Raw genomic sequence first — 132004 nt, forward strand, 5'->3', positions numbered from 1 at the left:
GTTTAAGTCTTTGTATCCACCTCTCATGCCCCGACACGAGACCTGAAATTAAATCTGGACCATCAACTATATTCGATGAAGTAAACTCTGCATCACGATTTTGAGAATAATCGACATTTGTAGTAGGCGTCGGTATCCTTTATCTATCCAGAAAAAAATTCCCTTATACTGTTTATGACAACCTCATTTTTCTCCTTAAAAAATTGTAAATAAAAAGTAGAAGATTTTGTTAAGAATTATTAGAAAGAAGAGAGTGGAGTGGTATGGTTTGAGTGGAAAATGGTTGAAAATGTAGGTATTTATAGTGTTTATGAATTGTAGCCTTTGAGAATAAAGCCGTTGGGTTTTTACCCATTGGAGAACCAGGTCCAGCCGCCCGCGGTTGACCATCCAACACCCGCAATAACGTTTGTTTTACCACCGTCAATAGATCAATGGAAAATACGCATTCCTGATCCACCCATGCGCTTCTTCTTCTGCCGCCCATAATTTTTCTCATAGTGAAATACCACCTTTGTCTATCCACGTGGCTGGCTTAAAAATTCAAACAACCAATTCTCATAGGAATTGCCATAATTGGCACAATCTTAATAAAATAACATATTTAGTTTTGTGCAGTGGGATCTTTATCAATAACCTTATCTCAAGATATTTGATCAAATACAATTATTGGAATATAGTGGTGGATTATCTGACAAAATTGCTTAAGTTGAAACTGGAAAAAAGTTTATAGAACTTTGGAGCACGGTGGGTAGGTGTTAGAGGCTTGGAACTTAGTAATCCTAGTTTATTTGCTAAAATGTCTTCAATAATTTTGTTTTTTCTAGAATTTTAGAGGAGAATTTACCGGATAGTAATTTTTGGTCATGGAATGTCAAGAAAAAAATGCTCAGCTAGCTGGAGAAGCTAACTAAAAAAAAGGAGAATATATAGATGGTCTATTGACTTATAGAGAATATAGAGATAGTCTATTGACTTATGAAATGATCATTAGTTGTATAATCTGCCAGTTTCTGCTGTTGGTGTTAATAATAATTGAAAAAACGGGGGTCTAACAACACCACCCAATATTTCGCTTAGCAATCTGTATGGACTAACTCCGAAATACTTTGATAGAGAATCAACTACACAGTCAGACTCAATCTAGATAAAAACATCTCAAGGAGTTAATATCTCTCTCTTGATTTGATTTTTACTCAAGCTAAAAACAATAGCGAGTCTTTATCAAATACAAGGAATACTTGGATGGTACCAAAGACCAATGTCCAAGGATCAATCAATATTAATCAACAACCAAAGGTTGGATTTCCAATTGATGATCACGAACGTACAACCTGTATTATTTTCAATTATATAAAATATAATGTGGAAAAGAAATAACACATACACCAGAAATTTTGTTAACGAGGAAACCGCAAATGCGGAAAAACCCCGGGACCTAGTCCAGATTGAATACACACTGTATTAAGACGCTACAGACACTAGCCTACTGCAAACTAACTTCGGACTGGACTATAGTTGAACTCCAATCAGTCTCCCAGCGATCCAAGGTACAGTTGTACTCCTACGCCTCTGATCCTAGCAGGATACTACGCACTTGATTCCCTTAGCTGATCTCACCCACAACCAAGAGTTGTTGCAACCCAAAATCACATACTTGATAATAAACAGATCTGTCTCACACAAAAAAGTCTATCAAAGGATAAATCTGTCTCCCACAGATAAACCCTAGGTTTTGTTCCGTCTTAAGATATAAAATCAAGGTGAACAGGAACCAATTGGTAATTCGGTCTTATATTCCTGAAGAACAGCCTAGATTAATCAATCACCTCTCTACAATCCTTCCTGACTACACAGGCGATTTGTCGAGGAATCACAAACAGTGAGACGAAGATTTTTGTGACTTCTTTATCTTGCCTATCGGAGACTCTCACGATATCAAGACAATCAATCGATTGTACTCGTACGATAGAATATGTAAGATCAGATCACACAACTACGATAAAGTAGTATCGGTCTGGCTTCACAATCCCAATGAAGTCTTTAAGTCGTTAACCTGATTTTAGAGAAGAAAATCAAAGGTTAACGGAGATCGACTCTAGCGGGCGCACTAATAGCACACAGACGTGTGGGGATTAGTTTTGCATAATTTTAGATGTCTCCTTTATATAGCCTTCAAATCAGGGTTTTGCCTTAGGTACAAAGCAATCCTTATTCACCGTTAGATGAAAACCTGATTTAGATTCAAGCTAATATTTCTCAACCGTTAGATCGAAAACTTAGCTTGTCACATACACTTGGGTAAACGTTTACTGGGTTTGTGAAAACCATGCCCAAACGTGTACGTGTATGTTGGTTCAACATAGTAACCCAAAAAGGTTAACCATATGAGCATTTCATATCAACCTTTTTCTTCTTCACCATAACTAGTTCAATTGACTCAAATGAACTAGTTAAAGAGTTGTTCAATTGCTATGAGATCTTATGTAACTACACAAGACACAATTGAAACAAAGATGATTCGATTCGGTTGAATCGGCTCATGAACATTATAGTCACGGTTTGCATAAAGAATTCCTTAGTAATTTAATGTTTCATGTTCAGAGCACATCTTTGGATCATAACCTCTTAAGTTGACAAACAAGTTCGCAAACTTAAGTTAATCGGTTTAGTTTTCCAAACTCAGCAGAAATTATCGGAAAGAGAACTTCCGCCAGTTCGTGGACTGGGTTCGCGGACTTAGTTCGCGGACTTAGCACACAAACGAGTTTTTGGAAAATCCAGCAGAAATTCTCGGTCGAGAACTTCCGACAGTTCGCGGACTGAGTCTGCGGACTTGGTTCGCGGACTTGGCAAGCCAATTCCACAATCCTCCCGATTTCTATTGATCAACAAAGTTCGAAAACTTCGGTTCAAGGAATACATGGTCATGTAATCTAAACTCTCATTTCAATCATTGAGACATTCTCAGAGGACGCTATGTAGCCGTTATTCACAGACCGATTCACGTCAGAGCAATTCTCAAAGTGATTGAAACTTTTCATGACTTTCGTCACTAGGTGAAGATAAACTTGATCAAAGCGAAACGCTTTACCAACACACGATTTCGAGATAAAAGATAAGCAATGAATGCTCAGCTCGAAATGTCAAATGCGCATGATCTAGTCTATATAGCATACGACTTTTGTCTCATAAGAAGTAGGAGATAGAATAGATAGACTTTTGAGTGATAGATAAGTTCAAGTCTCCACATACCTTTTTGTTGATGAAGTTCCACGGTTCCTTGTATAGATCTTTGTCGTTGTATGATGAATCGCCATGAAGTCCTTGAGCTCAACTACACTTTTCTATCCTAGTCCGAGACTTAGCTATGTAGGCTAGAAATCAATACTTATAGTTTTGTTCACTAACATTGACAAACATGCTTGAGATAGCAACGCATGCGAGGTCGACTGAGCTATGCTCTAACAATCTCCCCCTTTGTCAATTTTAGTGAAAAAACTATTATTACATATGGAATACAAAAAAGATAAACTTTAGTGGCTCCTATTCCATAGTCTAATCTTCAACGTTTCCTGAAATCTTCGTCCTTCCAAGTACTCCAATGATCCCAAAGGTTGTAAGTTTAGCATCACCGTTGTTGAAGATCCGTAGCTATAACAATGAGAGAAATCGAGATTCTCGATCATTATTATACAGTGTCATAGTATTATTATGTAATATCAAAGTCCAATTGTATCACGACTTTAACAATAATACTACGGTGATATGTATCACTCCCCCTTAGTCAATACTCCATCTCGATCATGGAAACCACTCCCACTTACACAATGATCTGAAAACCATATGTATTTGTAGTGTGAACTACATTATTTCTCCCCCTTTTTGTCAATAAAATTGGCAAAGGTACAAGAACGGGATCATAATGAAATTTCCACAAGAGACATTTCATAGACTAAAAGAAAAATACATACCAACTTAATTTAGATGCAATCATAAAGCCGAAGCTAAATGCATTCATCAAGAAGTTTTAAGATATAAGATAACCCCTATCAAATTCCACAGCCGCACACCCCGCAAGATATTACCATCAAGCACAAGTTCAAAAGAACTATCCCCCATTTGATGTCATTCCCGAAGAACAACAAGAGCGACCTTAATTTTGAAAGAAAAGAAGGATTTTTTAATTGGACACCAAAAACCATGGAAATGATTTTCTATATCCAAAACTCAACCAAATTAATCACAAGTAAACTCATGATTAATTTAATCGGAATATGCAACTAAATCAAACCACAAAAGTGATCAATTTAATTGATTGTGCTCAACATAAGAAAACTCACGGAGCTAAGACTAAGATAACCACACGGAGATGACTACCTTAATCGTTCAAATACTCAACATAAGGAAAACCTTACGAAATATACGACTACATCAACCCATAGAACATGAATAGTATAGCCGTTTATATACTCAACACAAGAACTTGTGGAATATATGAAAAACTCAACTAGATTAATTACACGAGAACCTATAATTAATCTAATTGAAATACACAACCAAACTAATCACCGAAATAATTAATTTAATTGTCAAAATATTTTGCTCGACAAAAGAAGACTTTCGGAGCAAATAACTAAATAACCAATCAAGATGATTAATTTAGTTCAAGAATGCTCAACATATAACATCTCATGGAACAACCAACAAGGCCAATATTAATCGACATAGTTGTAAGGTACTCAACATAAGATACACAATGGAGCCTTACCGTGGATCAAAATGGATCAATGAAGATCAATACCGTGGATAACATACAAGGATCTATTCTATTTTCCATCACTATTTGCATAGCAACATAATAGACTTTATCCTTGTCAAACAAAAGATTTTATCCTATTTTCCATCAAATAAATGACTGCATAGGCATAACTTTTGTATTTGTCAAAAGTCCATTCGTCCTTTCATCAATACGAAAACCAATTCATGAACGACTTTACTTTTGAACGCAATATGGGATCTTCAAGTTCACGGACGCAAACAATACATATCCCATAAAAATATTGCAATATCACAAACCATTAAAATACTGCAATAAACATCATCCTCCAAATATTTTTAGAATTTAATACCAATAAACCAAAAAAATAAACATAAGAAGATGAAAAAAAAAAGAAGCTATGTGTAGTCACAATCATCGTTATTCAAAGCACTAGTTATTCTTCTAACTAATCCAAAAAGAAGACATCCTAGGCGACAATGCCTTTGAGAAATTCAGCATCATTCCAGAACTCCTTGTTGTCAACAACCATTGGAACATACGGTTCACAGAGATAGGAGTTTATATCAACAAACTGTCTTGGTTGATTATGTCGTACCAGGGCTCTCTGAATTTCTAAGGACTTTGACACAAAAGCCTTTATTTCACGAATCTCCTTTCTTACTTCCTTCAACTCATCAAGAACATCGGAAAACTTCTGAGAGTTAGAAGGCACAGTCCTGGGATTTCTTGTATTCCTTCTTTTTCTTTTCAGGGACTTGGAAACATGAGATTTTTCTTTTTCCTTGATTGAAGATTTAACAATCATGTTGACATCCTTTCCATCTGACATGGTGCTTTGAGAACAGTTATAAACAACTGGATTTTGTGTGATTGAATCACTTAACTCAACAAGCAATCTTATATAGGATGTCAAAAAGGAAAAAGAAATGTAGGGTTCGAAACCTATTGACAGGTTCGTATACGCCAAACTCTAAAACCCTATAAAAAGTAGAATTGTCGATAATAACCCTTTATTTTATTTGATAGACCAAAAATAACAAATCTAAGAAAAGAAGGAAAAACTTTACTGAAGCCTGAATCAGCACTCAATCTTGTCTCTTTTCAATCAGGCACATGAGACAAGATTTTCCCAACAACACAATAAAGTTGTGTTGCGATGAACAACGATTTTTCCATCTTTTTCCTCAAGGGAGGAATCTTCAGACTTCTGTCTATCAAAACGATTTGACCATATTTTCTTTTCAAATGGTCTTTCTATCCTTGGAAACCAACTTCTTAGACGAAGATAAGATCCTACATACCTCGGCGGTCTTCTGAGCAAGTTTCAGCTTCCTTGCTAATCGATCTGCTCTTCGTTGAAGTTTGCTGGCGTGCCTTATTTGGTGCTTGTATTTGTAACACCTTGATAGTTCGTGTCCCTTCATCGAACAAAACGAGCGCGTCAATATTGGATAGTATTCAGGCATCTGAGATGTGCAAGAAACTAGACATACAGTAGATCCTTAAACATCACTGACAGGGTTTCCAGTTAGAGAATCTTCCAGCTTGATTGGGTTTCCTTCTTCTCCGAACCCATTGAGGTTGATATATGTATTGTTGCAAGTATAAAAATCGATGTTTTCACCAAGGAGCCCTACACTTGATTTCCTATCTTCATCGGAATCATAGGTTTCAGACATTTCATCAAGTGTTACAGGTAGACCTTTGTTCCTAGTGTATTTTCTAGGATTTGGGCATTCGTTGGCAAAATGGCCAAAACCATTACACTTAAAGCACTGTGGCATGTCCTCGTCATCAGCCTCGTCAGCATCCCTATTTTTAGGAGGTACGCGATCGTGAGGCTTGTCTGATGACCTAGGTTTGTCTCTTGAAAACTGTTTACTTCTCTTCAACAGAAGATCCATAAACTGTCTTGTGATCAAGGAGACCGACTTATCAAGGTATTCATCTGAAAAATCATTCTCAGACTGATCATCCTCAGAGACATGAACACCTTTACCTTTGGAAAGTAATTTAGTGCTCTTTTGTGCTTTAAAGGCAACATCCTTACCGACTTTGGATGTATGCTCATGGTCAAATATCTTTAGCTTCCCAACCAAGGTGTTTCTGGAAAGATTATTGAGGTTATTCCCCTCAACGATGGCATGCTTCTTAGACTCGTATCTAGATGGCAGCGCTCTGAGAATTTTCATCACAATGTCCTTTTCAGGAATAGTCTTACCCAATGCAAAAGATGCATTAACAATTCCAGACACTTTGTGATTAAACTCATCAAATTTTTCTTCATTTGCGATTTGAAGGTTCTCCCAATCGGAATTAAGCTTTTGAAGCCTAGATTCCTTTTCACTGGAGTTTCCTTCAAATACGGTTTCTAAGATATCCCAAGCTTCTTTAAACCTAGTGCAATTAGACACATGGTGTTGAAGACTTTGGGCAATGGCATGTATGATAGCATTTAACCCTTCAGAATTCTTCTTTGCAGCAAGAATCTCGGCATCATTATATTCACCAATATTCTTAGGAACAGTTCCGTCTCCAGCTGAAACAACGGGCGCATCATAACCATTCACCACATATACCCATGATTGAAAATCATGCGATAGAACAAAAGCTTGCATAGCAATTTTCCACCATCAGTAATTGGAGCCATCGAAGACTGGTGGTACGTTAATAGAGATAGCACCTCATTCCATAGAGTCAGATCGCTACAAACACGGACTTGTTAGGTCTTAAACGTGTTTGCCTGCTCTGATACCAATTGAAAAAGCGGGGGTCTAACAACACCACCCAATATTTCGCTTAGAAATCTGTATGGACTAACTCCGAAATACTTTGCTGGAGAATCAACTAGACAGTCATACTCAATCTAGATAAAAGTATCTCAAGGAGTTAATATCTCTCTCTTGATTTGATTTTTACTCAAGCTAAAAACAATAGCGAGTCTTTATCAAATACAAGGAATACTTGGACGGTACCAAAGACCAATGTCCAAGGATCAATCAATATTAATCAACAACCAAAGGTTGGATTTCCAATTGATGATCACGAACGCACAACCTGTATTATTTTCAATTATATAAAATATAATGCGGAAAAGAAATAACACAGACACCAGAAATTTTGTTAACGAGGAAACCGCAAATGCGGAAAAACCCCGGGACCTAGTCCAGATTGAATACACATTGTATTAAGACGCTACAGACACTAGCCTACTGCAAACTAACTTCGGACTGGACTATAGTTGAACTCCAATCAGTCTCCCAGCGATCCAAGGTACAGTTGTACTCCTACGCCTCTGATCCCAGCAGGATACTACGCACTTGATTCCATTAGCTGATCTCACCCACAACCAAGAATTGTTGCAACCCAAAATCACAGACTTGATAATAAACAGATCTGTCTCACACAAAAAAGTCTATCAAAGGATAAATTTGTCTCCCACAGATAAACCCTAGGTTTTGTTCCGTCTTAAGATATAAAATCAAGGTGAACAGGAACCAATTGGTAATTCGGTCTTATATTCCTGAAGAACAGCCTAGATTAATCAATCACCTCTCTACAATCCTTCCTGACTACACAGGCGATTTGTCGAGGAATCACAAACAGTGAGACGAAGATTTTTGTGACTTCTTTATCTTGCCTATCGGAGACTCTCACGATATCAAGACAATCAATCGATTGTACTCGTACGATAGAATATGTAAGATCAGATCACACAACTACGATAAAGTAGTATCGGTCTGGCTTCACAATCCCAATGAAGTCTTTAAGTCGTTAACCTGATTTTAGAGAAGAAAATCAAAGGTTAACGGAGATCGACTCTAGCGGGCGCACTAATAGCACACAGACGTGTGGGGATTAGTTTTGCATAATTTTAGATGTCTCCTTTATATAGCCTTCAAATCAGGGTTTTTCCTTAGGTACAAAGCAATCCTTATTCACTGTTAGATGAAAACCTGATTTAGATTCAAGCTAATATTTCTCAACCGTTAGATCGAAAACTTAGCTTGTCACACACACTTGGGTAAACGTTTACTGGGTTTGTGAAAACCATGCCCAAACGTGTACGTGTATGTTGGTTCAACATAGTAACCCAAAAAGGTTAACCATATGAGCATTTCATATCAACCTTGTTCTTCTTCACCATAACTAGTTCAATTGACTCAAATGAACTAGTTAAAGAGTTGTTCAATTGCTATGAGATCTTATGTAACTACACAAGACACAATTGAAACAAAGATGATTCGATTCGATTGGATCGTCTCATGAACATTATAGCCACGGTTTGCATAAAGCATTCCTTAGTAATTTAATGTTTCATGTTCAGAGCACATCTTTAGATCATAACCTCTTAAGTTCACAAACAAGTTCGCGGACTTAAGTTAATCGGTTGAGTTTTCCAAACTCAGTTGAAATTCTCGGAAAGAGAACTTCCGCCAGTTCGCGGACTGGGTTCGCGGACTTAGCACATAAACGTTTTTGGAAAATCCAACAGAAATTCTCGGTCGAGAACTTCTGACAGTTCGCAAACTGAGTCTGCGGACTGGGTTCGCGGGCTTGGCAAGCCAATTCCACAATCCTCCCGATTTCTCTTGATCAACAAAGTTCGAAAACTTCGGTTCAAGGAATACATGGTCATGTAATCTAAAATCTCATTTCAATCACTGAGACATTCTCAGAGGACGCTATGTAGCCATTATTCACAGACCGATTCACGTCAGAGCAATTCTCAAAGTAATTGAAACTTTTCATGACTTTCGTCACTAGGTGAAGATAAACTTGATCAAAGCGAAACGCTTTACCAACACACGATTTCGAGATAAAAGATAAGCGATGAATGCTCAACTCGAAATGTCAAATGTGTATGATCTAGTCTATATATCATACGACTTTTGTCTCATAAGAAGTAGGAGATAGAATAGATAGACTTTTGAGTGATAGATAAGTTCAAGTCTCCACATACCTTTTTGTTGATGAAGTTTCACGGTTCCTTGTATAGATCTTCGTCGTTGTATGATGAAACGCCATGAAGTCCTTGAGCTCAACTACACTTTTCTATCCTAGTCCGAGACTTAGCTATGTAGGCTAAAAATCAAGACTTATAGTTTTGATCACTAACATTGACAAACATGCTTGAGATAGCAACACATGCGAGGTCGACCGATCTATGCTCTAACAATAATATAATTTACCAAATCTAAAAGTTACGCATATTATGTACACACATAAAGGTACTGGAATATAGATAGAATCAATAATCTCATTTATGCAAAGGGGCAAAGGACATCAAAGTTATATTAATCGCAAATAAGGGCACATAGATGAACTTGTTTGGTTCGAAAGTGAAAATGGTGTTGTTATTCTTAGTTTAAGTCTTATGGCTCCTAACAAGGTCGTCTTTTATGTAGGGAGCGATGGTCGACCGCTGGAATCACCATCTCCAGTAATTGAGTCATGAACTCAATATTTCCTACTACTAATCCCACCTGCATTAATCAAACGGTGCTCAACAAAAGTATTCTAGGAAAGACTTTTCCCTTATCGTGTATACAATTTGGCATATCTGAATATATAAAAAAATGATCAACATAAATTAGAAAAAAGATCGTTGATGATACGTACGATTAGTTCGGTGATGAGACGAGGTTGCTGGAATTGGTACTAACAACATATTAAAGAATTTGGTAATAAAGAAGAGGAACAAGCAAATAAATAAATTTGCAGAAGACAATGTACTCCCCGTTGCATAATTACAATCCTGATTGTGAACACATAAATCACGAAGCCATCCACGTGTTCACAAACAATATTCGCATACATCCTAATTCTAGAATTGTACGTCGTATGCGTAACGGGATGATTATATCTATTCATCGACTCGAAGCCTCTGGGATTGTCATTGTCTAGTCGAATATTATCGTAAATAATGATCGTATAAAGGAATAAATCGAGAATCACGTATAAATATAAAGCATATGAAGTTTAACGCTGAATGTAAGGTGCTGAAATGTAAATGAGACAGATTTACGTGGTTCGGCACTAAGGCCTACATCCACGGGGTTTGGTGTTTCACTATGTATTGAATGGTTACAAAGATAGTCGAATGACTTTAGAATATACATAGTTCTGCGGAAGTAGGGGGATAACTTACTCTTCTTATTTCTCTCTCCTATGTTCTCCTCTAATTTCTCTCCCAAAATGGTCTGCCCCTCCTCTCTTAGTGGAGAGGGGTATTTATAGGGATGGAACGTGGGTCCCATCTCTGAGATGCCGTTGTAATCTTATCTTCTTGTGCTTTGTGCCTATTACGCAGAGGTCTTCGGTATATGCCGCGGCCTGAGCTTGAATACGAAGGGTTATCCTCACTTCTTCCACGAGCTGATCGACATGTGTATATCTCTTGGGTATTTAATGCGGGTAGATGGATGTCTGCTCGTGTCAGACAAGTGTCTCTTTGTCTGGTCATATCTGTGTCAGCCTAACTTCCTCTCGGCCGTTGATCTGGGATCTTTCTCGGCATTGGGTGTGTTAATACCCCAGGGGTATTATCTGGTGCTCCTCTGAGCCATCATACCTATGTGATCCTCTGTCCCTGACCGTCAGATCTGCTGACCGATGACATCTTCTGATGAGATGCTTGCTATAATGTTTTGATGTCTCGCTTTGCATGCCTTCCACGTGTCTCTTTCTGTACACGTGGTGGATGATGAAAGGTGTACATACAATTTTCCCCTCTCTTCTAACTTGGGCGTATTTTGCAATTTTGAAGAAGAAAGGTAGTCCTACACGTTTCCCACTTTGCATTAACTTCTCCATAACTGCTCCTTGGTACGAGGAGCAGTTATTGTCTTCTCTAGCTTCATAAATAGGAAAGAGAATGTGAAAAAAACTTTTATCCTTTCTTGTCAGTGTTCATTCTCTTCTTGTTTTCTTATTCTTGTTCTTTAGTCATTTTATCACCGTTCTTGTGAGGAATATAGCATTCAATTTTCTGTTTTTCTTCTGCTTCTTTCGTTTTGATTGTTGCTGCCCCTGTATCTTTTGATATCTGATCCTCCTTTCTTCGACTGCGTTGGTGCTTGTCGTCCTCTTCTATACAGGTATGGGGTTTTTCATTGGTTGTTCATCATTGATTTATCTATGTATATACGTTTGTCTCCTGCTGCTGTGTTCTTGGTTTTGCGATGAAGATCATACATGTCGAAGCATATATGCTTCCCCTGTTCTTTGTTACAGCGTCTGTGAGTCTGTATCTGAGTATTATCCCTGGAGTCGGATGGAGTATTTTTTAGTTTCTTAGGGTTTTTCATGTTTATCCGGATGAACCATCAATTATGGGTTTTTTGATCTTTAGTGATCTCCTCGTATTCTTCTCTAAACTGTTTTTGTGTTTCCTTGTAGATATGTCTGATCGTCCGCGGGCTCCTTACCAAACCGCCGTCTAGTCCGCCAAGATCCCCTCCGCGTAGAGATCCTGACAGATCTCCACTTGGGGAAGGTCCTTACAAGTCTTCGCAATCGGATCCTCGGGGTCATAGGGTTTCATCTTCCTGGTGCGAAGATTGTGCCTTCAAGAAAGGGGATATGCCGAAGGGTCCTTCTGGATCTAGGTATTGTTAACCGCGCCCCTTCTCGTCCTCGTGAAGATTCTAGGAGTACGCAGGCTCCTCCTCGTGATGACTCTAGGAGTACGCGGGCTCCTCCTCCTCGTACTGAAATAGTGGATGCTCCGCCCCTTCGTTCAATGGCTCCTCCTTCAGTGCCTCCGCAGAAATCTTTGCCGCCTCCTCCCGCGGTTTCTTTCAAAGGGAAGTACTCCAAGGGTACTATGTCGAGAGCTGATCCGTCTACAAATCTTCCTTCTAAAAGGAAAGCTTCGGAATTGGGTCCTACTTCTGATTCCGCAGAGAGAAGAAGAAACTGTCCCCGTGATACGCAGCATTTCAGTTGGTAAGAAGAAGGTCACTTTCAAGCATATTGATCTTGAGATGTTCAAGGAAAAACATGAACTCCAAGCTTTTGAGGTTCGCTTCTATGCTCTGACGATGATATCACCTACGAGCTCCTTGCTAATTATCAGTTTGACGAGTTTCATCTGTTGACTACGGTTGGAGCCTTCGAGGCGGGTCTTATGTTCCCTATATAAGTCGGGTGACTCCTTTTATTATGACGTGTTGGCTAGTCGCGAAGGCTCTTCCACGAACACTCATAATCGTTCCGTGTCACAACTATCTGGGAATTATCTTCGTTCACTGAAGGAATGTTATCTGCGAGCAAGGGAGAGACTATGATGACCTGCTATGTTCCAAATCCTGCTGAGAGAGAGTGGTACACTCCTCAGAATTTAACAGTTCTTTTGGGGATTATGTCAACACAGAAACCGTAAGCCGTGGAGTGTTAGTCTTCGTAATATTGCTGCTCCCCGTGGTGAAATTCGTCTTTTGAGTGAGGTGAGTGATGCCAAGCTGAAGTATGTTCCTGGTACTGAGGGATCTGCTAAACGGAAACTCTTTCCTGCTCGTGAAAGGATTAAGCGTGACCATGATTATGAATGGCATGCTACTGTTATTGAGGTAGTTGGTCCTTGGGCTTAGGATGGATTCCGGGTCCACGTGGTTGGCGTCCTTCTGAAAATAGCAAGCCTCGTGAAACTCCTCCTGCTCGTTATGGAGATTTCTGTCCTTGGCGTCCTAATTTCGCGGGCATGAATTTTCCTTATGCTCTTGATGTCGTTGATGGAGATGAGGAGGAGGGTTCTGGTGCTATCCATCCATCAAAGAGTGCTGCTGCTGCCAAGGTATAGTTTCTTCTTATATTCTCTATCTTTTGCCCCTTTTTCCTTGCTTGAAATAATTTTCATTTTTGAAGTGAGGGAAAAAATGAGCCTTTGTGGGATGTGTACTGGTTTGTAGGTGTCGAAGAAGAAGAAACTTGGACCCAAACAATCTTCTACTGCGGTTATGTGAGGCTGAGGGTTATGAGGAGGTTACGAGTCCCGTAAACCAAGGGTATGGTGAGGATGAAGAAATGTCCAACGGAGAAGAGCGTACCGACACTTTACCCTGATGACGAAAGGTGGTAATGGTGAAGAAAAGTGCGGGTGGTGATGGTGAGGCTGAAGTTGCCGCGGGTGGTGATCTTGAAGAAGAAGTTGCCGCGGGTGGTGATGGTGAGGCTGAGGGTAATATTACCGTCGGTGGTACTGGTGGGAGTGGATCTGCCCCTGTTGGCGATGACATTGTTGGTGTGGGTACTTGCCCGTAATTTCCCCAGTTCTCTTTCGGTAGGATATATTCCGCGGGGGAATCCTTCGATGTGACTGCTGCCATGGGTCTTGCCGAGGACTTCTCATTGCTTTCCCCACATGATGATTGGGATGTGCTTGGGGACCTTGGCAAAGAAGGTACCACTGATCAGCAAGCTGAGAACGCAGGTGGTCATGCTGAGGGTGGTAATGTCGAGACTTGCGGGTGAGGAGATAACCGCCAAGGGGAAGTCTGCGGTTGAGTCTCCTTCCGAGGATTTCCCTTCTCGCTAATGCCTGAAGGTGAAGATGCCATTTTGGCTTGGCTAAAGAAGAAGAACCTGATGTTCGTCCCTAACCCTGTGGTCACTGGTGAGAAGAATTCCGACGCTTATACTCGTCGAATGATGCAACTGTCTTCTGAAGCCCGCGTTGCTGAGATGTGGGAGAAGAATCTTAGAGCTTCGGAAGCTAATTTAGTGGTTGACCCTCCCTCCTCTGTTGCTGATATGATGGCCATAGCTGATGGGTACCAGTACGGTTTTCCCCAGCAGCGTGTTTTAGAGGTAAATCCTTGTACTCTTTTTATGATATCCGCGCATTGTGTTCTTCGTGATATCTGATCCCTTTGGTATAATAATGTGTTTTTTTGTGACGTAGATGATGAGGAGCGAACATTGTAACCATGTTCTATACCAATTCTTTAAAGCAAAGTCTTTAAAGTTGGAGGCCAAGCTTCGTCATAGAAGAGGAACTGTCTGCGGCTGAAGCGGAAATAAATGAACTGAGGGGCCGTCTGAAGGAAAAAGAACAGCTGGGTAACGCTGAGGAGAATCTTCGTTCAGAACTTGCTATAGTCCGCAACGAATTGGAGCAGACTCGTAGAAGTGTCTCGTCCTTCACAGGTTGTATTTTACGGATTTTTCACTCCTTGTGATTCCCTATCTGTATTTTGGTGTTCTGTCTGAGTCTCCCCACCCTATCTTCAGTGGGTGGAGTCCCCGAGTTGATATGGCTTCGGAAAGAAAGGGAACGACAGAAATCCCGTATTGCAGAGTTGGTGGGTAAGTTGAAGAGCGAAGCCGTAAAGTGGAATGCTCGTGCTGATGAGCACAACGCCTTAACACTGAGTGGCGTGAAAAGCGAACACTGATGGTTGATATGCAAAATAAGTACAATCATGACCGTTGTTTGTTTAATGGTACGCTGCTATGGACGCGTGACAACCTGCGTGATGCTCGAGAACATGCTTCAGACTTAGAGGCTAGAGTGCGCTTTTTAGAAGGAGAGTTACAACAGGCTCGTTCTTTCTTAGGCCCCGGGGTTAGGGATAGTATGCTGCGTTTCCGAGGAAAGAGATAATGCTAGGGCCGAGGTTGGTGCTCTTAGTAAAGCCCTAGCAGCGTCTCGAGCGGATGTTGCTCGCCAAGTGGAGTCTGAAAGAGATCTTGAGATGAATGTGTATCGACTCATAAAAGGATGGGGAGGTGAATGATGAAGTCAACCATCTTCGTCACTTGGATTCGATGAAGCAGGTAGATTTAGACGCAGTCAATTTGCTCTTACGAACCTTCAAACGGATTATAAGAAACTATCCACCGAATATGACTTTCTTGATGAGGCTCGGGACGCAGTTGTCAATGAGTATGGAGGCTTCGGCTAATGTCGAAGGTATAACCTCGTTTTATCGAGTGTGATTCTGTTATTTCTTCGTTTTAACCCCTTGGTATTTTTGTTTTCAGCACTCGAGGGACAGCTTGCAGCAAATGATGAGCTTAAAAAGACTCAATCTGCCTTAGTGCAGCAGGAAGGACAAACCAACTATTTCAAAGGGTTGGCCGCGTCTCGTGAGGAAGCAGCGGAGATTGCCTCCAAAGAGGCGGAACGCCTATCTGTATTGTTGTCTCAGCCACCAGCGGACCGCTGTTATCACTTATAAGGCTCGATGTCAGTTGGCTGAAGAGACCAACAAAGTCCTGGATAAGATTGAACTTGGCCTTAAAGTCGAACATGGTCTTGTCAAGAATTATCCGCGCGTCCCCTTCCCCGCCTTTGCCTGGTTCTTCTGGGCCCTCTTCAGGTGGTAGCGTACCTTCATCTCGCAGAGACAACCCGTTGATGGAGCTGTATCGTCCAAGTAGATTTCTTTTATTAGTCATAGAAAGTTGATCCTCGTTGATTATATAATTTCGGATCATTTTTTGATGTGTTTCCTGTTTTATCTTATTTGCTGAATCTTGTAATCAACTCTTTATGAAATGGATCATCCTTTTGGCGTACCTGCGTTATCAATTCATCTTTTATTTTAAAGTATTGTGAAGTGTTAAACTAGAAATAACTGTTTTGTAAAAAGTTGAGAGTGTTTTGAGTGCGACACCGAAGGTAAATACCTTCGTGATCGTCTTGAGACCTGTCACCCCGCTGGCGAATCCTGGGCCAGAGGATTCCCAAACGGTGGGGGCCGAGGCAGCGTTCTAGGATATGGAATGCTTATTTGAAAATATTTACATGCACCCATTCCGTCGACCCTGCCTTAAAATTGGTTGGGTATCTCTTTCTGCTGGGTGCCTTCCCCCTGGTCTTACACTCATAGACACTGATAGGGGAGCCCTGAGAGATTGTAGATTAACTACTTTCCCCAATATTGTTAATATATATGTAATGTACATGCGTTCATCCAGCGGGCCTTTTGACCATTTCGTTTACTTGAAGATTTCCCAAAAAGTTTGTTTGATTGATAGGTTGAGGCCTGCTACTCCTCGTCCAGAGATAGAAACATGTAAAGCGGTTACGCTGCCTTCTTCTTCTGGTATTTCCACGCAGATGCAAAGCTGCGCTGCTCCTATGGGTAGTACGGTTTGAGCCATTTAGCATTCCAAGGGTGCCGGAGGACCTCGCCTTTCAGATTGCGAAGATAGTAGGAACCGTTTCCCGCAATGTCGTGTATTATAAAAGGTCCTCCCCATGTAGGTGCTAACTTTCCCCATTTCTTCTCTCGTTGATACTGGATTGTTCTTAGCACATACTGCCCTCTACAAAATTTCGAAGCTTACCTTTTTGTTGTACTCCCTCTCTAGTCTCCGTTGATAATTTTCCATCTTCTGCAATGCTGCTTCCCTCCTTCCTTCCAGGTCGTCCAGTCTCTCTAACATCATGTCTGTTGTGAGATTTTTCTCCCATGCTTCGGTCTTTGTGGTTGGCATGAGGATCTCTGTTGGGATGACTGCTTCAGCTCCATAAGTGAGGAGAAATGGGGACTCCCCAGTGGCAGATCTTCGTGTTGTCCTGTATGCCCATAATACATTGTGTAGCTGTTCACACCATCGCCCCTTGTGTTCGTCTAATTGCTTTTTGAGTATAAGGGCGAGGGTCTTGTTGGTAGCTTCCGCTTGTCCGTTGCTTTGAGGGTATATGGGGGTGGACTTGTTTTTCCTTATTTTGAAAGTGTCGAAGAGCATGTCTATGTTTTTTCCCTGTAATTGTTTACCATTATCGGACACGATTTCCGCTGGTATGCGGAACCTGCAAATAATGTTTTGGAATATGAAAGTAAACACGTCCACGTCTCTGATCCTGGCTAAGGCTTTGGCTTCCACCCATTTACTGAAGTAGTCCGTGGCTACTATCAAAAATCGTCTTTTCCCTGATCCTTCGATGAAAGGCCCAACGATATCTATGCCCCATTTTGCGAATGGCCACGGACTATCCACAGAATTCAACGTTGTTGCTGGTGCATGTATCTTTTTGGCGAAACGCTGACATTCTTCACATCGTCGGGACATTCTTGCGGCATCTTGTATCATTGTGGGCCAGTAATATCCTTGCATTTTTGCTTTGTCGGCTAGTGATCTCATGCCGCTATGATTTCCTGCGTCACCATAATGGATGTCGTTTAGAATTCGATGCCCCTCTTTCCTGGATAAGCAACATAGTAACGGTCCGAGGAAATATTTCTTGTACAAGATTCCATCCGAAGGTCATATCTTCCTACTTTGGAGATTATTTTCCTGTTTTGTTTGTGATCCGCGGGTAAGGTTCCATCCTTGAGAAACGCATGGATCATCATTCTCCAATCATCTTCGTTGCTGAAATCTTCGTCTTGATTTGCTCTTGACAAGATATTTTCTTCGTCAAAATCGTCACGGATGTCTTCTCCCACCTGATCTTCGATATTTTCTTCCATTGTATCTTGATTTGTAGCAAAGGAAAATTGTGTTGCAATCGAGGGCTCGTATACCCTTGTTATTTTGATAGCTTCGATACTCTTGTCCTTCAGCATGGATGATATGTATGCTAGGGCATCCGCGTGCCTGAGATCCCTTCTGCATAAGTTCCGGAACTTGATGTTTGGAATTTGTGATGCCAATGTTTGGACCAAGGACATGTAAGCTGAGAGGGTGTCGTCGTACACATTGTATTCGAGCCCTATTTGCCGTATGACAAGATGAGAATCACTTGTCAGTCTCACATCAGTTACCCCCATTTCTATTATTAAGCGGAGGGGATGTACGACTGCCTCGTATTCGACGATGTTATTAGTATGCTCTTTGAATTCTAACCTGAATGCCTGTACGATCCTTTCTCCAGTTGGGGTGGTGATGACAATGCCTATTCCTTCCCCTTCCTTATTTTTGGAACCATCAACGAAGACTTCCCATTGTCTTTGATTCGCGGGTTCGAGGACATCAACTGGATCCTTGCTTTCTTCGTCGGCTTCTGGTATTCCCTTAATCTCTTCGTCGTTGTCCAGGGGGAGGTATGCTAAGAAATCCGCCAAAACTTGGGATTTTTGGGAATGTTGAATTTCATGAATGATGTTGAATTGGTCCAGGTGGGTGTTCCACTTGGCTATTCTGCCTACTTTCCCCGCGCTTTTGAGGACTGCTTCCAGTGGTGCTTTGCATGGGACGCAGATGAAGTGAGTTAGGAAATAGGTTCTCAACTTTTGAGTAGCCCATACCAATGCCAGGATAAGTTGTTCGATCTTCGTGTAGTTCCTTTCCGCAGAATTGAGGGTCTTACTAATATAATAAATAGGCTGTTCTATCTTCGTATTGGTTTTGACCAACACTGAGCTAACTGCGTCTTCTGTCGTTGCTATGTACAATGCCAAAACCTCATCAGGATCAGGCTTCTGCAGGATTGGAATTGAAGCCAGGTGTTCGTTGATTCTTTGGAAGGCTTCTTCGCATTCTGCGCTCCATTCAAACTTACTCCCTTTTTTGAGAATATTGAAAAAATGTTTGCATTTGTCCGAGGATCGGGCAATAAATCTTCCCAAGGCTGCTATGGACCCATTGAGCTTCTGCACTTCTTTTAAATTCTTAGGAGATGGCATTTTTACTATGTCCCGAATCTTCGCTGGGTCTACCTCAATGCCCCTTTTTGTTACCAGATATCCGAGGAATTTCCCTGAGGTGACACCGAAAGTGCATTTTTCTGGATTTACTTTCATGTGATGTTTCCTCATTGCTTCGAAAATATCTCTCAGGTCCTGGTGGTGATCTTTGTGCAGCTTACTTTTGACGAGCATGTCATCAACGTAGACTTCTAAGGTACTACCAATCCATGGCCTGAAGATAGCATCGACCATTATTTGGTACGTTGCCCCTTCTTCTGCCAGGGCTACTTGGTTGTAACCAGAATATCCATCCATAAATGACAGCTCTTCGTATCCTTCCACTGCTTCAACCAGCTGATCTATGCTTGGCAGGGGATAGCTGTCCTTTGGACATGCCTTGTTGAGGTTAGTAAAGTCGATGCATATCCTAACCCCTCCATTTTTCTTAGGAACGACGACCATGTTGGAGATCCATGTAGGATATTTGACTTCCTTGATGAAGCCTGCTTCTAGTAGTTTCCGAAGTTCTTTTTACACTGCCTTATGATACTCCGGTGCAACTTTTCTTATTTTCTGCCTGAAAGGTGGCGTGCCTGGTTTGATGCGCAGCTCGTGTTGGATTATTTTCGGATCAATCCCCGGCATATCTCCTAACTTCCAGGCGAATACATCCGCGTATTCTTTAAGTAATTTGGTTAAGGAATCTTCTCTTCTTTCGTCCATTATGGTCCCTACTTTGATCATCTTCGGGTTTTCTTCCGTTCCTATGTTGATTTCTTTTACGGGCTCTACTGGTGTGAACACCGGCTTCGGGTCCCCGAGGACTGAGACGTTCTTTAATTACTATTTGGTATGTTTCTGTCCTTCGTTGGCTGCTGAAGTACCTGTCTCTGTGTTTAGGACACTATCATCTTTTGTCAAACCCCTCCATGTGGTTTCCTTGAGGAACAGGTCTATGTCCTTTTCTTTCGCAGCTTCTTTATTTTTAATCCTTCGGGTTTTTTACTGCTCTTCTTGTTCGTTGTTGATACGATCCTGAGTGGTCTGACACTCTTTTGCAGAGACCCGATCTCCCTTGATTTCCATCACTCCCTCGGGTGTAGGGAACCTGCGATATTGGTAGTAAGTTGCAGCCACTCCCTTGAGTTTATGTAACCACTTTCGTCCAATAATGGCGTTATAGGGGGATGGGGCGTCAACCAAGCTGAATCGTGTTTCTACTTTCATGGGTCCGGCGTTCACCTGCAGCACGATGTCTCCCAATGGATTTGTGGGTGCTCCATTGAACCCGTAGATGGTGTAATAAGAGGTCATTAGTTGTTCATCATGGAACTTCATCCGTTTGAATGCGTCGTAGAATAGAACGTTCACTGAGCTTCCCCCTTCTATGAGGATCTTTTTGAGGTTACATCCAGCCACTGGTAGTGTGAGGACCAAGGGATCGTTATGATCTTCCATATCTTCTTCGATATCTTCAGTATCGAAGATAATAGGTGCGTCCATCCACTCTTCGTGCTCTTCCACCTCTACGCCATCAATCTTATATAATTCGCAGTGGTCTTCGAACTGCTTCCGTAGCCTCTTTCCTATTTGCGCTGTAAGGGAGGGCCCCACGGCTTCGGAACACGAGATGGTGTTGATTGTGCGATTTCCCTCTGGAAGTTGGACTTGCTTGGTCCGTTTGGATCTATCCTCGGTGACCTCCTTTCGTATGTAATGTTTGAGTTCGCCAGCATCAATCAATTTTTGGATCATTATTTTGAGGTTTTTGCATTTCTCGGTCTGGTGTCCATTGAAGCAATGATACTCACAGTAATCTTTAGACTTCTCGGTTCTTGGGGGCTGTTTTCCCTTAGACCATGGCCACTCCAAATTTTCCCTTCCTTTGATCTCTCGCAAGATCCGAGCGTAGCTAGCATTGAGATTTGTGTAAACCTGATCTTCGAATTTTCGATCGTCTTTTCGTCGTTCATCCCTTCGTTCCTTCCTATCTTCGTGAGGCCATTCCACTGAGCTATTTCTTTTGGACCCGCTGGTTTGTTCTGCGGAATTGGTACGGTGAGACCTCTGTGTGTGTGCCCTCGGGTTCTCACGCTGGATTTCTACAAGACGAGCGTACTTTTCAATAATTATTCGAAGATCTCCTTATGTCTTAGGCACGCTTCCATGAATCTCAACAAATAGTGGACTCATTCGGTCTAATCCCCACTTGTAGCAGTTGATACTTACTACTGGGTCCACACTCCCTATGGCTTGGAAGATCTTGTGCCATCTTTTGGTGTATTCCCTCGTGTTCTCCTTGTAGCCAATTGCCATAGAAAAAAGTTTATCCATTCCAGTGTTGACAGCTTTGTTGTACATGTATGTCCTCAGAAATTTCTCTGCGAGTTGATCGTAGGAATTGATGGAATCAGGTGGCAGGTTGTCAAACCAAGACAAAGCCGATCCCTTCAGACTTGATGGAAAATATCTACAGAGGACGACGTCGTTATGACTCCATCGGGCTAAGATACGGTTATAATACCGGATATGTGCCGCGGGATCACTGGATCCGTCGTAGCATTCAAAAGTTGGGACAGTGAACTTTAACAGAATGGGGGTGTTTGCCAGGCGATGAGTTAGGGGCGTGGAGTTAGCTTCTTTCATCACCTCTTCAAGCCTTCCTACGCCTTGTCTGGCTTTTAACTGTTTGATCTCAGCCATCATATCATCACGCAGCTCCTCCATTGCGCGATAATATCCCACGTTCTCATGCTCAGTTGAGCGTTTCTTTCTTCGATCTTCGCTGTCATAATAGTCTAACTCTTCGGTGGCATATTCCGGATCGGATGCACTGCTTCCCCTGGCGTCATTTGCTAGGATGATTCTTCGGTCTCGATTAGGCTCCGGTGCTTTAGAATTTGCTTCGTCCAGTTGTTGGCTAGTCTTCGTGCTTTGGGCAATCTTATCTTTCAAGTCTTGGTTCTCCCTGGCCAGAAGAGTTACGGCATCTGCGTAGACCTGCTGGCTCTTTTTCAATTCTTCGATCTCTACCATCAGTCGGTGGGACTGGTTTGATCCCTGATTGGGAGTTCCGGCTGGTACCCCTACGACCATAGTTCCCCCTTCATCTACAGTGTGTATTAAGGGTGGCCGAGGATCAGCTTCAATTGTTGGTCTCTCCAAGTTTGGTCCCCTCGGTTGAGCTTCCACCCGTGGTACTAAAACCACCGATATGTTTGATTCTGACCGTTGGTTGATGGCATTCCGAAGATTGGTGGATGTGCGGGCTGATGTGTCATAGATTCTGCTACCCCCTCTTTTTGTTGATGGATTTGGCTTGAAACCAAAGTCTTGTTATCTTCTGTAGTCTGGAGGGCCGAAATAGTCTTCGTGGCTGCTGCTTTAAGAGTCGCGGCTGCAATGGAGTTAGTGTTCATAGGTGAAGTGATCTCCGCAGCGTCCTGCCTCTGAGTAGTTGTTTTAGCTTTGTCTCCTTTCTGCTTGCTTCGGGTCATGACCGAGGTAACCCTCGGTGTCTCCTTTGATGAGGCTTTGGTTTTTCCTGCCTCTAGTATCTTCTCCATTTTTAATCTTTTTCTGCATAGGGGAATAAATAAGGAGAACCAAAGATATCCACGAGGATCGGGTTAGCGCCATTCGTACCCGCAAGACTATTGGAATAGAAGGAAAAGGCAGATCCGTCGCGAGGACTCATGAATCTGGATTTATTAAGTCTTAGTTGAGGAAAACACCTCACATGCAAATCTGTGATAGATAGTTGCGGGTTTGTCTGCTTTGAAATGGTGTTTTTGAAAATGAAGACCATGAACCCAGAATAAAAAAGCTTTTGAAAGCACGCTGAACCCAGAATAAAAAAAGGTTTTGAAAGCACGATGAACCCAGAATAGGGCACGACCATAATGCGCGTTTTAAGGTGAAATCACAGGATAAGATAAATCTGTTACCGGGATAAAGTCCCTGTTTCTAGCGCCAAATTGTGAACACATAAATCACGAAGCCATCCACGTGTTCAAAAACAATATTCGCATACATCCTAATTCTAGAATTGTACGTCGTATGCGTAATGGGATGATTATATCGATTCATCGACTCGAAGCCTCCGGGCTTGTCATTGTCTAGTCGAATATTATCGTAAATAATGATCGTATAAAGGAATAAATCTAGAATCACGTATAAATATAAAGCATATGAAGTTTAACGCTGAATGTAAGGTGCTGAAATGTAAATGAGACAAATTTACGTGCTTCGGCACTAAGGCCTACATCCACGGGGTTTGGTGTTTCACTATGTATTGAATGGTTACAAAGATAGTCGAATGACTTTAGAATATACATAGGTCTGCGGAAGTAGGGGGATTACTTATCCTCGCTTCTTCCACGAGCTGATCGACACGTGTATATCTCTTGGGTATTTAATGCGGGTAGATGGATGTCTGCTCGTGTCAGACAAGTGTCTCTTTGTCTGGTCATATCTGTGTCAGCCTAACTTCCTCTCGGCCGTTGATCTGGGATCTTCCTAGGGATTGGATGTGTTAATACCCCAGGGGTATTATCTGGTGCTCCTCTGAGCCATCATACCTATGTGATCCTCTGTCCTTGACCATCAGATCTGCTGACCGATGGCATCTTATGATGAGATGCTTGCTATCATGTTTTGATGTCTCGCTTCGCATGCCTTCCACGTGTCTCTTTCTGTACACGTGGTGGATGATGAAAGGTGTACATACACTGATCTACTGTTGTTTGATTATACATGGCTGCTCTAATTTCTCTTTGATTTAAAAGAGGCGATGGTGGCGGCACCACCAATCGATTATTATATCCGGGCATGTTCATCATCTTTTACATCTGATCTCTTTTTTCATTATTAGTGGACTTTGATAGAAATTGGATAGAACATAGACTAACCAAATTTGAAAACATGTTTTTGCAATAGATTGGTATGTGGTGGAAAAAAGACTAACTCTAGTTAAATGGTGGAGAGTGTTTAGAGTTCTATGAACGGGAAACAGGAATTTGAATTGGTTAGAGTAATCACAGGGGTCCAATCCAAAGGAAGTCATGTAGGCTTCGGCTGAATTGCCGAAGTACCCTTTTGGAAACCCGTTTCCAAAAATACCACCCATAACATAACAGTGGTTCTAAACGAACCGTGAAAAAACTAAGGAAAAACCATCCCTCTCATATGCTTGCTTGGGCCCACCACTTAGAAGATTAGCAGGATCCACTTTTGGGCCCACAATTTGAAGAACGTGGGAGAGAAAGTTTTGTCGTGGTTTTTTCCACGGTTTGTTAAGAGTTTTGTAACAATGAATTTCTAAAGATGCCACTTATGACATTCTTGCCCCTAAAAACAGAGAGTGGGGGTGGGGCTCACACTAAACCCACCCCTGCTAATCCACAGTGTTGGAAGGGACCCCACCTCACTCTCTCTATCGTGATAGCCAGCGGGATTCAACCCGCGGGATATGTAGAAGTTCTGTAAAAGTATACCTTTTAGAATGTCAAAATATCCTAGAGTATAAGCAAAAACCGATCTCCTATAAAATAAACAAAAACCACAACCGTAGACACAATAACTTAGCTAGCGCACTGCAAAATAAGAATACAAAACATGATTAGAACGGAAGAAAAGATTTCTAGATTGCTAAGAAGAAAAAAAATCCCCAATTTATCGATTTCCTTGTTTTTCGGTGTGGCACTGTTACATGAGTTGTGGAGAACCGAGATTTATTTGGCAAAATATGATAAAAATTGGTGCGACACAAGTCATCTAACATCAAGTTTTTGTACATACTTTATGTGGAGAGCTTAACCAAGAAATTGTCGAGAGTATCCTAAAACTAGTTGCAGAGAGTAAGGTTGTTCATGGTCGGTTTTGGCTCGGTTTCCAGCCAAACCAAAACCGAAACCAATATTATTGGTTTCTAAAAATCTAAACAAACCAATCCATTAACCATTGGTTCGGTTTATAAATGGTTTTATGCGGTTTCGGTTTGTTCCATTGGGTTAATGGAAAACCAACTGTATGTCAGTTTTCTGAAATTGACAGTTCAAATCTTTTAAACAAGTAACAGTTGAATTTTTTTAACCTACCTGCAGAATGTAATTAACACACAAGCGTAGTTCATAACTCAAGTTTATAAGCATAGTTCAAAACATAAACATTACAAATTCAAAATACATGAATTCCAAGTTCTGCATGCTCCAAGTTCGTAACTCAGTTGAAGATTCTGGCGAATGCCGACTGGAGACAAAGAAAAGAAGAAGAGAAAAAATGAATTCGTCTGGGGTAAGGGTAGAACTTAGGTTTACCAAGAGTGAGATGGACGGGGTAGATTAAATCTATCTGATTTTAATCAACGGCCTATACTTATCGGTTTTCCATTGGTTTTTGGTTCGGTTTTCAGGTCAAACCAAAACCGAACCAGTAATATCGGTTTCCAATTTTTTTTATCAATCCATTAGTAAATGGTTTGGTTCGGTTTCTTCCTAATCAGATTGGTTCAGTCCGATTCCAGCGGAAAACCGAAACCATGTTCAGCCCTAGCAGAAGTGATCAAATACTACCTCCGTTTCAAAAAAAGTAGACTAATTTGTGTGCAAATTTACACACAAACCAGCCTATTATTTAGAAACGGAGGGAGTACTCAACAAATAAGTTTAGGTCCACGGAATGATTACATTCAATAACGGCGAATCAGAACGTTCATTACTATGAAATTCAAGAAATTGGTCACATAAGATACATGTCATATTATACGGAGTATATTGAAATTTGAAAAAATAAAAATAAATAAAATCATTCTACCGCTGATAATTTTTTAATCTTGCAATTTTTGGTTGATCAACTCTCCTGACATTCCTTTTTGGATTGCGTGGGTAAGTTGGTAAATCCAAAACTTGCTTCTCGAAAAATGATCCGGATTCGAATTTCATCCGTTTATCATTGGGTACTGCTACTTTTCTCCTAGGGTTCTGACTTAAGAAGGAAGTCAATTTCGCATATTTATCCTGCAACGGTTCTTCAAGTTCCTTCACTTGACATTCTTGTTGCGTTTGCCGTTCATATGTTCCATGAGGATCATCAACGCTATACGATAGTTGTTGTTTCTGCTGCTGTATTTGTTGCTGTTGCGGTTGCCTTGAGCTCTCTTCTTGGAATTGCCTTAGCTGCTGCAGTTGTCGTATGTAGTTTTCTTGTCGCTGGAATTCTTGCTGCTGCAGGCCTGCAGCGATTTATAATTGAGCAATTGCTGCTGCAGCATGTAAGGTTCTTGCAGGTTTTGCGGCGTATAGTGTTTTGTTGGCCGTTTTTGTATGCATGAGAAGCACATACAAGTATTATCATGGTTTTTCATGGCTGCCATTGTGAAAACCTAAACAGGGTTCGTGTTTTGTTAACGGCGTCAATTAGAGAGATTGAGAGGAAAGAAAATATATATATATATAGATAAATATATAGAGGAATAAAGGGGGAGTATTTATAGGAAACGGTGTTCCCATATATTGAGTTTCTTTTTAGGAGTCATATTGCCAAACCAGCTATGGGAAGCGGCATCACAATTGGTCGGCATGCGCAAGATGGAAGAGATTGTGGTGCAATTCAACTGAACTCAAAACACGCAACAAGATAAAAAAAATTGATCAAGAACAATTTTTGAAATAATATATGAGAATCTACTTCATTGACATACACGGCGAGGCCGAAGATCGTACTGTCTTGAATATGAACTTGTTGTGACTGAATTTTCTGCAACCTCCTCTGGTAACAAGAAGTCGGGATCTTTACAGAAATTTTCATCTTCTGACAAATCTTCATCTATCCAAGTTGAAAAGTCGATATCATCACTGCTCTCATCAATTTCCAAGGGCATGGCTCTCTTCCTTTCCATCGTGTTAACTTTGTCAATTAGAGTCTCTAACATTCGATGGTTCAGCACTTCGTAATCCCTGTACGTGAAAATGGAATACAAAAGTTGAACAGCCGCAGCAACTAGGAACGAAGATCTCGCAAGCGTAACCTTTGACGCTAACCATACTTGTTGATCCAGGTCTACTCCGAACCGGCACATTATGAATTCAACAAGGAATATGGCGCATAGTCCTAAATAGAGCCGTGCCCTCATGCCGTACGTCTGCTTAGCACTGGTTAGCATGTAAAGTAAAAAGATGACAAAGGAGTAGAATAAAAAAGCTTTTATAGAACGCGATTCGAGCAAGATGGCATTGTGCAAGGTGAAGAGTTTGTCAAGCGCCAAAAACATGCTAGCCTGCTTCGATTCGAATTCTTCCTGAGCTGCCAATATGGATTTTGAATTCTCAATCAAATGGTCATGCGCTTGTTGAATTTGTTGTTGCCGTCTTAAGAGTTCTTCTTGTTGCTTTTGGCCAAACTCGGCCAGTGTTTGCAGAGAAGCCCTGCTTTCTTCTAGCGCTTGGGACTGGAATTTAGTCAAAAAATCAAGTCCTTCCAGAGCTGTAGATTGTCCATCCAGGAGTTGTTTCTGCTTATCTAAAGAAAGTCCTGCAACGTTTCCGATATCGTTAGCTTTGTTTTGCAGATTTTCCATCTTGGTGGACATTGAATTGCTAACTCTATGTATCTCTTTCTCTATCTCAACAGCCTCATTTCTCAGTTTCTCTACATTTTGGCCTAACTTCTCATAAGATTCATGAAGGATTTCCATTCCTCCCTGCAACACTTCTCTCATGTCTGTCTGTCCTTGTCGTAATTCTGATTGAGACGCCGCGATTAACTTCGACTGTTCCAAAATAACACTAGAATGTTTCAATGAAACGTCAATCTGGTCTCCAACTTTTTCTGACGTCTCGGCCACTTGCTGCGTTTTACTGTCCAAGGAAGTTAACGAATTCTCAATCTGTTCCGAATTCTGTATAAGCCGTTCAGAATTTTCCTGGATGGTATGCAATTTTTCCTCGGCGAATTCTGCAGACTTCTTCAAGTCATTTACAAGTCTCTCCGTCTCAATCTTGAACGCATTAGCCTGCAGTTGATGACATACTGAATTTGTGTGAAGATAGAATTCAAGGTAAATTTTATGTGCGGATTCGTCCAACTTTGTCAGACATTTCAACATATCTGACTGAGAATCACATGACGGAAACGAAGGCCGGCCGGAATCCTTTTGGAAACAATCACTTAACTGCCATGCAAGTCTAGATCTCTTCTCACCATCTTTGAGAATTACAGAACACGTAGCGAAAAGATTTTCGTAAGCATTTTGCCAACAAGAATTCGGCTTACTTGCTAATCTCTGTTGTGCAGTTTCAACTGACTCGTTTCCCTTGGGATCGTTAGGCAGTTCCATTGAGAACTTCGCGACACCGCCAGACTTCTGATAATTGTTGTTGTCATCCTTGTTGGTATCATCATATGAAGAAGAAGACCCTCGCCATGTAAAGGAAAATGACTGGGTTTCCCGTGATAATAAACACAACAAAAGTAATGAAAAGAACAGAAAATGATGTTGATCCATATTTGGTTTCTGCGAGAATAGACAAGAAATGAAGACAATATAAAGGGAATGAAATAATGGCATTAACTGCTAACATTCAAGGGATGCGACTTATAGGAAAAGACACCAAATATCTTTTGGTTAAATTCATTGGATCGACAGAAAAAATTTACAATAACTGATAAAATAAGTAAATAAATGATGGTAAATTAAGAAAATTGGAGATCCTTCAGTTTCTTTTTCTATAGACAATCTGAGAATTACCATCCAAAGCACCAAGTATGGCATCTGTATGCTCTTGCACGACCTTCCATGCCCCAGTCACATGACGTTCCTCTGTCAGCGTCGCCCCGACAGCAAACCGAATCATGTACACCCCTCCAACAATAGCATGAGTCATATATATCCGTCCAGACGCATTGATTGATTCAAGCAGTTTCGCATTGGTCTCATTTGTTTGAGCTTCAATGTAATCATTTTCGGCTATTGTTTGCTTGGATATTGCAGTTGGTTTAAGGCGAAAGGAAACCATGGCGAATGTTCTTGGAACCACAATTTCCAACCTGTTGTCCATGAGCCCTTGAAAATGCTTAGCCATTTTAACATGACTCCTAAGGAAGGTTCTTAAGTTGGCGACTCCGTAGCTGCGGAGTACTAACCAAAGTTTCATCGATCGAAATCTTCTGCTTAGAGCTATTTGCCAATCCTTGTAATCGATGACTTGTTTCGATTCAGTTGCTTTGTTCTTCAAATACTCTGGATTTGTTGATAATGCCTTTACAAGGGAGCTAGAGTCTTTAACCCATAAACAGCAGGAATCCAAAGTAGTGAAGAACCACTTATGTGCATTCAGACTAAATGAGGTGCCTGAACTCCGGGCATATACAAGCACTTCCGGCATATGCTGCATCCACGTGAACCCAAATGCCGTACAATTTTGCAACCTCACAAAGTGGGCCAATAGGGTCTACGGCTGTTGATGAAGTTGTTCCGACCGTGGCACATAGAAATAATCGATCTAACCCGGATTCAATGTCAGCAAGAATTGTTGATTGAAGTGAATTTGGAGAGAGCCCGAAGTTCGTAGCCTTGGATGTCGTTATAGCGCGGAAATTCTTCGGATTTATACATAAAATAGCAATTTGAGCAGCTTTTTGCAGTGCACAATGAGTTTGATCAGAAGCATAAACAACTAGCTTATTAATATTTTCTCTGCCAATTTTGTTCAACATTCTCTATCTCTTGCTGTAGTTAATGTACATAAAATAGTAATTTAGTAGTATAAGATAGGAGGCTGCTGAGTATGTGGCCTGGTTAGCAATTTGTCACATGGGATTTTGGAATTGAATAATTTTTAATGGAGTCTTAACTGTAAGAACCATGTATGGTGCATCAACTCTGGGCCTAGTGCCGTCCGTATATACCAATGGCATGGTAAATTTGTGCTTTCGAAATGGTACATTAGATGGGGATGGTAGAAAGCGACTGACGATGCAGAATGTACTCCATTACCAAACTCACCTTCTTCATGGGTACACTTATGTTTTAACTCCCAAATTCTTTTTGTTTGCATGTTTGCGGATGAGAATAGGAGTAATTACTTGGCTTTTATTTTGAAATATTAATTATTATTTTTTTATTTAACAAAAAATTGTATTGAAAAATAAAGAGTAAACATTTACATAGGAATGGGTGGGAGTCTAGCAACAATCTGCGCTCCCACGTTTTTTTGAATAACAATGTCGAGCCTATGAAAGAGAGACCCACCAATCTTATGGTTGACATCATGACTAACTAAGCAATTTCTTAATCGTTTCAGAAAAGAGATAGTGTCGACTCCGAGTTCACCTAATGTGGAGAAAGCCAAAACGCCAAAACCATACCCATGAGTCACACATTTAATTTGATCTTACATTTAATTTGCGAGTCGATTTCAAATCATTAAAATTATTGTTACTTCTAGAACAATTATTTCTTTCAAAATAAAAAGTTGGATGGAAATACTTTTGGTAAGTGTTCTTGTATATGAGAAAATCTTAATTAATACTTATAAATAACCTATTTTTTTAGAGGAGGAGGAGGATTTATGGACACTCTTACACACCATATCTCATTTGATTTGCGCCATTTCCCCCATAAAATTCAAACGACAATGCATTTAAAGCTAATATCTTGATGATACGTTGCTCTTATAAGACTCTAGATTCCTACCAAAAATGAGCACAATCCAAGATATCAAACCTCACTATTTACCAATCTTAATTTCAAACTTTAATTTTTCAACGATTGATTTTCAAAGTGGTTGATGGTGGTGTTATACGTCCCAGATTATACACATTTTTGGTATGAACATTGAGATAGTATATATATAAGAGTGTCCATAGATAGTATATATATAAGAGTGTCCCTTTATAAGGTAACTTATTCAAAATAATTTTTTTACGATTATATATTTAAACATTAAGAGTTTAATAAAAATACTAAATTGTACGAAATTAATATTATAAAAACTATATCTATGAATAAAAAAATAAGACTCCTTTTCAGTCCGAAATAAGTGTTTTCCTCAAATAGGTAAGTTCACACCCATACATTGTTGAGAAATTAAGGAAAGATATCCCTCGAACAATATGAATGAATCACCATAATAACGTTAAAGGATATCTTAAAAAATATATTTATATATTTTTTTTAAAAGTATTTTTTTAATCGCGGCTGCAAAACAACAACCAAGCAAAACCAAATGAGTTACAAAGAGGAAACAATTACATAGAAATACAAGAAAAGATGCAAGGAGGTAGGAAGATATCCACCATTAGTGAATATTATGCCTAATGACATAATCAACGAGAATGTGGACAGCTTCATTTGCCTGTCGCGGTATATAAGAATTCAACCTTGTCAAGTTGACCAAAAACTTGCTTGATCTGGAGACATGACTAATCAGTCTCCAAGGGGTATTTGTCAGACTATCATTTAACGCTTGGAAAACTTTCGAGCATCACCTTCAATGATAATCTTGTTTTATAGTTTAGCTGCAATTTTGATGGCCATTAGGAAACATGATGCTTCTACCGTTAGAGAAATTTGAAGATCAATAACGTCAGTCTGAGTAAAAATGAACTCCCCAAGTGAATTTCTCAGCACTAGTAGCACAAGACGTGCAGAACTTCTCCAAGATTCATTTACATTTATCTTTGTAGAATCAGCTGGAGGAGGACACCAATGTTGCCTCATATTGGTCACGACGTGCAACTAGTTGGATAAAGGAGCATGGATCTCAACTTCTTCATTTTTATAATACAACAGTACACGCCATACACAATAACAGACTGGATATGATACTAATAAAAAAATGATTTGTGCTAGATTACCAACTCATCTATTCCTCTCCTTATAGCCCAGATCATAGAAACTCCCAGGTTGAAGGTGTAGTTATTATGTTGCACTCTAATCCAAGGAGCTAACAACTGCTTAATTATGATAGTGTTAGTGTCATGCAGTCTTAGACTAAGGGGGGTGACAAAAAGAATTTCCTGAGAATAATGACACTAGTACTCGACAAGTAAATGATTTGCAGTTTAAGAATCCACACCACACGGAGCACATTCAGTTGGTACACCTTCGCTGAATTCCCCAATTTTACTTGAACCCCAATATTATCATGAATGAATCTCCAAGAAAAATAAATTATTCTTGGTGTTAATTTCTTGACAGACTAAAGAAAATTCATGGAAAACAATTGTTATTCAGTACAAAAGATTGTCCACTTAGAAAGGTATCAGGCCATGTGACGATTAACGTACAAAGTGTATTTATTTTAATTATAAAGAAAATCTAAATAATGCGAAAGTCAAGTAAATCATACAACACAAGATTTTGTTAACAAGGAAACCGCAAATACAAAAAAGCATCGGGACTTAATCCAGTTTTAAATACTCTTAGAATTAAGCCGATATACGAAGACTAATACCAACTTCGTATAGTTGAGACCAAGAAAACTAACTCTGAGTTACCTAGTTCCTTTAGTATCCCTACGTCTAATACCAATCTGGTCAACCACATATTTGTCAAACTAAGCTTGGTGCACCAATTGGTTAGCCCAAGAACAATGGTTAAGTTGTTCGTGAACCTTGAAGGATTAATAGAGTTCAATAACCTTCAGTTTGTATACTCAAGCTAGAAAAAGTTTCCAGGAATCTCCTAAAATCAACTATTTCGTGTACTGGCCAAATCAGTTCGTGTACTTAAGCATTCAAAAGTTTCCAAGAACATCTCAAAATCAACCAGTTCACGAACTGACTAAATCAGTTTGTGTACGCGATTTAGAGAATAATTTTTCAAGTCTTATCATTTATAAGCTCCAAGTTCGTGTACTGAGAAAATCAGTTCTTGAACATAAAAACTAACTTGAATAATCCTGATGAACTTAATATGCAAGTATGGTATGTCGAAAATCGTTCTCAACCTATTATGTGATAAATTCTTCATTGCTTGAATTTATGATTCGAGTTTTATCAAGTACTAGTAGGGCTGCACATAACCGACCCAACCCGCCGACCCAACCCGCACCCGCCGAAAAATACCCGCACCCGATTCAACCCACCTAGGCATGGGTCGACTATGGGTGAGGCATGTGAGAACCCACCGTATGTTGGGTCGGTTGCGGGTAGAAACTTCCGTCACCCGAACCGACCCACCCACCCACCCAAAACTATTCCTGACCCTTAGATTATCTAATTCTAACCTAGAATAAATCGTAGCTGTTGAAGAGATGAAATAAAAGACCTAACCTAATCGCATTTTTCACGAAACCCTTCTCTTTCGCCTCTTCTCTCCTTCTCAGACAGTCAGACTCCATTTTTCACGAAACCCTTCTCATCTCTCAAATCAGATTCGCTTTGTGGATCACCGGCATCACCAACAGCAAACCAATAACGGAAGGTAAGACTAGGAACCGCTGTAAACTTGTAATTTTTTGATTATGTGATTTCTCGTAATTTTCAATTTAGGGTTTATCTGTTTAGGGTGTTGTTTTTTAATTTCAGTTTGGGGTTTATCTGCTTTATGTAATCTGAGTGCTTATACTGTTGATTTCAATTAGGGTGTGATGAATTACTTGTTTTTCAGATGTGTCGGTTATTAAGTTTTGAGACTAAACCTAATTACTTTAGGATATTAGGGTCGACACATTTTCTTAAGGAATACCACCTCTTTAATTGTGGTCAGCTGTGTGAGTCAAATCTAATTGATTTAGAGGATCCCCAATTATTCAGGTTGTTGTTATGTGCTTCTAAGTTCTTAGTTGAGTTTTTCCAAACTCTAATGCCTGAACCGGATCTTAGCTTTGAGGAAATCCAACCGATGAAAGCTTTTTATTTAGACCCTTTTATAGAGCTTGAATATGAACCACAACTAGATGTAGTTGTCTTAAGCAAGGGTATGTTCGGTATCTTCTTGGTCTGTTGCACTTTCCTCTTCTTGTGGGTAATACTTTTTGATCTAGATGACCCACAATTATTCCGGCTACTGCTATATGATTCTACGAGGTGACTAATTCTTCCAATGTATGTCTGAAGACTTTAAACTTATGCTCATGCAACACGGTAATATATTTCCTTAACTCTTTTGCTTCAAGTGGTAACAGTTTCTCCTTGTTCATGTTTTTAATTTATCTTCAGAACATTGAGGACAATGTTAGATTTAAGTTTGCGGGTATGGGAGAAACTTTTTAGTTGCAGTAAAAAAAAAAACTCCAGAGACTAGAAATTTATGCTTATTAAGGTCGGCACTAACCAATCTAAGTGGATGGGAACATCTTGGTTGTAGGAGTTGAGGAACCAATCTGATTAGATGGAAACATCTAGAATATTCTATTCATAAAAGCACAGAGCTCAGGTGTTAGAAAAAGAAAACATGGTAGTTTCGCCATATCCTCGTGGTGGAAACGTCGAAAGAATTCTGATCACTTTTTTTTTATTTTTACCATTGCTAGGGTGAAATAGAGTGACCGAGATAAAAATAAAAAATCAAGACCAGACCACCATACCAACCGGAATAAATACAATAAAGTCGACCACTGGTACCCTTGTATATGCCAGCTGAGTTGACCTAGAGTTAAGATTATCGACCACTGGTTCCCTTGTATATGCCAGTGTGTTGATACTAGTCCATACCAGTATCTCAGTCCATTAGGATAGGTTCACCTTAGTCAACATCATCCACGTTTTTCTCTACATCCATCTTCTTAATCTATCCATGTGATTGGTTGACTCCGGTTTATGATGTCCAGAAACTATCTGAGTATAGCTCTGTCACTTTATATGAATTTTAGTATGCTTGAGTGCAAACTCGTATACAACAATTGGAATTTCGCATCAGGGTACTTCCTCTTGAGTGCCAACCAAGGAGATTCTTTAGTGCCTTCCAAGGTTCTGCATAGATAGCTAGGGTTAGGAGTAAAGGTTTTGTGGGTACACCTCTGGTAAACCCTCCCGAGATTAACTCGGTTTTATTTTTTATTAGTTTTGCTCGAGGACTAGCAAATAATAAGTTTGGGGGTATTTGATAGACACATTTTGTGTCTAATTTGTTCTCAATACTATATATTATTGGCACTCGATTTTGTACTAATTTTGGTGTTTTATGTGTTTGTAGGCATTTTTGGGAAATAAACATTTTTTGAAAATTCGGCTCGAAAAGGTGGTTAAGGCGCCCGCAAGACACTTGTTATTCGGACTCCCAGTGTTTGTTAAGGGGCACCTCAATTACTAAGGGTTAACCCATTTCCAGGGAAACTACTATTGGCAGACCCGTATAGGATAAGGGGAGGTCATCTTCTTAATTTGAATTTCAGATTTTGGCGAGAATAGTTGCAGCGAAGAACATATTTTGGGGTTCGATCTCTGGGCAATTTCTGAGGAGATTTAATCGGAGAAATTCGTTGGTATGGACTTGAATGGACTAAACAAGCCTGGTATGGTCGTCAGAATCAACGAACTTGGGCTGGATCGTTGGGGGGAAGCAAACAGAGGACACGAGTTCTTCACGGGTTCTTCTTGAGTTACAGTGTGTTCGTAATGTGTTCTGTGTGTTTGGAGTATGTTGAGTCGCAACAGAGGCATTGTGGAGATATTATACGCATAATTGACAGCTGCAGATGCATGGCGTAGGCAAGAAAGGAAATAAAACAATCCGAGAATATATTTTCTTAACTGCGAGTTATTGTGAAGATTTATGGAGTTAATGTGGTCCTGTCAAGTCATGTCGAGTATATATAGAGTTCTGAGGAGTTGTATCGGGGGATGGAGAGTTGGGGAGAGGAATAGAGCACTACAGAGTCGAAAAATCAAGCTGCAGAAACCTCCATTGCTGCTGCTACACGAAGAACATTGACCCACAGGCACTGTCGTTCATGCTACAGTGACAGCGACACAAGGAGATAGACTTATTTGCTACAGAGTTTGCGACCATAGCCGTGGGTCTTAGAGCAACAGTAACAGTGACACATCCTCTGTATCGTTCTCTGGTTTGTAACAAATATAATTGTTACAAACCCGATTTTGAATTATTTCTCCATTTTCTCCTTGTAAACACCTTTTTGAGCAATGAAAAATTCCTTTGAGTGTGTTTTCACCATGCGGAGCTAGACCCCATCACTGGGACAATGGAGGAAGCAACTTTTCATGATTGTGGTAAATGAATTAATTCTTTTATTGACTTTTTGCATAGATTTAATTTCTTTATGATTTCTATTAATTATTTGTTATTTTGTTAGATGCCGCATGCTTAGTTCTAAATACTTTAGATGCGTCATGCTTTTAACTTACAAATAATATTTTACGAAATCTATTTTTCGCAAAGAACTAGAGTCACAACTTCTTTTGTTTGAGCTATATTGTCTAGAGTTAATGAGTGAACCATAACAATATGAAAAGTAGTGGAATCCCGCGTCTCGGCGTCTCTTCATCTTGTTACAAATTGTGTATATATATTTTTCCTTATTTTCTTTATTAAGTCTTAAAACAAATTCTCAACAAATCTGAGTGAACGAATCATCTTACTACAACATCATTGAAAAATAACATCAATTTTTGGCGCCGCCGGCGCGAATTTTTTTTTAGTTTTTTTTTATTTGTTCCTTTTTACGCCTTTTGGTATTTCTTGTTTGCTTTCAGATTTGGAACTGAGCTAAAGAAAAGGGGAGAAAGTGCTGAAAACAAAAGCGAAGCCAAAGAAGAAAACAAAGGAGGAATCCAAAAGGAGTGAAGAAGAAAATTTTTGTATATAGATATTCTATTCTATTTTATTTTTTTAGAAACTGTAATTAAGGTTTTTATTTTTGTAATCTTTTATTTTTGGACATTTTTTTTCGGACATTGAACTTTGGAACTTTATTTTTGTAAACCCTACGGAAGGGTAGTTTTAAATATAAATTGTGTGCAGAGAAGGACGAGGATTACGATATCGTCTCGGCCCCTCGGGTTCGTACACGACATTGGAGTTATGGCCCGAGTCGACTTCAACGGTTCATCCCCCGTCTGGAACGGGAGGTAAGAATTTTAAACACCCGCGAATCCCCTGTCAGCGGGTTTACTGGATGATTTTGTATGCATATATGTTGAGGACCTGAAATCGTATTTAATTTTCTAGTAAAGGGCAAGGCCTGGCCAAATCAAGATAAGGACTCAGATTTCATCACCGTTTCCTTCTTTCCCGTCTTAGGAACACGTAACCTACGCGAACCTAAGCTTAAAATACTGACTAGAACGAGACCGATAGGGTAACGAGCTTAATAGGAAAGTCATTCGAAAAATATTGGTTACTCTTTTAAGCATACTTCAAAGTTCATGATGGTTTCTGTGAGTTGAATGCGTGACTGCGCCGCCTTGTAATGCGGTGAAGCCTTGGGTATCAAAGCTCCACGCAGCTTCCCTCGCCTCTATTCAACTTACTTTGACTCGGATTGATTCCAGAGGGGTTTGCTTAAATTGTAACGAATTCCCTTTCGAATGATTAGAAGCTGGTCTAGAAACAATCTAAGTGGATCCATCATGCTTTTTGTTTGCTAGATAAATTAGGCTTGTTGTGGTCGAGTCAGCCTTCTTTGTGTTTGTTTAGAATTCCCTTGCAGTTAGGATGTCGAACTGGTATTATAATAACCAATACAATGAGTATCCGACAGAGCAGTATGAACATTATTCCTATTATGAGCAGAGTGTGAATAGTGGTTGAGAACGCCATCCTTTTGAAGGATATGGGTCATACCATGGTGAGCCAAATTACTATCCACATGCATACGAGTCATGCGAGCAAGATTCTTATAATTCCTTTCCTCTAGATGAAGCACGTAAGATACTTGAGTCAACGCGTAAGTTACTTGAGTCGACACATAAGTTAGCGGACACAGATGACTTAGTTATGGACGAAAGAACTTTAACGGTGAGTGAACCTTCTTTAGAAGATAACCTCAGGAAGTTAGTTGAGTCAACGTGTAAGTTAACTGAGTCAACACGTGAGTTTGTTGAGTTAACACGTATGCATAAATTAGAGACGGAAGAAAGAACTGCTCGAATTACTCGTGATTGCCAATATATTCTTTCCTATCTCACCCGTGAAAATGAGGATAATTTTTATAATAATGAAGATAAAGAGGTTAGAATTGGCGACACAACTTGTTTAGATGAGGTTCGATTATTTTCATGTTATAATAATGATGACTATGATGAGGATAGTATTGATGAAGAACATGAAATATGTAGGCATAGTGATCAGGAATTTGTTACTCCAATTGAGCTTTATAATGATAGTGTTGTTTCTAGTTCAAATCCAAATAATTTTAATAATTATTCACCTATTCAAAAGGATGAGGATTTGACTAGAGATACCACCGTTTTAGACGATGCAGTTCATGATCCTTTAGCCTGCAGTGTGTTGGATAATCCATTATTTGATGTGCCTATCAATGAATCAGAGGAAGTTATTATGATTAACACCTTAGTTAATGAGCCTTTACTAGAAAATTCCGTTGATAATCCTTTATATGATTGTGATGATGGTTTAGAGGAAAGAGTTTACCCTGAGAATACTGTTTTAGAATCTAGCGATTTAGAAACACTAATCTTAGAAGATGATAAACACGTAGAAATGAGTGAGAATGAACCCAACTTAGAAGAATCAATTGACCATTTCCAGGAATCTGATGACCTAGAAATTTGGGGAAGTTGTGACTAGTCTTTATAGAGACACAGAAAACTCTAAGTTTGGGGGTGATTATCATTCTCCGTGTTCTTTAACTCTTAGAAAGTACCCTCGTGTAGGACTTGACATTTATGCCTCAACCATCTTACAAGATTATATTCATACATGTTTTACCGAACCTAATGATGTCCAGAAAGAAGCTCAGTTGTTAGAAACCCATCCTCTGGTTGATGTGGTTAACTCAGGCTATGATACCAAGATTGACTTTGTTTTCCCACCAAATACTTTTCAACCAATTGTAGGAACATATGATTTTCATATGTGTCGGTTATTAAGTTTTGAGACTAAACCTAATTACTTTAGGATATTAGGGTCGACACATTTTCTTAAGGAAGACCACCTCTTTAATTGTGGTCAGCTGTGTGAGTCAAATCTAATTGATTTATAGGATCCCCAATTATTCAGGTTGTTGTTATGTGCTTCTAAGTTCTTAGTTGAGTTTTTCCAGACTCTAATGCCTGAACCGGATCTTAGCTTTGAGGAAATCCAACCGATGAAAGCTTTTTATTTAGACCCTTTTATAGAGCCTGAACCTGAACCACAACTAGATGTAGTTGTCTTAAGCAAGGGTATGTTCGGTATCTTCTTGGTCTGTTGCACTTTCCTCTTCTTGTGGGTAATACTTTTTGATCTAGATGATCCACAATTATTCCGGCTACTGCTATATGATTCTACGAGGTGACTAATTCTTCCAATGTCTGGCTGAAGACTTTAAACTTAACACTTCTTGGGAGGTAACCCATGCTCATGCAACACGGTAATATCTTTCCTTAACTCTTTTGCTTCAAGTGGTAACAGTTTCTCCTTGTTCATGTTTTTAATTTTATCTTTAGAACATTGTGGACAATGTTAAATTTAAGTTTGGGGGTATGGGAGAAACTTTTTAGTTGCAATAAAAAAATAAATAAACTCCAGAGATTATAAATTTATGCTTATTAAGGTCGGCACTAACCAATCTAAGTGGATGGGAACATCTTAGTTGTAGGAGTTGAGGAACCAATCTGATTAGATGGAAACATCTAGAAGAGTCTATTCATAAAAGCACAGAGCTCAGTTGTTAGAAAAAGAAAACATGGTAGTTTCGCCATATCCTCGTGATGGAAACGTCGAAAGAATTCTGATCACTTTTTTTTTTACCATTGCAAGGGTGAAATAGAGTGACCGAGATAAAAATAAAAAATAAAAAATTAAGACCAGACCACCAGACCAACCGGAATAAATACAATAAAGTCGACCACTGATACCCTTGTATATGCCAGCTGAGTTGACCTAGAGTTAAGATTATCGACCACTGGTTCCCTTGTATATGCCAGTGTGTTGATACTAGTGCATACCAGTATCTCAGTCCATTAGGATAGGTTCACCTTAGTCAACATCATCCACGTTTTTCTCTACATCCATCTTCTTAATCTATCCATGTGATTGGTTGACTCCGGTTTATGATGTCCAGAAACTATCTGAGTAGAGCTCTGTCACTTTATATGAATTTTAGTATGCTTGAGTGCAAACTCGTATACAACAATTGGAATTTCGCATCAGGGTACTTCCTCCTATAGTCAATGATTGTATGCCAACCAAGGAGATTCTTTAGTGCCTTCCAAGGTTCTGCATAGATAGCTAGGGTTTGGAGTAAAGGTTTTGTGGGTACACCTCTGGTAAACCCTCCCGAGATTAACTCGGTTTTATTTTTTATTAGTTTTGCTCGAGGACTAGCAAATAATAAGTTTGGGGGTATTTGATAGACACATTTTGTGTCTAATTTGTTCTCAATACTATATATTGTTGGCACTCGATTTTGTACTAATTTTTGTGTTTTATGTGTTTGTAGGCATTTTTGGGAAATAAACATTTTTGGAAAATTCGGCTCGAAAAGGTGGTTAAGGCCCCCGCAAGACACTTGTTATTCGGACTCCCAGTGTTGGTTAAGGGGCACCTCAATTACTAAGGGGTAACCCATTTCCAGGGAAACTACTATTGGCAGACCCGTATAGGATAAGGGGAGGTCATCTTCTTAATTTGAATTTCAGATTTTGGCGGGAATAGTTGCAGCGAAGAACATATTTTGGGGTTCGATCTCTGGGCAATTTCTGAGGAGATTTAATCGGAGAAATTCGTTGGTCTGGACTTGAATGGACTAAACAAGCCTGGTATGGTCGTCGGAATCAACGAACTTGGGCTAGATCGTTAGGGGGAAGCAAACAGAGGACACGAGTTCTTCACGGGTTCTGCTTGAGTTATAGTGTGTTCGTAATGTGTTATGTGTGTGTTTGGAGTATGTTGAGTCGCAACAGAGGCATTGTGGAGATATTTTACGCATAATTGACAGCTGCATATGCATGGCGTAGGCAAGAAAGGAAATAAAACAATCCGAGAATATATTTTCTTAACTGCGAGTTATTGTGAAGATTATTGGAGTTAATGTGGTCCTGTCAAGTCTTGTCGAGTATATATAGAGTTCTGAGGAGTTGTATCGGGGGATGGAGAGTTGGGGATAGGAATGGATCACTACAGAGTCGAAAAATCAAGCTGCAGAAACCTCCATTGTTGCTGCTACACGAAGAACATTGACCCACAGGCACTGTCGTTCATGCTACAGTGATAGCGACACAAGGAGATAGACTTATTTGCTACAGAGTTTGCGACCATAGCCGTGGGTCTTAGAGCAACAGTAACAGCGACACATCCTCTGTATCGTTCTCTGGTTTGTAACAAATATAATTGTTACAAACCCGATTTTGAATTATTTCTCCATTTTCTCCTTGTAAACACCTTTTTGAGCAATGAAAAATTCCTTTGAGTGTGTTTTCACCATGCGGAGCTAGACCCCATCACTGGGACAACGGAGGAAGCAACTTTTCATGATTGTGGTAAATGAATTAATTATTTTATTGACTTTTTGCATAGATTTAATTGCTTTATGATTTATATTAATTATTTGTTATTTTGTTAGATGCCGCATGCTTAGATGTGTCATGCTTTTAACTTACAAATAATATTTTACTAAATCTATTTTTGGCAAAGAACTAGAGTCACAACTTCTTTTATTTGAGCTATGCTGTCTAGAGTTAATGAGTGAACCATAACAATATTAAAAGTAGTGGAATCCCGCGTCTCAGCGTCTCTTTATCTTGTGACAAATTGTGTATATATATTTTTCCTTATTTTCTTTATTAAGTCTTAAAACAAATTCTCAACAAATCTGAGTGAACGAATCATCTTACTACAACATCATTGAAAAATAACATCAGTGTGCTAGCTCATGTGCGCATGGTTCATTGATTAGAACTGAAGAAGACCGAAAGTCTTGGAATTGAAAAACAAAGGTTTATTGATTACTTTGTTTACTGAAACAGACATAGGTCAGTCATCAACAATGATTCAGTTAGCATGCTTTCAAGATTGGTTTGATTTTGTCTCTGTATTTAGTTGTTATAACTAGTATTGAATGAGCTAGGTTGTTGATGATGCCAAAGATATGGGTTTCCATAAATTGTTGTTGTTTCCTCTGCATTGGCTTTGATGGTGTTGGCATGTCTTTGATTACTTTAGGTTGGTGTGGTTTCTAACTTTGAGTCTTGAAGACATCAATAAAGCCACAACTTGGCCATGCACTTTAGTTTATAAGTAATTCAGCTTTGTTGTTTATCTTTTGATGTTGGTCATGTTAACTTTCGAAGTTGTGTTAATCACGTAATATCGATAGCTTCACTAGTTCTGAATTTATTATGAATGAAGCTTGATTCTCTTCTTGGTGAAGGGGGACTGTCTCATAATGTGTTTGGTATACTTTATTGGAAATATGAAATGATATTTGAGTTTGTTTATGTTTTGTAAATCATCCGTACAATGTGGGTGTTTGCTTGTCACAATGGATGCAGAGTTATTTGGTGACCTTGTTGCTTCTTCCATCGTCATAGATGATTGATTCTTATTGGCTTAGACAAGGTAATGACGCCAAGGGTCATTGTCAGTAGCTTGATATTTCTGAGTTCATTGTTTGTCTGTTTCATCTTTGTTATTGTAACTAATTTACATACTTCGTTTTATTTCATAATTTCAGCGCATTCAGAGGTAAAAATCCACATCTTTTCTGTTGGTCGCTTTATATGATCTTAGGCTTTAGTATAGTAGGCAATACTCAATAGTAATGCACTCTTTTATCTTTTGAGCTTTGAACAATTGAACTATGTTCTTGTTATTGTTAGCTTTATCACTTTGGAGTTTGCAATTTTGCATCAACTTCTTACTTCTCTGGATTTTTATTATGTAAACACTTTTAAGTAAACACTTTGTCAGTAACTGTAATTGTACTACTGTAAATCTGTAATGTTCATTTTATTTTATGGTGGGTAACCCGCCACCAACCCGACCAAAATCCGCCGTAATGTGGGTCGGGTGAAAACCGACCCATTGTGATGTTGGGTCGGTTGCGGGTGACAACTTCTGTTACCCGCCATCAATGGGTTGGGTGGTGGGTGAGGCCAAAAACGACCCAAATCGACCCATGTGCAACCCTAAGTACTATCTTGGACTCGAGATTTCTTATTTGCAATATTCATCATAATGTTAAAATCATACAACATTGTCTCAGTGGATAAAATGGTAGATAATATGAGTAAATATAATATTTAATTTACACATACCTTTGTTGATGAAGTTCTCGTAGATATCTCTGTTGTGTTCTTGAGTCTTCAATCTTCAAGGTTTGATTGGTGAATTATGAATGCTTTATTCCAAGTCTTAGACTGACCTTAGTAGACTATAAATCAAGATATAATTTTCATCAACTAATTTTGACAACAAGCTTGATATACCAACTTGTGATTTGAACCGAGCTATGCTCTAACAATAATGAAAATCCCAATCCAAGAATGGTTATCTCTATAGATTATAATTGAGATAAAGAGGGTACCAAGTACACCAAATTCTTTTCGATATCTCAACCTGTTCAAGACCCATCTTGTATAATCTTATTTAAGCAACAATCATTAAATGATGATTTCAACAAGGTGTCACTTGGAACAGGGTTAGTCCGGACTGGGCTTAAAGAAAGGGATCATGCAAGTCACAATTAACGTACAAATTGTATTTACTTTAATTATAAAGAATATCTAAATAATGTGAAAGTAAAGTAAATCACACAACACAAGATCTTGTTAATGAACAAAAAAAAAAAGAACCTCGAGACCTAGTCCAGTTTTGAATACCTCTTAGAATTAAGTCGTTATACAAAGACTACTACCAACTTTGTGTTGTTGAGACCTAGTATATTAACTCCAAGTTAGTATCCCTGCGCCTACTACCAATCTGGTCAACTACATATTTTTCAAAATAAGTTTGTGCACCAATTGGTTAGCCCAAAAACAATGGTTAAGTTGTTCGTGAACCTTCAAGGATTAATGAAGTTCAATAACCTTCAGTTCGTGTAATCAATCTATAAAAAGTTTCCATGAACCTCCTAAAATCTACCATTTCGTGTGCTGGCCAAATAAGTTAGTGTACTTGAGGATTCAAAAGTGTCCGGGAACATCTCAAAATCAACAAGTTCGCGGACTGACCAAATTAGTTTGCTTACGCGAGTTAGAGAATAATTCTTCAAGTCTTATTTATAAGTTTCAAGTTCGTGTACTGAGCAAATCATTACTTGAACATAAAAACTAACTTGAAGACTCCTTATGAACTTAATATGCAGTTACGATGTGTCGAAAATTGCTCTCAGCCTACTATGAGATAAGTTCTTCAGTGCTTGAATTTATGATTCGAGTTTTATCAAGTACTAGCTTGGACTCGAGATTTCTTCTTTGCGATATTCATTATAACACTAAAGTCATACAACATTTTCTCAGTGGATAGAATGATAGGCAATATGAGCAAATTGAATATTCAGTCTTTACATACCTTTATTTATGAAGTTGTCTTAGATGTCTCTGTTATGTTGGTGAATTATGAACTATCATGCTCTATTCCAAATCTGAGACTGACCTTAGTAGACTATAAATCAAGATATAGTTTTCATCAACCAAATTTGACAACAAGCTTGATATACCGACTTGTGTATTTAACCAAGCTATGCTCTAACAATAATGAAAATCCCCAATCCCATAATGGTCATCTCTATATATTATAATTGAAATAACGAGGGTACCAAGTACACCATATTTTTTCGATATCTAAACTTATTCAAGACCCACTTTGTATAATATTTTTTAAGAAACAATCACTAAAAGATTATTTCAACAAGATGTCCACTTGAAACAGGGTTAATCCAAAATGGGCTAACAGAGACCGATCATGCCAAGTGACGATTGATGTAAGAAGTGTATTTACTTTAATTATAAAGACAAGATAAATAATGAGGAAGTAAAGTAAATCACACAACACGAGATTTTATTAACAAGGAAACCAAAAATGCAGAAAAACCCCGGGACTTAGTCCAGTTATGAATAATCTCATAATTAAGCCGTTATACAAAGACTACTACCATCTTCGTATAGTTGAGACCAAGTAAACTAACTCCAAGTTACCTAGTTTTTTTAGTATCCCTGCGCCTACTACCAATCTGGTCAACGCACGTGAATCCTAAGATAGAGTCCACTATCTTAAGTTGCTTTAGACATTTTGAAGATTTCTACCACTCAAGTCTTTTGGATTTTTTTCCTAAACAGTAAAGTACTAATCTGTATTCGGTAACTGCTCTATCGATCTCAAAACTACATCAGACAAATTTGTTGAGTTACACAAATGCTCTTCCGTTTAATCTACTTATCTCCTTTGTATCGTTTTAGATTGACTAAGATCGAAATAATCAATCTTAGGTCGGACTCAATCTAAATAGATCTCAAACAGAATTATAAAGAGATCAACTGATCAATACGACAAGTTATAATATGTCTATCAAGATAAACAATCTATGTCGGATCTCATCCAATCAAGTATGCACGACGTATATCACAAAGATCAGAAACCAATCAAAAGTCTTCTTGTCTTTAAATCTTTGGTCTTCAATGTACCTGCATAAATAACTTAATTCTCTTATGATAAATCACGCACATAACGTAATCTGTTAACAATGGATGATTACAAGTCTATCTTTAGATCTAAAAACAGTTCGAACTTTATCGATCCTTGATCAAGATTGAGTAATCTTGTTGTCGGAAGAGAATGCTCTCAGAATAATCAAACTAGTAAATATCAAGATTCAACTACCGTTAGTCAATCAAATCTATAATCGAAAACTAAAATAATAATATGATTCTAATTTCCCACCAACGGTAATTCTATACCCTTCTTGGTCCCATGGAGTCTTTGAAGAGCGGACTTAAGAATTTTTTTCCTAATAAGGTTACTTTCCTCTCCAAGATAGTATTACGAATAAAACTAACAATCGGCTATCACACTGACTAAAAAATGAAGTGTGTGACTCGGGATAAGTTTGTAGGAGGAACAAACTTCACTATTTATAGACCAAGATAGTTTGGACACCAAGGAATTTCCATAATTGAAAATATTAAAAGATAACAATAAATACCAATGTTCGGTTTTGTCTAATATCCAACTAATATACCGACACCTTAATATTATCTAGCATACTAAGAGCTTCTCCAATGGCATGTATGTGGAAATAAATGTCAACATCCACCTAGGATGTACATCCATTTTCTCTAAAATCATTCTCCAACCCGGATGTCATAAATTAACGTGTGCATGACTTTAGGTAGAAAATGTCAAGGGGAATGTCTAGTTTTCCACATTCCCCTTGACATTGTCTACCATCCTAGTCAGCTTTTTTAAATTAAAAATATATTTTATTTACTAAAATACAATACATAATCATATCTAGATCTAATAAAATTTTAAAATTACTAAACATAAAATTTACATTTAATAAGAAAATGATCACAAACAACACCATTGGAGATGAATAAGTTTTTCACCTAAACTTAAGGAAAATTTGGAATAAAAATGTCTTGTTTGTGTTGCCACATAGGAAATACATACAACAAACATTGGAGAAGCTCTAATACTACTTTACTAATATATTTTCCAGAGAAATGTTTTACTTACGGGGAAAGTAAAGACGTATAAATTCGAAAACCCAATAAAAGATTCTCAAATATTTCGGTTCGGGATCTCAGCTTGAGTATCAAGGAATATCTTTGAGCAATAAATAAATAAGATTTTTTAGCACATATTCAAATCACCTATTATGTCAACATACGTAACTTTCCTAAAGAACAACTCATATTCCAAATTTCATGCAAACCCTAAAGCGTATATGAAACTGAGAATACGTCTTTTATATTAGTGACTGATCCTGGAAGAGATCCCTTATAGGGATCGATCTGTTATAGATCCAAAATAGGGATCGGTTCCACTAAAGATCAATGAGACCAACAACTAATACAAATCCTTGTTTAAGGTATTAATGCTAGAATAGATCTTTGATTCCTTTCAACTACGGAAACAAGTTTCGCAAGTTTACTTCCTTAAACTCATGTAGTTAAACATAGTTTTCTAGGCATGGAATCAACATAAAGATCAATACACAACCTAGTAACAAGTTACAAAGATAGTGCTTATGCTGCAATTAGAAAGTCCAAAAGATAGACGTTACACTTCGTAATTCAATACCAAAGTTGTAATACAACTTGTATATTCTTCCTTGACACTTTGATCATACATATAATTTCGCATGTTATCTTTTCTATATAAACAACCTGAAGGCAACATAGATACAAGTGGAAACAAGTCAAGTCTTGTATTACTAACCTCGAATAGAAGGATGATGTGTTCGTTGATGTCGATACGTCTTCAGGTTCTTCAAAGTAACACGATTTTGTCTTAATATTTCTACACTTCCTAGCCTAACCTAACAAAGTTGTCTCTAGTAATTTAATCAAGTGACTCAAATTTTTGAACTAAAGTGTGACAATCAAACTTGGCATACCAATGCTTGGTAGGTTCAACCGAGAAATACTCTTGCAATAATTTTATTTATGTTTACGAACTTTATGACAGTAAGGATGATTTCTGTAATATGAGAAAACTGTAAAGACTATTTTATCACATATTCAAGCAATTTCTTTTATTCCTCATAACTAGGATCGTAAAATGAACATCAATATGCTTTAACTAATAATGGGTTTTCCTATTTGATCATATTTCTTCATTGCTCCTTCACGTGGTTGTTGGTGTTATGTCTTGAAGACGTTTCAGGTAAAGTGGTATTTATATAATACTTTGTGGCATGCTATTTCGCCGGTTATATGGAAGGAAACAAATAAAAGATATTTCGGTGGAAGACATAGGAACGCAGGTGAATTAATCGGTAAGGTGAAGGCAACTATCTATCTTTGTTGTTCGAATTTGAACTTTTTCGAAGGTGTTTCAATTAGTTAAATTTTTGTTAAATGAAAGCAATTATAAGGCGTTAAGCTCTTGTAATTTGAAAAAATTTTATTGATAAAATTTTAACTTTACCCTTAAATAAAAAAAAAGCCTTTTCCCAGTTTAATCAACATATAATCATAGATTCATAATGCATGTTTTAATATACCGATAGAAGATAATAAGTTTTTTACATATATAATAAAAACAAAAACATAACTACATATCTACAAGTCTAAGTAATTAGGTAAAGAAAAAAAGAAAAATTTCTTGTTCGGTGTTGATAAGTTTCGAACTAAGGTCGTTGATATCATCAAGCAACGATTTTTCCATTGTAGTACACTGTTATATGCAAAGATAATAAGTTTTGAAACAATATTTTGGGTCTTAAATGTATGCCAAGGGTTAAACATTTGTTGAAAAAATTCTTAAAGATATAATCCTTGTTAATGATCTATTTGTTCGGTTTGAAACCAACTATGTTTTACTTGGCACCTTTACTTTTTTCCTCCCACTATTTCATTTCAATATGTGGCATCCATCTAAAATCTTGATAAATAAATGATGAGTCTATTTGGATATAATAAATCCTACAATAAAGCCATAATAATCAACAACGCGGTGACACGTTGTGGGGAGAAACTTTTGGGGGGAAATTGGGGTAAGAATCAGAAGCATTTAGTTTGGTCTTCCAGTCCACCATATTATATCATCAATTAATATGAGAATTTTCTCATTGTTGTTCAAGGTCCAAAGATACGTGTATGGGAGACACAAAAGAATACAAAAAAAAAAAAGAAAAAAAAATATTTGTATTCATCCCCGAAACATTGTTAAGTTTTCGGATTCTTTTCAGTTATAATAAAAATTTCTCGTAGAGTGTCGTGAAGAAGACTTTGTTGAACAAGTCTGTTATACAAAAAATTTCAAGATTACTAACAGGGGTACCAAATTACTTGGGGGTGTACCAACCCAAAGGCAATGGATGTTTTGTCTTTTGTGTATTTTGGTACACTCCCAAGTAATTTGGTACCCACTATTAGCATCCTTGAAAATTTTTGATCTCGACATTTTCTTTTTAGAGAAATTAAAATGAAACAATAAAATTCTTGTTCTAAAAGTTATTTAGATTCTTAGTTATTTTTTGTTTTTATTATTTAGGGATTTTTATTTGAGCGGATTAATATATATATATATAATAAAAAAAGGATAAAAATATCCTTTAAGATCTATTTTTGCTATTTTATATTTTTTCCTTTTGAAATTGTTCACATATGAATTTTTTCGGTTGAGTATAACTCTGCATGAATCATGTTAATAAGTACTGAAATTTTTTATGGGTTTTTGGTGTTGGTGTTGGTAATAGAAAGTTGAGAATTATATTATATTTTTATGTTAACTGTTTTTAGTATGTGTATCTTTATAATTCACATCTTCTCTAACAACTATGAATGATATTTAAATGGTTGGAACTGAGATTGAAGTTCAATGTCAACATACAATAAGCATGGAGAATGTGATAGCTACATGTATACATGTTCAATAACCCTACTAACATATATTGAGTTTTTACAATTTCAGTTAGGGAGCATGCATGAAAAGTCTTTAATAGAACTGCCGAAAAGAAAAGGAAAGATAAAAAATTTACTCCATAAATGTATGAAATTAGTTAAAAATACGATAAATAATATACATAGCGTTATGGGGACACGATAGATGATTTAAAAAGAGGTTTTTTCAAAATGATGTTGATTGATGGAATGTCACTAATCAGATTGTTACAAGCGTATTCAAGTAAAACCAATAATCTTTTACTCAAAATGTGTGGGTTTAGGAAAAATGTTTCTGGGATATTTTGGTCTTCAAAAATAATCACAATATTTTTTTCGTGAAGGTTTATTTAACATAGCAATAGTCGAGGAAACGCTAAATGGTCAAACCCGAACATAGATCGCCCTTGATGTGCTTGACACAAATACCTTTGTTCGATTAGCAGAATCTGCACAAAACATCAATAAGATTACTAGAACTTCTCGCAAATTCATTGTGACCTAGTATTGAATTTCAAAATGGTTCTTCATCATCAACTTGGTCAAAGTTGAAAGATGAACGTTTTAAACCGATTATTAAGTACGATCAAATGTAAACCATACAACTGCAATCGAGTTGAGACGTGTTTGAGCAATATTTCAAAGATGAGAAGTTTTCAGTAAATTAATTTATATATATGACAACATGATTGAAGTTTCGTGATTTGGATTCATGATTCCACTGAAATGGTATTTAGAAATTTGATTGTTCAAAAACGATATGGTCTAGAATATGGTAATTTTTATGTTACTTCTTATGTATGTCTTATGAGCATTCTTCTTTGGTACCGGAAAACATGCAAAATATCTTTGTAGAAAATGTATTATACATTAGATACTTAGGTAGTTTTGGTGAGGTTGCTAATATCCTTAGCAATATAATTTCATATGTGCTTATCCATAACCATCGTAGGGGAATAATGGTAACGGTGAACGAATATCACTTCACCCGATGGAACTTTTGGTGGGATTGTTTCTATAGTAAATACTTTTATCGTCTTCGGTCAGGGATACCTTTTTGGGTGAGGTTGATTGTTCTCCTTGTTTCACATCTGTCATATGGTATTAATTCTTACAATTTTGTTTTTTTCCATAATTTTATCCAAGATTAGACACAAATGTAATAACAAGAGTTGGTCAATATTTTTTAAGTTTTCTTGTTAATATGATTTTGGTTGGTTGTGGTTTTAACTTTCCTTGTAATCCTGTAAGGCTTTCCGAAGTACTCGATGTTCTTACTATGTTGTCTTTTTTTCTAATTGGTTTTCCCTCTTTTATGTTTTCTCTATTGTTCTAAATGTTCTAATATATTTGGATACTCAACGTTCTCTTGTTATTATTATTTTAGTTTGTTGTTCTTTATTTCTAAGTTTTCGTTGTTTTTCTAAAAGTTCAAATACATTTGGATGCTTAGCGATCTTTGATTATTTCCTAAGTTGTGGTAAAGATCAAACAATAGAATATCACATTTTCATATCAATTTAAAATGTTTATTAACCTAATTTTATTTTTAAAGATAAACCTTAAAACTATCAGATACCATTACAACATAAGGGGATTAAACCTTAGTACCTAGCTTACACCTAATCAATCTCACATCAAAATCTTTTATATTTTCTATGTTGGCTTCAGTCAAAGAATAAACCTTAAATTGATTTCGAATATAAAAACATAGGGTTTTAACAAGATAAAATACTAACAACTAATATAAAGTAAAGAAAGAGAGAGTAATTACTTGTGAAGGAGAAATAAAAACCATAAGAATGACAATGATGATTGAATAGATTGACACAATAACACTATGCTTTCTTGTTTTCAGACTTTTTATTTAGAGAAGAAGAGAGATATTGAGATAGGTGGTAGGAATAAGAATAAGAATAATTACTTGAGATTTTGTGATAAACCCGATATGCTTTTTAGTTTGATAAGAAACAGAATTAGAGAGAAACTTAGCACGCTTGGATACCAGAAGTAGAAGTCATAAGAAAACCTATTTTGCTTCACAAACATTTGAATTTTCTGCTTCTAAAAGTCGTTCTGAAATGATATTGCCAAACTGACTTCTGACTTTTCGACTTAAGTCGAATAGTAACTTCTGAGTGTACATCCAAACACCCTAAGATAGGTTGTAAGAAATAAGTTAACACCAACACGCTGGATATATATTAAGACTATATGGCACCTTATCAAATTTTTGTCACGGTTTTTAAAATTTATTTTGTAGTACTTTTATAAATATCCAATATGGAATATTTAGGAACTATACAAACAACGGATTATGAAGTCACAATCTATTATGTAAGCCTATTCCATTGAAAACCGATTTCTTATGTGTTATTGCACTCGAAACAAAAGAATCATTTTGTGACGGATCGGAAAATTACGCGTAGCGCGCCAGGGCGCGCATGCCATAACTTCCCTGATGCGCCACTTGGATGATGCTACTACCGGGAATTAAAGCTAGGCAAATGCACGTTCATTTGACCTTGCAAGCATGCTTGTAGAGCATGATGCAGCTAACTTAGTTTCCACATTGTACCAACTTACCCTCGTTCGGCAAAGGGTTTAAAGAAATAGAGGCTAATGCCGATGCATTTCATGCTTCTCTGGCCTTAGAGTCCTTTCTAACTAGGCATAGAACACACCTTGAACTTGCGCACAACCATTGCAGGCCTATTTCCAACTCCTTACTTAGCTTAGGCATTGCTGAAAGCCTTTAAATGTCTTGCTCGGGCCGAGGGTGCATCAATCAGGCTCATGTCGTACTTTCCTTAGGCTTATACAAGCTTCGCTAACCTGCATATTGATGTAGCTTATCTTCTAGACCATGCCCAATTCACAATTCATGCATATGCCATCTTCGTGTAGCTTAATAGGCAGTATAAGCATCCATCGAATAGCGTTCAATTTGCCTCATCAAGTGTGGCCCAATCATCTCTTGCATTGCAATACCGATCCTGATGATATAAGAGGCCAATATGTAGCAATCATCTAGCAATTAGATGATATGAGCGAAAAAGTGATGGACCAGAAATGCTGCAACTCATTGCGGCTGCCTACATACACTTCCCTAATTTAAATGGATCAATCACATATTGTAGTTCATCTCGAATGGACAACAACTTAAGCCAACTCGTTTGCAAGGCCGTGGCCAAGAAATAATGGTAATGGCCTAGTCCGTGTAGGTCATTCCGTCCAAATGCACAAAGGTTGTACATTACTGAGTCTGTGGCACGGCATGGTAATGGCCATGCTTAATATGCTCCATTGGAAAAGCTACGCAGCTATAAATGAGGCCTAAGCATTATTTATGCCCTTCCGGCTAAGCTATAAAGCTTACTTGACGCATAGTCCGCATATGCACCTTCAACCAACTACCCCTCCCTATATATGTTTACTTGATATTTATATAACTTAGAAAAAGGGAGTGGATTGACATTCACCAATTACCATTTTGAGGTGCTTGATTCACTATTCATGGTCGTTGCCATGTAATCCTGAATAACCGGCAGTGATTGATGAGTTTTTGTTATTGCCCATAGGCCAGTTTCAATATTGCGCAATGAGTGCGCAATATTCACTCGTCCAGCCTGCTCTGGCATATTGCATAATTGTTGTGCGATATTGACTCTAGGCCAATAGCCTACATAATACGCAATGGTTGCGCTGCAACGCCCAAGGCCATTTACCCAACTGGTTGGTCTAGTGCACCATTTGATGAGAGATTTGGCCTATGGCCGGTATAGCTTACCCAATACGCCACAATTCGCCGTTATTGACTTTAGGCCAATGTATCTTCCTCTTGGTGCCATATTGTCCTTGGCCAATATGCCCAACATAATGCGCCACTCTTGGCGCGATATTGGCCTTTGGCCAAATGCCTCTTACTATGCAGGGAAGCTTTGGATGAATCCTCATCATATGCCATGGCGCATCTTTGCGCATGCGCCATGCTAAAAACATGGGGTGTTACACATTTATAGGAATTTGTTTCCAACACAATAAAACAATAAAAACTTGTTCCCAATGCACAAAATTAATTTTTTGTTTAATCAAATCTTAACTCGTATACAAGTTAACAAAACCCTCATTTGATCAAATCAAAAATTTCATAACTAATTTTAATCTGTAACTGGGGCACTAAAGAAGCACACTGAAGATGATCCCAATGATAAAAGATTTCGATATTTCAAATAATTCCACAATTTGCTCCTTTCAATGGTATATGGAAGGATGACCTTCTCTCTCAGGTACATTCATCATTTACCTAGACGTTTTTACTCAACTTTTTCTTAAATCTAAGACTGATAAAGTAATTCATGGTGTCAAAATGAACTCTAGCTGTCTCTATGTTTCCCACCATTTTTTTGCATATGATTGTTTTTTGTTTTTTCAAGCTTTTATTTCGAAGGTTAATAATATGACGAAAATTATGGAAAACCTCTTTAAAGTTTGGGGCATATTAATTGACACGTCAAGTTTCTATTTAAGGCCAAAATTTACGCTAAACATGGTATATTAATTAGTAGCACTTAAAATTTACATATAAAACAGAACAATACCTTGGTACTCATTTTTTTCCTAATAAATTTCATATTTCCAATTATTTAGTTTTTTCCTAGAGAACTTTTTATTGGTTAATAGGATGAAAATTTACAACTATACTGGAAGAACAATATCGAATCAATTGGTGTCAGAAAGTATTGCTTCTTTTCGTATGTGATCTTTTTATTAACCCATAAATCTTACTATTCAAATTGAAAAAAAGTTCAAAGAGACTTTTGGTACGCCAAAAAAGGATCTTAAACAGTGTTACTTATCTCTATAGTTGGCATTAATATTCAAACCAAATTTTTTTTGGTAGAGTGGCATAAATTTGATTTTGGCTTTTCTTAGTAAATCTACATATAAGATAAGTCAACACCCTTGTCGGCATATGAAATTAGGTAGTTTGTTGCCTATTATAATATAGATATAGAAAAACATTTTGACAATTTTTTGGTTTATAGTCAAAAAGCATATGACAATGGTAAAAGACACAATTTGAACCACGGTTAATCCGGGCTTTACATATGAAATTAGATAGTTTGGGGTTGATCTAGGAAATATAATTGAAACAATTTAATGTTTTATATTAAACGGTTTAAACCAACGATTTTCAGTTTGGTCTGAGAATTCATCAAACTGAACTGCATTCTACAGATTTCACGAAACTAAAACCATCCCAAACTGTTTGATAAAAACTAATAGGTTTTGTTTACTCTTAAAAGGTTCGAATCCGATGATTTGAAGTTCGGTTTGCTATTATTATAGCCCAAGGTTAGAACTTATAAGCACTTTGGACTTTCAATCCACCATTTCTCATCCTTATTGAGACTAAAGATAATAATTACAAGGAAACGTGTATAATTGATAGAGAATAACATAAAAAATGTTTGTCTTCATTCAGGAGCATCGAAGCGGCTCCGGATCCCACTCTTCTCCTTCCATGTGCCCTAGTTTCCCACTATTAAAATTTGACACGTGGATTCTTCTTTTTTTTTTCCCCTTAATTTGAATATCTGGTTTACAATTAGAAATAAGTAAAAATTTAAAAACATGTATATTATTATCTTTTCTATCTCACAAACCAAAATCTACATCTTCATTTTTGTTTTTTAACTGACACTTTAAGATTGCAGGAAAAATACTCCTCACAATCTTACAATGTCAAGTATCGTTATCCGATAGCTTTTTAAAATTATTTGGAGTTAAACTCCTATAGTGGAGTGAACTTCGAAATGAGCTTGTTTGGTAACCCTGACGTAGGAACATGTTACATGTATCTTTACTAAATCCTTATTTACCAATAGAGTTATGAATATTTTCCATAAAAGAAAATAGATGTAACCAAAAAGTTTAAATAAAATAAATAAACAAACGTAAATATAATATTTAAAAGATTTCATCTCATCTAAATTTGTTACAAGGATCCTAGTGCGGCAGTTAAGTTGACTACGTAGTTTTGTGGAAGCAATTAGATGCAACTCCAAATATTCTAGTGCGGCAATCCGAGCTCCAAAGCTTGTCTTCTCCTCTTACTTGGATGTTTATTCAACATTTTTGGTATGGTACTACTGACGATAGTGGTAGATCTATCGTGTTTGCAATCCCTGTCCTTGTAATCCCTGTTCTTCCTGGGATAAAAGCTAAGCATTTACTGACGATAGTGGTAGATCTATCGTGTTTGCAATCCCTGTCCTTGTAATCCCTGTTGTTCCTGGGATAAAATCTAAGCATTATTTTTTTTTCACGGTGATATGTATTTAATACAAAATTAATAACATAAAGTTACCTGGTAGGTGTTAAATACGCCGTCCAAGTACGGTTGTTAGTAGGCTCTCGTATTGTATTGCTATTTGAAAAAATATATACCGTCGAATGTTGCAAGCTAAATAATAAATCACCAATCCTAATTGCAAGACATGTGAATATTGCTTGTAAATTTTCTTTAGTTGTTACTCCTATGAAACTTTCGTCAACCTTTTCTAATGTGTTGTTAAGTCCAGACAAAGGAATTTCATATGCTTCATTACTCTGATGTTGTTATTGCCAATTGAATGTGTAGTCGACATAATTCTTTATAGCGTTTTTTTACATCTCCTTGGGGTCATTTACAGTGGTATATTTGGACTTAGTTTTACGCTACTGGATATCACATCTTTCGTCCATCTCCTTAAAATGTACTGAGTAGGAATACTCTTAATATTATGCACAAACATAACTTTTAGAGCATGTGAACATCAGATTTTTATAGTTTTCACGGATACCTACTTGTCTACTCATAAATTTTATTGTTTCTTTAGGATTTATTCCTGACCTATCGGCTATTTCGGCTTGAGCTATATTTATAACACTCATTTCACTATGAGATCTAAAAATATGTTTCTTTCAAGGACTTGATGTAACATGTGTATGATTAGGAATTAATTAGATGACATGATACATATTTTTGTTTGATACACAACTGATTTTCATCTAAGCTAAACTCTCGAATCTTGTCTCTGCATGGTGAAACTTGACTTTGATGGCATCAAGAGTATCTACATCACGTTTACCTTCAGCATATCAAACAAATAGTCTATCTCTTAATTGTTCGTTGCTAAGAATTAAGATTTACTTTTTCTCATACTAAAACCAAAATCGAATGCACGTGTATTTTAAAAACTATAGGCTTTATCTTCTGTTTCAAACTCCATTGCTAGTACTGGAATATGTTATTTTTAATATTCTAGAATGAAATGATTCAACACACGCTACTCTTCAATAGAAATATCATCTAAAGAAATATTCAAGCTCGATGCCTTTATTGAATCCAATTTGCGTCGCACTTGGAGATCATCTTCTACAAGATGAGAACTATTGTGTAAATCCTACAAAACCAAAAATTATATAAACTTTAAATTCTTTTTTATTGTTTTAGTTTAATGATTTACTTAGATAAATTAGAGTCTAAACATAAGATTTCAACTGGTGAAGCAATACGAAACATTAGTTGACTTAAGATAAATTTAACTAAGTTCCTTAGAATACCTGTTGTAATTGCATTTTAGCTATTGGAAGATCATTAACTTATTAGTCGTAATTTCTTTTCATCGAAAACTCTTGGATGAAAAAATTTTATTGATTAATAAGGAACTGTGACTTTGGATTTTGAAACAGGAGATAATAAAAATACTAACAATTAGTTCAAGCCAAGTTGAAAAATTGATAGTAACTCTTTAGAGTGTGGGTTTTCTTTTTTTTCATTTCCTAAATGGAATCAAATTATGGGAAAATAAACCACATGTCGAAATCTAATTGGTTGGACACGAGGACACTTCCAAGGAGGGGATATTGCGATCCGAAGCCCATAAAAGCCCAGTTCATAAGTTCTGGGATTTTTCAGTCTTAAATCTTAAATAAGGAGTCGTGAGAAAGACTAGAACAAGTCCGCTATACACAAAAAAGAAATTTGATCTCAAGATTTTCTTGTCAGAGAAATTGAAATAAACGGTAAATTTCTTCTTCTTCTTAGGAGTTTTTCTTAGCTAATTTTTAGTTTTTATTTAGGGATTTTATTTGAGCAGATCGATTACCATTGGAAAAAAGGAACCCATTCCTTTAAGATCTATTTTGACTTTGGTTTTTCAGTTGTTTTTTTTTTTTTGAAATTGTTTCTGTTGAGTATACCTCTGCATGAATCATGTTGATAAGTACTGAAAATTATCAGAATTTCGGGGTTTTGGCGTTGGTGTTGTGATAGAAAGTTGAGAATTATCCGATATTTTGATGTTAAACTGTTTATTTTATGTGTTTCTTTACTGTAGATTTTTATTTTTTCTGATTAATTGATGGTTATAAAATTCAATTGGATGCCCTAATATATCGATTACAAATTAGTCTTATTATTAAAGGAAAAGTCTTTTTTTTTTTTTTTTTTTTTTTTTTTTTTTTGTTGTTGTTGAGCCATTGACTTGGATTCTGAACAAGGTCCTTAGAATTAGTAAATTCTGTTGATTATACTTGAAATCAGATGTAACCTGATTAGAAGTGTAATCTAGTATTATCTGTTACTGTTGATTGCCCTATGATGGAAAACTCACTTTGACGAGCGGTTGCATGGGTTATTGCAAGCTTTTATATCATCATTTTTGTTGTTGTTGTTGCTGCTGCTGCTGCTGCTGTTGTTGTTGTTGTTGTTTTTGTTCCCTAGGTGTAAAGACTTGCAATAAAACCCATTAGTTTCAACCGTCAATGAATGTCGAAACAGATACTATGAGATCTGAGGGCAAGTACACTGTAGTAATAATTTGGGAATCATATATCATTTTTGATTATTGATAACAGAAAATAAACAAGTCAACTTAATAAAGGTACTAGTTTTCGCAGTGCAGTATATGGACATTTGAATCCGCTTTCATTTTCTTGTTTTATTTACTTAGGTAGGTTGAACTTGATTCTTTTAAGTTCTTTATTTAAATCACGAACTCTAGTAGTTGTGTATTATCACCAATGCAATACCAAATCGTAACTTGAGGTTTTTATTTGTATCATGCAGATGGAATGTCTGTCGTCCAAATTTATTCCTTTTGCATTGTTGGCCATTTTATCACTCCTACAAGTAGCAGTTGGGATTAGATTTGTGATTGACAGGGAGGAATGCTTTTCTCATTCGGTTCCATACGAAGGAGATACTGTCCATGTTTCTTTTGTTGTGATTAAAGCTGAGGGATGGCATTATGGTGACGATGGTGTAGATCTAGTTGTAAGTACTGTCTATCCTCAAGAAGTTTTTAGGAGTTTGTCAAGTTTCTTACTTTTACTTTATCTTTTCCCTCATCCTTTTGCTTTTGACTTTCGACTTGGTTTCCATCTAATGATTACATGGTTCTAATTAAATAAAAGCACTGCTTAATATCTACCCTGTACATCGGAAATACAAAACATGGGCATCCATTTGTGCAAACTCTTTATGAAAACACTATGGCAGGAATGCATTAGAACTTAGAAGCTGTATGATTGGACTTGCTATTAAAAGCCCAAATACTTGGAGTTGATGGATTTTGTCGGAATTCATGTCACATGGTGATCCTGTTCATTAGGAATAGTAAATATTAGACGCTTATTGATCCTCAACATTCTTTAGGGGTGGGGAGGTGTTCAGCTGTGCATCCTGAACAAGTACGCTCCTGCTATACAAAGAATAGCAATTTGTATTGTTTTGTGGGTCTCTCCTTAATATCTGGTCTTCGTAATATTTTATCTACTACATATTCGTTTAGATGTCTGTTCTTTGGTACATTGTACATTCTTAAAAAGTGTTTGCATTTATCATAGATGCCTCGTTCGAACCAAACTTGTCCGAGGTGTGTACTTAGTCGCAATAAAGATCCAAACTGAAAATCTTAGGCTGCCAGAGACCCATATCAGAAAAGACCTGCATAGATGTTTGCTGTAGATGTAAGAGTGAAGCTTTTGGAGAATGCACACTTGTCCACACTTAAGATTATTTTTAGGTGCTCCTATATTTCATGTTGTCTGATTGTTTTCCTTGGATGCTCCTATATTTCATGCTGTCTACCCTGTTAACCAGTTGCTCCAATGTGTTTTGAGCATAAATAGCGTCGCCTGTTGTTGATCTGATCCTGTTAGACTGGATGGTGAACCCTTTGATTGGCTATGGGGAATGCGTTAATTATTTTTTTGTTCAGTTGGTTTTTCATATAGGATTGTTGTAGAAGAGCTTGAGTTTTTTTTTTCATTCCTGTGAATGCGGAGTACATTCATTTTTTGGGTTATGATTTTGTTATGCTGTATATACATCACCATTTAAGCATACTATTGATATTGCAGGTTAAAGGACCAACTGAAGAACAAATTCATGATGCTCGTGATAAAACAAGTGAGAAGTTTGAGTTTGTGGCTCACAAGAAAGGGGTCCATAAATTCTGCTTCACCAACAAGTCTCCTTATCATGAAACCCTAGACTTCGATATTCATGTCGGACATTTTACATACTTTGAACAGCACGCTAAAGATGGTAACATGTTCCCTTTTTTGTGGATTATGTCCTTTGTGGTGAAACTCTTTAATATTTGCTTGTACTAATATTTACGAATATATGCAGAGCACTTCAACCCCTTGCTGGAACAAATTTCTAAATTAGAGGAAGCTCTTTACAACATCCAGTTTGAACAGCATTGGTTAGAAGCTACAACTGATCGTCAAGCACTAGGTATGAAATTTCATTTATAAGAGAATTATTGCTTTTCATGCTTATGCTAGTGCTATACCACTACCACCTACATTTGCTATTTTCTTTTAGGAATGCACACTTGTCCACACTTTAGATTATTCTTTATAGGTTGCTCTTGCTTTTGGTCTCTCATTTTAATCGACTGAAGTAAGTAGTAAACCATACAACAGAATTTGTGAGTACCCAGATCAGGCACTCGGATTCAGATTGAACCAGCAGTGTCTATTTTAGTGTTTTACTGATTGTTCATTTTTTTTGAAAATATATTGATCTTGGGCATCATCCATAAGGTAGCATTTAGTACTGAGTTTTTTAAAGTACTTTATGGTTCCATTTTTATTTGTTGCTCCGTTTTGCTATATTCTGTTGATTAGAAGGATGCCCACCCATTTAAAAAAATATATTGTTTCTTTTGTTGATGTTGTTGTATTTATAGGAAGCCGACCTTCTTTATTTTTCTCTCTATAAGTTCTTGATTCTTCTTTTTCATACACCTTATTAGATTGATTTTACGTTTTCACTTCGATTTGTCTTACCTCTGTTTCTCAAACAATTTGATGAAATCAGATGATGTTATTATGCACGTCCTTTATTTGCGAACAAACAGAGTAGATTATATATACAAAGTGTATTTGATAGGGTACACTAGCAGCCATCTTATTTGATATTTGCATCACACCACCCTTCTTAAGTCTCCTTGTCATGTTATGTAAGATATCAACTAATACTCTTCCTCTGTTGCGATTGCAGTTAATGAAGGAATGAGCAGAAGGGCAATTCACAAAGCCATCTTTGAATCTGCAGCACTTGTGGGAGCTAGCATTCTACAAGTGTACCTCCTGCGCCGCTTGTTTGAGAGAAAGCTCGGCACATCCAGAGTTTAGGCTTCAGCCTCTGTCATCTGATATTGTGTTAAATTTATTGTCATAATGTTAAAGTGTCTACCTCCAGCATTTGTTTTCTCTGGGAGAAAATTTTAAAATGATAAGAATTATGTACAGTAGTCAGCTAACGAGGTAATTTACGGATTTTAATTCACGACTCCCTTATGGTTTGAAAATTAAGTGCAAGAAGACTTGATTCACATTTTTTTTTCAATCTTTTCTAGATCTGGCTTCGGGCTTTCGGATTATCACCCAAATATGTATTCATGTCACATTGAATTGCTGATGTTCATCCTTTTTCTTTTTTTTGAAAAGATCCTTTCTGGTTGTTCCATAGCTCAGTTTTTTTTTTACTTTTTTTTTTTTTTTTTTGTGTTATTTGAAAAATTAGTTATTGATTGGATAAAAATCCAAGGTGACCAAACTTGTGGTACAAAGATCCCACTCAAATGTTGGGATTCACTAAAATTCCATCTTAAACTAAATTATACAAAACCCCAAAAATTTAAAAAAATTGATACAAAAATCCCAAATTTCAAAATTAGTTTCATCAAATTCTATGAGGTTTCATCATAAAATTTGATGAAACGAAATTTTGGTTTCATCAAATTTTAATTTTATGATGAAACAAAATTTTGATTTCATCAAAATTTTGTTTTTTAAGGCTTTTGTGTTACTTTTGTTTTGGATAGGAATTATAATTCGGAACCGTTTTTTTGTGGATAGATATGAGTTATAATTCGGGGACCGTTTTTTTTTACAAGTTCAGATTTCCAACTAAAACATTACACGTTCAGTCAAACCACCTTTATTATATCAGTAATGAAATTCACAAATTACAAAAATAACGAAATACATCTTGAATTCAGCACCACTAAAAAAAGTAAATCACACCATCTTTACATATACTGGAGGCTGGGTTCCTACTCATCCAGGCACCCCAATGAAAATGTAAGGTGATCGTTCAAAAATTTCGGGTTACAAAGTAGAGCCCGCCATGTCTTGCACACGCGCCTACAAACTGAGATGGTGTTCATAGGTAGCCTTAGAAAGATGCAACTTAAAACCTTTTCTTGCAGGGAATTAGACCCTGCGGCAGCAACAACAGCATCTCCACCAACACCAAACCTCATGTGCTCCATTACCACAGAAGTTAATCGAGGAACCAAAAACAAAGCGTTTGAAACTGAGAAGGAAATAATAAGGTCACTTGCCGTATATAAACAAAAGTGGCAAATAGAACTTGATTAGGAATCCGAAAGGTTACTTTCTGAACTAGCTAAGATTTTCAGAGAATCACAGTCCAAGTAGAGCATGGGGAAGGAAAAAAACACAATTTCTAAAAAGAAATATTTCCTTAAATAACACCGATGGGCGGTTTTAGAATTAGAAACACTACATAATAAGGAAACCTTTCTCAGATGCGTTACCGCCACGCATACATCAACCTGTGTTAACTCCTATAAAAGAAGGGCACTCCGTCCCATCTCTACAATGGGATCGATTTGTCAGGTTTTGCAAGAAATCTCTCGCTGAAGAACTTGCAGACAGAGATTTAAGAAATAATATGGCAGATGTAAGAGGAAAGAAAGTTGAAAATCCAAGTGGGTACTGCAGGCTGTTATCTGAAACAAAGGTAAAGAAAGCTAGAGATGTTTTAATGGTTGATAAGTATAATGCTGAAGCCACGGATATCCTGGCATATCACGCTCTGAGTTTGTCAATGACTGAAGCGGTGCCAATATATGAGCAACTTCTCTCAGCGTTTCCAACAGCTGCTAAGTATTGGAAGCAGTATGTGGAAGAATACATGATGCTACATAATGATGTTGCAGCTAAACAGGTCTTCGGTCGTTGCTTACTAGATAACCGGCAAATTTCTCTATGGCGTTGTTATATTCGTTTGATAAGGAAATTGAATGAATACAAGGGTGCAGAAGGACAGGAAGAAACTAAGAAATCTTTTATCTTGGTTCTGACATTGCATCTGGACTAGTATGGATTGAGTATATTACGTTTTTGAAGTCATTGCCGGTTACGGATCCACAGGAAGAGTCTCAGCGTACGGATTCGATAAGGAAGGTGTACCAAAAAGCTGTAACTACACCTACTCATCATGTGGAACAGTTGTGGAAGGATTATGAGAATTTTGAGAACTCTGTTAGCCGTGCATTAGCAAAAGGTCAGATGTCTGAATACCAACCGAAGTACAACAGTGCCAAGGCCGTCTATAGAGAGCGGAAGAAATTGGTTGATGACATTGATTGGAATATGCTTGCTGTACCTCCAACTGGATCTGACAAGGAAGAGCAGCAATGCATGGCGTGGAAGAGGTTTCTGGCCTTTGAGAAAAGGAACCCGCAGAGGATAGATAGTGAATCGTCTAACAGTCGAATTATCCTCAGCTACGAGCAGTGTCTAATGCATTTATATTATTACCCGGACGTATGGTATGACTATGCTACATGGCGTGCAGATAATGGTTCTATGGATCTTGCAGTGAAAGTTTATGAAAAGGCTTTGAAGGTTCTACCTGATTCTGAGTTGCTGAAATATGCCTACGTGGAAGTGGAGGAATCTCGTGGTGAAATTCAGCCTGCGAAGAAAATTTATGAGAGCCTTTTGGGGGATGGGGAGAATGCAAGTGCACTGGCACACATACAATTTATCGGCTTTCTGAGAAGAACTGAAGCAGCTCGCAAATACTTCGTAGATGCTCGTAGTTATCCAAACTGCACGTATCATGTCTTTGTTGCTTATGCAATGATGGCATTTTTTCAGGACAAAGATCCAAAGTTGGCGCATAATGTCTTTGAAGCTGGTATGAAAAGATTTATGCATGTGCCTGAATACATTCTCGAATATGCAGATTTCTTGTGCCGTTTAAATGATGATACCAATGTCCGTGCTTTGTTTGAGAGAGCCTTGAACTCTCTCCCACCAGAGAAATCTGTAGAGGTCTGGAAGCGGTATACCCAGTTTGAGCAAACATACGGCAATCTGGCTAGTATTTTGAAAGTAGAACAAAGGAGGAAAGAAGCTCTTTCCTCCGCATTTGAGGGTTCTTTACATGATGTTGTGTCAAGGTACAGTTTTATGGGTCTCCGGCCGTGCTCCTCTAAAGACCTGGATTATTTGGCGCGTCAAGAGTTGCTTGCGAAAAACATTAATCAGAAGGCCGAAAAGTCGGTTCTACCAACATCTACAACATCTGCTAAAGTTAATTACCCAGATACTTCCCGGATGATTATTTATGACTCTCGGCAACTGCAAGATGCTGCATTACTTCCTAACAATGCAGAACTCCCAGCTGCTTCAAACTCCGTACTACCTGCTCCTGCTGCACCTTCAGTTGTGGGGACTGGGACAACAAAATCACTTGATAAAATTTTGGGAGTGCTTCCTCCAGCTTTGGCAGCATTTGTCAGAAACTTGCCCTCTGTTGATGGGCCTGTGCCGGATGTGGACATAGTCTTATCGATATTACTGCAGAGTAATGTTCCTTCGGTAAAGACAGGGAAATTAGCCCCTGTTCCCGTCACGAGTGATCTTTCTGGTGCAAACAAGTCGCGGCTGAACGCAGGTGCCGTGCCTTTCAAATCATCTAAACAAGTCCATTCAGGGGGGAAGAGAAAAGACATGGACAGGCAACAAAATGATGAAACCCCAGCACAAAGCCAACCAGTTCCAACAGATCTTTTCAAGATTAGACAAATGAAGAAAGCTCGAGGAGTAACCAGTTCCCAAACTGGTTCCGCATCCAGTAGTAGTGGAAGTTCGTTCTCAGGGGAGCTGTCAGGCAGTATCGGATGTACTTAAATTGCACAATTTTGACATGTTTTACTGCAATTTTCTTTTGTATACACTGTGAATATAATTCAATTTTGTACCAGAGAGATTAAATGAATAAGTGTGTATTTTGGCCGTAAACTCAAATTAGTGTGAGAATAGCTTGCCAATAAAATGGGATCATAATACTTCCTATCTTCCTTTTCCAACTTGGTACAAGGAAAGAAACACAGACTTTTGTCAGATCATCAAAACTTGTACACCAGATTTTATTTAGATTGGATTCAGTCATTGAACCGCAGTTACAGTACAATGTCCTCTTCTTCTTCTTTTTTTTTTTAGTATGAGCATTCTTTTTACAACGACTTGTTTCAATTGGACTAATATAAATTGAAGGGTGAAAAACAGAAAACCTGTAGCTTAGGAAGAAATATTTCTACCATAAAGATCAGCTATCCCCCTTCCTGGATCACTTTGTTTGACAAGTGATTCTCCAACCAAAACCTACAAAAAAAAATACATTTTATAATGAACGAGCGCTCCAAAGGTACCAAACAAAACTGAACAGACCATGGATTTGGAATCATAAATGAGGATGCATAAGAAGCATGCTTACTGCTTTAACTCCGGCTTCTTGAACATAGGCTATGTCATCTGGAGTAAACAATCCAGATTCCCCAACCACCTGAAGAGTATGAGAGCGAATAAAAAAGTTCATTTACAGCAAGGAAAAACGATGTTGTGGGAAACATAAAACTAAGAGGAAATAGTAATCGGGTAGGAGTCGCTTACAATAATATCCTTTTGGCGGATTATTTCACCTCGTTTTCCCTCAAGGAGCTTTTTGGTGTTACTGATATCAACCTCAAATGTTTCTGCCAACAACTCAGAAACATCGATTTTATGAGAATGCAGCCATTTTAATTTGCATAGTTAGTATAGGAAAGGAAAACAGATAACCTACCTAGGTTTCGGTTGTTAATCCCAATAAGGTCAATCCCATCGATTCTTAGTACACGATCCATTTCTGATTCATTGTGTACCTTGAGAAAGAAAATATATACAAGATACTTGATAAATTTGGAGAGCTTAAAGTACGAAAGAGTAAACATCCATGTCTTCAGGAAGCACCATGGGTAAGTCATGGATGGAGTTACTAATAATTTTAGAGATAAGCTAAAGATCCGAAAAACCAAAACGTTGAATGATCCCATTACTACCTAGGTTGTGTTCCTTGACAGGCAAATATTATGCACTGTTCGGAAAAACCATCCCTTTTGAAAAAATAGCAACAATACTAAGATATGAAATGCATTCTACAAACCTCAACTAGTGTTGACAACCCAAACTTTTTGGCAATCTTACTCATGTAGTTGATGTCAGCATCCGGCAATATCGAGGCAATCAGAAGAATTGCATCTGCCCCTTTAGTCCGAGCATAATAAATTTGCCACGCATCAATTATAAACTCTTTGCAGAGAAGAGGACACTGCATTTCTTACAAGTCAAAAACTTCAGTTTTAAATAAAGCATATAACAAAGACAAAAAATACTTAAAGTAATGGCAAACCTTAATTCCAGAACGACGTATTGCCGCCAGATTCTCGAAGCTTCCCTTTGATTTATAACAAACCAACAAATAGGGACAATAGTCAGCAAATAATAGAACTTCCCACCCAACAGCCCATGACATCCAGATATTACAAACATCTAAATCCAACAGGGAAATACTTTTATTTATTCAGGGAAAAAAAAAATTTACCTGAAAGTACTTCTCGTCAGTTAATACACTGAGGCATGCAGCTCCACCATTCTCATAAGCTTGAGCTATATTGACCTGTTTGGGAATCAAGCAGAGCCTTCACTATGACGAAGAAAAAAAAAAGTTGACCGTAAAACATGAAGTATATAGACACGGTACTTCTTAGTATGACAAGTAAAATGTTTGCTTCTGAAAAGTAACAGCAAGAAATTAGATACCAAGACCCCAGCAGTGATACACTGGTTACCAAAGAATATGTTACACTCCACCAATTAACCCACATCATACAGAGACATTCTCTCTTCCACCTTTGGTCTTGTCATCATTGCCAGAAGAAGCATCAGAAAATATTATGCAACTATGTTTTTCAAACACCAGTACTTCCCTACGGTTATAAACTTGATTGATGTGTTAGGCAATAAGTTGAGGAAAATCAGAACTTGGAAATAAAAGTGATGGGGAGTTGGAACAATTTCAGGAGGTGATTTTTTTTAGATACTCCCGTCCTATTTTGGTTATAAAGTTCAAATAAACTCAGCTATGGGAGATTCAGAATTAAGCCACAAGAAGTATGGTACAAGTGTGCTTAGATTGACTGATCAAAGAAAAGTAGAACCTTAAGTTCAGCATGAATCGATCTTCAAAATAAGTAGGCTAAGGTGACCAAAATTCAGGATCGATATCTACTTATTGTATCAATAAATAAGAAAGATTTACGGTCAGTCGTTCACTAAGAGTCTCCTTTAGTCTGACGATTTATTTGAACTAAAGTTTCGCAATTCAGTCCTATACTTATATAACCAAATGGATAGGAAATCTAAATGGACATCACTTACCGGATGAAAATCCTCCCTCAGAACTCCTCTGCTAGGAGAAGCCTTCTTCACTTCAGCAATCAAAGCCGGTGCACCAGTTCGCAAATAAGCTGATCTTAAAGCTCCAACAAAATCCCTCACAGGAGGAGCACTATCAAGCGCTTTCTTCAACGAATAAAGAGGCTTCTTCTCTTTGAGCTAAACATCAAAAACATAACAAAATTAGTTACACTTGCACCTAACATACAAGAAAGCAAACAAAAGTGAAAATTACCTGTGTAATTTCTACATCTTTGTTCCATATAATTTCCTCCAGAATGTTTCGAGGAGTATTGCCGTCATTCTGTAATCTAAACTCAAAAGGACCCACAGCATGCGAAGGAGGTCCAGACGTTGGCCGTCTTCTGATTTTGATACCTTGGTCGTCTACCGAACTACTGGAAGAAGAAGAAGCTACAGAAGCTCCACCCTCCGACTGCAAACACCAATAAAATAAGCACACATTGCAAGTTGGAACAAACAGTCAGTACCAAAATATTCAGTACTTATCAATAATGTTGATGATGATCATGAAAGTTATGTAAATCCTCAAAGTCTTACTTCAGCTATATCAACTATATACAGATTTCAATTTCCAAGCACTAAACTAAAATTCAGAAACCGGTAATTGTTCTAAAAATAAAAGAAAAGAACCAACAATTTGATATCAAATTCAGTCAAAACCATATATTAATCTCCAACATCATCAACAATTTCAATCTGGATGAAATTAGTATACCAATTAATTGAATTACCTCCTGAGATAGAACACGCTTAATTGAATCATTCCTCCTCCTCGTGTTCTCGAAAAGATATCCTGGAATTGACCTTGTAACCATGAAATTGTTTCTACATTTTAAAGCTGAAGCGTTGAGGAGTGAAACCCTAGACGGTGTTCCAACAGAAGTTCCCTCCATTTTTTCGACCCTTTATTTTTGTTTTGCTTTCGATTGGTCAGATTCTTATCATCGAATTGTTTGCGCCGTTACGCTCTTGTAGCCGTTAATCTCCATCAATCCAGAGATTTATGAGGTCAAATCGTCAAAACCCAGATGAGTCATCTCGGTGCTGAACCCGATCTATGCATCATTTTGTTACATTGGTCATGTCAAACTGATTCACAAGTAAATACGTAAAGGCACCTTGAGAATCTTGATTCCCATGTCAATATGCTCACAGAACCCACTTGATCCGGATGAGTTTAGAAGGCAAGGTCACATGATCATTGATTTCCTTGCTGATTACTACAAAAATGTTGAGAGTTATCCGGTTAGGAGTCAAGTTGAACCTGGATACTTGCATAAACAATTACCCGAATCAGCTCCAAACAACTCTGAATCCATTGAAACCATTCTTCAGGATGTCACGATTGATATCATTCCCGGTCTTACTCATTGGCAGAGTCCAAATTACTTCACTTATTTTCCTTCAAGTGGTTCCATTGTTGGGTTCCTAGGCGAAATGCTTAGTACCGGGTTTAATGTTGTGGGCTTCAATTGAATGTCTTCACCAGCTGCAACTGAGTTAGAGAGCATTTTTATGAATTGGCAAGGCCAAATGCTTACACTTCCCAAATCGTTTCTCTTCTCTTCAGATGGAAGTCCAGGAGGAGGAGGGGTCTTACAGGGGACTACTTGTGAAGCCATTTTATGTACACTAACTGCGGCAAGAGATAAAATGCGGAACAAAATCGGCAGAGAAAATATTAATTAGCTAGTTGTTTACCCTTCTGATCAGATTCATTGTGCATTACAAAAAGCTGCCCAAATTGCAGGTATCAACCCGATGAACTTCCGGGCTATTGCGACATCCAAGGATACAGACTTCGGCCTCTCTCCAAATTCACTTCATTCTACAATTCTTGTTGATATCGAATCCGGGTTGTTTCCATTATTTCTATGGGCTACCGTTGGAACAACTTCATCAACAACAGTAGATCATATTGGTCCCCTTTGCGAGGTTGCCAAAATGTATGGTATCTAGGTTCATGTGTGAAAAAACGGGGGTCTAACAACCTCACCAAATATTTCGCTTAGCAATCTGTATGGACTAATTCCAATATACTTTCAAGAGAATTAACTAGACAGTTAGACTCGATCTTAAAAAAAAAGTATATCAGAGAGTTATATCTCAATTTCTCAATTCAATCCGCGATCAAACAAATAAGAATTTGCGAGCCTGATTGAATATAAGAGAAATAACTTGAACGGTACCAAAGACCAATGTTCAAGGATCAATCAATTTCAATCAACAACCAAAAGTCGGATTTACCAAATGATCGATTCAGCGCACAACCTGTGATATTTCAATTATATAACAAAATATAATGCGGAAAAGAAATAACACAGACACCAGAAATTTTGTTAACGAGGAAACCGCAAATGCAGAAAAATCCCGGGACCTAAATTTATGTTGGTGATATGGTGGAGTCTCCTACTTAGAATATCGGAGATAGCAGCTTGAGGTTTTCTTCTTCTTCTTTTTTGTTTTTTTTTTCAAACAGGAAATTTCTGATTTATGGACTCTATAAATACTTATCGGAAAAAGATGACTGGGTTTATGGGACAAATGCTTTTGAGCTCATTTGGTTTGTCATTTCCAATGTTTGGAGTGACAAAACCAGAAGATTTAGACAAGTTTGACTTGCCATAGAGACATCTCCAAACATCCTAGGAATGTGGATAACTTACCAAATGGGAGAACTCAGCTTAATGGCCAACCCTCTAGAAAATGTCAATGGTCAGTGTTGATAACTTGAAGAATATTGAGGCTAATGATAATGTATGTTGAGTTCAATCACTAAATTTATTTTTATTTCCAAAGTGAAATACCCTATTAATTTTTCACGTGAATAAGATGTCCCTTTCGAAAAATTTTATAAAAAAAAGTTTGATACAACCATGTTGTCTATTTCACAAATGTAACGCAAAAGAATAACTGATTTTAGACGACAACGACTAGCATTAAGAGAAAAGAACACGCTTTACGACTTTGGTCACTAGGATCTCCTAGGAAACTACTTGCATGTCTCTCTTTTCTCTTATTGTTTTTATGATGACTTATGCGACACTTAGTCTCCTAGAAAGTAGAAAATGACGTGTACTCGACTCTCTTCTCTTTCAATCTACCACAATTCCAGTAACACCTCTCTTATTACTCAAGCACTCTCCATCTTATATAAAGCCTCTCTTACTTGCACTGTTGCTGTTAAGTTTTGGTCTGCTTGTGCAAAACGACTTTGGGTTAACTAAGGCAACTCTAGGAAGTTTCCTAGACTAAAAAGTTTAACAGATCATATTGGCAGGTTTTCTTTAGAAAAATATATAAAAATAAACTTTATTAAACAACAAAAGAATTACAAAAGCAAACTCAAGAAAACACACTAAAAAAGAAACCAGGCTAACACGGTTTACAAGTCCTAAGCCCAAACAAAAATGGACTACATGTCCCAAGCCCAGAACCAAGAAAAAGGAAAAGGGAAATTTGACAAGCACCATCAAGCAAATCTGTAACATGAAGTGTTCGGAAATTCCATCTTATGCATAGAAACAAGTCTGGAAGAGAATTTAACTACTTGCCCACATGTTACACAGATCTTCGCTGCCTAGGAACTTCTCCAATGCGACAGGGTTCCTAACAAGCAAATTTCAGAATGCCGAAACTCCAGTTGGTTCTTGTTGCAGTAAGCACAACATAAGAGTTCAAGCAAATTAGCAGCATAAGACCCAAGCGGGAAGGAAAGGTGTTGGTTAAACTTCAACATAGAAGTCACTTACAAGCTGGTTAGGACAAGATTAGGAAATTGATGTAATCCTAAGGGAATTAGAAGTCATCTAGTTCTAAGAAAAGGAAAGACATGTAATAAGGTAATAGGACTAGGAAAAGGAATTCATAGTTCTATATATATATGATCACCAAAGTGGTGGTTGATCATATGAGCAAGATTAGAGCTTGTGTTTAGTTTTGAGAGATTTTCTAAACATCAATAAAGAGAGTTGTCTTTATATAAGCTAAGTTTCATCTTGCAGTTACCATTAATTGGTGTCAGAGCTTGTTTTTGAGCCATGGAAAAAGAAACCACCATTGTGGGTGCAAAACAGTTCACGCCACCATCAATACAAGTTCCAATCCTCAACGCCACAAACTACACAGTATGGGCCATGAGAATGAAGGTACTGATGAAGATCTACAAAGTTTGGAAAACAATTGATCCTGGTACATTGGACCCAGACAAAAACAATGTTGCCATTGGATTACTATTTCAAGCAATACCAGAATGTCTTGTTCTACAAGTTGGTGAACATGAAACTTCAAAGAAAATTTGGGATGCAATAAAGGCACGTAATCTCGGAGCTGATCGAGTTAAAGAATCCCGTCTGCAAACCTTAATGTCTGAATTTGAAAGAGTGAAGATGAAAGACACTAATACTATTGATAGCTTTGCAGGAAAGCTATCAGAGATAGCCTCAAAAGCTGCGTCACTTGGACAATCCATTGATGAAGATAAACTGGTAAAGAAGTTTCTCAATAGTTTACCAAGATCCAAGTATATTCATATCATAGCTTCTCTCGAACAAGTCTTAGATTTAAAGAAGACTAGCTATGAAGATATAATTGGAAGATTGAAAGAATATGAAGAAAGAATCCTTGATGAAGAAAACAATGGAGAAACTCAAGGAAAAATCTTGTACACAAACTCTTACCAACAAAACTCTGCGACAAGAGGAAGAGGTGGTAGAGGAAACAGAGGCCGAGGAAGGGGAGGAAGGTTTAACTCACAAGATAGAACAATAAGTCAGAATGATCAAAACCAAGGGAAAGAAAAGAAGGATAGATCAAACATTATTTGTTACAGATGTGATAAACCAGGACACTTATTCTCTGTATGCCCTGAAAGAATACAAAAGATGGAAGAAACAAACAAGAATGAAACAAGGGAAGCAGATACAGCTCTTTTCATGCACGACGTTGTATTCTTAAACGAAGGGAAACTAATACCAAAGAACTACGAATCAAAGGATGGAGAAGAAGGAATCTGGTATTTAGATAATGGATCCAACAATCACATGACTGGTAAGAGACACTACTTTTCTGAACTCAATGAGAAAATCAAAGGACGAGTGAAGTTTGGGGATGGATCTTCTGTAGAAATTGAAGGGAAAGTATCAATTCTATTTCAGAGCAAGACCGGAGAACAGAAGCTTGTCACAAACATCTACTTCATCCTAAACTTACAAAGCAACATTTTAAGTTTAGGACAAGCTACAGAAGTTGGATGTGATGTTATAATGCGACAAGATTATCTAACATTTCATGACCCAAGTGAAAGACTTTTAGTTAGAGTCTCACGCTCACAGAATAGACTCTACAAGATAAGTCTCATGATTGGAAGGCCATTGTGTCTGAATATGAGACTGGAAGATCAGACATGGAAGTGGCATGCAAGGTTAGGACACATAAGTTTCAGAACCTTAAAAACTATGTCTCAGAACAAGATGGTTCGAGGGCTAACACAACAAAACGAAGTGGTGGAGAGGAGAAACAGGACTCCAATGGATATGACAAGAAGTTCTTTAAAGGCTATGCAGGTACCTAATTATCTATGGGGAGAAGCTGTACGACACTCCACATACCTAATAAACAGGATACCTACGAAAGCTCTGAAAGACATGACTCCATATGAAAGTTTGCGAAAGAGAAAACCAAACATAGATCATTTAAGAGTGTTTGGTTGCAAAGCATACGCAAAAGTTGATTCTACAACTCTTAAGAAACTGGATGATCGATCTCAGACTCTTGTGCATCTAGGAATTGAGCTTGGATCCAAAGCTTACAGATTATTCAATCCAACAACGAAAAGAGTAATAGTGAGTCGAGATGTGGTATTCGATGAAAAAGCAAACTGGAACTGGAAAGAAACTAATAATGGACCAAGTAGGGATCCAGGAATGTTTCACATGAAATGGGGTCAAGTAATTGATGAAGGCGAAGGACCCATAATCATCAATACCAATGGAAACAATGATGTTAATCGAGAAGAAGAAGAAGAAGAGATCGATGAAATAACTCAACTCATTCCACTGCGAAAATCAACAAGACAGATACAAAAGCCACAATATCTGGAGGATTATGTTCTTCAAGCTGCAGAAGAATGTGAGATAATGCTACTTTCTGTTAATGGTGAACCAAGGAATTTTCAGGAAGCAAAGGTCTCGACTAAATGGACACAAGCATGTAGAGAAGAAATTATTTCAATCAACAGAAACAAGACTTGGTTTCTAGTTGATAAGCCAGGTGGGGTAAAATTGATTGGTCTTAAGTGGATCTTCAAAATAAAACGGAATGCTGATGGTACTGTCAACAAATATAAGGCAAGACTTGTAGCTAAGGGATACGTTCAAGAATCAGGCATAGACTTTGATGAAGTTTTCGCACCAGTTGCTAGACTAGAGACAACTTGTATCTTAATAGCAGAAGCAACATCAAACTCATGGTAAATTCACCATTTAGACGTTAAGACAACATTCTTACATGGTGAATTGCGAGAAGATTTGTATGTTGAACAACCAGAAGGTTTTGAAGTAAAAGGACAAGAGCATAAGGTTTATAAGTTATCAAAAGCTCTATATGGTCTAAGACAAGCTTCTCGATCCTGGAATACAAAGTTAGATCAAATCTTAAGAGAAATCAGATTTGTTAAGTGCTCTAAAGAAACATCAGTATACAGAAGAGAAGAAAAGGGAACGCTTCTTGTGATTTCAGTCTATGTAGATGATCTATTTTTGACTGGCAACTCCCTTAAGGTGATCAATGAGTTCAACAGAGAAATGTCATCAAAGTTTGAGATGTCAGACCTCGGAAAACTCACTTATTACCTTGGCATAGAAGTCCATCAAGGAGTAGATGGGATTCAGATTAAACAAGAAGCTTATGCAAGGAGAATTCTGAAAGAAGCAGGACTTGAAACTTGTAATCCAACTAAGATACCAATGGAGTTTGGACTTAAAGTTTCAAAGGCACAAGAAGAAGCTGAGATTGATCCAACGAGTTATAGAAGAAATGTTGGATGCCTTAGATACTTGTTACACACAAGACCAGACTTGGCTTTCTCTGTGGGAATAGCAAGTCGTTATATGCAGAGTCCACGCAAGTCTCATGGTGATGTAATAAAGCAGATATTGAGATATCTAAGAGGAACAATCAGCTATGGATTGAAGTATGGTCGAGGAGGATCAAACGGAATTGTTGGGTATAGTGACAACAGTCATAATATTGACCAAGATGATGGAAAAGGTACAACTGGTCATATATTTTATCTAGGAGAAGCACCTATTACATGGTGTTCACAGAAGCAAGACACTGTAGCCCTCTCATCCTGTGAAGCTGAGTTCATGGCCGCAACAAAAGCAGCTAAACAATCAATATGGCTTCAAGAATTATTGGGTGAAATCAAAAGAAGAGAACCTGAAAAAGTTCTCATCAAGATTGATATTAAGTCTGCAATTGCACTCACTAAAAATCCAGTGTTTCATGGGAAGACGAAACACATTCACAAAAGGTATCACTTCATACGAGAATGCATAGAGAAGGAGGTCATTAACGTAGAACACATACTTGGAACTGAGCAGAAAGCAGATATATTGACAAAGGCATTAGCTCGGATCAAGTTTGAAGAAATGAGACAACTGATTGGAGTACAAGATATGTCACGGGTAAGTTTGAAGCTTAACGGGGAGAATGTTGGTTAAACTTCAACATAGAAGTCACTAACAAGCTGGTTAGGACAAGATTAGGAAATTGATGTAATCCTAAGGGAATTAGAAGTCATCTAGTTCTAAGAAAAGGAAAGACATGTAATAAGATAATAGGACTAGGAAAAAGAATTCATAGTTCTATATATATATGATCACCAAAGTTGTGGTTGATCATATGAGTAAGATTAGAGCTTGTGTTTAGTTTTGAGAGATTTTCTAAACATCAATAAAGAGAGTTGTCTTTATATAAGCTAAGTTTCATCTTGCAGTTACCATTAAAAGGAACATGAGAAACATATGCCGTGATATTGAGAAAATGCAAACGCAGAATCTATCATAAAGTGCTCGTTGAAAGCTAAATATCCTATGCTCTCAAACTCCCTCATAGTAAGCATATTGCAATTCAGGGTAGAGAGACTCCAACAAGCACCACCAATTCACAATATCATACTACTGTCAGTGACATTCTTGAAGATTTCAGATCTACAGAAGCAACTTTCTCAACACAGACATGAAATGAGAAACAAGATGAAGACAGGTATGTAAACGAAATAAAAGCATAAAATCTCAAACAGAGAGAGAGTAGTGAATAAAATAAGAAATTTTATTCATATAAAATATACTGCCTTCTTACAGAGGATAATATAAATAATTAATTAATTAAAAACACACCTACCACCATCTCCATGATTCTTAAAAATTCACCAGTAAATACCCTCCAATCCATCTCTCCCAATTACTACACCTCCATAAACTTATATATATATATATATATATATATATATATATATATATATTAGGAGATCAACAATGTATGTACACCTTTCATCATCCACCACGTGTACAGAAAGAGACACGTGGAAGGCATGCAAAAACAAGATATCAAAACATGATAACAAGCATCTCATCAGAAGATGCCACCGGTCAGCAGATCTGACGGTCAGGGACAGAAGATCACAGAGGTATGATGGCTTAGAGGAGCACCAGGTAATACCCCTTGGGTGTTAATACACCCAATCCCGAGGAAGATCCCAGATCAACGGCTGAGAGGAAGTTTGACTGACACAGATGTGACCAGACAAAGAGACACTTGTCTGACACGAGCAGACATCCATCTACCCGCATTAAATACCAAAGAGATATACACGTGTCAATCAGCTCGAGGAAGAGGCGAGGATAACCCTTCGTATTCAAGCTTAGGCCGCAGCATATGCCGAAGACCCCTGCGTAATGGGAACAAAGCACAAGAAGATACGATTACAACGGCACCTCAGAAGTGGGACCCACGTTCCAACCCTATAAATACCCCTCTCCACTAAGAGAGAAGGGGTCGACCGATCCAGAGAAAACAGAGGAGAATATAGGAGAGAGAAAGAGGAAGAGTAAGTGATCCCCCTACTTCCACAGACCTATGTGTACTCTAAAGTCATTTGACTATCTTTGTAATCATCCAATACATAGTGAAACACCAACCCCGTGGATGTAGGCCTTAGTGCCGAACCACGTAAATCTTTGTCTCATTTATATTTCAGCACTTCACATTCAGCATTGAACGTCATGTGCTTTAAATTTATGTTTGATTCTCTGTTTACCCCTTTTATACGAACATTATTCATGATAATATTCGACTAGACAATGACAAGCCCGAAGGCTTAGAGTCAATGAATCGATATAATCATCCCCTTTACATATACGATGTGCGATTTCAGAATTAGAATGTATGCGAATATTGTTCGTGAACATGTGGATGGCTTCGAGATTTATGTGTTCACAAACAATGTCAACTTTGTTTACAAACATTAATCCAACCCAAATATCATCAACAACATTGATTGATTTCGACTACAAAATAATACTACTATGATGATGATTATCCCTTCAACTTCAAGAACCCTTATATTCAACCACCATAATGAAACCTCCTGGATAATCAACAGCAAAACGTAGAGAAATCATCATCTACATCACTTACTAATTAGTCCAAAAAGACTAAAAGAAAAAACCCAAATCCAATTACTACTACTACTCCTCCTCCATAAACTTATTTTCATTTACTCTCCAGACAATAAATCAACGCTTGGACCCCTCCTAAAAGAACTTGTAACCCTCATTATAGTGGTCCCGGAACAACAATAGAAACAAGTGTTGCCATTGATGTTGTTGACTGGTGCTAGCTTCCTCTCCTCCTCATCCTCCTCCTCCACCTCCACATGGAGAGGGGCAGCAGGCAGATAACACAGTAATAATGTTCATAATCAAACTAACTGTTGGGTGCAATAATCAAAATAAGGAAAAATCAAATAAGAAAAAGTTATTGATACTTAGCTCCTTTATAATGGAAGTGGTCGATTCGTGAAACGGACGAGCTCCCCAAATCTCTGAAACAGCAACAAGGAAAAACTTTGGAGAAACAGAGTGAGTCACGTGTTCAACACGCTGCCTTTAATACATTAGCACCCGGCTACACTCAAGAGTGATGCTATAGCCCTCACAGGACGGATATCTCCAGGATAAAACACCCTACTACACCTACTACTAGCATATGCAGTAGATGCTCAATTTGAGCTTGGAAACTCCTTGGGAAAAAAACACTTAAGGAAAATCGTGAACGTTAAAGAAATCACTATAAAATATTTTCCCTTGGGGGTCTCTCTAAAAAATAGAGAATCCCTTTTTCCATATATTTTATAAAAGTAGTAAATTTCTTTATATAATGGAATAATACAACTTAAAAAGATGAACTCCCCGATGTGAGACTAAAAATCTTATATAGTCTCTTAAAACAACTAAAAAGTGGAAACTCCACGGTGTGGGACTAATAAGTTTTTCATTCACAAAAGAAAACAATAAATTATAATTTTTATTAAAACTTTAAAAATCATATTTTATTAATCGTTTCCAACACTAACAACAAAAACACCATAAGAGATATACTTAACGATCTTCCAACCAATATTGCTAGATGACGACTTACTATGTGGTGGTGAACAGGTAGGTGTGGGAGCGGGTTCATCAAGAAAATATGGGACATCAGGGAAATCCAAGCCTTTGCCTTTCTTCAAAGGACTAGTAAAACCATGTGGCGCAATCTTCTCTGAACGATGTGTAACCCGAGATTCATGATCAGAATTCTTCGAATCTACTGAATGAACAACAAGACTACTACTACTAGTAGCAGAAGAGGAAGAATTAGTACTAGTAGTAGTAGCAGAAGAAGAAGAACTAGTATTAACTGGCACCCAATTTTCATGAATATTATTCTCACTTCCTTGAGATGAAGAACAAGCCACTAAGATGAAGAAAAAGAAAGACAAGAAAACTAGAAAACTCTTCATTTTTCTTTGCTAACTCATCCTCTCAAAGTTTTCAAAATTTCTTTCTTTTAGTTGTAAATGTGGTGAAGTGTTGAATGCCTCAATTTATAAGCTTCAATCCTCACAACGTTTCACATGATTCCTTCCTGGATTGGATTTCTTCACCTCCTCCTCTTGCTATTTTTGAAAATATTCGAAATTGACACCTTCATATTTACTTCAATTCCCATCCATGCTTGTTTCCTTATTTGAAAATCTTTTAAGGTTGATTCGCAAGTTGTTGTTTTTTTTTATTAGGAATCCGAAAGGTTACTTTATGAAGTTGCTAATTCTATGAACTAACCTTTGGTGAAAAAATCGATTTTCCCCTCATGAAACACACATGACTGATTGACGGTTTTAGAATTACAAACACTCTATAAAAGAAACTATAAAAAGGAAATTTCTCAGCTAGGATGCGCTACCACCACGCAGCAAGAGATAAAATGTTGAACATAATTGGTATAGAAAATATCAACAAGCTAGTTGTCTATGCTTCTGAGAAAATGCAGATGCAAAATCCATCATAAAGTGATCGCTGAAAGCTAAACATCATATGCTATCACATTCCCTCGTAGTAAGCATATTGCAATTCAGGGTAGAGAGACTTCAACAAGCACCACCAATTCGCAATATCATACTACTGTCAGTAACATTCTTGATGATTTTAGATCTACAAAAGCAACTTTCTCAACACAGACATGAAATGAGAAACAAGATGAAGACAGATATGTAAACGAAATAAAAGCATAAAATCTGAAATAAAGAGAGAGAGTAGTGAATAAAATAAGAAATTTTATTCATACAAAATACAGTAAAACCTATGTATAAGAATATCCTAGGGACCACAAAAAAATATTCTTATATGGAGGTTATTCTTATATGGAGGTCTGACTTGAACAGACCAAAATAAATTTGTTTCATATGTGTATTTGGGCATATTCATGCATATGCATAGGAAACAAAAAAAATGTATCTAATTATAAACAAAAACTATTTAAATGAGGATTTTCATACATCACAATTATCACATCGAAAATTGACAAATGAGATCAAATGAGTATGAAGATATTCATATTAAGTTGAGCACAAAAAATCAAAAAGTCCATTTTGAAGCAAAACGAACTTGTAATATGGTTACAAGAATATCTTCAACTTAAACTTTGATGTATGAAAAGTGCTATATATTTATATTATGATGTGAATTATTCTCATATGGAGGTAGGTTCCTTAAGACGGGACCAGAAAAGATAATGAGTTATTCCAATATGGAGTTTATTCTTAAATATAACTGGCCCAAATCGGGATCGTACATTTTTATTCTTATATGGAGTTTATTCCTATATGGAGTATTCTTCCGAAGAGGTTTTACTGTACTGTCTTCTTACAGAGGATAATATAAATAATAAATTAATTAAAAACACACCTACCACCATCTCCGTGATTCTCAAAAATTCACCAGTAAACACCATCCAATCCATCTTTCCAAATTACTACACCTCCATAAACTTATATATATATATTAGCCGATCAACAATGTCAAATTTGTTTACAAAGATCAATCCAACCCAAATATCATCAACAACATTGATTGATTTCGACTACGAAATAATACTACTATGATGATGATTATCCCTTCAACTTCAAGAACCCATATATTCAACCACCATAATGAAACCTCCTGGATAATCAACTGCAAAACGTAAAGAAATCATCGTCTACATCACTTACTAATTAGTTCAAGAAGACTAAAAGAAAAAACCCAAATCCAATTACTACTACTACTACTCCTCCTCCATAAACTTATTTTCATTTACTACTCCTCAGAGGACGCTATGTAGCCGTTATTCGCATACCGATTCACGTCAGAGCAATTCTCAAAGTGATTGAAACTTTTCATGAATTTTGTCACTAGGTGAAGATAAACTTGATCAAAGAGAAACGCTTTACCAACACACGATATCGAGATAAAAGATAAGCAATGAATGCTCAGCTCGAAATGTCAAATGTGTATGATCTAGTCTATATAACATACGACTTTTGTCTCATAAGAAGTAGGAGATAGAATAGATAGACTTTTGAGTGATAGACAAGTTCAAGTCTCACATACCTTTTTGTTGATGAAGTTCCACGGCTCCTTGTGTAGATCTTCGTAGTTGTCGTTGAATTGTCATGAAGTCCTTGAGCTCAATACACTTTTCTATCCTAGTCCGAGACTTAGCTATGTAGGCTAGAAATCAAGACTCATAGTTTTGATCACTAACATTGACAAACATGCTTGAGATAGCAACGCATGCGAGGTTGACCGAGCTATGCTCTAACAATCTCCCCCTTTGTCAATTTTAGTGACAAAACTATTATTACATATGGAATACAAAAAAGATAAACTTTAGTGGCTCCTATTCCATAGTCTAATCTTCAACGTTTCCTGAAATCTTCGTCCTTCCAAGTACTCCAATGATCCCAAAGGTTGTAAGTTTAGCATCACCGTTGTTGAAGATCCGTAGCTATAACAATGAGAGAAATCGAGATTCTCGATCATTATTATACAGTGTCATAGTATTATATCAAAGTCCAATTGTATCACGACTTTAACAATAATACTACGGTGATATGTATCACCCCCCCTTAGTCAATACTTCATCTCGATCATGGAAACCACTCCCACTTACACAATGATCCGAAAATCATATGTATTTGTAGTGTGAACTACATTATTTCTCCCCCTTTTTGTCAATAAAATTGGCAAAGGTACAAGAACGGGATCATAATGAAATTTCTACAAGAGATACATACCAACTTAATTTAGATGCAATCATAAAGCCGAAGAAAGGAGTTTTAAGATACAAGATAACCCCTATAAACTTCCACAGCCGCACACCCCGCAAGATATTACCATTAAGCACAAGTTCAAAAGAACTCTCCCCCATTTAATGTCATTCCCGAAAGAACAACAGGAGCGACCTTAATTTCGAAGGAAAGGAAGGATTTTTAAATTGGACACCAAAAACCATAGGAATGATTTTCTATATCCAAAGCTCAACCAAATTAATCACAAGTAAACCCATGATTAATTCAATTGAAAATTCAACTAAATCAAACCACAAAAGTGATCAATTTAATTGAAAGTGCTCAACATAAGTAAACTTACGGAGCTACAACTAAGGTAATCATACGGAGATGACTAACTTAATCGTTCACATACTCAACATAAGGAAAACCTTACGGAATATACGGCTACATTAACGAATAGGACATGATTAGTATAGCCGTTCATATACTCAACACAATAATTTGTGGAATATATGAAAACTCAACAAGATTAATTACAATAGAACTTATAATTAATCTAATTGGAATACAAACAACCAAACTAATCACCGAAGTAATCAATTTAATTATTTTGGGCTCAACATAAGATAACTTATGGAACCCCGACTAAGTTCATCATAGAATATGACAACCTTAACCGTACAAGTACTCGACAGAAGAAAGAAAACTTATGGAGTACAAACTAAATAACCAAACTGGTTGATTAATTTAGTTCCTAATGCTCGACATATAGCATCTTATGGAAGAACCAACAAGCCAATAAGAAAAATTGACTTAGTTGTATCGTGCTCAACATAAGACACACACAATGGAGCCTTCACGGTAAAACATAACAAGATGGATCAATGAAGATCAATACCGTGGATAACATACAAGGATCTATTCTATTTTCCATCATAACGACATAATAGACTTTATCCTTGTCAAACAAAAGATATCATCCTATTTTCCATCAAATACATGACTGCATATGCATAACTTTTGTAAATATCAAAAGCCCATTCGTCCTTTCATCAATACGAATACCGATTCATGAACGACTTTACTTTTGACCGCAATATGGGACCTTCAAGTTCACGGACGTAAACAATACATATCCCATAAACAAATTGCAATATCACAAAATCAGAAAGATCAATACTGCAATAACATCATGCTCCAAATATTTTTAGAATTTAAAACCAATAAACCTAAAAAAATAACATAAGAAGATGAAAACAAAAATAGCTATGTGTAGTCACAATCATCGTTATTCAAAGCACTAGTTATTCTTCCAACTAAACCAAAAAGAAGACATCCTAAGTGACAATGCCTTTGAGAAATTCAGCATCATTCCCGAACTCCTTGTTGTCAACAGCCATTGGAACATACGGTTCGCGAAGATAGGAGTTAATATCAACGAACTGTCTTGGTTGATTATGTCGTACCAGGGCTCTCTGAATTTCTAAGGACTTTAACACAAAAGCCTTTATTTCACGAATCTCCTTTCTTACTTCCTTCAACTCATCAAGAACATTGGAAAACTTCTGAGAGTTAGAAGGCACAGTTTTTGGCTTTCTTGAATTCCTCCTTTTTCTTTTCAGGGAGGGAGTTGCAGGAGATTTTTCTTTTTCCTTGATTGAAAATTTAACAATCATGTTGACATCTTTTCTCTCCATAGACATGATGCTTTGAGAACATTTATAACCAACTGATTTTTGAGATACAAGGAATATCAAGGAAAAAGGAATATAGGGTTCGAAACCTATAAACAAGTTCGTGGTCGTTCAACTCTAAACCCTATAAAGAGTGGAATTGTCGATAATAACCCTTTCTTTTATTTGATAGACAGAAAACAACAAACCTAAGAAAACACCCTTTTCTAAAGCCTGTACGTTCATGATCTTGTCTCTTTTGAACAGGCACATGAGACAAGATTTGCCAAACAACACAATTAATTTGTGTTGTGGTGAACAACAATTTGTCCACCATTTTCCTCAAGAGAGGAATCTTCAGACTTTTGTATATCAAAACGATTTGACCATACTTTCTTTTCAAATGGTCTTACTCTATCCATGGAAACCAACTTCTTAGACGAAGATAAGATCCTACATACCTCGGCGGTCTTCTGAGCAAGTTTCAGCTTCCTTGCTAATCGATCTGCTCTTCGTTGGAGTTTGCTGGCGTGCCTTATTTGGTGCTTGTATTTGTAACACCTTGATAGTTTGTGTCCCTTCATCGAACAAAACGAGCACGTCAAACTTGGATAGTATTCAGGCATCTGAGATGTGCAAGCAGCTAGACATAAAGTAGATTCTGAAACATTACTGACAGGGTTTCCAGTTAGATAATCTTTCAGCTTGATTGGGTTTCCTTCTTCTCCGAACCCATTGAGGTTGATATATGTATTGCTGCAAGTATAAAAATCGATGTTTTCACCAAGGAGCCCTACACTTGATTTCCTATCTTCATCGGAATCATAGGTTTCAGACATTTCATCAAGTGTTACAGCTAGAACTTTGTTCCCACTGTATTTTCTACAATTTGGGAATTCGTTAGCAAAATGGCCAAAACCCTTACACTTAAAGCACCGAGGCATGTCCTCGTATTCAGCCTCGTCAGCATGCCTGTTTTTAGGAGGTATGCGACCGTGAGGTTTGTCTGATGACCTAGGTTTGTCTCTTGAAAACAGTTTACTTCTCTTCAACAGAAGATCCCTAAACTGTCTTGTGATCAAGGAGACCGACTTGTCAAGGTCTTCATCTGAAAAATCATTCTCAGACTAATCATCCTTAGAGACATGAATACTTTTACCTTTGGCAAGTAATTTAGTGCTCTTCTATGTTTTAAAGGCAACATCCTTTCCGACTTTAGATGTATGCTCATGGTCAAAGATTTTTAGCTTCCCAACCAAGGTGTTTCTGGAAAGATTATTGAGGTTATTCCCTTCAACGATGGCATGCTTCTTAGACTCGTATCTAGGTGGCAGCGATCTGAGAATTTTCATCACAATGTCCTTTTCAGGAATAGTCTTACCCAATGCAAAAGATGCATTAACAATTTCAGACACTTTGTGATTAAACTCATCAAATGTTTCTTCATCTGCCATACGAAGGTTCTCCCAATCGGAATTAAGGTTTTGAATCCTAGCTTCCTTTTCACTGGAGTTTCCTTCAAATACGGTTTCTAAGATATCCCAAGCATCTTTAGACCTAGTGAAATTAGATACATGGTGTTGAAGACTTGGGGTAATGGCATGTATGATAGCATTTAACCCTTCGGAATTCTGTTTTGCAGCAAGAATCTCAGCAGCATTATATTCACCAATATTCTTGGGAACAGTTCCGTCTCCAGCTGCAAAAACGGATGCATCATAACCATTCACCACATACACCCATGATTGAAAATCACGCGATTAAAGAAAAGCTCGCATAGCAATTTTCCACCATAAGTAATTGGAGCCATCGAAGACTGGTGGTACGTTCACAGATATATCACTTATGTCCATAGAGTCAGATCGCTACAAACACAGACTTGTTAGGTCTTAACGTGTTTGCCTGCTCTGATACCAATTGAAAAAGTGGGGGTCTAACAACACCACCCAATATTTAGATTAGCAATCTGTATGGACTAACTCTGAAATACTTTGCTAGAGAATCAACTAGACAGTCAGACTCAATCTAGATAAAAGTATCTCAAGGAGTTAATATCTCTCTCTTGATTTGATTTTTACTCAAGCTAAAAACAATAGCGAGTCTTTATCAAATAAAAGGAATAACTTGGACGGTACTAAAGAACAATGTCCAAGGATCAATCAATATCAATCAACAACCAAAGGTTGGATTTCCAATTGATGATCACAAACGCACAACCTGCATTATTTCAGTTATATAAAATATAATGCGGAAAAGAAATAACACAGACACCAGAAATTTTGTTAGCGAGGAAACCGCAAATGCAGAAAAACCCCGGGACCTAGTCCAGATTGAATACACACAGTATTAATCCGCTACAGACACTAGCCTACTCCAAGCTAACTTCGGACTGGACTATAGTGAAACCCCAATCAGGCTCCCACCGATCCAAGGTACAGTTGTACTCCCACGCCTCTGATCCCAGCAGGATACGACACACTTGATTCCCTTAGCTGATCTCACCCACAACCAAGAGTTGTTGTAACCCAAAATCATGGACTTGATAATAAACATATCTGTCTCACACAGAAAAGTATATCAAAGGATAAATCTGTCTCCCACAGATAAACCCTAAGTTTTGTTCCGTCTTAAGATATAAAATCAAGGTGAACAGGAACCAATTGATAATCCGGTCTTAAATTCCCGAAGAAAAACCTAGATTAATCAATCACCTCTCTACAATCCTTCCTGACTACACAGACGGTTTGTCGAGGAATCACAAACATTGAGACGAAGATGTTTGTGACTTCTTTATCTTGCCTATCGGAGAACTCTCACAATATCAAGCCAATCAATCGATTGTACTCGTACGATAGAAGATGCAAGATCAGATCACACAACTACGATAAAAGTAGTATCGGTCTGGCTTCACAATCCCAATGAAGTATTTAAGTCGTTAACATGGTTTTAGAGAAGAAAACCAAAGGTTAAAGGAGAATCAACTCTAGCGAGCGCACTAGTATCACACAGACGTGTGGGGATTAGTTTTGCACAATGCTAGATGTCTCCTTTATATAGCCTCCAAATCAGGGTTTTGCCTTAGTTACAAAGCAATCCTTATTCACCGTTAGATGAAAACCTGATTTAGATTCAAGCTAATATTTCTCAACTATTTGATCGAAAACTTAGCTTGTCACACACACTTGGGTAAACGTTTACTAGGTTTGTGAAAACCATGCCCAAACGTGTACGTGTTTGTTGGTTCAACATAGTAACCCAAAAGGTTAACCATATGAGCATTTCATATTAACCTTGTTCTTCTTCACCATAACCATTTCAATTGACTCAAATGAACTAGTTAAAGAGTTGTTCAATTGCTATGAGATCTTATGTAACTACACAATACACAATTGAAACAAAGATGATTCGATTCGATTGAATCGGCTCATGAACATTATAGCCACGGTTTGCATAAAGCATTCCTTAGTAATTTAATGTTTCATGTTCAGAGCACATCTTTAGATCATAACCTCTTAAGTTCACAAACAAGTTCGCGGACTTAAGTTAATCGGTTGAGTTTTCCAAACTCAGCAGAAATTCTCGGAAAGAGAACTTCCGCCAGTTCGCGGACTTCGCACACAAACGAGTTTTGGAAAATCCAGCAGAAATTCTCGGTCGAGAACTTCCGACAGTTCGCGGACTGAGTCTGCGAATTGGGTTCACGGACTTGGCAAGCCAATTCCACAATCCTCCCGATTTTTCTTGATCAACAAAGTTCGAAAACTTCGGTTCAAGGAATACATGGTTATGTAATCTAAACTCTCATTTCAATCGTTGAGACATTCTCAGAGGACGCTATGTAGCCGTTATTCACAGACTGATTCACGTCAGAGCAATTCTCAAAGTGATTGAAACTTTTCATGACTTTTGTCACTAGGTGAAGATAAACTTGATCAAAGCGAAACGCTTTACCAACACACGATTTCGAGATAAAATATAAGCAATGAATGCTCAACTCGAAATGTCAAATGTGTATGATCTAGTCTATATAGCATACGACTTTTGTCTCATAAGAAGTAAGAGATAGAATAAATAGACTTTTGAGTGATAAATAAGTTCAAGTCTCCACATACCTTTTTGTCGTTGTCGTTGAATTGCCATGAAGTCCTTGATCTCAACTACACTTTTCTATCCTAGTCCGAGACTTAGCTATGTAGGCTAGAAATCAAGACTCATAGTTTTGATCACTAACATTGACAAACATACTTGAGATAGCAACGCATGCGAGGTTGACCGAGCTATGCTCTAACAAATACCAAAACCATCAAAACGAAAATCACATAAAAAGCGCAGGAATTACCATTTTAGGCAGAGGTGTCCATGAGGTCTTGAACCTTTGCTTAGTGAGATATTACCGGAATTACTTGCTAGAGACAGTGAATTATGTCTTGAACTGCTAGCGTTTGATGTAATTCTCGATAACGACCACGGATGATATCTCCAAGGTATCTGCCAAGCTCGTGCTGTTTTGTCCAATTTGGCCCTGGACATATCTTGTTTCTCAGAATGCTCTAGAGAATCAAAGCTCATATTCTTATAGGAAACGGCCCCACTTCCTCATTCAGATAGGTGAGTTTCCATAAAGAGTGTTACTGCTACACCCCACTGCAATCTTAAATTTAAACTATATAACTCATTAAGATTTCTTAAAAGTCATCCTTCACATGCAGTCACACTATCACGTCTACACCATAGGGAAGGGACAGAGAATGAAATTCTCTTATAGTGCTTACCTTTACCCAACACAAATTAGTTATCTCATTCGAAACCTTGATCTTGGGATCTCCAGTCAACAAGGTTGAGTATCCTTCATGGCAAGTTTAATTTATGAGCTTAAGCCCCATCCCCCTCGATACATTTCTAACTATCTTTTTGGACAAACCTTTCGCCAAAGGTTGCACGATATTCTCCTTGGACTTTATCCAATCAATTGAAATAACGCCGATTGAGATTAGTTATTTTTAGCTTTAGCTATTATAGCTTGGATAACACAATGTATAGATATAGCTGGCACATGCCTATGCCAAAGAGGAATGTCTTCTAAAAAGCATCTTAGGCACTCGCCCCCCTCTCGTGCTTTATCTAACGCAATACTCTCAGATTCCATAATGAATTGAGCAATATAAGTATGTTTGGAAATCTTCCAAAAATAAAACCTCTAGAGTGAAAACATATCCACTCGTAGACTTAGACTCCTCTGAGTCAACTATCCAGTTTGCATTACAAAGTCCCTCAAGGACAACAAGATACCTTTCATAAATTAAACAAAAGGTAATATAGTATTTTAGGTACCATAATCCTCTACTAAGGGAATCCAAATGCTCTTGCTCTGGACTACAAGTATATCTACTTAACTTACTCACAATATAGGCAATGTTTGGACTCCTACAGTTCATTAAATTCATCAGGCATCCTATAACTCTTGAGTATTCAAGTTAAGATACTCCATTACCCTTATTTTTCTCGAGTCTGCAAGAAGAATCGTATGGAGTACACGCAGGCTTACAATCATACTGATTGTATCTCATAAGCACAAATCCAACATAATGAGAATGACTAAGACTATAAATGTTTGATTATCTTCTAATCCTCATCCCTAAGATTACATCAAAAGTTCCTAAGTCTTTCAAGTCAACGTCCTCATTCAGTGCATGTTTTTAGTGGAATTAATCACATCTATGTTTGTATCAAGTATAAGCATATCATCAACATACAGTCATACAAGCACACAGGCATCCTTAACAAGTTACTTGTAAATATACTTGTCAGATTCATTAACTTAAATCCACTACACATTATCACATGATCAAATTTCCCATGTCACTGTTTAAGTGGTTATTTTAAAATCCATATAAAGATTTGTTCAACTTACAAACTTTGTCTTTATAACCTTTCACTACAAAGTCCTCATCAGGTTGGTCTATGTAAATTTCTTTATCTAATTCACGGTTTTAGAAAAGCTGTCTTAACATCCATCTGATGTATCTCCGATTTATTTATGGCAGCAATATCAATTAGCATCTTGACAGAAGTAATTCTCGTCACAAGTGAATACGGATCAAGAAAATCTACACCTTCTTTTAGTTTATAGCCTTTAGCTACCAACTTAGCCTAATATTTTTCCACAGTTCCATCTATCTAACGTTTCCTCTTAGAAACTCATTCACATCCCATGGTCAAGTCTGGTTCCAACGGACTGAGTCCATTTCACTAAAGGAAGCTTCTTACCAGAATGGAGTTTCAGTAGATGTCAAGGATTCTTTACAAGTCTGGGCTCAGACTAATCTAGGTATGTTATGAAGTCGGCTTCATAAGAAGTCTCAATTCTAATTGTTTTACTTCTCTTAGACTCAACCTCAACTTCATCTTCCTTTAATATAAGTTCTGACTATTTGAAAATAAATCTAGAGGATCAACATCACATCTCTAATGAGGTACATGATTAAGAGTAAACATGTTCAAAGAACTCATCATCCCTAGATTCCGTAATAATATTGACACCAAAGTCAGTAAAAATCAGAATACACAACCAAAAATCTATATGTAGAAGTATACTCAGCATACCCTATATGAAGACACAATCAACAATTTTGGTTTCTATCTAGTTCTTTTAGGAAGATGAATGACAATCTTAGTTAAACACCCCCACACTTTGACACATTCATAAGAATGTCATCTACCTTTCTATAAATTATATGGAGTTTCATCTGATCCTTAAAAGGGTACTTTTTTCAGGATATACTATTTAAGAGGACTGCCTCCCCCCCCCCCCCCCCCCCCCCAAGGCCGCAGGTAATCCTGAACTAACCAACATGGCAATTTCATCTCCTTAAGGATACGGTTGTTATGTTCAAGGCTTATAATTGGTTTTGAACTTCAAGTTTATACATCTTAAGGATTCTAAGGCATCATCCTTATCCCTAAGCAAGTATACAAGATAGTACCTCGTACAATCATCTACGAAAGTTATAAACCATCTTTTACCATAGTGGTTTTGGGTTGAACTCATGTCAACTAGGCCTAACTGAATCAATTCTAAGGGCTTAGAATTTCTCTGAACATTTGTGCTAAAAGATTTTATAGCATTTTTTGGTTCTACACAGATTTCACTTTTGTGTTCAAAATCCAAACTAAATTTGGGTACGCATCCTACGCTGGCCAGTTTAAGCATTGACTTATAAGTTTACGGTTCGAAGTTTACCGCGCAAAACATTCAGTCACACAAAGAAAGCACAAGAATCAACTATGTTCACTTCATCAGTTTTTCCGTTAAGCTTATATATACCCAAAGTCCTATAACTCTTTCCTAAAAAATCACTTCCTAGTTACAACAAGTTTTCCAGATTCAATTAAAATTTTAAATATTTTACCATCTACAACAGAATAGGATATAAGATTTTTGCATATGATCGGAACATGAAAACTTCATTCAATGTGAGAATATTACAGATATGAGCTTCTGCTCGACGTTTTCCTTTTATGCAACCTTTATCGCAGATGAGTTACTCATAAAGAGTTTCTCGACATCCCTTATCTTCTTATAAGAGGTGAACAGGTCTCTGTTTCAACAAACATGCTTAGTGGCTCCAGAGTCCACCCCAGTCTCTCACATTGGTTATTAAAATAACTTTCGACATCATGCCACTGAACTCGTTCTAGTTTGTTTTAACTAAATTAGCATTAACTTCCTACTTATTAAGGTTTTTATGTTGTCTACACTTTACTTCCTTGTGGCCAGAAATTTTACAAACATAACAATCACCCTTAATTAAAGTAATGTCGGATTCAGTTTTACGAAACATACCTTTCTTATGAAGACTACACTTAGATTTGTGTTTGATGTTCTTTCCTTTGTCATCTTTGGAAGACTTGTGTTCATCCACATGCTCCTGGTAGCCATGTCCCTTTTCAATTTCATGTCACAATCTTCGTTTATACTCTGACCACAGACACGGTAATTTCCCAATCACCTAATACACCACATCTCACAAACCTTAGTTCCGAATCGGAAAATAAAATATGAGTTTTGAAGATAACATCTAGATCTACAAACTTCGTTTGAATCACCATTTCAAAAAACTCATGGTTACCCCATAAAAATTAATTAGTCAACAACAAATTTCTGCTCGTTAGAATTTTTCAGGAACATTTCTCTGTTTTGTAAAATATCAAAAAGAAAAACTTTTACAACTCCAAAAATTCTGAAATTTGGTGTGGGTAACTATCATGATGTCTACTATATTATGTCAAAAGGGTTCATCGAGATTCCTTCTAGGTTAAAAGATAAATTCGAAACTCTACAACTGACCAAAAATTTGTTTTTTTGTTTTTCACTTCACAATTAATATCTATGATTATTACGAATTATAATGTCTTAAGATTATTGGGTGCAATAATCAAAATAAGGAAAAATCAGATAAGCAAAAGTAATTGATACTTAGCTCAATCTCCGAAACAGCAACAAGAAAAAACTTTGGGAAAACAGAGTGAGTCACGTGTTCAACACGCTGCCCTTAACACATTAGCGCCCGGCTACACTCAAGAGTGATGATATATCCCTCACATGATGGATATCTCAACTTGAGCTTGGCAACTCCGGAAAAAAAAACACTTAAGGAAAATCGTGAACGTTAAAGAAATCACTATAAAATATTTTCCCTTGGGGGTCTCTCTAAAAAATAGAGAATCCCATTTCCAATAGATTTTACAAAAGTAGTGAATTTCTTTATGTAATGGAATAATACAACTTAAAATGATGAACTCCCCGATGTGGGACCAAAAAGCTTATATAGTCTCTTAAAACAATTAAAAAGTGGAAACTCCACGGTGTGGGACTAATAAGTTTTTCATTCACAAAAGAAAACAATAAGTTATAATTTTTATTAAAAATTTAAAAATCATATTTTATTAATCGTTTTCCAACACTAACAACAAAAACACCGTAAGAGATATACTCCACGATGTGTAACCCGAGATTCATGATCAGAATTCTTCGAATCTCCTGAATAAACAGCAAGACTACTACTACTAGTAGCAGAAGTAGTAGAAGAGGAAGAATTAGTACTACTACTGTTAGTAGTAGTAGCAGAAGAAGAAGAACTAGTATTAACTGGTACCCAATTTTCATGAATATTATTCTCATTTCCGTGAGATGAAGAACAAGCCACTAAGATGAAGGACAAGAAAACTAGAAAAATCTTCATTTTTCTTTGCTAACTCACCCTCTCAAAGTTTTCAAAATTTCTTTCTTTTAGTTGTAAATGTGGTGAAGTGATGAATCCCTCAATTTATAAGCTTCAAATCTCACAACGTTTCACATGATTCCTTCCTAAATTGGATTTGTTGTTCTCCTCCTCGTCTTGTTATTTTTGAAAATATTCGAAATTGACACCTTCATATTTACCTCCTCAATTCCCATGCATGCTTGTTTCCTTATTTGAAAATCTTTCAAGGTTGATTCGCAAGTTGTTGTTTTGTTTTTATTAGGAATTCGAAAGGTTACTTTATGAAGTTGCTAATTCTATGAACTAACCTTTGGTGAAAAAATCGATTTTCACCTCATGAAACACACATGACGGATTGACGGTTTTAGAATTACAAACACTCTATAAAAGAAACTATAAAAAGGAAATTTCTCAGCTAGGATGCGCTACCACCACGCAGCAAGATATAAAAGTTGAACAAAATTGGTAGAAAAAATATCAACAAGCTAGTTTTCTATGCTTCTGATCAAACTCATTGCGCACTACAAAAAGTTGCCCAAATTGCCGGTATCAACCCTATGAACTTCTGGGCTATAGCGACATCCAAGGCTACAAACTTAGGCCTCTCTCCAAATTCACTTCAATCGACGATTCTTTCTGATATCGAATCCAGGTTAGTTCCATTATTTCTATGTGCTACCGTTGGAACAACATCATCAACAGCAGCAGATCATATTGGTCCCCTTTGCGAGGTTGACAAAATGTACGGTATCTGGGTTCATGTGGATGCGGCGTATGATGGAAGTGCTTGTATTTTCCCCGAGTTTAGGCACTTCATTGATGGTGTGGAGGAGGCAGACTCGTTCAATATAAATGCACACAAGTGGTTCTTCACTACTTTGGATTTTTATTGTTTATAAAGTTGTATGAACTCTTAACCCTAAACTGGGTTGAGATATCTATTTATATTAATCAAGTACATAGGTTGCCCTTTAGGCAAGTAATCAATGAGATATAATAAGGTAAAACATTATTTATAGACAGCAAGATGGTCCTATGTCACACCAACGGTGTATTGTGTTAACACACCCCCCCCCCCCCCCCCCAGCCCACCCCATCCCCCCGCAAGCTGAACGTGGAGTATCCCGCAGTGAAAGCTTGGACGATAAATAATGAAATCGTGGCTTGAGATGTCCTTTGGTAAACAGGTCTGCAAGTTGATGTTGAGTAGGCATGTAACGAACAAGTAAAGAGCCACGAGCAACACGTTCTCGAACAAAATGATAGTCAATATCAATATGTTTACCACGAGAATGCATGATAGGATTAGAAGCCACGTATGTAGCACTGATATTATCACAAAATAAAATAGGTGGTTTCTTGATGTATAAACCCAAGTCCTGCAAGAGATACAGGATCCAAATAACTTCTGCTGTAGCAAGAGCTAAGGCACGGTATTCAACCTCTGTACTAGAGCGAGAAACCGTAGGTTGTTTCTTTGAAGACCAAGAGATTAAATTAGGACCAACAAAAACACAAGTACCAGCTGTGGAACGACGATCATCGGGATTACCATCCCAATCATCATCACTATAGGCATAAATAGTATGAGAAGAACTCCCAGAAACTTGAAAAGAGGCGGATGGCCGAAAGAATAAACCTCGGCCTAACGTGCCTTTGAGATAACGAAGAATTCTATTTACCGCAAGAAAATGAATATCCGTAGGAGCATGCATAAACTGACAAACCCGGTTAACGACATAAGTAATATCCGGCCTAGTCATTGTTAAATACTGTAATGCACCTACCAAACTGCGATATAAAGTAGCATCATGAAATAAAGTACCCTCATGAGATGACATTTTTGAACCTGCGGCAATAGGAGTAGAAACTGGTTTTGCAGTCAATAAATCAACACGCTAAAGGATGTCAAGAGTATAACGTGTTTGAGATAAATGAAGACCAGAAGAAGACCGTTGAGCCTCAATACTAAGGAAAAAATATAGATCACCCAAATCTGTCATAGAGAATTGTTGCTTGAGAGCCACTAACAGTTGAGAAAAATAGCGAGAGTCAAACCCTGTGATAATAATATCACCCACATATAAAAGGAGTAACATAACACTAGTGGGATTTTTTTGAACAAACAAAAAATATTTGACTTGGAAGCAACAAAACCCAATTCGGAGATATGACAGGTAAACCGTTGAAACCAAGCTCGGGGAGCTTGTTTTAGCCCATAGATAGCCTTATTCAGCTTACAAACATGATTAGGATATCTTGGGTCGACAAACCCTGGAGGATGAGACATGTAGACCTCTTGATCCAAGAAACCATGCAAAAAAGCATTCTTCACGTCCAACTGACGAATAGGCCAAGAACAAGAGACAACAACGCTTAAAACCAAACGAATAGTAACAGGCTTGATAACCGGACTGAAGGTTTCGTCATAATCAATACCAAATTGTTGAGTATACCCCTTTGCAACCAAACGCGATTTATGACGATCAATTGTACCATCTGATTTGCGCTTAATTCGATAGACCCATTTGCCGCCGATAATATTCATGTGAGGCTGACGAGGAATTGATGGTATTTTCAATGATCTTGTAGTAAAGAGTTCGTTGAGGCTTGTGAAGGAAATGAATTCTAGACTTAATAGAACTTAAAAATATAGAAAACTTAACTCAAAATTGATTTCAAGTGATTGGAAAATAACCAAGACACTAGAATCCACTATTACACATGAATGATGTCAAATATTTCATAACTCTAATTATCCTTTTAATCCTTTATTTCTTAATCCACAAATAATCAAACATATTCTCAAAAATTTATTGTATCCCTTAAGCATAGATTATCTAACCAAAGCATAACCTATCTAATTGAATCACAACTAATGAAAAACATTATGTAAACTCCTAAGAACTCTGCAAAAGCAGTGATTGAGTGAATTATAATTAAATATTAGAGAAAATGAAATAGTTACCCATTGTTCATGTGTGAATAGCTTCATCCATTGCCTTGGTTACGACAGAATTATCCGCTCATCATGTTGGAAACACGCTCAAAAGTTGATTTCATTTATGCTCAAAGGGTTACAAATGATGAATAAGGGAGAATTATAATAAAAATCGGGTTTTCAACGCTTACAATTGTTGCAAAAGCCGTTACAAAGAGCCGTTGCTGTCGCGTTTTAAGTCTGCCTGTAAACTGCGACCCACAGAATGAGTCGCTTTCACTGTTCAAAAACGACTGCTGGTGCAGGTCCGTTCTTCGTGTTCTTCAGTTTTGCAGCAGCAGAAATGGAAGCTCTGCAAATTTGATTTTTCGCTCTGTGGTGCTATTTTTCTCTCTCAATCTCTCCGTCCCCCTTCTGCTCGACCACAGTAGCCTATTTATACACCTTTGGACTAAGAATCTTCGCTCATTACTCCAGAATATCTTCCCATATCTCGACAGTAAAGAAAAAATAATAAAGGAAATTTTCTTTCCTTTCTCGCCTCTTCACACGCCTGCCGATGTCGATATACTCTCAGGGCATTGTTTTCACGTTCCACCAGAAGTAAAACTGTATCAATCCACACGCCAACTACACAGAACTCGTGATGGAGCAACCAAAACCCGAGCAACCCTGTTTTCTTCACTGCCGATTGTCCAACCAAATCCGGATGATTTTGAAGCCCATACCACGCCTGTATATCTCAGTCAAGTGTTCCCGTGAAGTTTTAGCCATTGAATCACACTATAACATCTTCAATTTCGATCGAAAGTTCTCAGAGAGCTGCCACATTTTTCCCGCCAATTTTTAAGTTTCAAACGAAGAAGATGGTGTCCCCCTAACCAGCTGTAGGGTGCGAATAGCAGCTGCCTTTTTGGGGTGCCCCTTAGTAATTGAGGTGCCCCTTCACCAAATCTGGGAGCAAGTGTCCTCCGGGGGTGTTCCGAGTGATTTTTCTAGCCGATTTTTCCAACAATATTTATTTTCCAAAAATACCTAAAAATACACAAAACACCATAATAAGGACGAAAACGAGTACCAACAATAAGAAACATTGAGGACAAATTAGACACATAAATGCGTCTATCAAATACCCCCAAACTTATTATTTGCTAGTCCTCGAGCAAAACTAATAAAAAATAAATAAAACCAAGTTAATCTCGGGAGGGTTTACCAGAGGTGTACCCACAAAATCATTACTTCTAATTGGTCACAAGTATCCAAAGAGCTATGAGGACATACATATTCTCAACCTATCTCCAAGTAACTAGAATGCCAGAGAAATTAAAGGTGTCAGCTCAAAAGCTGACTGAAGAAAAGGGAGACACATCCGCAACACTGCTATATAAAGAGATATCCGCTACACAGCTAGATAAACATTGTAAGATGTGTCCGCTGCTTTACAGCTGGATAAGATTAGGAGAGAGATAAAGATGAGAGGGACATCTGCTACACAGCTGGGATAATTACGTGTGATGAGTTAAAACAGTGCTAGAAAGATCTTGTGCCAGATTGAAAGCGGACTAACAAAGCAACCAAATGTATCTTTCTTCGACTCTCTCATAGTGCTCAGTAGAAACAACGTCTTCTTCGGTCTTCAGCTATTGATGATAAACTATCGAACCTTATAGAACCTTGATAATTAACTCTTCTCTTCGATTTCTTGCTTGACTTATAAATATCTTCTTCCCTTTGGCCTTATTGAACAAAACGTAACGATGATGATTTTTTTTTATTTTTTTTCATTTTTCATTTTTTTATTTTTATTTTTTTTATTTATTTTTTTTCATTTTTTTTTTTGGAAACAAAAATTACAAGACAACAATTTACATGGCCATGAGAAAAGGACTTTCAAAACTTGGATCTTCGCAACTTGTGATGTCTTGGTATCATGGATTCTAACAACTTATATCATTTGCTCTTATAACTTCAGCTTTGATTTTTGAATTATTCTTTTCTATTGCTGCTTCTAAACCTAAAACGTCTTCAACTTTCTTCATAGATTTTGATGTCGCTCCGCTTGTTGATGATGATAAGTTTCTACTGAGAGAGAGTCGCAATCCAGTAACTAAGACTTCATTATGAGGTTGCTTTGTCTTTCTGGCATTTCCTGACCTACTTGCCTTTCCATCATGTATGGTTAGGTCCATCACGGTTACCCTCTAAAAGGAACAAGTTCTCTCCTGAATTTCAAGGATCTCAATGTCTTTTTCTCTAATGTCTCAAAAGGTTGTTATCCCTAGCATTCCAATTTCTATCTTTTCGGTGAGAAACAGTATGTAAACTTAGCTAACCGGATACCATGTGACGCTAGAAGTTTCAAAAGTGCAACTAAAAAGTTCTTCCCCACCCCCAAACTTAAATCTAACATTGTCCTCAATGTTTCTAATGAAAGAGCAATACCAAAAGTAAAATAACACGAGGAGAAGTTGGAAAGATAGTACCTGGGTGAAGAAAATCAAAAACTAATATACAACATACAACTTCCTCGATGGTCAATCAAGGGTAAACAGGGTCCTCCAGAGGGACCTCCTCAACATCACCTGTTGGAAAGGGCTCTAAAAAGGGTTTCAATCTCTGACCGTTAACCTTCGAAGAACTACTACCATCCGGTGTCTCGATCTCAACAGCTCCATGAGGAAAGACAGTGCGAACAATAAAAGGACCCGTCCACCGAGAACGTAACTTCCCAGGGAAAAGATGCAAGCGGGTATCATACAGAAGAACTTTTTGACCTGGAGAAAATGACTTCCTTAAAATATTTCTATCATGCACAAGTTTCATTTTGTTCTTATACTCCTTCGCACTATCGTAAGCATCATACGAATCTCGTCCAACTCATTGAGCTGGAGTTTCCTATGGGCTCCTGCCTTGTCAAGAGAAAAGTTTAGCTGCTTAACAGCCCAATAAGCTCTATGTTCTAACTCGACAGGTAAATGACATGCCTTGCCATACACAAGCCGATAAGGCGACATTCCAATGGGGGTCTTAAACGCAGTACGGTAAGCCCATAAGGCATCAGTAAGCCTAGACGACCAGTCTTTCCGATTAGGATTAACTGTTTTCTCTAATATACGTTTTATCTCCCTATTGGAAACCTCAACCTGACCACTAGTCTGTGGATGATACGGGGTAGCTACCTTATGTGTAATACCATATTTCTTCATCAAAAGCCTAAAAGGTCCATTACAAAAGTGCGACCCACCATCACTAATTATAGCTCGCGGTGTACCAAAACGTGTAAGAATATTATTTTTCAAGAAATCAATCACAACCCTATGGTCATTGGTTTTACACGCAACCGCCTCAATCCACTTAGAGACATAGTCTACAGCGACAAGGATGTATAGGTTACCAAAAGAATTAGGAAACGGACCCATAAAGTCAATACCCCACACATCAAAGACCTCGACAACTAAAATAGGGTTCAAGGGCATCATGTTCCTACGGGAAATGGTTCCTAATTTCTGGCAACGTTCACAAGTAACACAGTAACTGTGGGAGTCTTTAAACAACGAAGGCCAATAGAATCCACACTGCAATATCTTAGCAGCAGTCTTCTTAGCACTAAAGTGACCCCCACACGCATGATCATGACAAAAGGAAATAATACTGGACTGGTCACTCTCAGGTATACATCTCCTAATAATCTGGTCTGGACAATACTTAAACAAATAAGGATCATCCCAAAAGAAGTGCTTAACCTCAGCTAAAAATCTAGAACGCTCTTGTTTACCCCAATGTTGGGGCATTCGACCAGTAACAAGATAGTTCACTATATTCGCATACCAAGGTAATTGGGTAACAAAGAACAATTGTTCATCAGGAAAGCTGTCCCTTATAGGAAGGGAATCATTAAGGGTATCCACAACAAGTCTAGACAAGTGGTCTGCTACTACATTTTCTGCACCCTTTTTGTCTCTAATGTCCGGAGAAAACTCTTGTAACAACAGGATCCACCTAATCAATCTAGGTTTCGTATCCTTCTTAGACAAAAGATATTTCAAAGCATGATCAGTATATATTACGATCTTAGAACCTAAGAGATAGGGTCTAAACTTGTCTAAGGCAAACACAATGGCTAACAGTTCCTTCTCCGTAGTGGTATAGTTCAACTGGGCATCATTCAGAGTTTTGCTAGCATAGTAAATTACATGAAGTAACTTGTTTTCTCGCTGACCTAGCACAACACCAATAGCATAATCTGAAGCATCGCACATGATTTCAAAGGGTAGGTTCCAGTTGGGTGCCTGGACTATGGGGGCGGTAGTGAGTAAAGTTTTAAGCTTCTCGAAAGCCTCTAAACAAGCATCATCAAAGACAAACTTAACATCTTTTGCAAGCAAATTGCAAAGAGGTCTAGAAATCAAGCTAAAATCCTTAATGAATCGACGATAAAAACCAGCATGCCCTAAGAATGACCTAATACCTTTTACGGTTTTTGGGACCGGTAAAGTTTTAATAAGGTCAACTTTGGCTCTATCTACCTCTATACCCTTTGAAGATACGATATGCCCTAGAACAATTCCTGAACGAACCATGAAGTGACATTTCTCCCAATTAAGCACTAAATTCTTTTCCTTACACCTAGTCAAAACTAATGACAAATGATGCAAGCACTCATCGAAAGACGAACCAAACACTGAAAAATCATCCATAAAGACCTCTAAGAACCGTTCTACCATGTCAGAAAATATGCTCATCATACAACGCTGAAAGGTCGCAGGGGCATTACATAGGCCGAAAGGCATGCGTCTATACGCAAAGGTACCAAAGGGACAGGTAAAAGTGGTTTTCTCTTGGTCTTCTGGGGAATAGGAACCTGATTATAACCGCAGTATCCATCTAAAAAGCAATAATGGCTACGTCCAGCTAATCTCTCTAGCATTTGGTCGATGAAGGGAAGGGGAAAGTGGTCCTTCCTAGTGACCTTGTTCAATTTTCTATAGTCAATACAGACACGCCAACTCGTGGTCATTCGGGTTGGGATTAACTCATTGTTATCATTCTGGACTACAGTAATACCGGATTTCTTGGGAACAACCTGAACGGGGCTGACCCACTTACTGTCTGAAATGGGGTAGATAATGCCTGCATCTAACAGCTTCAGAACCTCGGTTCGAACAACTTCTTTCATATTAGGGTTCAGTCGACGTTGCATCTCCCTAGAAGGTTTGGTGTCACTCTCTAAATAGATATGATGCATACAATCAATAGGACTTATACCCTTAATGTCTGCTATGGTCCACCCTAAAGCTTCCTTGTTATTCTGAAGGACAGTCACTAGCCTACTTTCCTGATCACTATCCAAGTCGGATGCTATAATCACAGGTAAAGTTTCAGAGGGCCTAAAAACACATACTTCAGGGTATCTGGTAATGGTTTAAGGTCCAACTTGGGAGGCTTTTCCAACGAAGGAACTAGGGTAGACTCGGAACGGGTAAAGGTTCGAACTTAGGTTTCCATCCATTACTAGTGTCTAACAAAGGGGTTGAATCTAACAAAGCATTCACCTCATTAATCACATCATCATCATCAAAATCAATCCCAAAGTGAGCTAGGCATTTCTCTAATGGATCTTCTATCAAAGTGTTTGGTAATGACTCCTCTACTAAGGTGCCTATCATGTTCACCTCTTCTACGCTCGAGTCGTCCAGTTCCTGGGGTAGCTTACTAATGTGAAAGATGTTCAGCTCAATAGTCATATTACCAAAAGACAAATTCATAATACCAGTTCGACAGTTAATGATCGCATTGGATGTTGCTAAAAATGGGCGACCTAAAATCACCGGTATCTGGTTCTCTGGGTCAGGGACAGGTTGGGTATCTAGGATAACAAAATCCACTGGATAAATAAACTTGTCGACCTCAATAAGAACATCCTCGATCACACCACGAGGAATTTTAACGGACCTATCAGCTAACTGGAGTGTCATCTGGGTAGGTTTCATCTCACCAAGTCCTAGCTTAAGGTACACATGGTATGGAAGTAAATTCACACTGGCTCCTAAGTCAAGCAAAGCTTTCTCAACACGGTGTTTACCTATTGTGCAAGAAATGGTAGGGGACCCTGGGTCTTTATACTTAGGAGTAGTGGTATTCTGAATAATGGAACTCACGTGACTAGCTAGGAAGGCTTTCTTTGGACACTAAGCTTACGCTTTCGTGTACACAAGTCCTTAAGGAACTTGGCATAAGCCGGAATCTGCTTAATCGCATCCAACAATGGTAGGTTGATAGTAACTTGCTTAAAAACCTCCAATATATCATTAAAGTTGGACTCCCTCTTAGTCGGAACTAGCAGCTGGGGAAACGGGGCTCTGGGAACAAAGCCGGGCTCAGCAGGACCCTCATTGGTCTCTTTGGAGACTCTATCAGTTTCTCATTCTCTGGCTCAGAAGGGTGAACTACAGCATGTTCACTATTAGGCATGGAAACCTTGTTGTCTATCTCTCTACCGCTCCTAAGGGTTTTAATAGCATTTACATGATCGGATGGTCTTTCACCTATTTCATTAATTCCTCTAGGGTTTGGTTGAGTTTGACTAGGAAACTTACCTCTTTCTCTTAAAGACTCATTTATATGACTAACCTGGGTTTTCAACTCGGAAATAGCCTGAGAGTTAGCCTGACCTATTCTCTTATTTTCTTCTATACCTTGAGCAACAGATTGCTGAAACTGCATAGTGTTACGAGTTAACAAAGCAAGAGACTCTTCTAAACTCATAATCTTCTTATCCGAAGGGTTCTGAAACTGTGCCGGGGCTGAAGGATTCTTAGGATAGCCAAAACCTGGGGGAGCTTGAGAGTTACTAGACTGACCTTGATTCTGGCCCTTAGACCAAGAAAGGTTGGGATGGTTTCTCCAGCCAGGGTTATAGGTTTCTGAATAAGGGTCAAACTTCTGACGGTTATCGAATCTAGTGTTGTTATAAAGAGCATTGGCTTGCTCTTCAACAGTATGGTCTTCCCAAAAAGGCTCTATTCTACCACTAGTACCACTAGAATGACCTAATTCCAACGCTTCTAACCTTTTGGCTATGGCTGCTATTTTAGCATCTGACTCATAGGATCCTTCTACCCTATTGACATTTCCTCTACTTAGAAGAATTGTTTTCTGGGGTTCCCTATTATTTTCCCATTGTTGGGTCTTATTGGCGATTTCATTCAAAAATGTCATCGCCTCATCAACAGTTTTATTCTCAAACCCACCTGTGCATAAGGACTCAACCATGGTGTTGTTGAATAATCTAAACCCTCGTAGAGGATCTGAACTAACCTAACCTTCTCTAAACCATGATGAGGACATTGAGATTTAAGTCATTGAACCTTTCTAAATACCTATATAAAGATTCTCCCTCTTGTTGAGCAAAAGTACAAATTTGTGTCCTAATAGACGATGTTTTTGCCTTGGGAAAAACTTATGTATAAAGGCAGATGTAAGTTGTTCATAGGTTTCAATTGACTCAGAATCCAAACTATACAGCCAAGATTTGGCTTTATCTTTTAAGGAAAAGGGGAATAACCTAAGTTTCAGTGCATCATCACTAAGGTTTTTAATTTTCAGAGTACTACATACTTCCTCAAATTCCCTAACATGAAAATAGGGGTTCTCATTCTCTTTTCCTAAAAAGGTTGGGAGCATCTGTAAAGTCCCAGGTTTGAGTTCATAATTTGCCTCGGTTTCAGCTAACTTGATACAAGACGGACGAGAGGTCCTAGTTGGGTTCAATAAAGCTTTTAAAGTTGCCATTTCTGGCACTACCAAAGGACTAGGAGTACTTTCTTCACAAAGAAGCAGATTCTCAAAACTGAAGTTTCCAAAAACGGGGCTCTCTAAAGAAGAGTCTTCGAGCTCCCCGCCTTCACAAGAAGAACTACTAGGTTTATCACTAATCAGACGACCTAGAGTGTTTTTTTCCAAGCCCGTTCTCTACCTCGGGCATACACTAGAAAAACAAAACTAAAAAGAAAAGCCCTAAAAGGAAGGGAAGTTCTATGCAAACACAAACAAGGCTGACTCCACCACAGCAAACCTACTGAATTCTAGCAAACAAAAAGCATGATGGCTCCACTTAGATTGTTTCTAGACCAGCTTCTAATCCTTCGAAAGGGAATTCGTTACAATTTAAGCAAACCCCTCTGGAATCAATCCGAGTCAAAGTAAGTTGAATTGAGGAGAGGGAAGCTCAGTGGAGCTATGATACCCAAGGCCTCACCGCTATCACAAGGCGGCGCAGTCACGCATTCAACTCACAGAAACCATCATGAACTTCGAAGTATGCTAAAAGTGTAACCAATATTTTTCGAACGACTTTCCTACTAAGCTCGTTACCCTATAGGTCTCGTTCTATTCCAAATTTTAAAGCTTAGGTTCGCGTTTGGTTTCGTTTTCCTAAGGCGGGCAAGAAGAGAACGGTGATGAAATCTGAACCCTTATCTTGTATGGCCAGTCCTTGCCCTTTACTAGGAATTTAAAACAGCCGTTTTCAGTTCCTCAGCATATATGCAAACGTAGGAATACAATAACTCGCTGACAGGGGATTCGCGAGTGTTTCGACAAACTTACCTCCCGTTCCAGACGGGGGATGAACCGTTGTCGTCGACTCGGGCCACAACTATTATGTTGTATACGAACATGAGGGGCCGAGGTGATATCGTAATCACCGTCCTTCTCTGCAAACAGTTTAATATTTAATCTACCCTTCCGTAGGGTTTAAAAAAATTAATGTCCAAATGTCCAAAGTCCAAAATAAAGGTCCAAAAAAAAAGTGCAAAAAGAAAAAGAAAAAGAAAAAATAAAAAAGAATTCCTAATACAATCTAATAAAATAACACTCTCTCTTTTTCTCTCTCTTTTTCTATAAAATAAAAAAATTCTTCTTCTTTAGCTCCTTTCGCTTTGCCTTTTACTTCAAGTCTTTAAATATTTGCCAAAAGCTTTGGCAAAAATTTCTTTCGCTCCAAATTCCAAAATCTGAAAGGAAAAGACAAAAACCCAAAAACGTAAAGAAGAACAAAACAAACTAAAAAAAAATATCTAAAAACTCTATCCTAAAGACAAGTCCGCGTCGGCGGCGCCAAAAATTGATGGTATTTTCAATGATGTTGTAGTAAAGAGTTCGTTGAGGCTTGTGAAGGCAATGAATTCTAGACTTAATAGAACTTAAAAATATAGAAAACTTAACTCAAAATTGATTTCAAGTGATTGAAAAATAACCAAGACACTAGAATCCACTATTACACATGAATGATGTCAAATATTTCATAACTCTAATTATCCTTTTAATCCTTTATTTCTTAATCCACAAATAATCAAACATATTCTCAAAAATTAATTGTATCCCTTAAGCATAGATTATCTAACCAAAGCATAACCTATCTAATTGAATCACAACTAATGAAGAAAATTATGTAAACTTTTAAGAACTCTGCAAAAGCAGTGATTGAGTGAATTATAATTAAATATTAGAGAAAATGAAATAGTTACCCATTGTTCATGTGTGAATAGCTTCATCCATTGCCTTGGTTACGACAGAATTAGTCGCTCATCATGTTGGAAACACGCTCAAAAGTTGATTTCATTTATGCTCAAAGGGTTACAAATGATGAATAAGGGAGAATTATAATAAAAATCGGGTTTTCAACGCTTATAATTGTTGCAAAAGCCGTTACAAAGAGCCGTTGATGTTGCGTTTTAAGTCTGCCTGTAAACTGAGACCCACAGAATGAGTCGTTGTCACTGTTCAAAAACGACTGCTGGTGCAGGTCCGTTCTTCGTGTTCTTCAGTTTTGCAGCAGCAGAAATGGCAGCTCTGCAAATTTGATTTTTCGCTCTGTGGTGCTCTTTTTCTATCCCAATCTCTTCGTCCCCCTTCTGCTCGACCCCAGTAGCCTATTTATACACCTTTGGACTAAGAATCTTCGCTCATTACTCCAGAAAATCTTCCCATATCTCGACAGTAAAGAAAAAATAATAAAGGAAATTTTCTTTCCTTTCTCGCCTCTTCACACGCCTGCCGATGTCAATATACTCTCAGGGCATTGTTTTCACGTTCCACCAGAAGTAAAACTCTATCAATCCACACGCCAACTACACATAATTCGTGATGGAGCAACCCTGTTTTCTTCACTTCCGATTATCCAACCAAATCCTGATGATTTTGAAGCCCATACCACGCATGTATATCTCAGTCAAGTGTTCCCGTGAAGTTTTAGCCATTGAATCACACTATAACATCTTCAAATTTCGATCGAAAATTCTCAGAGAGCTTCCACATTTTTCTCGCCAATTTTTAAGTTTCAAACGAAGAAGATGGTGTCCCCCTAACCAACTATAGGGTGTGAATAGCAGCTGCCTTTTTGGGGGTGCCCCTTAGTAATTGAGGTGCCCCTTAACCAAATATGGGCTCTGTATAGCAAGTGTCCTCCGGGGGGTGTTCCGAGTGATTTTTCGAGCCGATTTTTCTAACAATATTTATTTTCCAAAAATACCTAAAAATACACAAAACATCATAATAAGGACGAAAACGAGTACCAACAATACGAAACATTGAGGACAAATTAGACACATAAATGCGTCTATCAGGAACATATGACCAAGTGTCATTAGTTCGAAGAGCATGGTATTCATCTACCATAGATGTCTGTCACTGAGGAATTTTGAAAGCTTCACTGTAAGACCTTGGTTCAACAAAAGCATCTTTCATTTGAGAAAGAAAACATGAAGCAATGGGATGCTTCGTAACAGCAAGTAAATTCATTCGAACTAGAGGTTTTCGAATGCCATCACGTAAACGAGTAGTCATAGGATGAACAACAGGACCCTGTTGTGTAGGGGAAAGAGTGGAAGCAGTAGAACCAACAGAACTGACGGACTGCGAACCTAGTGAACCTGATGAGCTATCAGACTGTGAAGAAGTTGGTGAAACTGTAGAGGAAGATGTTGAGGAACTAGTGATTGGAGAAAGTGGTGGAGTCATAGAATCAGTACTTGAGGACAAACGATAAGTGGATGAGATAGAAGGATAATCGGGTGGAGCTGGTGGTGATGGAGCAGAAGAGGGAGGTAAAATAGAAGAAGTAACTAATGGCAATACGAACCAAGTAGGTAGAAGAGATGAAGTTGCTGAAGGAAGAGAAGGATTGGTAAGAGAAAAGGGAAAAGACGACTCGTCAAAAAGAACATGACGAGACATATAGATACGTTTACTGATCAAATCAAAACACTTATAATCCTTGTGTTGATCAGAGTAACCAATGAAAACATATGGCTTTGTTTTGTACTCCATCTTGTTTTTGTTATATGGAACCAGATGAGGGTAACATAAACAACCAAAAACTCGTAAAAAATTGTAGTCAGATTGATGATTATATAACTTAAAATATGGAGAGTAACCACCCAAAACACGAGAAGGCATACGATTAATAAGGTAGATTGTTGTTGCAAAAGCCTCTGGACAATAAGATTTAGGCATATGGCTTTGATGAAGTATGGCAAGACCTGTTTCAACTATGTGTCGAATCTTGCGCTCAGACACACCATTTTGTTGTGGAGTGTGAGGACAAGAAAATTGATGTAGAATGCCATGAGAAGCAAAATAATCACGCAAAGAATGAGAAATATATTCACCACCACCATCACTCTAAAAGATTTTCAGAGTTGTTGAAAAATGATTCTTAAACTGAGCTTTGAAAAGCTTAACATAGTTAAAAACTTGCGATTTATTATGCAAGAAATATATCCAGGTAAATCTGGAGAAATCATCCACAATAATAAGAAAATATCTAAATCCAGAATTAGAGATAATTGGAGAAGGACCCCATAAGTCACTATGAACCTTAAAGAGTACACTATCACTCACTGAATTTGATAAAGAAAAAGGTATCCCATGATGCTTAGCACAAGCACAACTATTACATAAAGTATGCCTTATTATTGAAGGTAATGGAACTAACTTCTGAGAAGCTAGGCTGGAAAGACTACGATTGTGGAGATGACCAAGACGCATATGCCATAACTGAGAAGAGGAAAGACCTGCAACATGACTGTGAGCAGCAACTGACGGAGGATATGAGGAAGAAGTTGAGGGACAAATAGAGTATAGACCACCTTCACTGGGTCCACTGAGTAGGAGTTTCCCAGATTGTTGATCCTTAACAGAAAAACCGAATCGATCAATACACACAGAAACATTATGATCTCGAGTTAACTGGGATACATAAATAAGATTTTTCGCAATTAATGGCACATGGAAAACTCGATTCAAAGAAAAAGAACTATGTGGGGTTTTATTGCCAGTAGAAGTAATGGGCAGAAGATTACCATTACCAACCATAACATGATTGGAACCAGAGTACGTAGTTGGCGCAATAAGAAGATTAGGATCGACTATCATATGATTTGTAGCACCCGTATCATCATACCAATGTTGATCAAAAGGCGTAGTTTGGAGTTGCATGGCAGCAAACGACTGAGGTAGGTCATGAGCCTGATACGAATGATTGAATCTTTGGGGACAAGTCAATCCCGTATGCGCTTTGGAGTCGCAAATTTGACAAGGTTGCTTGCTGCCTGAAAAGTGCGAAGGAGGAGCACCAAGTATTGACTGATGTTGCTGTGGAGATGGATTACCAAACAAATAGGTTGGAGAAGAGAAGTAACCACCACGTCCACAACCACCAGCTCCACGACCACCACCACGATAACCACGGCCATTGTTACCACCACGACCACCTCTGTAGGAGTTATTACCACCACGGCTTGAGTTGTTGGAAAACCGAGAAGGAGAAAAGTTTGAGGAAGAAGAAGGTGAAAAAGTAGAACCGTAAAAGGCTATGGAAGGAGTGGAATCTGTTGCGGGTTGATTGTATTGAGTAAGGCGGATTTCATGGTTGAGAAGTAACGTCTTCAACTCAGAGAAAGAGGGAAGAGCAGAACGAGTTTCAATAGCTATTGAGAAATCTTGATAATCAGGCCCTAGACCTCGAAGAGTATTAAGAACGAGTTCAACATCACTTAATGGAGCAGATGATGTTAAAAGAGAGTCTCTAATGGAGGTGATTTTAACAAGGTATGCAGAGATAGAAAGGTTGTCTCTCTGAAAGGTTTGCAGCTGATGACGAAGTTGAAGAGAACGAGCAGCAGTTGGGGCAGCATAAGTATTAGCTAGGTATTGCCAGAGTTCACGTGAAGAGGTGAAATCAGGGATATCGGCAAAGACGGATTGAGTGAGGGTAGCTTGGATCCAGCTAAGAAGGTGTGTATCAACTTGAAACCAGGGAAGATACTTAGGGTTTGGAAGAGGTTCTTCATCAGATGAACCGGGAAGGAAGGGAGACGGAGATGCAACAGTTGGATCTACATGACTGTAGATGTCATGAGAGCGCAGGATTGGAAGATCCTGACGACGCCACTGAATATAATTGGTTTCATCAAGCTTGAAGGAGATGTAGGAAGTTTTAAGTTTCAGGGAAGAAGAAGTTTGAGAAACATAGGAAGAGATGATAGTAGAAGTAGTAGATGATTCCGTAGACATGATTATTAGGGTTGCTATAGAAAGAAAAAAAAAGACATCCCTAATGGCTCTGTACCATAAAGTTGTATGAACTCTCTTAACCCTAAACTGGGTTGAGATATCCATTTATATTAATCAAGTACATAGGTTTCCCTTTAGGCAAGTAATCAATGAGATACAATAAGGTACAACATTATCTATAGACATCAAGATGGTCCTATGTCACACCAACGGTGTGTTGTATTAACAGTTTATGTGTCGAAGACTCTGATTCCCTTGTCAAGGCATTATCAACAAATCCAGAGTATATGAAGAAAAAAGCAACCGAGTCAAAACAAGTCATCGATTACAAGGGTTGGCAAATAGCTCCCAGCAGAAGATTTTGGTCGATGAAGCTTTGGTTAGTACTTGGCAGCTATGGAGTGGCCAACTTAAGAACTTTCCTTAGAGTCATGTGAAAATGGCTAAACATTTTCAAGGGCTCATTGTCATGGATACCAGGTTTGAAAATGGCTAAACATTTTCAAGGGCTCATTGGCATGGATACCAGGTTTGAAATTGTGGTTCTCAGGACATTTTCCATGGTCTGTTTTCGCCTTAAACCTGTGGGAGAAAATGAGTTTTATTGTTCCGGTTTTGTAGTCTTGGTGGGAATGGAACTTAGGACCTTTGAGTCTCTAAGGGCACTTTCTCATTTTCTTATGAGTGAATGAAATATGACCTTTATTTCTACATAGGGTATAACTAAAGAGGAGCTCCACTATTAACTATTACATTACGGATAGTTAGACAAACAATATGGGTGGAACGGGTGGGACAAACAATATTTGTTTCCGCTAAGTCTTGAGTTTTGGATTCGGGCTCATTCTTGCGCCGTGGACATAGGTTCACCAAGACTTACCTTTTTGGACAAAATTATTTTGAAATATTTCTTTAAATATTTTTAATATAAAATTAAATTTTGTCTTGAATGTGGGGGGCGTGTGACATGGAAGATTTTATATTCTTACCAAAAATATTTCATAACGTTTTTATGTGCATAAATGATGACATTATTTCTTACCGCTTTTTGACTATTTTATGAATGATTTATGTCGACATCATGCAACATAATTTCTCACATTAATGTACATTGATTTCACCTATCTCATTTCTACCTATAAAATGGACTAAAATTCTTCATTTCAAGGTGTGTCCAGAAGAGGCTACTATCCCTCTTCTTTTCGTCTCTCTCCCTATCTGTGGTTTTTACATTCTGTGCATTGCTGTTAAGTTCGTAAGAGTGGGAAAGTTCTGTCTTGCTTATAGTACTTTCAACGGGAAGTTTTATCCTGGATACGACTTCACCACGGGGTATAGGTATCGCTCATTCTTGAGGTGTATCGGTGAACTATCGTGTTAAGGACAGCGTGTTGAACACGTGACTCTGTCCTCTGTTTGCTGATTCCATTGAGTGTTTATTTAAGTATTTCAGAAATTTATTTCTAACATATTCTTTGAGTATTTTATTGTTACAGTTGCAACAATCTTAACACGATAGTCTTTTCTATCTGTAACAATGGGTAAGAACGATGTTGATGGGTCTGCAAAATTTTCTGGGGAGCTCATCCGGTTTGTCAATCCGACCACTTCCATTATAAAGGAGATAAGCATCAATAAATTTTGTTTATTTGATCGTTCCTTGTCTTTAGTTATATCACCCAACAATCATGGATGTTATTTGTGGAGTGAAAAAGCAAAAAATGAATTTTTGGGTCAGCTGTAGAGTTTCGAGTGTATCTCTACCTAGAAAGAATTTTGATAAACCCTTTTGGAATAATGTAGTGGACATCTTTATAGTTAACCACGTTAAATTTCAGAATTTTTGGAGTTGTAAAAGTATTTTTTCGATATTTTACAAAACAGAGAAATGTTCCTGAAAAATTCTGACGAGCAGAAATTTGTTGTTGACAATATTAGTTTTTATGGGGTAACCATGAGTTTTTTGAAATGGTGGTTCAAACGAAGTTTGTAAATCCAGATGTTATCTTCAAAATTCATATTATACTTTCTGATTCAGAATTGTGTTTTGTGAATGAAGGTGTCATCTACAAGGGACATGGCTAATAGGCGCATGTGGCTGAAAATAAATCTTCCAAAGATGGCAAAGGTGAGAATGTCAAATGCAACACTATGCATATCTCTTGTAAGAAAGGTATGTTTCGTAGACCTAAATCTAGCATTAATTTAATTAGGGTGATTGTTTTGTTTGTAAAATTCCTGGTCAAATGGCAGTAATTGTAGACAACGTAAAACCTTAATTAGTAGAAAGTAAATGCTAATTTAGTTGAAAACAAACTAGTACGAGTCCAGTGACATGATGTCGGAAGTTATTTTAATAACCAATGTGAGATATGATGGGTGGACTTTGGAGCCACTAAGCATGTTTGTTGAAACAAAGACATGTTCACCTCCTATTAGAGGATAGGGGATGTCGAGAAACTCTATATGAGTAAATCATATGCGACAGAGGTTGCATAAAAGGGAAAGGTCGAGCAGAAGCTCATATCTGTAATATTCTCACATTGAATAAAGTTTTCATGTTCCGGGCATATGCAAGAATCTTGTATCTTGTTCTGCTGTAGATGGTAAAAGATTGAAGATCTTAATTAAAATTTGGAAAACTTGTTATAACTAAGGGAAATGATATTTTCAGGCATCGGTTATTTGACTTAGGGTTTTTATAAGCTTAAAGGAAAATTGATGAAGTGAACTTTTTTAATTTTTTGTGTGTGTTTGAATGTTTTTCATGGTAGACTTAGATTAATTATAAGTCAATGCATAAACTAGCTAATGTAGGCTGCATACCCAAATTGAGTTTGGAAAAAGAACACAAATGTGAAATTTGCATAGAATCAAAATATGCTAGAAAAACCTTTTTAGCAAAAATGTTCATAGAAATTCTAAACCCTTAGAATTAATTCACTCGGACCTAGTGGACTTGAAATCCGTACAAACTAGAGGTGGTAAGAAATGGTTTGTTACTTTTATAGACGACTGTACGAGGTATTGTCATTTATATTTGCTTAGAGGTAAGGATGATGCCTTAGAAGCCTTTCAGATATATAAACTAGAAGTTGAAAACCATTAAATGATACCATTAAAACAGTTAGGTTTGACCATGGTGGTAAGTATAAAATTCTTAAAGGAGTTTTTGTATATAAACTTGCTTAATACACGAAGTTACCCATGCTTATTTCACCTCGGTCTAATGGTGTAGCTGAACGTAAGAACTGCACCACTAAGGAGATGATGAATACCATGTTAATTAGTTCAGGATTACCTTCGAAATTGTCGGGGGAAGCTGTCCTCTCATCCTGCTATATCCTGAATAGAATACCCTTTAAAGGATCAGATAAAACTCCATATGAATTGTGGAAAGGTATACAACCTTCTTTTGCATACTTCAAAGTATGGGGGTGTTTGGCTAAGGTTGCCATCCCTAAACCTAAAACAACCAAGATAGGACCCAAAACTGTTGACTGCACCTTCATAGGGTATCCTGAGCACACTACTGCATATAGATTTAAGGTTATGAGTTCTGAAATTTCTGAATTTGGTGTGAATACTTTTATGAAGTCTAGGGATGATGTGTTTTTTCAACATATTTTTGATGAAACCCGTCTCTTCTTTAGATGTGTTGTTGATCCCCTAGATGTCTTTGCAACTAGTCAGAATTTACCTTCAAAGAAAGATGGAGTAGAGTTGATCCTAGGAGAAGTAAAAGGATTATAACTAGGACTTCTTATAGATTTTGCTTCATAATACCCCTAGCATAGTCTGAGCTACAGACTCGTAAAGAATCCATAACATTTACTAATTTAAAACCCCATTCTGGTAAGAAGCTTCATTTAGTGAAATGGACTCAGACCGTCAGAACCAGACTTGGGAGCTTGCTAGTTTACCTCCAGGGAATAAGACCATAGAGTGTAAATGAGTCTTTAGGAGGAAACGTAAGGTAGATGAAACTGTGGAAATTGTAAAGCTAGGTTAGTAGCTAAAGGCTATAAACTAAAAGAAGGTGTAGATTTTCTTGATTCTTATTCACTTGTGACGTGAATTACTTCCGTTGAGATGCTAATTGCTTTTGCTGCCTTAAACATCTTATAGATACATCAGGTGGATGTTAAGACAGATTTTCAAAAAACCGTGTATTAGATAAAGAAATATACTAAGACCAACCTGAGGACTTTGTGGTGAAAGGTTTTGAATACAAAGTGTAACCTGAATAAAATTTTGTATTGTTTTAAATAAGCACATAAACAAGGACATGAAAAATTTGATCATGTGATAAAGAGTAGTGGATTTAAGTTAATGAATCTGACAAGTGTATTTACAATTAACTTGTTTAGGATGCCTGTGTGATTGTATGCTTGTATGTTTGTGATATGCTTATACTTGATACAAACATAGATGTGATTAATTCCACTAAAAGCATGCGCTGAATGAGAAAGTTGACTGGAAAGATTTAGGCCCATTTAATGTAATTTTAGGGATGAGGATTAGAAGATAATCAAACTTTTATAGTCATTCTCATTATGTTGAGTTTGTGCTTGTACTCCATACGATTCTTCTTGTAGACTCGAGAAAAATAAGGGTAATGGAGTATCTTAACTTGAATACTCAAGAGTCATAGGATGTCTGATGGATTTAATGAACTGTAAGAGTCCAGACATTGCCTATATTATGAGTAAGTTAAGTAGATATACTTTTAGTCCAGAGCAAGAGCATTAGGATGCACTTAGTAGAGTATTATGGTACATAAAATTCTTTATTACCTTTTGTTTGATTTATGAAAGGTATCTTGTTGTCCTAAATGGATTTTTTGATGGAAACTGGATAGCTGACTCAGAGGAGTCTAGGTCTATGAGTGGATGTACTTTCACTCTAGCATGAGGGTTTGTTTTGAAAGATTTCCAAACAGACATATATTTCTCAATTCATTATGAAATCTGAGAGTATTGCGTTAGATAAAGCATGAGAGGGGGCCGAGCGCCTGAGAAACTTTTTAGAAGATATTCCTCTCTGGCATAGGCATATGCCAGCTATATCTATACACTGTGTTAGCCTAGCTATAATAGCTAAAGCTAAAAACTAACTAATCTCAATCGGTGTTATTTCCACTGATTGGATAGAGTCCAAGGAGAATATCGCGTAACCTTTGACGAAAGGTTTGTTCAAGAAGATAGTTAGAATTGCATCGAAGGGGATGGGGCTTAAGCTCATTAAATAAACTTGCCATGAAGGATACTCAACCTTGCTGACTGGAGATCCCAAGATCAAGGTTTTGAATGAGACAACTAATTTGTGGCGGGTCAAGGTAAACACTATCAGAGAATTTCACTCTCTGCCCTTTCCCTATGGTGTAGACGTGATAGTGTGACTGCATGTGAAGGATGACTTTTAATTAAGTGTTAATGAGTTCTATAGTGTCAATTTAAGATTGAAGTGGGGTGTAGCAGTAAACACTCTTTATGGAACTCACCTATCTGAATGTGGAAGTGGGTCGCTTCCTATGAGAATAGAGATGATTCTCTAGAGCATTCTGAGAAACGGGATTTGTCCAGGGCCAAAAAGGACACAACAACACGAACTTGACAGCACCTAGAGAGATATCACGTGTGGTTATTATCGCGGATTACACCAAACGATGGCAGCTCACGACATCGCGTTCACTGTCCATCAAGTAGTTCCGGCAATTTCTCACTAAGCAAAGGTTCAAGACCTCATGGACACCTCTTGCCTAAGTGGTATTCCTCGCTTTCCGTTTTCTGATTTTTATCGATATTTCATTAATGTGGGGGATTGTTGGAGAAATTGAGTTTTATTGTTCCGGTTTTGTAGTCTTGGTGGGAATGGAACTTAGGACCTTTGAGTTTCTAAGGGCACTTGCTCATTTTCTTATGAGTGAATGAAATATGACCTTTAGTTCTACATAGGGTATAACTAAAGAGGAGCTCCACTATTAACTATTACATTATGGATAATTAGACAAACAATGTGGGTGGAACGGGTGGGACAAACAATATTTGTTTCCGCTAAGGCTTGAGTTTTGGACTCGGGCTCATTCTTGCGCCGTGGACATAGGTTAACCAAGACTTACCTTTTTGGACAAAATTCTTTTGAAATATTTCTTTAAATATTTTAAATATCAAATTAAATTTTGTCTTGAATGTGGGGGGCGTGTGACATGGAAGATTTTATATTTTTACCAAAAATATTTCATAACGTTTTTATGTGCATAAATGACGACATTATTTCTTACCGCTTTTTGACTATTTTATGAATGATTTATGTCGACATCATGCAACATAATTTCGCACATTAATATGCATTGATTTCACATCTCTCATTTCTACCTATAAAATGGACTAAAATTCTTCATTTCAAGGTGTGTCCAGAAGAGGCTACTATCCCTCTTCTTTTCGTCTCTCTCTGTGTGGTTTTTACATTCTGTGCCTTGTTGTTAAGTTCGTAAGAGTGGGCAAGTTCTGTAGTGCTTATAGCACTTGCAACAGGCAGTTTTATCCTGGATACGACTTCATCACGGGATATAGGCATCGCTCATTTTTGAGGTGTACCGGTGAACTCTTGTGTTAAGGACAGCGTGTTGAACAGGTGACTCTGTCCTCTGTTTGATGATTCCATTAAGTGTTTATTTAAGCATTTCCGAAATTTATTTCTAACATATTCTTGGAATATTTTATTGTTACAGTTGCAACAAAACCATGTGTGGTTTTCAAGCAAAAAAACACCTGCAAGTGAAACACAAACGAATGAGATCAATGTGAAACTGCTTGAATCAGTGATTGCATCCGGCGGGATATGTACGACTCATGCTGTTTCTGAGCTTTACAATGGTGAAGCTCTAATAACCGTTAGATCTAGATTGTGTTTACACCTGTAGGACTTAAATGAGGAAGGATGTTGAGAAAGTTACTGTCAAGTCAAGAGTGATGGGAAGTTCAGAGCTGTCAAGTAAGAAAGTTCAAGATTATGTTTACAGCATTATCTATATACACCGAGCAGTATTACAGATAAATAACTTCCAAAGATCGGACGTCGTTTCGTGTGAAAGATCACAATTTTTTGTTTGCATCTGTTTCTCTGATGAAACTTCAGCCTGACGCGTGTAAGGAAAAAGCTACAGGGTACATACTATGGGTCCACGAACGTGATCCGAGTTTCCATCAGGATGATGTATCACTATTCACGTAACATTCTTGATGTCATGGGGGAGTGCCCGGAGGCCGGGGTGGGATACTAGTATTAATTTAGTGGGGCCGTTTTTTCTAGAACCTCGATTTTAAGGGCCACAAGAATTCTATAGCATTGTAGCACTGTAATATACGACGAGATAGGCATTTCGTATAAATTGATAATACCAGATATGGGCAATTCCTATCGTAATGTTCAAATGAAAATTTTTGTTGAGCCAGGTGGATGGTCAGACAGGTTTCTTCATTATGGGAATAACACTGTGTGATTGATCATCAAGTGCCCGGGTTAGAGACACACACTGGCGTCTGTAGATTAAACGCGGCGCGGGAAGAAAACATGCTGACGCTTAGAGCATCTCCAACGGCACATCCTCAACTTCCTATTAATTATGCCACATTGAATTTATGTGATTTTTGACAAAAATCCTTCTCTAACGGCAATGTTAAAAAAGAATGCGAAAATTACGTGGATGGTAGTTATCTAGACATCCTCAAAAGCATCCTCTAGTTTCAGAGGTTGTCTTAGAGGATGTGAATATCCTAATCACCAATATCTAAGGTTATGATTAATTTAGGATTAACTACTTAATTATTTTCAACCAATAGATTTTGCACTAAATAAGTTAAAAATTTATGGTTAGAGATGAATATTTTTCACCCCCTTAAATTAAGGGAATTTTGGTTTCACATCCGTGAAAAAAAGGTTACATGTAGGATTCACACCAAATTCCCATTGGAGATGCTCTTAAGACAACAACGTTGTCGTTGTTCATACCAATGCGGACGTGATAAACAAAAACGCCAACGGTCGATTTTTCAACGTCCATATTCTTAACGTTATAGTTTTGAAAACTATAAATTCCTTCGATTGAATTCATTTTCAGTCACACCTACTATTTCCTTCTTCTAAAACTCTTATAAACCAATTTTTTTTATACAATATGGGCAATTTTTTAAGAAAAACGGTCAATATTGTAAAGAAGAAAAGAGATCGAAGAAATGAAACGGCATCGCGGCCTGCCACAGGTGTAGATTATTCTCAAAATCGGGAAGAAAAGTTTGCTTCGACGATTGTCTTTGCTGCTCCATCATTAGTCCAAGGTCATGTGTCGGGGCATCAAGATCGGTCTGAGGGTTATTATAGAATGAGAGGTGGATTTTCAGACTTAAAGGTTGTTTATGAAGCTCTACCCCCTCGAGTCCGAAAAATGGTTGACAGATATCCCTGGCGTGCGTTTTATAATGTGAAGCCTATAAGTCATAACAACAAAATTACGACAACAATGATAGAAAGGTGGTGCCGACGACGCACACGTTCCATATTATGGATTTTGAAATTGGTAAGCTTGTTTAACTTAACTTAAATTCTATATTTTAAATAATTATTAAATAATCAAAAGAATTAATCATAGTTGATATTATTAATGTAATAGAATTTACTCCCCTTGATTTGTATTTCATTTGTGGGATCCCAAGTGGAGTGGGAGAGCCAGCACCATTCAACCAAGACGATTCGATATCAAATAGTAAATGTGAGACGCTTTTTCCCTCGTTTATAGAATCAGAAATACGTGAAGATTATAAATAATTGAAAGGAAGTGGGATTAAATGTTCAGCGTTGAAGTATTGCCTTACCCAAAACAGAAACCCAGAAGATGTAGATGACTATCCTTAACTTGAAAGGGTGTTTATCTTATGCGTACTGGGTCAGACGTTCTTTCCATACTCAACTTTTGTTGTTCGTGTTGGCTGGCTTTCAGCATTAGAAGATCTTGACAAAGCACCAGATTATGACTGGGGCCCTGCAATTTTAGCAGAAATGTATTGTGGGTTGGATCAAACATCCATGGGTATAGTTAACTTCACTGGTTTCTGGGGCATCATAGAGGTAAATATCAAAATTATTATTTTTAAATTTAAATAATTTTTATGAACAAATGTAGATTAAGTCAAAATACTAAAATTATGGAGTAATTTGCAGTATTGGTGGTATACATGTTTCCGTGTTGGTAAACCAATTCTTAAAGACGATACTCATAGATTTCCAATCTTGGACGTGTATGTCTCGACCAACTAGGAGAAGGACACTGGCAGCGACGTCTCAGGTTCCAGTTTTGTTCAGAGGTTTCAACAGATGACTCGGAGCCACAAGAATGTTGTTGTTCACTCTTACATTGATTTTCCTGAGCATAGTCATAATGATGGACATCGTATTCTTGATTATTCTCTCTGTAGAGTTTTAAGAGGGGTTTGGTACCTGGGAGAAAGACTGCAGTACCAAATACAAGGTATATATGCAATTGCAATTAACCTGTCACAACAGATGCAAACCTCTAGATCAGATTTTGATCGGCTGAGAATAACCAATTGGGAGAGGTATGAACTAAATACAAAGAGGGATATTGGTGAAGCGCAGTATTTCAACTGGTACAAGTCGATAATGAATCCTGTAATTGGGACACACAACATGCACATCTATGTGTTTGATTTCCCAGGGTTATCACGCCTATCACATGATGCGAATATCGTTCCTAGCCAGCCACCTCCAAAAGATCCATGCTTTATGACTTACCCCACCATGGATGTTAGTTCTTCATCATCTTCGTCAAATATGCCCGAAATTCGTTGGGAGATGCCAAGTATTACTTCACAAGGTGAGCCAACCACGATAATGTGATTGCCAGTTACAAAGAGTTGCAGAGCCAACTGAATGATTTGTATTAGGTGAATCGGCAAATGGAGGCTATATACTTGGATGTGTTTCAGAAATGGCACGAGGACACAATGTTTGGATTGAGTCCAACTATAAATGATGATGGGTGTTCACCGTCTATCGATTCCACCAGGAGTAACAAATCATTGCACGATTGTGATAATACAGTGGCGGGAGAAACACAAGTACGACATATTTCTTCACCACATGTACAACACAGTACTTCACCACAAATTATGCTTGTATCTCAACCTCAAGTATTTCGGCTAGATCCTAGGCGCATTTCATCATCATTTTCGCCCTACAACCCAAATAATTGCTACAATGTTACACCACCACCACAAAAACAACAAACATCTTATATATGATTGGAGGACCGAGTGATTTCCAATCGTCTAATGTTGTTCAACCAGTTTTATCCCCTTATAGAAATTTATTTAATATGTTGGCAAGTGGGGATATCCCATATCTTGGAGAATTCTTGACTCCATAAGATAACAGTCGGGGAGCTAACGATGAACGACGCTAGAGAGATTGTAATTTTTAGTTCTGCTACATTTGTAATTTTAGTTTTAAAAGTACGGCGGTCTGAATTAAATGAAATTACATATGTTTAAAATTAAGTGTTTTACATTAGGGCGGACTACAGTAGCTTCACTGATGAGAAGTACTAGGTGGAAAAACAACTACAAAGAAGGGGTTGTAACTGTTCAATACCTTAAACATTTCGAAACATTTTTCGAAAGGAAAAGCCACATTTTTCCATCTTCGCTATTCAACTAAAGATCTTGTTCCCATCTCAGCATCAGTTTCATCTCCCAGTGTATATCGATTGGCATGCATCGTTAAAGATACAAATTCACTTACTTTTTTCTTAATTATACGAAAAAGATTTTCTATTTCTCATATAGCACGACGACTCGGATTACGGGTGTCACTGCGAAACCCGTCGTGAATAACTTCCCATAAATTCACCCATGGATAATTTGCTGAAACAAGCTGAGTAAATAAAAAAACATAGTTTCCGCAAATAGATTCATCTTCTTCTTTAGTATATGGAGCTCGCCGAACTAACAAGGGCCAAGAGATTTTCAAGAATTGAAGAATTTCAAGAATTTTTTTAAGCTCGGAGAAGAAGAGTAAAGAAGACTAGATGTGTGAATTTGGAGTTGAAATGGAGAGTATTTATAGAAACTTAAAATTCTAACCGTTGGATGACAAGGATTTACAACCCTCCATATGTAGCCGTTGACGGTTTTGTGTCAAACGCTGGAGATTTCAATACAGACGATGGCGTGTGAAGTAACATCGTGAGATTTTGCCACAAGCGCCAGCGTTTGTGCAAAGCTCGCTCGGTCTTCCATCGCGCGCGCTTATTCTTCCATCTCACTCAATAAACCAACAAATTTGTTGGTTTGTCTATCCGTTTTTCATGTTTGTTGAGTCCATACTGGGATCAAAATCAACAAATTCTTGTTTTGTTGAGTCCATAGGAACTGCTCTAAGCATTCTGTAATTCTTCTCCAGAATGCTAATGCAAGCAGAAAAAGAGGGGAAAATCCATGGAATCAAAATAGTCAAAAGGGCACCATCTATTAGCCATTTGTTGTTTTTTTTTTGCAGATAATTGCATCATTTTGTGTAAAGCTAATAAAACTGAGGCTGAAAACATTCTTAGCATCATTAATAATTTTAGCTCTCGTTCAGGGCAAATGATAAACTTAGCAAAGTCTGTGGTGTTCTTTAGCAATAATACTTCCTCTCATACAAGGTTAGATATCACTGAAATAATGCAAGTAAGCCATATTTCTCTTAAAGACAAATACCTGAGGTCACCTTTGTTCACTAATAAATCTAAAGTGAATGCTTTCACCCAATGATTGGCAGTATGAAAAATAGAATAGAAGGATGGAATAATAAAACTATAAACCCAGCTGAGAACTTTTTTAATAAAACATGTAACCTCCATAATGGCTAATTATCAAATGAATACTTTCAAAATCCCAAAAACTAATATTGAGGATATGAATAAAATCCAAAGAGATTTTATTTGGGGAAAGGAGGAAGGAAAACCAAAGGTAATCTACTTCAAAGATTGGAAAGGTGTTTGTAAACCCCTAGAGGAAGGAAGCCTAGGTTTCATAAACCTTGAAAATTTCAATAGTGCTATCATATCTAAAATAGGATGGAGAATGTTGGAACAACCTGACACATTAGGAGCTCAGTGATAAAAGATTTTTGGTGGTTGTAGTAATGATGATAAGGGGTATCGTTCAAACTCGAACTTGTGAAGGTAATGGATTTTTATATTTAAAAATATATATACAAATATTGACAAATTGGTAGAGAGGTACTGGGACTAATAATTCGGCCAATCTTCATAACATAAGGCTTAATGATTTATTCTCAACAATAATAGCTCAAAACATATATGGACTCTTATTTTGCCAAAGTCGATTCTCAAAACATTGGTTGTAAATGTTAAGCATGGAACATCAAATCACCTAAGCTAAGCATGACCCATCTAATCAAATAACACCCAATTTAATCAAATCATATTTCACTTAATTTTTAATGCAAAAGTATTAAAAAGAATTAATAAAATTACCCATTTATGAAGCTCGGCCTCCTCCGTCGCCCCAGTGTTGGGGTTTAACTCATCATAGTAAAAATGCTCTCAAAATATTTCATTGATGCTCAAAAGTGTTTTACAATGAAGAGAAATACAAGAAATTGATGTAAAACAGAACTCTGCGACCCACAGAAGGCGTCCAGAATCAACGACAGAGCTGAGGTGCTGTTGTCGTTGAAGAACTACGACCCACAAACGACAGTCGATTTCACTGTTGAGGAACGACTGCTGCTGCGAGTCCGTTCTTCGTGTTCTTCAGGCGTGTTAATGGCAGCAGCAGCAGGTAACTTCTCTGCAACTCCTCCTGCGCCTCTCTGCTCGCCTCCAAACCTCCCCAAACTCTCGACAGCCTCTCTGTAGCACATTAGGAACATATTTATACGTAATTGAACCATTGAATCTCCTCCATTAATCCAAAAAATCTTCCCATTACTCGGCAGTGAATGAAAATATTCCCGATATTTTTTTCTTTAATTCTCTGATTTGTTACGGATTGTTCCATGTTTTATCTCTTCTCACGCGTCATCCTTGAGCTTTATGGATTGTTTCCAGCCAATAAAATCAACCCATGCACGTCTCTTCCATCCAAGAATTCCAAGAATAGAATATTTTTCTTATTTTAGAATATTTTCCCTGATTTGATTACCACCGGTTATCTAACCAATTTTGACCGAATCCAACACCCATACCAGCTCTATCTAGGCCCTAGGAACAAACCCATTTAATTTGGGCCATTGAATCTCCTTTAATCCCGTCCAAACTTCCAACCCTAAATCTGCCAGTTGATAACAATTTTTTCCCGCCAATTTTGTTTTTTTGAATTTGGGAAGAAGATGTCCTCCCCCTAACCAGAACTTGGGTGCGAATAGCAGCTGCCTTGGGGTGACCTGGGGGTGCCCCTTAGTAATTAGGTTACCCCTTATCCAAAAGCGAGAGTCCGAATAACACTTGTCCTCCGGGTGACAAAATCAACTTTTCGAGCAGAATTTTCCAAAAAATGTTTATTTCCAAAAAATACCTACAAATACATAAAATAACAAAATTAGTACAAATCGAGTGCCAACAATATATAGTATTGAGATCAAATTAGACACAAAAATGTGTCTATCAAATACCCCCAAACTTATTATTTGCTAGTCCTCGAGCAAAATTTATTCTTGAAAAGTGACCGAGTTAATCTCGGGTGGGTTTATCAGAGGTGTACCCACAAAAACCAATACTCCAGACCCTAGCTATCTACGCAGAACCTTGGAAAGCACTAAAGAACCTCCTTGGTTGGCATACAATTATTGACTTTAAGAGGAAGAACCCTGATGCGAAATTCCAATTGTGTACACGAGTTTGCACTCAAGCATACTAAAATTCATATAAGTGACAGAGCTCTACTAAGATAGTTTCACGATGGACATCACACTCGGAGTCAGACTAATCACATGAAAAGATTAAGAAGATGGAAAAAGAAAAATGTAGATGGTTGAAAAGCGAACGGTGTTTCCCATATCTGTCTGAAGGCCTCTGCCAAGGTGAACCTAACCTAAATGACTGAGATACCGGTCTGACTAATATTAACACACTGGCATATACAAGGGAACCAGTGGTCAATAACTTAAATCTAGATCAACAAACTGGCAAATACAAGGGAACCAGCAGTTGACTACACATAACCATAACCATTTTTTTTTTTTTTAAACTTAACGGCATGAATAGATCTTTGGATCCAAGTGCATGCTTCTTGTCAGCAGATTACACGATAGTTCCCACGGGTCCTGCATTCCACGCTTGCTTAGGCGACGGAAACAGGGAGAACACACGCATATTGCTATCCAAGTGTTAATACTTATTCCGATTGGTCTAACTGGTCCGGTCTTTTTTTTTTTGAAAAAGGTAACTCAGTCACTCTATTTCACCCTAGCAAAGGTAACAACTTGAATCGTGTGCCCCACCAAATCACTTGAAACAAAAGAAAACTAAAAATAGAAAGTGAAAAGGACTCGACAAGATATGGCGAAACTATCATGTTATTTCTAACACCTGAGCTCTGTGCTTTTATGAATAGACTCTATAGATGTTTCCATCTAGTCAGATTGGTTCCTCAACTCCTAAAACAAAAATGTTTCCATCCACTTAGATTGGTTAGTGCTATCCTTAATACGCATAAATTTCTAGGCTCTGGAGTTTATTTATTGCAACTAAAAAGTTTCTCCCATACCCCCAAACTTAAATCTAACATTGTCCTCAATGTTCTAAAGATGAAACTAAAAGCATGAACAAGGAGAAATTGTTACCACTTAAAGCAAAAGAGATAAGGAAGGATATTACCATGTCGCAAGAATATTGGGTTACCTCCCAAGAAGTTCTAAGTTTAAAGTCTTCAGCCAGACGTAGGAAAGTTTAGTCAACTCGAACCGTATAAAAGTAGCCGGAATAACTGTGGGTCTTTAAAACCAAAAAGAGCTGACAAAAGGAAACTGCAGTGAACCAACGAAATGAACAACACTAGCATGCCCTTACCTAGTTTCCTGATAACTATCGCTAATTGTGGTCCAGGTTCAGGCTCTATGAAAGGGTCTAAATAGAATATTTTCATTGGCTGCATTTCTTCATAGGTTGGATCCAAATTATTAGGTCCTAGAGTCTGGAAAAACTCAAATAAGAACTTGGAATCACAAAGTAATAACCTAAATAATTGCGGATCCCCTAAGTCAATCAGATATGACTTACAAAATTGACCACAGTGAGAATAGTGGTCATTCTTAAGCAAATGTATCGATTCTAATTTCCTAAGGCATTCAGGTTTAGTCTCACAACTTAATATTCGACACATTTGGAATAAAACGTTCCCACAGTTGAAGAAAACTATTTGGTGGGAAAACAAAATCAATCTTGGTATTATTGCCTGGGTTAACCACATCAACCAGAGGATGGGTTTCTAACATTTGAGACTCTTGTTGGATATCATTAGGTTCTGGAAAACGATTATGAAGATAATCTTGTAAGATGGTTGAGGCATTGATGTCAAGTCCCAAGTGAGGGACCTTACTAAGATTTAAAGCATATGGAGAATGATACTCACCCCCAAACTTAGAGTTTTCGGCGTCTCTAGATAGACTGGTCATAACCTCCCTAATTTCTAGGTCGGCAATTGATTTTTCTAAGTCAGGTTCATCCTCGCTAATCTCTACGAGTTCATCTAAGACTATTGTTTCTAAATCGTTTGACTCGATCTCAAGATAAACTGGTTCCTCTAAACCATCATCGGTTTCGTAAACAGGACATACTACATCGTCTGAAACGGGGGTATCTCTAGTCAAATCCTCGTCCTTTTGAATAGGTGAATAATTTTTAAAATTATTAGGATCTGAACCAGAAAATATAATCATTATAAGGCTCAACTGGGGTAACAAATTCCTGATCACTATTCCCACATATTTCAGATTCTTCATCATCATGATACAATTTTGAAATTCAAGAATTCTCAATCTTTGTTCCAAACTACATGGTCTATGTTTATAATATTTCTCATAGATCGTTAGAGGTGATTCCTCAATAAAAGTTGGAGTATCCATATATCGCTGCCCACGCATATATTCACCAAGAGTCATTTCCGAAGACGTCTCTTGATAACGAGAATTTCTAGACATATATTCTCGCAACGTCATCGCAGGTGGCGTCTCCTCAAAAGGATTCATCACCGAAGAAATATAAACTACAGAGGGATTCTATACAATCACAAACAAGGCCGACTCGACTCCACCAAAGCAAACCTAAAGATTCTAGCAAACAAAAAGCATGATGGCTCCACTTAGATTGTTTCTAGACCAGCTTCTATCTTTCGAAAGGGAATTCGTTGCAATTTGAGCAAACCCCTCTGGAATCAATCCGAGTCAAAGTAAGTTGAATTGAGGCGAAGGAAGCTCAGTGGAGCTTTGATACCCAAGGCCTCACCGCTATCACAAGGCGGCGCAGTCACGCATTCAACCCACAGAAACCATCATGAACTTTGGAGTGTGCTTAAAGAGCAACCAATATTTTTCGAACGAGTTTCCTATTAAGCTCGTTACCCTATCGGTCTCGTTCTATTCCAAATTTTAAGCTTGGGTTCGCGTTAGGTTTCGTTTTCCTAAGGCGGGCAAGAAGGGAACGGTGATGAAATCCGAACCCTTATCTTGTTTAGGCCAGGCCTTGCCCTTTACTAGGAAAATAAAGACAGTCCGGTTCGTCCTCAAACAATTATCACCTTAAGGCAGACAGTAACCCGCTTGCAGGAGATTCGCGGGTGTTTCGATTGGACTTACCTCCCGTACCAGACGGGCGATGAACCGTTGTCGTCGACTCGGGCCACGACTCCTATGCCGTGTGCGAACCCGAGGGGCCGAGACGATATAGTAATCGTCGTCCTTCCCTGCACACAGTTTATATAATATTTTTTTTTTAATTTATAATAATACCCTTCCGTATGGTTAAAAAAAGAATAAAGTCCAATTGTCCAGAATAAATAAAAAAATTTACAGTTTTCCTCACACACTCTAAAAAAAAAAAATTAAAAATTTAAAAATTAAATCCTAAAATTGTCCTTTTTTCTTCTTTTCGCTTTTCGCTTTAAGCTTTTTCCTCTCCAAGTCCTTAGTGTTCCACTTCGAACCTGTAAATCAAAGACAAAAAGACAAAGTAAAAAGGAACAAAAAATAAAGAAAAAAAATAATAAAAAAAAAATAAACATAAAAATTCTACCTAAGCACAAATCCGCGTCGGCGGCGCCATTTTGATAAAAGATTTTTGGTGGTTGTAGTAATGATGATAAGGGGTATCGTTCAAACTCGAACTTGTGAAGGTAATGGATTTTTATATTTAAAAATATATATACATTGACAAATTGGTAGAGAGGTACTGGGACTAATGATTCGGCCAATCTTCATAACATAAGGCTTAATGATTTATTCTCAACAATAATAGCTCAAAACATATATGGACTCTTATTTTGCCAAAGTCGATTCTCAAAACATTGGTTGTAAATGTTAAGCATGGAACATCAAATCACCTAAGCTAAGCATGACCCATCTAATCAAATAACACCCAATTTAATCAAATCATATTTCACTTAATTTTTAATGCAAAAGTCTTAAAAAGAATTAATAAAATTACCCATTTATGAAGCTCGGCCTCCTCCGTCGCCCCAGTGTTGGGGTTTAACTCATCATAGTAAAAATGCTCTAAAATATTTCATTGATGCTCAAAAGTGTTTTACAATGAAGAGAAATACAAGAAATTGATGTAAAACAGAACTCTGCGACCCACAGAAGGCGTCCAGAATCAACGACAGAGCTGAGGTGCTGTTGTCGTTGAAGAACTACGACCCACAGACGACAGTCGATTTCACTGTTGAGGAACGACTGCTGCTGCGAGTCCGTTCTTCGTGTTCTTCAGGCGTGTTAATGGCAGCAGCAGCAGCAGGTAACTTCTCTGCAACTCCTCCTGCGCCTCTCTGCTCGCCTCCAAACCTCCCCAAACTCTCGACAGCCTCTCTGTAGCACATTAGGAACATATTTATACGTAATTGAACCATTGAATCTCCTCCATTAATCCAAAAAATCTTCCCATTACTCGGCAGTGAATGAAAATATTCCCGATATTTTTTTCTTTAATTCTCTGATTTGTTACGGATTGTTCCATGTTTTATCTCTTCTCACGCGTCATCCTTGAGCTTTATGGATTGTTTCCAGCCAATAAAATCAACCCATGCACGTCTCTTCCATCCAAGAATTCCAAGAATAGAATTTTTCTTATTTTAGAATATCTTCCCTGATTTGATTACCACCGGTTATCTAACCAATTTTTGACCGAATCCAACACCCATACCAGCTCTATCTAGGCCTAGGAACAAACCCATTTAATTTGGGCCATTGAATCTCCTTTAATCCCGTCCAAACTTCCAACCCTAAATCTGCCAGTTGATAACAATTTTTCCCGCCAATTTTGTTTTTTTGAATTTGGGAAAAGATGCCTCCCCCTAACCAGAACTGGGTGCGAATAGCAGCTGCCTTGGGGTGACCTGGGGGTGCCCCTTAATTAATTAGGTTACCCCTTATCCAAAAGCGAGTTCCGAATAACACTTGTCCTCCGGGTGACAAAATCAACTTCGAGCAGAATTTTCCAAAAATGTTTATTCCAAAATACCTACAAATACATAAAATAACAAAATTAGTACAAAATCGAGTGCCAACAATATATAGTATTGAGATCAAATTAGACACCAAAATGTGTCTATCAATACCCCCAACTTATTATTGCTAGTCCTCGAGCAAAATTTATTCTTGAAAAGTGACCGAGTTATCTCGGGTGGGTTTTATCAGAGGTTGTACCCACAAAAACCAATACTCCAGACCCTTGCTATCTACGCAGAACCTGGAAAGCACTAAAGAACCTCCTTGGTTGGCATACAATTATTGACTTAAGGGAGAACCCTGATGCGAAATTCCAATTGTTTACACGAGTTTGCACTAAGCATACTAAAATCATATAAGTGACAGAGCCTCTACACTATAGTTTCACCGATGGACATCACACTCGGAGGTCAGACTAATCAATGAAAATTTAAGAAGATGGAAAAAGAAAATGTAGATGGTTGAAAAGCGAACGGTGTTTCCCATATCTGTCTGAAGGCCTCTGCCAAGGTAACCTAACCTAAATGACTGAGATACCGGTCTGACTAATATTAACCAACTGGCATATAACAAGGGAACCAGTGGTCAATAACTTAAATCTAGATCAACAAACTGGCAAATACAAGGGAACCAGCAGTTGACTACACATAACCATAACCATTTTTTTTTTTTTTTTAAACTAACGGCATGAATAGATCTTTTGGATCCAAGCATGCTTCTTGTCAGCAGATTACACGATAGTTCCCACGGGTCCTGCATTCCACGCTTGCTTAGGCGACGGAAACAGGAGAACACACGCATATATGCTATCCAAGTGTAATACTTTTCCGATTGGTCTAACTGGTCCGGTCTTTTTTTTTTTTTTGAAAAGGTAACTCAGTCACTCTATTTCACCCTAGCAAAGGTAACACTTGAATCGTGTGCCCCACCAAATCACTTGAAACAAAAGAAAACTAAAAATAGAAAGTGAAAAGGACTCGACAAGATATGGCGAAACTATCATGTTATTTCTAACACCTGAGCTCTGTGCTTTTATGAATAGACTCTATAGATGTTTCCATCTAGTCAGATTGGTTCCTCAACTCCTAAACAAAAATGTTTCCATCCACTTAGATTGGTTAGTGCTATCCTTAACGATAAATTTCTAGGCTCTGGAGTTTATTTATTGCAACTAAAAAGTTTCTCCCATACCCCCAAATTAAATCTAACATTGTCCTCAATGTTCTAAAGATGAAACTAAAAGCATGAACAAGGAGAAATTGTTACCACTTAAAGCAAAAGAGATAAGGAAGGATATTACCATGTCGCAAGAATATTGGGTTACCTCCCAAGAAGTTAAGTTTAAAGTCTTCAGCCAGACGTAGGAAAAGTTTAGTCAACTCGAACCGTATAAAAGTAGCCGGAATAACTGTGGGTCTTTAAAACCAAAAGAGCTGACAAAAGGAAACTGCAGTGAACCAACGAAATGAACAACACTAGCATGCCCTTACCTAGTTTCCTGATAACTATCGCTAATTGTGGTCCAGGTTCAGGCTCTATGAAAGGGTCTAAATAGAATATTTTCATTGGCTGCATTTCTTCATAGGTTGGATCCAAATTATTAGGTCCTAGAGTCTGGAAAAACTCAAATAAGAACTTGGAATCACAAAGTAATAACCTAAATAATTGCGGATCCCTAAGTCAATCAGATATGACTTACAAAATTGACCACAGTGAGAATAGTGGTCATTCTTAAGCAAATGTATCGATTCTAATTTCCTAAGGCATTCAGGTTTAGTCTCACAACTTAATATTCGACATTTGGAATATAACGTTCCCACAGTTGGAAGAAAAACTATTTGGTGGGAAAACAAAATCAATCTTGGTATTATTGCCTGGGTTAACCACATCAACCAGAGGATGGGTTTCTAACATTTGAGACTCTTGTTGGATATCATTAGGTTCTGGAAAACGATTATGAAGATAATCTTGTAAGATGGTTGAGGCATTGATGTCAAGTCCCAAGTGAGGGACCTTACTAAGATTTAAAGCATATGGAGAATGATACTCACCCCCAAACTTAGAGTTTTCGGCGTCTCTAGATAGACTGGTCATAACCTCCCTAATTTCTAGGTCGGCAATTGATTTTTCTAAGTCAGGTTCATCCTCGCTAATCTCTACGAGTTCATCTAAGACTATTGTTTCTAAATCGTTTGACTCGATCTCAAGATAAACTGGTTCCTCTAAACCATCATCGGTTTCGTAAACAGGACATACTACATCGTCTGAAACGGGGGTATCTCTAGTCAAATCCTCGTCCTTTTGAATAGGTGAATAATTTTTAAAATTATTAGGATCTGAACCAGAAATAATATAATCATTATAAGGCTCAACTGGTGGTAACAAATTCCTGATCACTATTCCCACATATTTCAGATTCTTCATCATCATGATACAATTTTGAAATTCAAGAATTCTCAATCTTTGTTCCAAACTACATGGTCTATGTTATAATATTTCTCATAGATCGTTAGAGGTGATTCCTCAATAAAAGTTGGAGTATCCATATATCGCTGCCCACGCATATATTCACCAAGAGTCATTTCCGAAGACGTCTCTTGATAACGAGAATTTCTAGACATATATTCTCGCAACGTCATCGCAGGTGGCGTCTCCTCAAAAGGATTCATCACCGAAGAAATATAAACTACAGAGGGATTCTATACAATCACAAACAAGGCCGACTCGACTCCACCAAAGCAAACCTAAAGATTTCTAGCAAACAAAAAGCATGATGGCTCCACTTAGATTGTTTCTAGACCAGCTTCTATCTTTCGAAAGGGAATTCGTTGCAATTTGAGCAAACCCCTCTGGAATCAATCCGAGTCAAAGTAAGTTGAATTGAGGCGAGGGAAGCTCAGTGGAGCTTTGATACCCAAGGCCTCACCGCTATCACAAGGCGGCGCAGTCACGCATTCAACCCACAGAAACCATCATGAACTTTGGAGTGTGCTTAAAGAGCAACCAATATTTTTCGAACGAGTTTCCTATTAAGCTCGTTACCCTATCGGTCTCGTTCTATTCCAAATTTTAAGCTTGGGTTCGCGTTAGGTTTCGTTTTCCTAAGGCGGGCAAGAAGGGAACGGTGATGAATCCGAACCCTTATCTTGTTTAGGCCAGGCCTTGCCCTTTACTAGGAAAATAAAGACAGTCCGGTTCGTCCTCAAACAATTATCACCTTAAGGCAGACAGTAACCCGCTTGCAGGAGATTCGCGGGTGTTTCGATTGGACTTACCTCCCGTACCAGACGGGCGATGAACCGTTGTCGTCGACTCGGGCCACGACTCCTATGCCGTGTGCGAACCCGAGGGGCCGAGACGATATAGTAATCGTCGTCCTTCCCTGCACACAGTTTATATAATTTTTTTTTATAATTTATAATAATACCCTTCCGTATGGTTAAAAAAAGATAAAGTCCAATTGTCCAGAATAAATAAAAAAATTTACAGTTTTCCTCACACACTCTAAAAAAAAAAAATTTAAAAATTTAAAAATTAAATCCTAAAATTGTCCTTTTTTCTTTCTTTTCGCTTTTCGCTTTAAGCTTTTTCCTCTCCAAGTCCTTAGTGTTCCACTTCGAACCTGTAAATCAAAGACAAAAAGACAAAGTAAAAAGGAACAAAAATAAAGAAAAAAAATAATAAAAAAAAATAAACATAAAAATTCTACCTAAGCACAAATCCGCGTCGGCGGCGCCATTTTGATAAAAGATTTTGG

The 132004-nt window shown here is 37.7% G+C and overlaps 3 protein-coding genes and 3 pseudogenes across 3 annotated transcripts; 3 read left to right on the plus strand and 3 right to left on the minus strand.

The window, feature by feature from the left end:
* Window positions 1-27055: 27055 nt before the first annotated feature.
* LOC113351803 (protein GAMETE EXPRESSED 1-like) lies at window positions 27056-28870 on the minus strand. The gene has a single exon (XM_026595735.1). The coding sequence runs from the start codon at window positions 28868-28870 to the stop codon at window positions 27056-27058; it is 1815 nt and encodes a 604-aa protein (XP_026451520.1).
* A 208-nt stretch (window positions 28871-29078) lies between these two features.
* LOC113351804 lies at window positions 29079-30110 on the minus strand (annotated as a pseudogene).
* A 27889-nt stretch (window positions 30111-57999) lies between these two features.
* Window positions 58000-62080, plus strand: LOC113348898 (transmembrane emp24 domain-containing protein p24beta2-like). Its single transcript, XM_026592799.1, has 5 exons — window positions 58000-58119; window positions 59165-59371; window positions 60460-60646; window positions 60734-60841; window positions 61613-62080. Exons 2-5 carry the CDS (start codon window positions 59165-59167, stop codon window positions 61744-61746), a joined length of 636 nt encoding a protein of 211 aa, XP_026448584.1. The 5' UTR covers window positions 58000-58119; the 3' UTR covers window positions 61747-62080.
* Window positions 62081-63376: 1296 nt separating this feature from the next.
* Window positions 63377-65565, plus strand: LOC113351805 (annotated as a pseudogene).
* Window positions 65566-65770: 205 nt separating this feature from the next.
* On the minus strand, window positions 65771-69132 carry LOC113348899 (indole-3-glycerol phosphate synthase, chloroplastic-like). Its single transcript, XM_026592800.1, has 10 exons — window positions 68907-69132; window positions 68387-68587; window positions 68134-68310; window positions 67298-67372; window positions 67106-67150; window positions 66860-67024; window positions 66500-66578; window positions 66328-66410; window positions 66152-66220; window positions 65771-66039 (listed from the first exon to the last, which is right to left on the minus strand). Exons 1-10 carry the CDS (start codon window positions 69066-69068, stop codon window positions 65956-65958), a joined length of 1140 nt encoding a protein of 379 aa, XP_026448585.1. The 5' UTR covers window positions 69069-69132; the 3' UTR covers window positions 65771-65955.
* Window positions 69133-69312: 180 nt separating this feature from the next.
* Window positions 69313-116428, plus strand: LOC113351807 (annotated as a pseudogene).
* The last annotated feature ends 15576 nt before the right edge of the window (window positions 116429-132004 follow it).

The sequence above is a fragment of the Papaver somniferum genome, chromosome 2 (genome assembly GCF_003573695.1).
Source record: "Papaver somniferum cultivar HN1 chromosome 2, ASM357369v1, whole genome shotgun sequence".
NCBI lineage: Eukaryota > Viridiplantae > Streptophyta > Magnoliopsida > Ranunculales > Papaveraceae > Papaver > Papaver somniferum.

What these genes read in the sequence shown, in the direction of transcription:
- LOC113348898 (XM_026592799.1), top strand. Translation starts at nt 59,165, where the DNA reads ATGGAATGTCTGTCGTCCAAATTTATTCCTTTTGCATTGTTGGCCATT. An exon ending in TGAACAGCACGCTAAAGATG is followed by an intron (nt 60,647 to 60,733) that starts GTAACATGTTCC and finishes GAATATATGCAG; the next exon opens with AGCACTTCAACCCCTTGCTG. An exon ending in AACTGATCGTCAAGCACTAG is followed by an intron (nt 60,842 to 61,612) that starts GTATGAAATTTC and finishes TTGCGATTGCAG; the next exon opens with TTAATGAAGGAATGAGCAGA.
- LOC113348899 (XM_026592800.1), bottom strand. Translation starts at nt 69,068, where the DNA reads ATGGAGGGAACTTCTGTTGGAACACCGTCTAGGGTTTCACTCCTCAAC. An exon ending in TACGTCGTTCTGGAATTAAG is followed by an intron (nt 67,025 to 67,105) that starts GTTTGCCATTAC and finishes TAAGAAATGCAG; the next exon opens with TGTCCTCTTCTCTGCAAAGA. An exon ending in AAGAAGCCGGAGTTAAAGCA is followed by an intron (nt 66,040 to 66,151) that starts GTAAGCATGCTT and finishes TTTTTTTTGTAG; the next exon opens with GTTTTGGTTGGAGAATCACT.
- LOC113351803 (XM_026595735.1), bottom strand. Translation starts at nt 28,870, where the DNA reads ATGGATCAACATCATTTTCTGTTCTTTTCATTACTTTTGTTGTGTTTA.